At 43.4% G+C, this 144,179-nt stretch overlaps 3 protein-coding genes across 3 annotated transcripts; 2 read left to right on the forward strand and 1 right to left on the reverse strand.

The window, feature by feature from the left end:
- The first annotated feature begins 27,319 nt into the window (after nucleotides 1-27,319).
- supt5h (SPT5 homolog, DSIF elongation factor subunit) lies at nucleotides 27,320-73,700 on the forward strand. The gene is made up of 30 exons (XM_080530764.1): nucleotides 27,320-27,446; nucleotides 27,623-27,733; nucleotides 28,519-28,678; nucleotides 29,050-29,115; nucleotides 30,573-30,584; nucleotides 31,438-31,507; nucleotides 31,691-31,759; nucleotides 31,887-31,952; nucleotides 32,052-32,082; nucleotides 32,170-32,238; nucleotides 33,555-33,806; nucleotides 34,257-34,346; nucleotides 34,446-34,516; nucleotides 34,920-35,025; nucleotides 35,199-35,292; nucleotides 35,766-35,902; nucleotides 38,592-38,747; nucleotides 38,886-39,032; nucleotides 39,618-39,764; nucleotides 45,872-45,997; nucleotides 46,399-46,492; nucleotides 47,362-47,472; nucleotides 49,747-49,849; nucleotides 50,059-50,186; nucleotides 50,406-50,511; nucleotides 51,136-51,294; nucleotides 51,648-51,816; nucleotides 56,534-56,737; nucleotides 62,861-62,956; nucleotides 73,059-73,700. Exons 2-30 carry the CDS (start codon nucleotides 27,647-27,649, stop codon nucleotides 73,197-73,199), a joined length of 3,267 nt encoding a protein of 1,088 aa, XP_080386890.1. The 5' UTR covers nucleotides 27,320-27,446; nucleotides 27,623-27,646; the 3' UTR covers nucleotides 73,200-73,700.
- A 759-nt stretch (nucleotides 73,701-74,459) lies between these two features.
- Nucleotides 74,460-78,235, reverse strand: rnaset2l (ribonuclease T2, like; the record flags this gene model as incomplete). Its single annotated transcript, XM_080531615.1, has 9 exons — nucleotides 74,460-74,654; nucleotides 75,031-75,105; nucleotides 75,410-75,485; nucleotides 75,910-76,023; nucleotides 76,256-76,320; nucleotides 76,816-76,873; nucleotides 77,429-77,496; nucleotides 77,725-77,782; nucleotides 78,144-78,235. 9 exons carry the CDS (start codon nucleotides 78,233-78,235, stop codon nucleotides 74,460-74,462), a joined length of 801 nt encoding a protein of 266 aa, XP_080387741.1.
- Nucleotides 78,236-82,452: 4,217 nt separating this feature from the next.
- cox7a1 (cytochrome c oxidase subunit 7A1) lies at nucleotides 82,453-85,345 on the forward strand. The gene is made up of 4 exons (XM_080532198.1): nucleotides 82,453-82,546; nucleotides 84,187-84,273; nucleotides 84,858-84,942; nucleotides 85,182-85,345. The coding sequence occupies exons 1-4, from the start codon at nucleotides 82,532-82,534 to the stop codon at nucleotides 85,238-85,240; spliced, it is 246 nt and encodes an 81-aa protein (XP_080388324.1). The 5' UTR covers nucleotides 82,453-82,531; the 3' UTR covers nucleotides 85,241-85,345.
- The last annotated feature ends 58,834 nt before the right edge of the window (nucleotides 85,346-144,179 follow it).

Below are 144,179 nucleotides of genomic sequence, written 5' to 3' on the forward strand. Positions count from 1 at the left end.
TACATATACATATATATCTTATTTGGGAAAACCTCAAACAAGCAGAACCATGAGATTAACCACACCAATGAGGAGTGTTGTGACCCCCACAAGGGACCGGGTATTGTCACCACCATAGTGGCATTTCTACAAGCAGAACCATGATAATAACCACACCAATGAGTGTAGTGACCCCCACAAGGGACCGGGTATTGTCACCACCATAAGGAGGAGTGGAGATGCTACAGAGCGGGAGCTATGGACAGACAAGATGCGTCAATGGGTAACAGCCGGTCTCCGGCAGGACAATTCCATGGCCAATGTTAATAATGCTGTCTAGTCTGTCACCAGGCCGATCCTGGACGTAGGCCCCAGAGAGACGGAGGGAGAGCCTGGCAGTTGAAAGCGTAGGGCCTGTAGCCACATGAATGAATGAATGAATGAATGGTCTTTATTGTCATTAATACAGTACAGGTACCATACAACGAAATTTAGGAGGGGGGGCTCCCCTGGTGCTTGGATTTTTTTTTTACTAAAAACAAGAGGGGAGAAGAGCTGGTTTACATAAATAAAGGCTAAATACACTATCCACTATACTACTATACTATACTATACACATAAAACACTGTGCTGTACTCTATGCTATGCTATAAATATCCTAACATTTCCTATATTATCCTAACATTTCCAAGGGTTGTCATATTGCACATGGTATTATTGCACATTCATTTAAAGTGTCGCAGTTTGCAGGTTTGAAATGTTCACAGTTGTATTTTCCCAAACCAATTGGCCTCCAGTCACCCTCCTTTCCGTCCCTCCTTCCGCTTGTTTGCCCGTAGGACCTCATCCCCAACTTTGAAGTCAAAGGATTTGACCCCCTTTTTGTTCCGGGCCTCGTAGGCCTTTTTCTGCCTTGCCTGGGCAATTTGGATGTTCTGGTAAATCTGAAAAATTGTTATCATTTAATTAATTGTCCCTTGAAACATATTCATATTTTGTAGCATATATTGCCATTGTATGCATATTTGTTATTATTAGATATTATTATGCATAAATTGCCATTTTTACATCACCTTTGCATGTAGATCTGTAACTTCGACAGTTTTCGCCTGTACATCCTCCTCTGGCAAATCAACCACAACCACAGCTGAGTCGTCACCCTCCTCAGTCTGTGTTGTGTTGATGACACCTGGGCTGCGAGGGTGCCGTCCGAACAGTGCCAAGTACGGGGTGTACTTGGTTGATCGCTGTAAATCAAAACAAAAGTACAATCAATAGCATTTCACCATCTTTCTTGTTACGAGGGGGGGTCAGCGAGGAAGACTCCCCGATGCCTCTGCTGGTTGAAGAGCTGCATTACTCCAACCCTGGACTAATTACGTTATTATTGTCACCTGTGAGTGTTTGTCTGTGTATTTAGGTGTGTCCCATTTCCCTGTTCCCTTGTCAGTTGTTCGTATTTGTTTACGTCTTGTGACCCCTCGTCTTTCCCTAAAGACTTTTGTGATTGATACTTGTCCCTGTCCTTTCGGTCCTGGAGGACTTTACCTTACCTGTCGCTACGTCCAGGTATTTTTGACTTTACGTTTGTTTTGCTTTGTTTGTGTTTTAGTGAAGTTTGCTTTTAGTAAACGGAGCCTTGTTTGCTCGTCTTTTGTTTGTTGTGGTTCTGTATCACGGTCCTATGGATATTCAGTGTACTCATCTCAGTAAAGAGAACTTTATTTTATTCATGTCTCGACCTCAATTCCTCTGAGTCGCACCGCACATGGGTCCAACACCACTCTACATTGAGAACATTATTCCAAAACGTAACAGAACAACTGACCATCATGGACCCAGCGGAGGCAGCTCAGATCCGGTTGGTGCTGGCTAATCAAGGTGCCAAACTCACCCAGCATGACCGGGTTCTACAGGAATTAACTGAATCCGTTTGCCAGATGTCCACTGCCGTCCAACGCCTGGTGGACTTCCACAACGCGGCGCAGACCGTCGCCGCAGCCGATGCATCGGCAGCACCACCTCCTCTACCAGCTCCTACCCCTCTCATCCCTGCACTTCGTGAGCCTCGTCTGCCACCCCCAGAGAGATATGATGGACGCCCAGATGGTTGCAGGGAGTTCGTAGTCCAGTGCAGCCTCGTCTTTAGCCTACAACCAGCATCATTCCCCACCGAGCAGTCCCGGTTAGCCTACATTACCACGCTGCTGACGGGACGCGCTCTCTCCTGGGCGACGGCTGAGTGGAAGAGACAGACACCGCTGTGCTTGAACTCCCAGCTCTTCATCACGGAACTACGGAAGGTGTTTGACACTACCAGGGTGCTCTCGGGCTACGAGGCAGGCAGGTGACTCACCGCCTGCAGACAGGGCGATCGGCTGGTAGCAGACTACGCAGTGGAGTTCCGCACCTTGGCGAGAGAGACCGGGTGGGAGGAGCGCGCTGTGGTCGTCCTGTACGCTCAGGGGCTCTCGGAGGTCATGAAGGACGAGTTATCCTTCCGAGAGCTGCCTGAGCGGTTGGACGACTTAGTCGACCTCTCTCTACGGGTGGACAATAGACGCCGTGAGCGGGACCGCGAGAGAGGGTCGGCTAGGGGTGCGCTTCTCCGCCCTACGCCGGGTGTGGAGCCAGCTTGGAGCTTCATGGAGGCACCACACTACGACGAGCCTATGCAATTGGGGGCGGCTCGCCTTTCTCAGACAGAGAGACATCGCCGTCAGAGAGAGGGGCGCTGTCTCTATTGCGGACGGAGTGGCCATCTGCTCGCCACCTGCCCAGACAAGCCGGGAAACGGGAGGGCTCGCTAGTGTCGGGAGGGGCATTAGTGGGCCGCGAACCACCCTCAGCTGTGGGCGATTACCGGACCTTTTTTTGGGTAACGCTGCAGTGGGGACGCAGCATACGACGGGTGTGGGCGTTGGTTGACTCAGGGGCGGCGGGTAACCTTATGGACACGGGCCTGGCCCATGAGTGGGGCTTAACGCTCACAGACCTCCCGGTTCCGGTCCCGGTGCGCGCCTTGGATGGGCGGCCGCTGGGTTCCGGAGTCATCACCCAGTGCACAGGACCAATTCGACTCCAAGTAGAGGGGGAACAGTGGGAGCAGGTTCAGTTTTTTATTATTGAGGCTCCTGACTCTCCTATCGTCCTGGGGCACCCATGGCTGACATCCCATAATCCCTGTATCAATTGGTCCACAGGGCGAATCACCACACCTCCCTTAGCTCCAGCCACTACCCTCCCTACTTCATTCCCATCCCCATCTCCAGTCCCGTCCCACTCCCTAGCTCCACCCCCTAGACCCCTTTCCACTCTGACGGCCGCTTCCACAGACATTCCAGCGGTTCCGGCTATAGTGGGCGTTCCCCAAGTCTATTGGGACCTGGGGGAGGTTTTCAGTAAACAGCGGGCCAAGGAGCTACCCCCTCACAGGTCTTACGACTGCGCCATTGACCTCCTGCCGGGCGCCACGCCCCCTCGGGGGAGATTGTTTTCCCTTTCTGGACCGGAGACCCTGGCCATGAAGGAGTACATTGTGGAAGCACTCACCGCGGGCCACATTCGTCCGTCCACCTCCCCGGCGGGTGCAGGGTTTTTCTTCGTGGCCAAGAAGGATGGGGGGCAGCGGCCGTGTATTGACTACAGGGGGTTAAACAATGTCACGGTAAAGAACAGGTATCCCCTTCCGTTGATGACGACGGCCTTTGAATCCTTGCAGGGGGCCCGGGTCTTCACTAAACTGGACTTACGGAATGCGTATAACTTAGTGAGGATCCGGGAGGGGGATGAATGGAAAACGGCATTTAACACCCCCAGAGGCCATTATGAATATTTAGTAATGCCGTTCGGTCTGGCCAACGCGCCAGCGGTATTCCAAGTCTTAGTGAATGATGTCCTACGGGACCTCCTCGACCACTCGGTGTTCGTCTACCTCGATGACATTTTATTTTTTTCCAAGGACTTAGCCCAACACCGTATACACGTACGGCAGGTGCTCAAACGCCTTCTCCGTCATAAACTGTATGTTAATGTTAAGAAGTGCGAGTTTCATGTCGACACTGTCTCCTTTCTGGGCTTCGTGGTGGACAAGGGGAACTTACTGATGGACCCCGGGAAGGTCAGTGCGGTGTTGGACTGGCCACGACCCTCCTCTCTTAAGCACTTGCAACGCTTTTTAGGATTCGCCAACTTTTATAGGAGGTTCATTCGTGGGTTTAGTGCCTTAGCGGCCCCGTTGACAGCCCTCACCCAGACTAGCCTACGCCCCTTTTCTTGGTCCCCGGAGGCTGAGACCGCTTTCACTGCTTTAAAACAGCGCTTCACCTCAGCCCCCATCCTGGTGCACCCGGACCCGTCCCTACCGTTTGTTGTGGAGGTGGACGCTTCTGACATGGCGGTGGGGGCGGTTCTCTCTCAAAGGTGTACGAATGACAGTAAAACTCACCCATGTGCCTTTTTTTTCCGTCGCCTGTCCGCAGCGGAGCGGAACTATGACGTGGGGAACCGGGAGCTGCTGGCGATTAAACTCGCGCTGGAAGAGTGGAGGCACTGGTTGGAGGGGTCCGTGCACCCTTTCCTTGTGTGGACGGACCACAAAAACCTGGCATACATCCAGGGGGCCAAGCGATTGAACTCTCGACAGGCCAGGTGGGCACTATTCTTCTTTTTTTTTCTTTTCTTTTTTTTTCCAGATTTTATCCCTTTTTTCACCCAATTTGGTAGCCAATTGAACCCAACCTAGCATCCAATTATCCCCTGCCTATTGCGAGGGATCCGCCGCACGACCCCGCGGCCGGCAGTCCCAGAGGAGGCCGCCAGGCAGACTAGCTGACTGGCTCCTCGAGCCCAGCACCGTTATTCCAGCACCAGACGGGGGCGCTGTTGCACGACGGATCCTTGTCCGGAACTACTCCTATACCCCCCTCGGGAGCGGCCGCCCAATATGCCGTTCCCCGTGTGTGCCCTGGCCATATCCGGGTCTGGCGAGCCGGGATACGAACCCCGGCCCCGGTGGGCAGCATGCACTAGTGGCCAGTGCTTAGACCGCTACACCACCGCGGGGCCCACCGGTGGGCACTATTCTTGACCAGGTTCCAGTTTACGATCTCCTACAGGCCTGGCTCCAAAAACATCAAGCCCGACGCGCTGTCTAGGCAGTTCGATCCTGTGGACCTGGTGGAGAGTACAGAGTCCATCATCCCCACTGGCCTGGTCGTCGCCCCCGTTTCCTGGGGGATCGACAGGGTGGTGAGGACGGCATTGAGGCGGGAGCCCGACCCGGGCGGGGGTCCGCCGGGTAGGCTGTACGTGACGAAGACTGCGCGCGCACGGCTGCTGCAGTGGGCACACGCGTCCTCCCTCACCAGCCATCCGGGGGCCACCAGGACATTGAACTTCATTCGGAGGAGGTTCTGGTGGCCCACAGCAGAGGGGGATACGCGGGCCTTTGTGGCAGCCTGTCCTCTATGCGCGCGCAGTAAGACCTCCCGGCAACGGCCGGTGGGACTCCTGCGTCCCTTGTCCATCCCCAAACGCCCCTGGTCCCATATTTCTCTGGACTTTATATCGGCCCTCCCACCATCTGACGGGTTCACCACCATACTGGTGGTAGTGGACCGTTTTTCTAAAGCAGACCACTTTATTCCCCTTCCCAAACTCCCCTCGGCCCAAGAGACGGCGGAACTTATGGTCCAGCACGTGTTCCGAGTGCACGGACTACCGCTGGATATGGTGTCAGACCGGGGACCTCAATTCGCCTCCAGGTTCTGGAGAGCCTTCGCCACCAGCCTCGGCGCCTCTGTCAGCCTGTCCTCCGGATTCCATCCTCAATCTAATGGGCAGACGGAGCGCGTCAACCAGGACCTGGAGGGCGTTTTGAGGTGTTACGTCTCCGGCAATCCGGCGACTTGGAGTCGGCGGCTGGCGTGGGCTGAATACGCTCACAACACCCTCCTCTGCTCATCCACTGGCCTCTCCCCGTTCCAGTGCCAATACGGGTATCAGCCCCCCCTATTCCCCGAGCAGGAGGAGGAAGCGGCTGTTCCTTCGGTTCAAGCCCATGTCAGCCGCTGTCGCCGTACCTGGAAGCGGGTGAGGGCGGCGCTCATGCGAGCCTCGGAAAGATCCCAACGGCAGGCTAACCGCAGGCGCCGCCCAGCCCCGATCTTCCGCCCGGGCCAGAGGGTCTGGCTCTCTACCCGGGATCTTCCCCTCCGGGTAGAGTCACGGAAGCTGGCTCCACGGTTCGTGGGTCCTTTCAGAGTGGTTCGGCGGGTCAATACCGTGACCTATAGACTACAACTCCCACCTTCCATGCGGGTCCATCCCACGTTCCACGTCTCCCTACTTAAGCCTGTGGTTTATTCCCCCATGGTTCCCCCACCCCGCCCCGCCCCGTCTCATTGAGGGACAGCCGGCCTAACAGAATCATTGACTGCCGGAAGGTGGGTAGGGGCCTCCAATTTCTGGTGGACTGGGAGGGTTATGGGCCTGAGGGGCGTACCTGGTGCCTCGGTGGGATATACTGGATCCGAGCCTCATTACGGACTTTTGCCGGCTCCATTCCGAGGCACCCGGGTGAACTTCTGGTGCCGTTCGTCGGGGGGGGGCACTGTTACGAGGGGGGTCAGCGAGGATGACTCCCCGATGCCTCTGCTGGTTGAAGAGCTGCATTACTCCAACCCTGGACTAATTACGTTATTATTGTCACCTGTGAGTGTTTGTCTGTGTATTTAGGTGTGTCCCATTTCCCTGTTCCCTTGTCAGTTGTTCGTATTTGTTTACGTCTTGTGACCCCTCGTCTTTCCCTAAAGACTTTTGTGATTGATACTTGTCCCTGTCCTTTCGGTCCTGGAGGACTTTACCTTACCTGTCGCTACGTCCAGGTATTTTTGACTTTACGTTTGTTTTGCTTTGTTTGTGTTTTAGTGAAGTTTGCTTTTAGTAAACGGAGCCTTGTTTGCTCGTCTTTTGTTTTCGCTACTCGCTAGTGTTTTGTTATTGTTATTTATTTATCGACTCGCTTGCTTGCTCTCCTTTATTTTGTTGTGGTTCTGTATCACGGTCCTATGGATATTCAGTGTACTCATCTCAGTAAAGAGAACTTTATTTTATTCATGTCTCGACCTCAATTCCTCTGAGTCGCACCGCACATGGGACCAACACCACTCTACATTGAGAACATTATTCCAAAACGTAACACTTTCTATATTGTTTGAATTGTTTTTTGTTTCTTTCTATGTTTGTTTGAATTGTTTACATATGCAGTTGTTACACAATAGTAGGCTACCTGCTTAGAGGTGTTGATGCTCATTACGACGCCCCTCAAATGGGCATCCCAGTCGCTCTGTCCCTCCCCACAGTACTTGGCAAGCGCAGTCTTCACGTTGCGGTTTGTGCGCTCGTCCTGTCCATTGGCCTGGGGGTGGTAGGCTGACGTGATGCAGTGTTTGACACCCAGAGCCTCAAAAACACCACGGTTGACCTGCAGATGCATTAGTGTATGCAATTAAATTTGATTAAATTACAATTATCAAATGTCACACATCACATACACTGTGTCTTATATACATAACTGTACCTCATTCACAAATTCCTGTCCTTGGTCGTTAATGATCCTCTCTACCAGTCCAAAGTCAAGAAGAATGTTGACTATCTTCCTGGACACCTCATTGGCTGTTTTGGTGTAGAGGGTTTTTGCCACAACCCACTTGGTGAAGAGGTCGGTTGCAGTCAGAATGTATCTGAAATGAAAAATGCAGATTGTTCTCCATTAGCTACAGCATTGCAGCAGCTATTCCTCATGGGGTCCAAAAACTTGCTTCATAACTTTTATTGACTTATCCAATACATGATGTCAGCTTATCTCACTAGCTTTAACCAAAAGGGGTTACACATACTTCTGCCCAACATTCAGTAGCTACCTTTTGCCCTTTGCAGTGGTGGGAAGTGGACCAATGAGATCAATCCCCAGGACACTCCATGCTAGGGATGCTCCGATCTGGATTTTTGGGGCCGATACCGATCACCGATTTGTTTCCTCAAGATCAACCGATACCGATACCGATTTTTTGAAAAATACATAACTGACTGGATAGCCTAAATATTTTTTGCTTTTTAGACAAAAGTTTTGATCCATTAGGCACCAAGCAAACGCAGACCCATTTTTATGGCATAGTAAAGGTCTGGCCTATCACCCAGTTAGGGCCTGAAGCCCAAGTCAGTCGATATGGCTGTATAAAAGACATCATAAACGTGGCCTTCATGGTTTACATACTGTTACGTCCTCCTATGTTTTCTGTTCAGTTATCTGTCTTCCCCAGAAAAAAAAAAAAAAAAAAAAAAGATCGGTTTTTGCGATCGGCCATTTTTGCCGATCACCGATCGAGTCATTTGGAGTGAAATCGGCCGATTTAAATCGGTGGCCGATAAATCGGAGCATCCCTACTCCATGCCTCTTTCACTTGGATGGGATGGAGTACAGGTGCAACTGTCTTTATTTTCTCATGATGTTGACAGCGGGGGCACTCATCAACCTTTAAAACAGTGACATTTCAGAGGAAATTATCTAGAGTCAGAGAATTCTTGATGTGGTTGAGGCGTCATGTTGGTGGTGGTGGTCAGCTGCTGGGCTTAGTGCCTTAGGTGCAGAACCGCTGTGGTTGAGGGGCCGCGGCCTGTATGATGGTCTGGGTGTTCCAGTGCAGAATCAGATTGTGGTCAGTATGAGAATTACACAAGAGTTGGAGATCTTTGAGTAAAAGATCATTGCTAACGGGCAGTGTATAAATTACAATGTTCACACACACCATGCACTAATAACATCAAAAACTCACCCATTTTGTGACATCCTCCCGCAAGGTGGACCAGTGGTAGGACGCCATCACCTTCTCCAGCGTTCGGCGTCTCCCTGGATGACCTCCAGTCCCATGGTTGTCGTGGCACTCCTTCATTTGTATAGCCCATTTCTCACAAAAATGTGACACAATGTGCTTCACAGAGAGCAAAGAAGATAAAACAACAATAGAACAGCTGAAACAACAATAAAGACAGACATTTAAAAGGCGAGATTGAATACGTAGGTTTTGAGGTCTCCAACAATGATAATCTTGTCATAATTGGGAAAGATGATGGACAAGAACTCAAGTCAGATATGAAAGTTACCATCAGGACATCACGAACTCCATCTTTGTTGCACACCACCAAGCGAAGTTTGTCCTTGCACTTATAGTACAAATCCTCACCTGATGCAGCAGAAAAATACAGCATTCATTTAGAAGTGCAAATATAAAGCCACTGGAAACAGGTTTTATGCACACAATAGTTAGCAGATGCTTAATGAGACACTCAATTTTGATATAGGCCTAGGCATTTTCGCCAATTCAAGCAGTGGCTTCAAGAGTGGATATGACATAGTTATTCAGGGGTCATCCCTATGTTCCCCGGGTCCTATGTTCCCCGGGTCCTATGTTCCCCGGTTTCTTAGCAAAAAAAAAAAAAAGGGTTCTATGTTCCCCTCTTCCGAAAACTTCCGAAAAAGGGTTCTATGTTCCCCGCTTCCGAAAAAGGGTTCTATGTTCCCCGCTTCCGTATATTCCCCGCCTGCCGTTGTGTCAAGCGACCCCAGGTGTCGTTATGTAGTACTGCATGAGTTTTTTTTTTTTTTTTTTTTTTTTTTTTAAACAACATACACAAATACATAATTATACTGTTAGTTTTTTTTTTATTGTTTTTTTTTTAAACAACATACACAAATACATAATCATACTGTGGATTACTATGTGTACAACACAACATACACAAATACATAATCATACTGTGGATTACTATGTGTACAACATTATTATATGAACAAAATGATTATATGTACAAAACCTTTTGTAGGTAGGACACTATTGGACCTCGGCCCAAATCTAGTACTGAACCCCCCATGCTAAACCATTTGGAAGTACAGTATACTAGGACTCCAATTCAGACACACTGGGGGGCTGTCACAAATCTACTAACTCTAATCAGCCTGGTCTCACACGGCAGACGTCAGAATTCGACGTTGATGGACAAACATTAATCTGCTCTATTCATACATTAATCTGCTCTATTCAGACATTAATCTGCTCTATTCATACATTAATCTGCTCTATTCAGACATTAATCTGCTCTATTCAGACATTAATCTGCTCTATTCAGACATTAATCTGCTCTATTCAGACATTAATCTGCTCTATTCATACATTAATCTGCTCTATTCAGACATTAATCTGCTCTATTCAGACATTAATCTGCTCTATTCACACATTAATCTGCTCTATTCACACATTAATCTGCTCTATTCATACATTAATCTGCTCTATTCAGACATTAATCTGCTCTATTCAGACATTAATCTGCTCTATTCATACATTAATCTGCTCTATTCGTGGTTCCCAAACACATTTATGATGTAGGAACAGGAGGGTGTCAGTGATGGCTGAGGGTGCAAGAGAAGCTTTGCTCCCTCCTTGTACTCTTCACAGCCTGTCAGGGGATCTTCTCTGTGGAGTGGCAGGAACACGGTCCCTTCAAACAGGAGCTGTGGATTCTCTGAAAATAAAAGACATCAAGTATTAAGGTAGGCTATAGATTCCCATCAATATTTTTTATACAAGGTCTTTCAGTAAGACTATTTTACCTGACATGGTAGCCCATATGCCTGTGATTTTCACCGGTTGCCTGTGGTTCCTGTCTTCACCAAGTAGGGTTGGGTTGAGTTGAGTTGGGTTGGGGTTGTCTTCACAAATGACCCAACTCTGATAGTCTTTATATCAAATCTGAGAATGAAATTCAGTATGCTAATTATAAAAGGGGTATGCTATTGATAATATGAATGAATGAATGAATGAATGGTCTTTATTGTCATTGATATAGTACTGGTTTACATAAATAAAGGCTATGTACACTATCCACTATACTATACTGTACAAATAAAACACTGTGCTGTACTCTATGCTATGCTATACCTATTCTAACATTTCCTATTCTCGGCAACCTTATGTACCCTAGGGTTGTCATATTGCACATAGTGTTATTGCACATTCATTTAAAGTGTCGCAGTTTGCAGGCTTGAAATGTACATATCATTGTAGCATGATATGCTAAATGTAGCATATCATTTAGATTGTTTTTAATGTATTGTTTTAGATAATTCATTATTTTAAAATATTATTTTCTTTAGATAAACAACTAAAATAAAAAATCGAAATTAGATGCTATTGATACTGCATAGAAACACATTGATATAATATACTTGTATGTGTCAGGGGACAATGTTGCACTCTGATATTTAGTGTGTCTCTGTTGCGCCCTTCTACTCCGAGTCACCAGAGGGCGTAACACCCCCTATCAATTGTTTTAAGGTCAATCGTAATTGAGCTTGAGTTACAAGACTTCCTCACATACCGGTATGTTCGTAACACATGCGTAGTGACAATGGCTCAAATAATTACTGGAGACCGAGGGGGGAAAATATTAGTTCTGGATAACTTTAGGTACCAGAAACACCGCACAAATTTACAGAATATTCGGTGGCGGTGTTGGAGAGAAGACTGCCGGACAGTTCTTGTTACAAACATCTTTGATGTAGAGGGGGTCAATCCCAACATAGAAGTTCGGGAGGTCCGCGAACATGTGCATGCCCCCGATACACAAATGGTGAACAATGCGCAATTTCGCCAAGTGATTACTGGAGAGGTGGTGAGAGAACCCACAGTACCAATCAAACGCATTTACGATGCTGAGTGCGTAGGTCTACAGCGGGGCCGTCCCATCCAGCGTGGAGGTCGCGGGCGACCTCCTCAAAGATTCTCCTCAGTTAGGTCTGTTATGGCCAGAGCCAGAGCTGCAGTAATCCCTCCCGTCCCAGCTACCGTTGATGATGTAAGGATCGACGGTCAATGGGCTGAGACATGGGGCAGAGACCATTTCCTCCTGCACCAAGACAGTGAGTGGGGCATAGCAGTGTTTTCCACAGAGGACAACCTGAGACAGCTGCGACACTGCAGGACATTATACATGGATGCTACATTCAAGTCGTGCCCACGCCCATACAACCAAGTATTTACTATACTCGGGGACATTCATGGCTTCGTTGTCCCCCTTGTACATGTCCTCATGGAGCAACGTACAATTGGACACTACCGACAAGTGTTCCAGTGTGTCAAAACGTCACTCAGGAGAATCACCCACCACCTTTGGCGTCCGCGTAAAGTCATCTGTGACTTTGAGCAAGCGCTGAAAACTGCTCTTGAAACGGAGTTGCCACAAGCCAGAATCGGAGGATGCTACTTCCATTTCAACCAAGCCTTGTGGAAGAGGGTACAGGCACTTGGATTGGCTGGTCCATTCCGTCATGACCATCCACTGGCAGCAGTCATCCGCAAGGTTTGTTGTGTTCTGTCTGCACTGCTGTCTGTCCTGTGTTGTTTTGTTTGCATTGCATTTAGAAATGCTCTTACTGTAACGCCAAATCAAATTCCTATATGTGTATGCTTAATGTGTATGCATAAATGGCAATAAACGTTATCTCATCTCTCATCTCATCTCATCTCATCTCATCTCAAGGTGATGGCCTTAGGACACCTGCCTCTGCCTCTGGTCCAGATCAATTTTGATCTTCTCCTCAACCACAGAAACACCAGGCGTGCCCTGATGAACCACCCTGAGTTACAAGACTTCCTTGCGTATGTTCGTAACACATATGTCCATCCTGGAGCGGCCTTCCCACCAGCGATGTGGAATGTGTTCGAAAGAAACATGGAGCAAAGGACCAATAATCATGTTGAATGTAAGTGTAACAATGACAGATCTGAACAAAAAATATATAATTTCATCTAATAACTAAATCTGAAGTATTAAGTTAATTATTTTATATTGTTAATATAATATTGTCTGCTAATTATGGGTTAATTCATTCTTATCCTATCACCTCTGGGCCTGTGCGTATATCGAGGTTTAACTATGAGCCGAAACAAAAATTAACGAAACATCAAACACAGCAGAGGACAGGAGGGCTCTTTAAACAGGTGGACGAGTTGCCACGTACAGGCGCGCTAATGATGATGGACATAACATCAGTCCAATCATGGGCGGGCACCGTGATTGAGAAAGGATTAAGAAAGGATTTAAAATTGTGAAAGGAGGAGACACAGAGGGGAAAATGTTCAATGTCAAAATGTTCATGCCAAACTAATAACATTTAGGGCCTGATTTACTAAGATCCCAAATAACGAATACTAATTGAAGTTCACACACAGGGGAAGTTGAGATATACTTCAAATAAGGCCCGCTATCTTCTACATTGGAAAGATCAACAATCCTCACTGCACACCGTTAGTAGATCAGCCTGCAGATGTAGAACCAGTTTGCACATTAATAGGCCATTAATAGGCTAATAAGTTATAATTCTGTATTTTTGTTCTAGCTTATCATCGTACTCTGAACGATGCTGTCCAAGTGCGCCATCCTTCACTTTGGAAATTCCTTCGGCACCTGAAGGATCAGCAAACGCTTGCAGAGGGTAAACTGGGGATGGCAGACAGAGGCCACGCTCCCCCAACAAGGAGACGGAAGTGGAGGGAGTTGGAGGCCCGTCTACTGAGGCTGAAAGGACAGTACATGCAGGGCCACAGAGATCTGGCTTCGTACTGGAGGGCTGTCAGCCGTAGCGTCCGTATGGGCTAGATTTCCACATTTATTTTGATAGCACTTTGGCCTATGTTGTTGTTATTATTATTGTTATTGGCCTAATTGTGTTATTGTTATTATTATTATTATTGTTATTATTAGTTAGAATAAGCTGTACGCCATTGTTTACGCCATCATGTATGCCATTGTTTACATGTTATTTAGCTCTTTCATTTGTTTTTGCCAAGTTATTGCTGTACCATAGTTTTGTTATTGAAAGATGTCTGTACCTTTCCAGTTTATATGGACCTGTTTACTTAGTAAGCCATATAGTTATTATTACAATTAGTGTTGTTCCGATACCATTTTTTGATCCCGATACCGATACCGATACCTGACCGTGCAGTACTTGCCGATACCGAGTACCGATCCGATACCACGGCGTTTTGAGAAAAAAAAAAAAAAAAAAAAAAGAAAACGCATACTCACCTCGATGTAAAATTATTGCTAACACTTAGTCTGGCACTGCTCAAAACCTTTGTAAAACAGGAAAAAAGACCAACAGAGAGTGAATGCTATAGAACTTTTTTTTATTATCTACCTGGTATGGTGACAAGAAAATCAACCCCTTATAAAACCTGAAATGTGGCTCTCACAGATGCCAATCAGTGCAATATCCATTTAAGATATAAAACAGTCGTAGTAGTAGTGCAACAGCAAGTGAACATTTACAAACAAAATAACTTTAAGATATAAAACAGTCGTAGTAGTAGTGCAACAGCAAGTAAACATTTACAAACAAAATAACTTTAAGATATAAAACCGTACAAGTAGTGCAACAGCAAGTAAACATTTACAAACAAAATAAGGCCCATTTGAGACTAACATAAGATGTAGGCCTACCTGAGGGAATAATACTATTTTAGAAGTGCAGCCTGAATTTGGTAAAATAAATAAAAGGATATTTTAAATGTTAGGAAATGTTATCACAAATGTAAACAAACTCCACTTTAAAAAACAAAAACAAAAGAACTGGAGCAAAATAAAGTGCACTGCACATTAGTGCAGACATGTCACACAGCAGCACTCAGTCCTCCAAATTAAAATCCTTAGGCTTCAAGTTCAAATACATAGGCAGGTTCTTCTTTAAGAAGATGAGCATTTCTACTCTCTCTCCTAGCAGCCTGTTCCTCTTTTCATCCAGTATGTTGGAAGCTGTGCTGAACAGTCTCTCACTATCTACACTAGTAGAGGGAGCACAGAGAAACACTGCAGCAGTAGCAGCCAGGGTGGGGAACCGTTCCTTATTCTTTCCCCAGTACTCAAATGGGCTCTCTAAGCGGTGGATGGTTTTCTCAGCCAGATATGTCTCTATCTGTACCTGTGTAGCTGTGCTGCTGGCCCCGCCTTGTTCCTCATCATGCTCTTGCAGGATTTCCTCATACAGCCCCTTAAAGCAGCTCTTGCTGGTCCTGCTGCTTGTGTGGGGCCATAAAAAGGCGGAATCCCACATTGTCAACAAAGGAGAGGAGCAGGTCACAGTGCACAATCATTTCAGACATTTTCTCAGTCATCTTTCTTGCCATTTCACTCGTCGCGTCCCACTGGTCCTTTTTATCGAATGCGCTACTCAGCGTTTGTTGTTTTGGTCCATCCGTTCTCTTGCTCGCTGTCGCTGCAGTAGATGACAGAAACTCGTCGTGCTCTTTAATATGTTTTAGCTTTAAATGCTTAATTAAGTTGCTAGTATTGAAACTGGCAGCTTTAGTGCCACCCCTCGACACATTGAGACCGCAAATTGTGCATTTAGCCGTTGTACACACCGGACTATCCACCTTGAAATATCTCCAAACCGCCAACATGTTTTCCTCTATAGCATGCGTGTTTGTTTTTCCGCGATAGTGAAGTGAAAACAAAAGCTGCCACGCCATTGGTTGAGAGCAGCTGCTCTGGGAGGAGCATGCCTGGGCATGTCTGCGCATGTCTGTGTTAGGAAGGCGGTGTCAGGTTACAGACAAGCTGAGAAAAACGCAACGTGGTATCGGGAGTTATTATTTGTTAGTACTCGCCGATACCGATACCAGCATTTTTGTGCGTATCGGTGGCTATGCCGATACTAGTATCGTTATCGGAACAACACTAATTACAATATATGTGATGCCAGAGTTAGGACTGATAATTGCACTAGAGCTCATGTGTCAGGATTACCAGGTTTCAGCAGTGAAACAGTAGGCCTCTCCTTATTAGTGCCTGACTACTAAAACACTAGAGTGAAAGAGACTACATCTCTGTATGCCAGGATCCCCCGAGGATTTGATGTGTGCAAGAGGATGTGTCACACTCTATGTGCTACGGATACTGGCTAGTTACTTAGGGATTATATTATGGGATATGTGACACTGTAACCTAGAGACACACTGCGCTGTTACGTGACGTCCTGCCAATGGGATGTACAGTATTGTCTCAGGTTGGCATTTTGATGCTTGGTCTTGGAAACAAACACCATGTTTGCACAAACATTGTTTTTTTGTTGTTGTTGTTGGTTGCAATAAAAGCCTATATTTTGGATTGATATCTCTACTGTATTTATTTGATTCCGTTTGACCAAAATATAGAAAAAATATTTCTTTAATCCATGCATACAATTGCAAATGTTGGGCCGCTACCCACACGTTTAGCTGTGTTGCTCATTCCACAAATGCATGATCCTTACAAGTCATACCTCGTTGTAAAAGTGACTAATCAGCGGGTCATTCCACTAAAGGTGGATCAGTATAGCGGCGCTCAGGGAACTCGAGATTGGAAATCAAGCCTCAGGTGATTCCTCGAACGAGGATCAGCCTTGTGTCATCAGTGTTCACAGAAGACAGGCTTACAAATCTTCGATATGGGCGTGTGCACGCAGACATAAAAAGCCCTGAAGTGTCGATCTGTCGAAATGAAGATACTCCACTCTGCAGGGGTACTACATTTGCGCAGCATTCCGAATTATTGATTTTTATGAAGACGGAAAAATAAGATGTAAAATAGTGCAATACTGCCGCAATTAACAAGGCGAGGGAAATGGTTTGGCAAGAAATTGCTGACCGATTAAATGCGTAGGTCATACTAGCCCCAGTTATTGTTATATGTTCATATTTTAATAAATGAATATTACTACTGTGGTGATATCCGCAGCAGGCTACAAACCGTCATATCGCCACAATGGCCTAGTGGTATTGACTGCTGCCATAGGATTTAATCGTCATTTTATATCAGTGGTTCGAATCCCTCTTCAGGCGCACTTTTTACTGCATTTCGTTGTCTGAATCTAATCTAAAATCTCATCTAAAAAAGTATTGTAGGCTATAAAATTATGGTGCAGGCTAATTTACAAGAACTGACACGATTACAATGGTGTTTGAAACCTTTGCATGAAATCTTCGGTTAAATGTAAAAAAAAAAAAAAATGAATGACTTAGTCAAGTCTCGAACTCGCAACCTTTGGAACTCCAGTCCGCAGCCTTAACCACTACGCTAGCATGACAGCAATGCAAGTTGTTTCTTTTTACACTCTTTTCTTTATTGATATATCGATTTATCTATCACACTTTCAAAATATCAAGTTATCTATCACACAATCAAACTATCTATCGATCGATCACACTTTCAAAATATCAAATTATCTATCTATCACACAGTCAAACTATCTAATCTATCTATCTCGTGTGAAGTGGGAACTAATATTTCCTAGGGAGGAACTATCGTTCGGGATGTAGTTTCCGCCTGTGAGCCTTTTTTGACGCGCGTCTCACTATAGCCTGTGTTTTCGATTTCGAAGACGTCACTCACTGTGCTACGAAAACTGGCTAGTTACTAAGGGATTATATTATGGGATATGTGACACTGTAACCTAGAGACACACTGCGCTGTTACGTGACGTCCTGCCAATGGGATGTACAGTATTGTCCCATAGGTTGGCATTTTGATGCTTGGTCTTGGAAACAAACACCATGTTTGCACAAACATAGTTTTTTTGTTGTTGTTGTTGGTTGCAATAAAAGCCTATATTTTGGATTGATATCTCTACTGTATTTATTTGATTTCGTTTGACAAAAATATAGAAAAAATATTTAATAATGTGTATATATATATCACTGGTGTTCTTTTAGGAATATAAGATTTTCAATTCCATCTCGAAAATGATCTATCTAGGGAGTTATATAAAATGCTGAGACAATACTATGACATTCATTGTGTTCTTCATTATTTCCAAGTCATCTTAAGACCCCCCCCCAAAAAAAAAAAAAAAAAAAAAAAAAATCAAACTCTCATGCAGTACCACATAACGACACATGAGGTCGCTTGACACAACGGCAGGCGGGGAACATAGGACCCTTTTTCGGAAGCGGGGAACATAGAACCCTTTTTCGGAAGCGGGGAACATAGAACCCTTTTTCGGAAGTGCGGAACAGGGGAACATAGGACCCGGGGAACATAGGACCCGGGGAACATAGGCATGCTCCCGTTATTCACACTGACTTACCTTTCATCAAGTAATTCTTGGACGCCTTTCGAATCCTTGATTTAAGGTTTCCAACCTTGGGCATGCCAGGAGGATACATATCATGCATCAAGTAAAACTTGAGTGCTGTATCAAACTCCATCTCTGTCACCTGTCTCTCTCTCTCACCTAAACTCTCTCTCTCTCACCTAAACTCACTCTCTCTCTCACCTAAACTCACTCTCTCTCTCTCACCTAAACTCTCTCTCGTCGCTCTCTGTCTCTCTCTGTCGCGCGGAACATCCGCGCGCAACATCCATGTATCTTAAAGTAGCTACAGAGATTAGATCTATAAACAGCCAAAATTACTGATGGGTAAAAATGGCGGTCATCATGTGATCGTAAGTCATCGTCGTCAGCGAATCATAGCGCTACCTATGGCCGGAAAGGGCAGAACCTATGACCGGGAAAGTCTGGTAGGGTGGGAAAATCCGGTACCTACACCGGATGTTTTGTCAGACCCACAACACAACGCACGTGTAGCAACAACAAGTAATTTGATTGGACAAGAGGCATTCCACGACTGCTGATCAGATTTCCAGAGCGAATTTACGAACGCAGCCGAAACCACTCGTAGACTCGTTTTTTTTTCATAACGAAACTTTACGTTTTAAAGTACCCACTCGATATAATAAACAGCAGTTTAACGATCACAAAATACTAATAATTTGTGGATTGGATTTACTATTCTCCTTTGCCATAGGCTACTGGTAAGGGAGACTTTTGTAAATACTTTCGTTTTGGGATGTGTGATCATCTAATTATGTGTAGTTATGTGTTTCTAGCATGTCGATGTTCTATCAGAATGTTGTGATGTTATCAAAATTAAGAAGATGAATGGCTGAAATGGCGCAAAGCGGGGAAAAACAGATACGACATCTAAAGTCTGGAACGATTATATTTCAAAACAAGGCTTCCCTTTAACTACCCGAGGGCTCCGACTATTACCAAGTCTATCTGGGTTTATTTGAAAGGACCTTCGCCTGTAGTGTTGTGGAAAACGAAGGTTTCTGCTGAATGCTGCAACACTGGAACCACGTTATGAAATACCAGTTAACAGATATTGTGATGTATCGTTGATGAATTGCCTCTTACAATTAATAGATTATCGGGGGGGGGGGAGGGGGGGCAACATATTGTACGGTTATCAATATGTGAGTTACCTTGCGATTCCCACCCCTAACTTCATCCCTGTGTGTTGTCAGACACCGTGCTTTATAGAGTGCTCGATCCAGACCATACAAACTGCACAGTTTACAAGCTAATGTTAGGTCAATTCGCTAGAACTGGTTCAGAAGAAGAAATCAGTCCATCGTCACTTACGTCGTCGATTAACCTTTTAGGTGGTTTGGTTATCCGATAGTGGAGATTCAAGGGAGTCAACCCAGTGAGCAATTTTACGTTGATTAGACGTCTAAACAACGTCTAAATGGCCCGTAGACGTCTAGGCCAAATCGAGGCTAAATATCGGCCATTTTGGATATTTAAAAAACGTCTATGTTTAGACGTTGAAATGCCGTTGAAACATAGACGATGTTTCCCTTTCTATGTTTCAACGGCATTTCAACGTCTAAACATAGACGTTGTTTCAATTTCCAATTTAGCCTACATTTAGCTTAATTATAACCTAGACATTGAAACACCGGTGTTTAAACCTCTAGGCTAAAACAAAGCATAATGGAGGTGAAATTGAAACGACTGTTTCTATAGGCATTTCAACGGCAGACTATATATAGCTGTTGAAATGCAATTTAAACAGACGTTTCAATTTCCAATTTCACATCAATTTAGCTTTGTTATAGCCTAGAAGTTTAAACCCTTAGTATAAGTAGACAAATACAATTTTCATGAGTAATAAGTAAATATAAATAAGGAAATATGAATAGGAACATGTATTTATTTAGGGAACTAGTAAATACGAAATAAAAATAAGGAAAAAGGAATATTAAATATTAACAATGTTGATTGTTGTGGAACATTTAACAACATAATAACAACATATTTAATAACATAATAACAATGAAATAGGAACATTTAACTAGTAAACATTTAACTAGTAAACATTTAACTAGTAAATACAAAATAAAAATAAGGAAAAAAGAATATTAAATATTAACAATGTTGATTGATGTGGAACATTTAACAACATAATAACAACATATTTAACAACATTTAATAACATAATAACAATGAAATAGGAACATTTAACAACATAATAGTATTTATTGACAGTTATGGAGACAACATTTAGGTTGGGTTATTCTGTCTGTAGCCAGCACCGCCCGTTCTGCCTGGGGCCTGCTTCAGGTGATCTCCAATGCTCGCCCTTGCCTCCACCTCTGTGACCTTTTTTAGGTTCATGACAGCTTCTGTAATTAAATAAAGCAAAAGAAAAGTTATTTTCACAGAAGAATCCCATTTAAAACTTTAAAAAGCAAGAGTAAAGAGCCAGATAAATTGTGGATTGCCTACTATGTGCCAAAGAAAATGTAATATGCTTGAATGTCTGGTGCCCTGTAGCTCTTGTTCCTATAGTGAGCAAATGTTTGACACTCGCCACAAAATAATCTGTAGTATGCTACCACCCACCCTAGACCCCCGTGTATGGATAGTAGAGTTGAAGCCGTTGCTATAGACAACAAACCTTTAGTGCACACCTTTTTGATCAAGTCAAGTTAGCTGATGACGGTGCAGGCCTGATCAACAACAACATGGCGGCCTACAGTACAGAGATCAAAGTTCTAAATTGGAATCGAATTCATAAGTGGAAAATTCTAATGCATTTAACCAGGTTTGATGTGTGTTGAAGATCAGATGTCTGTGAGCACCAGTGTTGCCACAGTTACTTTGAAAAAGTATTCTGATTACTGATTACTGATTACTCCTTTAAAAAGTAATCTAGTTACTTTACTGATTACTTGATTTTAAAAGTAACTAAGTTAGATTACTAGTTACTTTTTTAGTTACTATTGGCAGCTGCCTAGGCACCCGACCCCCCCCCCCCCCCCGCAACATGAAAATGAAAACTGGTTTTGCCAAAACTCACTTTATTTTAACAGTAACTTAAATTACATAATTAAACTTTAAACAATAACTTAAAACAACAAAATAAAGAGTCTTTCTTTGCCTCACCCAACATAAATACTTGTTTTTAAACAATAAAATAAATATAATCTTTATTTAACAGTAACTAGCAAGGAGTGGTTTCACAAAACCTAAAACCTACCCTGACCATTCAGATATGATCCTAATATAATCCTAATCCTAAACTGGGTGAGTCTGAGTTGATCAATGATCAACATTTATGTTCTTGTCATCCTTTGCTGACACAAACTCAAAATAATCCTTATATTTCCAGCTATTTAACGCATATCTCTGTTCTCGCTCCATTGTGTAGGCTACGCTTCTGTTTACACTGTGCAATCAGCGTGGTGATACACGTGAGCGATTCTGCTGCAATCTCGCGATAGTCGAGAGCCGTTTTTTGCGGGCATGACCTTCCATAGTAACCTCGTGTTGAAAACGTGGGCACTGACGTCACTCCCCAAGACGCGAGAAATGTTTGTTTACTATCGAACATTACAAAGAAATACTGCATTTAGCCTAAGTTATGAGGTAGTAACGCAATAGTAACGCACAGTCACTTGAATAAGTAACTTTAATCCGATTACTGATTTGGAAATAGTATCGCGTTAGAATACTCCTTACTGGGAAAAGTATTCAGATTAGAGTAACGCGTTACTTAGTACCACGTTGTCGGCATCACTGGTGAGCACTGAAGACAGCTGGTCTGCACAGCGCTTCACAGAGTACAAACCACTTAACACAAACTGATAAAACTCCATATAGCCATGTAATTACCTCATTGACAATGTTGTTACTAGTTATAGTACTATAGTATAGTATAGTATATAGTACTATAGTACCGGTATAGAGGTTATTAACTTACTATACGGGTATAGAGGTCTTCATGTCAAATATAAGGCTTTTGTTTTGGACGCATCCACCTACTTAGTGATGATGCCGGTAGGTATAATATTTAGCCAAAAATAGCTAGCTAGTTAAAAACAAGAAGACAGAGTGGTCTTGGAAGTTATATAACTCCACAATGTTGACATATAGAAAAAGCAAACAAGCCAATGCTAAATAAATGCCAATGCCAATGCTAAATAAATGCTAAAATCGCGCGAAAGAGGACCCCCGCAAACACTGTGTGCCCAACCCAAAATGTTTACCACCAGCCGCCAATGCCATGTAGTCTAGCATAGTTATTCATGCAGAAGAGGTGGTTTAAATTGCGTCTATACATCGCTGTCCTTTAACCCAGCTAAATGCGGTCTGTGTCTAAACATATTTTCTACTTATCTTAAATGCATTAAAACCGTTATTAAACCCCTCTAAACTGTCAGAATACGTCCCAGACGAGTTGATACATCCACACACGCACGTTTGACAGCTGACCCCACAAAACTTCTCTCTGGTGCAAACAATATGTGTGCTGGGCTGGCGCTGGCAAAAAAGTATCAAAACTCGAAAGGTTCGATACAATTGGATGTATCAACTCGTCTGGGACGTATTCTGACAGTTTAGAGGGATTTAATAACGGTGGGAATAGTACTCGGACGTTTGACAAACTGTTCGGCACGTATCGGACACTAAAAAGAGTCGTTCAAAAAGATTAGTTCGTTCATTTTCGCCCATCACTAATCGACACAGCTAGCCCTTCTTGCCATGACTCCGGCGTTTATTCAGTAGGCTATAACAGGTCAAAACAACTAGACCAAACGGCAGCAAACACAAATCAATAACAGGTCACGTCGACCTTAAATAACAGTGTACCAGTGTACAATAACTAACAGCTAACTCTTACAGTAACATGTGGCCTGTGTTTTTTGCAGTTCAATTAAAATGAGCATTATTACAAAACATTTAAAACACAGTGGACGTGAAAATGGCGGATCATTTGCATTCCGTTCATAACAAATGATAAATTCCACACGATTTATTTGATAGCACATCAGTGATGCAGTGACGTTGAACTACAACAAAGAGGCTGAGAACTACAACGACCGTCTACCTACCCGCGGGCACTCATGGAACTACTACACTGCGCCTGCGCACAGCCAGCAAACGGTCGCGCGCAAGATTTGAATGTTGTTGGCCAGAGATTTTACCGTCATAATATTAATACCTATTTTAATGGATTTTTAATGGAACTATGTAGAAAACTATGTCTAACCTGTCGAGGTCAGAATTGGTTTCATCATCTGAGAGCAATCTGTCCGTTTCTAGTCGAACTAGTAACAGAAGTTTGCGAGTGGAAGAAAGAAGAAAGAACGAGGCTGACCCGTTCCTGTCTGCGCTGCAGTACCTCTCCCAGGGTGAGCTAGCTAGTTCAGCTATACTAACATTTATCTACTCTTTTTATCAACATTTATCAAGTCTTTCGGCTTAGCATTGGCTTGTTTGCTTTTTCTATATGTCAACATTGTGGAGTTATATAACTTCCAAGACCACTCTGTCTTCTTGTTTTTAACTAGCTAGCTATTTTTGGCTAAATATACCTACCGGCATCATCACTAAAGTAGGTGGATGCGTCCAAAACAAAAGCCTTATATTTGACATGAAGACCTCTATACCTGTATAGTAAGTTAATAACCTCTATACCGGTATAGTACTATAACTAGTAACAACATTGTCAATGAGGTAATTACATGGCTATATGGAGTTTTATCAGTTTGTGTTAAGTGGTTTGTACTCTGTGAAGAGCTGTGCAGACCAGCTGTCTTCAGTGCTCACAGACATCTGATCTTCAACACACATCAAACCTGGTTACCGGTAAATGCATTAGAATTTTCCACTTATGAATTCGATTCCAATTTAGAACTTTGATCTCTGAACTTAGCCTCCATAGCCAGGTAACATACGATGACTGATGGATAGATGATTCACTTAATGAAGGCTATTTGTTGCAAGTCACTTAGGATAATAAAGCCGTCTCAATGTCCCAGTGTACATTGCAGGTTACTGTTGAATATCACTGCATCTTTGGAAATGGTCAAAGCCATCTGACAACCCTGGCAGACATCTTCAACACCTCACTGGCTGAATGTAAAGGTACCTCCCTGCTTCAAAACATCCACCATCATGTTGTTGTTGATCAGGCCTGCACCGTCATCAGCTAACTTGACTTGATCAAAAAGGTGTGCACTAAAGGTTTGTTGTCTATAGCAACGGCTTCAACTCTACTATCCATACACGGGGGTCTAGGGTGGGTGGTAGCATACAGATTATTTTGTGGCGAGTGTCAAACATTTGCTCACTATAGGAACAAGAGCTACAGGGCACCAGACATTCAAGCATATTACATTTTCTTTGGCACATAGTAGGCAATCCACAATTTATCTGGCTCTTTACTCTTGCTTTTTAAAGTTTTAAATGGGATTCTTCTGTGAAAATAACTTTTCTTTTGCTTTATTTAATTACAGAAGCTGTCATGAACCTAAAAAAGGTCACAGAGGTGGAGGCAAGGGCGAGCATTGGAGATCACCTGAAGCAGGCCCCAGGCAGAACGGGCGGTGCTGGCTACAGAAAGAATAACCCAACCTAAATGTTGTCTCCCTAACTGTTAATAAATACTATTATGTTGTATGTAATGTTCCTATTTCATTGTTAATATTTAATATTTAATATTCTTATTTCCTTATTTATATGTCGTATTTACTATTTCCCTAAATAAATACATGTTCCTATTCTTATTTCCTCATTTATATTTACTAATAATTCCCTTACCCTAAATAAATACATGTTCCTATTCATATTTCCTTGTCATAATTTACTTATTACTCATGAAAATTGTATTTGTCTACTTATACTAAGTGTTTAAACGTCTAGGCTATAACAAAGCTAAATTGATGTGAAATTGGAAATTGAAACGTCTGTTTAAACTGCATTTCAACAGCTATATATAGTCTGCCGTTGAAATGCCTATAGAAACAGTCGTTTCAATTTCACCTCCATTAGGCTTTGTTTTAGCCGAGACGTTTAAACACCGGTGTTTCAATGTCTAGGTTATAATTAAGCTAAATTTAGGCTAAATTGGAAATTGAAACAACGTCTATGTTTAGACGTCGAAATGCCGTTGAAACATAGAAAGGGAAACAACGTCTATGGTTCAACGGCATTTCAACGTCTAAACATAGACGTTTTTTAAATTTCCAATATTTAGCCTCGATTTGGCCTAGACGTCTACGGGCCATTTAGACGTTGTTTAGACGTCTAATCAACGTAAAATTGCTCACTGGGATCTATCGAGAGTATTTCGCGAGGTGAAGAGAGTGAATTCACAAGGCTCATGAATTTATAAATTTAAACTTTTTGTTTGAATTTTGCTTTTTGACAATGAGGTCCACATACTTCTGTTTCATATGTAGCATTACCTTAAAGAAGAAAATACAGTAATGATCTGATACAGCAATGTCTAGAACAGAGGACACAGACATATCCAATCATTTTTAAATAACTAGATCTAGTGTGTGGCCTTTGTTATGAGTAGGCTCTGTAATATGCTCAGGGGTGCACATAACTTTTTGGGGCCAGTGCTCAGAGGAGCACCTAGGGATGCTGCTTGGTGCTCCCCGAGCTCGCGAGTCACGACCCGTCCCACAGGATGGATAAAAAAGGGATACATGGATAACTTATATTAGCAAAACGACATTTATTCATTAATAAAGATGAACGAACAAATTATTGTGTGCAAAACAAAAGAAACAAATGCAAAATCAAATGACTGCTCTTTAAGCATGAAAGTCTGTCAGACTCCTTTAAACACAATGAAATCAACTGACATCTCTTTAAGCACTAACTGAATGTCTGTTCTTTAAACACAATGAAATCAACTGACATCTCTTTAAGCACTGCTCTGTTATTTATGCTACAAGCTTAATCATCATCATCACTGCTCTCTTGACTGCTGGTACCAACCATGGTAGAGGATGTTGTAGGCTATCACTTTAAATAGCTCATTATTTTGATTGTGCAACAAAGTCTTTTTTTTTCTTTTTCTAATAGAATTCCCAACCATATTCCCTGGGTCAGGGGTCGAGGTGCGATAATGAAGCTGTAAAACAAACGTCTGAACGTTTGAAAGCTTCAGAGAAAAGAAACGTGTCCCTGGGTGTTGTTTTTCCTTTTAGCGACGAGTCGTTCGGGACTGAATTTTCACGTGGCGGCATGATAACCGTGCGATACGCGATACGCGGAATGAAAGTACGAGTTACGATACTTTCCGAATGTTTTCGTGAGGGGAGTCGCCGTGGTCGTCGTCGGTCGACTGTTGTGATGGATTACTCGTCGGGCCTTCGGCTGAGGGGACGGCAAATAGTTACTTAGTGGGGCTTGCAGTGATGCAGCAGTCAGCAGTTGGATTTTGAGGAAGTAAATTCCTCTCCCAGCGCTTCCAGCTGTTGGTGCGCAAGAGCGCGTTCATGCGGCTGATCTTCCGCGCAGCATGCATTTTGGCGACGCATGCGCACTGGCGCACCAGTTATGTGCACCCCTGAATATGCTGAGTAAAATCTAGAGAAGAGAATAGATTAATAAAATCTCTAGTCACTAAAACTGTCACTATAGCCTATACACTTGCTAATCCACCTCCTTTCTTGTTTTGTCTAGTAACTTGGGAAAATACATATCTTGGGGGAGAAGCTTCTATAAGAGAGACAACTCCATCAGAACCAAGCCATGTTTCTGTTAGACAGATAGAATCAAGCATATTATCGACAATTAGATCATTGATTATAAATGTTTTTGATGACAGTGATCTAATATTACAAAGTGCAAAGTTGAGTTGTCCAGAAAAGAGTGAGTGAGATAAGAGTCACATGTTGGTTCTGAGTCATTGAGCCATTTTCTATGTTTCCCAATAATAATCTAGCACTTGCACCTAATCTTAGACTAAAACCCGTCTTCAATGGAATTTTTGAAAATGTTATTTAGTCTATGTCCGTCTTAAATCTAGTACTATTCTTGTGGTGCTATGTTTACATTGAACCACTTTCTAAAACCAGTGGCCTGAACCCTGCACAAACCCTCGCGATAGGTGGCTCGCAGCCCCTAAATCTCGTGATTGTGTGTATCTGAGGAAGACGTGGAAGTGATCAAATCTAGCATTTAGCTAGCTGGCTAGCTAGCTAGTCATTTGTCTCTGGCTGTACCGCACCTCCTCGTTTTAGTAGTGAAGACCAAACACGGACGAGCGATTTAGGTATGGTGTACGTTCCCAATATGTTTATCAAAAGATGATGGTAATGCCTTTGAATTGCAGGTTTCAAGATCCCTCAGTGAGCCATAGCCATCTTGCTTGTTTTGTGACTTCCAGCGTGACCAGGCCTTTTCTGCATGTATGTGTTCATAGAGAATACTCTTCATTTCCACCACTAGCTAAAAGAGAGTCTGGCTTGAAACATGTCTGACAGCGAGGACAGCGACTTCTCTGACGCCCAGAGTGGGAGTGGGAGCGAGGGCGAAGCCGAGGAAGCGGAAGAAAACGAGGTATGTCTGGCTGTCCAAATGAGCTAGCTAGCTAACTGGATGGCGATATGTATTATTGCTAACGCAATTAGCAAGCTAGCTACCGTTTAGACTACATTTTTGATTGGTTTCGCCAAGTCACACTACACCGTAATGTATATGTACCAGCGTAATGCTTGGCAGACAATGTATCTGCAGATAATGATGCTAAGTTAGCTTGGCCACTGAGACAGTGGAAAGGTTGGCTAACGTTGCCTAGAACGCACATCTTCCTTGCGACCGCAGGCAGTGATGGTTGCTTAAATCCCGTATCCCCCCCCCCCCCCCCGTGATATTACAAAACAATAATTCGATAATGTCTTAGGAGAGAGGGGGTTTTGACTATTTTACGAGACTTGCCGAGACCATAGTTGTAGTAAAGTAGCGGCTAGCATTGGGTCGGACTAGTCCTTGGAACATATCCCATGGAACTCTTCCATGGCGTAAGGCTAGCCGTTCAGAGTTCATGTTTCATTTATGCAGCCATTCATTTAGTACAGAAACGGCTTCTGTCATATTTATGGGAGCAGCTGGTAACTCGAGCCCGTCATGTTAAGAAGAACAGACAGACAAACAGAGTTGGGGTAAATTCCATTTCACAGAAATTCCAATTCAGGGAGGACTCTGGATTAAATCGAATTGTAATTTCAAGTTACTTCCTGAACTCTCTGAATAGAAATGGACTTTAATCCTTAGTAGTTAGTAGGCACTACTATACATTGACACACTTTCATGAGTGGGTCAAATGTTTTTGGTCCATTGTACAGAAAGATGACGGTCAGAGAAGCCTATCCGGAAGCGATAAGGCAGCAGAAGAAGAAGGAGAAGACTTGGATGAGGAGGAGTATGATGAAGAGGAGGAAGAGGACGATGATAACCGTCCCAGAAAGAAACCCAGGCACGGAGGATTCATTTTGGATGAAGCCGGTAGGTCCCGTCTCTTCATATTCCTGCATTCTTAAGGCCAATGCACACAGCGTGCGATTTTGTCGCACGACAACATTCGATTCTCAATTCACACCACCGAAGTGTGTGGGTGTGAATGGAGAATCGAATGTTGTCGTGCGACAATGTCGCATCGCACGCCGTGTGCATTGCGATGCGATATTGTCGCACGACAGCGTTCGATTCTCCATTCACACCCACACACTTCGGTGGTGTGAATCGAATGTTGTCGTGCGACAAAATCGCACGCCGTGTACATTGGGCTTTATGGTAAAGAGTTCTGTTCCACAAACAATGATGTTTCAAGTATCTCTAGTATGTGTCATTCCATCCCTTCCTCTGGTTCTATGTAGATGTGGATGACGAGTATGAAGATGAAGATCCATGGGAGGAAGGCGCTGAGGACATTTTGGAAAAAGGTGAGGTCTCACGAAAGAAACCTATGAGGGCATTTGAAACATGACTATAGGACCATTGTTGTCATTGATGGGGACAGACGTGGCAGGTGTGAAGATGCAGGGGTGCAAACTTGTCACCTTTCTGCTAAATTATCTGTTTTTACTTCAAAATAGGTCATCCACATGAATCATGTAGATCTGCAAAAAAGATATTTGGGGAGGGGGGGGGGGTGTCTACGTCTCATCCAAGTCACATGATGACTATTCTTCTAACTAATCTCTTCTAACTAGTCTGCTAAACTCCGCTGCTGTTGAAATAACTTTGAGCTTCATGCAGCTAGGTACAATTCTAGACAGTGTGGAGGACACAGTCACAGTAAGCAACCTGTTTTCAACATAATTATGCGGGTGTTAAGGTTAGGACCGCTGCTGAGACCACCATCAGTGCTAGCGCTATCCATCTACCACCGCTAGTGCTAGCGATATCCACCCCCCCCCCCCCCATCAACAAAATGTTATCGGCGCAATAAAAAAGTGTCACCTTTTTGGGCCATCACCAGTTTACACCCCTGAGATGATACTTTGCACATAGGACAATGATAGTCTGTTGTATTTGAATTCTGCAAGTGACAGCGAGCATTAGGAAACAGTGTCAGACCACTTGAAGCTTAGATTATTGTGAATTCTGAATTTGTCTTGACTGTGTTTTACCTGTGCTAATAATTCCTTCTCTTGTGTATGCCACCTTCAGTTAACGGTAAATAAATTCCCGATTCTTCTGCTTACATGTTTTTCCTTGTATCCAATTAAATGGATTAGCTGTTTCTTACACAGTATGTCACATCCTGTTTTAACTCCACCCCATTTCCACTCTACTGTACGTGTTGTCTAAGGGAGCACAGAATGCAAATAACACGATTTGGTTCTTGTATATGATTTGTACGGCTCTACAATTTTGAGTTATGTTTGAGATGGCCATGACTAAGTTCTTAGTCCCCAAAAAATATTGTGGAATGTCAAGTTGATCAGACACTTAGGATAAGGGTTAAATACGTTTTGTCACAATAAGTTTTGTCACCGATCTGGCCAGGGGACTCTGGCCAGATCGGTGGCGTTGTTTCTGGTACCTGCCTAGGGTGGTGAACCAAGCGTGACAATTTGCCTGAAATTGCTTCCTTGTTAGAAGAAAAGCTAATTCGTCATGTTTGAATGAACTGATATTTTATTTTATTTTATTTTCAATCAGCAATATCACACAGCTTAAAAAGACCCTTGAGTATCCATGTTTTAAATCTACAGTCAAGTTTTTTTAACATCATGAATGACTTTTTATATTTTATTTTTTTTCTCCCATTTGTTTGCTTATTTTGCACCTGTCTGTGCCATTGTCCTTGCTCCTCTTTGCTGTGTGCAACTTGACAATGTCATTTGGCTTTTAATGTGCACTTCTCCCTCTGAACCTGCCTGGACCTGAACAGAAGAAGCAGAGGGTAAGTGTTCTGTTACTTTTTTTTAAAAATGTTCCATCGACTGCTTAGGGTGTTTTGGCCACTGACCTGCTGCTATCTTTTTTTTTTTGTAATCAATTATTTATTACAAAACAGTACACATGAAAAACAATTATAACGCCAAACAAAATAAGTGTCTGTCCTGATTCTTTTTTCCCCCTTATCTTACCCCCCCCCCCCCCCACTATAAACACATGAGTAACCCCCCCCCCCCCCCCCCCCCCCCCCCATAGTTCTTCATTACACTATATTTGGTATATCAGAAAATCATAATAGTACAATAATTACAGGTTACGTTCACATACAACACAGCCTACAAACACAGTCACTCCATCAACTCTTTTATCTGACCGGCTCGTATCTTGAGAGCGGAGACACCGACAATGAGCTCTCAGGACGTCCAGGGCAGCGGCCAAGACGGCGCATGCGTTAGGGCTGAAACTATTCATAGAATCATTCGATTCCCCCAAAAAATTCCTTGATTTCGAATTGTCTGCCTCTAGTATTCATTTTCTATTTTTTTCCAGTTCAGTTTTTTATGCCGAATGCTGAAAATGACACTTGTAGACATGCACTACCGGTCAAACGTTTTAGAACAGCTTACGTTTTCCAGAGCAGGCTGCTGGTCATAACTAAAGAACCTAGTTATGAATTTAAAAAGCTGGGTCATTCTACAACAACACAGATTCATCACTTAAACTGTCAAAAATAATGAAGCATCCCAATATTTTGTGGCATGAATTATGGGGAGGAAGTAGGGAGTTGAGTTGTCAACCAAATGAACAAGATCTGAGTAGCCCCACAATGCGCTCACTGAGTCTGCTCTCTTCTACAGTGTCCAACATTGACCATGCGGTGCTGGAGGAGGACCACTCTGGGTCCCGCAGGCTGCAGAATCTCTGGAGGTACTTTGTCTATGAAGGACCTCTGCTTTTCCTTTTTTAATTATGTTTTTATTAGCACTTTGTGAAACTGGTGGACAAGGGAAGTTCAGTAGCCTCTCTTTAGCTTATTTCCATTGTCATTTCAGTTGTAACTTGTGGCCTTGTGTGATTTCTTCTTTTTCTGTGTTTTTGGGGATATTGCAGAGATTCCAGAGAGGAGGCCTTGGGTGAATATTACATGAGGAAATATGCCAAGTCTTCAGGAGGAGAACAGTGAGTCACCGTATTCAGTTGTGGAGATAGTTGGCCCAAATTGAAGTGACATCAGTGAATTTCAGTATGTTTATTTGGATCAAACAAGTAAAAGCCTGGGTCCTGATGTCGTCTTCTTTCTATTCAGTTTGCCTGGGAGTTCTGAGGAGCTTTCTGATGACATCACCCAGCAACAGTTGCTCCCTGGCGTCAAGTATGTATTTGCCTTATCAAACGCTTAGTTAATTATTAGTGGACTAGTAGAATTAAACGTTAATTTGCTAAATGTTCTTTACTTAAACTTTTTTTTAAGGGACCCAAATCTTTGGACGGTCAAGTGCAAGGTATGTGGAGTGGTTTTCCTTCTTCTGACATCTAGTTGGTCAGACAATTAAAAGAAGCTTTAACATGATAAAAATGTGTCATTACAGATTGGGGAAGAGAGGGCAACTGCAATCGCTTTGATGAGGAAATTTGTTGCCTATCAATTCACTGACACGGTAAGTCTAGATGTGTTTTTTCATTCAACTCTGATTCTTTTGACAGATAGTATACATTTTGTGATTTTTGTTGTTGTTGCTTTAAATCCAGTGAGACCTGTCAACATTTCCATTTCATACAATATGTACTAGGGGTGTAACGGATCACCCTCCACGGTTCGGAACGCATGTGTACCGCGGATCAATTGCAAAATGTTAACAAGTAATAATATTACTTAATATCTTACTTAATATCTCTTGTAAATCACAATGTAGAGTTGCCATGAAAAGATAGACGCGAGAGTTGCGGGCTTTGTTGTACTCTAAAGCGCAATGATAGGTTGATAATGCGAAAGAAAAATAATCCGTTGTTTGCTCACTACACGTGAAGCTGGAAATCCACAACAACAAGGCTGCGTTCGTAAATCCGCTCTGGAATCTGATCAGCGTTCCTTGAACGCCTCTTGTCCAATCAAATTACTTGGTCCCTTTATGACGTCGGACCCAGTGTGCCCTCCGGCGCTCTCAAAGCGAATTTACGAACGCGGCCCAAGTGTATCATGTTACGTTGTTCGGCGGAGAAGAACTCGAAATGGCTCCCTCGTCATTTAAATCCCATGTATGGGAGCACTTTGGCTTCTCTGTCAACTATGACGGGAGGCACGGAAAAGGTAGCTCGACAACTTCTGATAATGTAGGCATTTTTTTCATGCCATGTTCAAAATAAGGGTTCACTTTATTATTTAGTTAAAAGTGGCATAAAACATGTTTATTCATCTGCTTTAAAGAGCCCAGTGATTCACTGCTGCAACCAGGCGCCTCCTCCCTCTCTCCTATCATTTAAATTGAGTGTATTTCAGTATAATTATGTAATGTTTGAGTGTAGAATATGTTATATATAATTACCAGTTTTGACATCTTGAATGTTGTTGGTTTTTGTACACATAGTAAAAGTGGTGTTTTTACAGAATTCAAGGAAAAAGCAGTTTTTATAAAAACAAAAATGTTTTGTGTTGATCCGAAAAATGATCCGATCCGTGACTCAAAAACCGTGACACGATCCGATCCGTGAGTTAGGTGATCCGTTACACCCCTAATATGTACCCAGAATGCTACAGTCCAGCTGAAAAAAAAAAAGAAAAGTTCACTCAAATGTTAATGTGTTGTGTTAAATACAGTTTTTCTTGGGCCAATCTAGACATCTCTTGAAGGATTGTATATGTTTATGTATATGAAGGATGGTATATGTTTATGTATATGAAGGATGGTATATTTTTTGTCAGGCTTGAAATCCAGTGGACCCTCTCTAATTTCCCCAAAATGTCTTCTCCACATAGCCCCTCCAAATCAAGTCTGTGGTGGCTCCCGAACATGTAAAAGGTTATATTTACGTGGAGTCCTACAAGCAGACTCATGTCAAGGCAGCCATCGAGGGGGTGGGCAACCTTCGAATGGGCTTCTGGAACCAACAGATGGTCCCCATCAAGGAAATGACAGACGTCCTCAAAGTGGTCAAAGAGGTCACCAACCTCAAGCCAAAGTCCTGGGTCAGACTCAAGAGAGGCCTCTACAAAGACGACATCGCCCAGGTACGCTTAGCACTAGAACAGCTGTGTCTATGTTACCTACTATAAGAGCCGCCTCGGGGGTCAAATGACCATAGTCTTTACAATGGGAAGCTGCTATTTACACACAACGACCACTAGTTTGCCGCTTGTAAATTAGCCTGCTTCCTACACAGAAAAACTAGCAAAATAGCGTTATACTAGCTTATCCTGATGTGATTTAGAAAATGTAAGGATACTGGGTGGTAGAACAAACATATCTCGGAAAAGTCATGAAAGGAGGATCCTGAAATTTGATCGAGTGCAAAGATATAATATTTTTCTTTACTCACATGGCTGTTCTAGTGTTAAAAACATAGTTTGTTTACCACTTCTTCACTGTGTACGCAGCCTCACAGTTGAAGAACATAAAGACTTGAGACGTAGTTGAGATGTCGTTCTCCTCAATATAATATTGACATTTTCATCCAAAAGGTGGACTACGTGGAGCCCAGTCAGAACACGATATCATTGAAGATGATTCCCAGGATAGACTTGGACCGGATCAAAGCCCGGATGAGCTTGGTAAGCAACAGCATCAACCCTACTCTTGTTGTTCTCCAGTTGTTTGCTCCCCGGCCTCCCTGCCTGTCCCTGATGCTACTCTGGTTGTTGACCTTATAGAAAGACTGGTTCGCCAAGAGGAAGAAGTTCAAGAGACCACCCCAGAGACTGTTTGATGCAGAGAAGATCAGGTACAAAGAGTCTCCTAACAATCGAATAACAAGACACGTATGAAATCTGCCTTTTTTGAATAATGTCACTTATAAATACAGAATGAGCTTAGTCTTAGCCCTATCATAACCAGAATTATAAGGTTGTTGTTTTACTTAATGGTTTTTCAGTCACTGTCTTTGTAAAGAAACAATGTATAGCTTTTAAAATAGCATTTTAAAGTCATGGAGCTCTGAGAGTTTCCCCAACACCCATCCTGTTTTATGCCAAAGCAAGTGGAGGTCCGGCCTTCAGCCACGAAGGGTTGCACCTTGTTATTCTGCAGCCCTAAATGTGTAGGATAACAGTTAAGTGTGTGTGTGTTCGTTCGTGTGTGTGTTCGTTCGTGCGTGTGTGTGTGTTCGTGTGTGTGTGTGTTCTAAGGTCACTTGGTGGAGACGTCAGCCACGACGGAGACTTCATGATATTTGAAGCCAACCGATACAGCCGCAAGGGCTTCCTCTTCAAGAGCTTTGCCATGTCTGCTGTCGTAAGAATACTTTATTTGGCCGTTTCTTTACTACTATTCACATCATTTTTTCCCAATCAACTGTTGACAGCCCTGTTCAGACCGACACAGCTGCAGAGCTGGTCTGGTGTTGAGCTGTAACTATGGCCTCTGGTTCTAAGCGGAGTCTCTCCTCCGTGTCCCTTTGCGTCCAGATCACTGAGGGAGTGAAGCCCACGCTGTCGGAGCTGGAGAAGTTTGAGGATCAGCCAGAGGGCATCGACCTGGAGGTGGTGACAGAGACCGCAGGTACAGGCCTGTCTGTCCGTGTGGTTCCCACGCTGGTCTTAAAAAGCCTTAAAGTCTCAAATCAGGCAAGCCAATCTATAAGGCCTAAAAAGGTCCCAAATGTCAGTTTCAATTCGGTCTAAAAAAGAGGTGCTAGGTCTTAAAAATGAGATCCTGCAAGGAAATCAGTCCGGCCGCATCTATTTACGCAGAAATGAATCAAGCTGGAACCCCAAAAATGTCAATTTGCTTCCTTTTTTGTCTGTATGGCAGTGAAATCCCTAATTTCATCACCTCGAGGATGACAAAAAGCTATCATAGGGTGCTGTGAATAGGTCTAAAATGATATTCAAAGAGGTCTAAAAAAACATTTGACTTGTTGAAACTTGTAGGAACCCTGGTATATGGAAGAGGGGCTCTTTGAGGTGTGTGTGTGTGTGTGTGTACACACTTAAGATCTATTTGTAAGTGGAATGGTGTGTGTGTGAGCGCAGGTAAGGAGCGGGAACACAACCTGCAGGCGGGGGACAACGTGGAGGTGTGCGAGGGGGAGCTGATCAACCTGCAGGGCAAGATCCTGAGTGTGGACGGCAACAAGATCACCATCATGCCAAAGCACGAGGATCTGAAGGTAAGGACACCTCCTAGCCCCCTGGCCCCTCCCACCCCAGGCCCCTTCTCCCCTGACTCTCCCCCCACAGGGGCCTCATTTATAAAGCTTGCATACGCCCAAAAAGGTGCGTAAGCAAATTTTCCCGCAATTTGGGGATTTATAAAAACTGTGCGCACCTCTAGGCTACGCACACTGTGATCCATGCGTACGCATAGAAACTGGAGAAATGTCAACTGCGACTCCGCTGGCAGAAGGATGAAACAGGAGAAACGCTTTGAAATGGATACAATTTCCACCAACATAAATTGAAATATTACCTTACATATTATATATGAAGGAGTGCACACAAAGAATATACGTGCACACTGCACATACTGTATCTTATTCTGCCTTGTCCTGTACCCATCACAATGTACATCTTTACTGTATGTATCATATTGATATTCATGCAAATATATTGACTTTTTATATTCATATTCATTGCACATAGAGCGAGGCTGGACAAGTTGAGCACTGTTCCCGAGTGCTCAGTGGGTAACGTCCCGATAAATCCAATGATTTTAATATCCATACATTGAAGAACATGAACAAGCCCACTGTAGACAATTGACTATCATCCCCAAGCACACCCCATGTATACGGACTACAAACATTTTAAGCGCAGACACTTTACTACTGAACTATCTATTATTACTAATTGCACCACCAGTGTATCTTGTCTTACCTGTAATATTGTCACCTTTATCTTGTATTATGCCTATTGCATTATGTCTTGTGCTGCAATGTCAGGAACCGAAGCCTAAAGCCCAATTTATACTTCTGCATAAAATCGACGGCGTAGCCTACGCCGTAGCTTGCGTAGGTTGACGCGCACCTCTCCAAAAATGTAACTACGTGGCAGTGCCTACGCAACCGTAAGCACTGTGATTGGGCCGCTTGGTAGCACATGATTCCGACATGATTCCGACTCTCGTAGGCCAAAATGCGGAAGCCATGACAGAAATGTCATTTACTTTTTCTGTAATTACTTATTAATAAAGATTTGAAAAATGACTAACCATCGTATTATCTTAGTTTAATGTCATTTCAATGCATCATGGAACTTTTATTTTACAACAAGCATAAAAAAAAAATCGCTATTATGCCGCTTTGAGTACACCGTTCCAACGGAGCACCCTATGGAAGCGTCAGGCACAGCCTTCCTATAAGGAGCGGTGATTGACGGGCGTCTCATTGTGATGTCTGCGTCCATCCACCGTCAAAAATCAAACTTTTTTGAAAGTCTACTTTGGACGCAGCCATCGGACGCAACGCTGACGCAGCGCAACGCAGCAGGTGGAGCACCTTTCATTGATTACAATGCATTTGATCCCAATTTCGGACGCAACGCACATTAGACGCAACGCTCGATGGCCATGGTGGAGCTTGGCCGTTAGCATATCGATCCTCGAGGGCCTCGTCAGGAGAGTATTTTCGAATAAATCCACTCTCCGGGCCAGATCTACACAACCTTGACAGATGGTAGCAGGGTATCCGCGGTGTCTTGAAAAGTATTAAAAGTTGATCAATTTTGGGAAAATCAAAACCCTTAAGTATTAAAAAGTATTATCACGGTTTTATGAGGTCTTGAATTTTGTAGGTATTTTTCTGAATTAGACTCTGTCCAAAGAGTTTGAGTCCTAAAACCTTTTAGTAAAAGTTCGTGAATTTATTCGTTTTATTAAAAAACAAAGATGAACCGGAAATTCTGTTGTATGATAGTGGTCTAGTCTATTGCAAACTAAAACTGTTAAGTTAAAGGTGTCACTGATGTAAACGGTTACAGCTCGAAGTGGCGGTGAGGTCTGGAAAAATATTGACACAGTCTTTAAAAAGTCTTAGAAAGGTATTGAAATTAACCTCAAGATTCCTGTATATACCCTGGGTAGGCATAGTGATAACAATAGCAGAGAAATAATAAAATATTACAAATTAAAAATAGCCCAAAGCTGGAGAATGAAAGAAAGAAAGAAAGAAAGCAGAGCGAGGGGGAAACACGTCTTCAAAACCAGCTTCCAAATATGTTCCACAGTGTCCATGGTGATGTTCAGACTGTCAGGCCTGGCCTCCAGAGTTCCGACTGTCAGGCCTGGCCTCCAGACTTCTGTCTGAATTTGAGCGGTCCAATTTCTCCCAACTCCTATCCCACAGCACCATTCTGTTTTGTTGATAATCAAATGACGGATTGAGGTTTAACAGGGTATCCGCGGTGTCTTGAAAAGTATTAAAAGTTGATCAATCAATTTGGGGAAAATCAAGACCCTTAATAAGTATTAAAAAGTCTTATCATGATTTTATGAGGTCTTGAATTTTTAAGGTATTTTTCTGAATTAGACTCTGTCAAAAGAGTTTGAGTCCTAAAAACTTTTTGTAAAAGTTTGTGAATTTATTCGTTTTATTAAAAAACAAACCGGAAATTCTGTTGTATGATAGTGGTCTAGTCTATTGCAAACTAAAAACGGTTAATTTGAAGGTGTCACTGATGTAAACGGTTACAGCTCGAAGTGGCGGTGAGGTCTGGAAAAATATTCACAAGGTCTTTTAAAAAGTCTTAGAAAGGTATTGAAATTAACCTCAAGATTCCTGTATATACCCTGTCCTGTTTTGTTGATAATTAAATGACGGATTGAGGTTTTAACTGTGGGATTCTGATGGTGTCTGTGTCCAGGACCCTCTGGAGTTCCCTGCTCACGAGTTGAGGAAGTACTTCCGCATGGGCGACCACGTGAAGGTGATTGCGGGTCGATACGAGGGAGACACAGGTCTCATCGTGCGTGTGGAGGAGAACTTTGTCATCCTGTTCTCTGACCTGACAATGCATGAGGTAAAACCCCTTCAGAGTATTATTATTATTATATATTTGTTTATTATTAAGTGTGTTGGTGGTGTTTTCGGTCAGTGTGTGATGAATGCATTTGACTTGTTTTAACATTGTGTGTGTGTGTCTGCGCGCCCTCCACAGTTGAAAGTTCTGCCCAGGGACTTGCAGCTTTGTTCGGAGACTGCCTCAGGAGTGGATGCTGGGGGGCAACACGAATGGGGTGAGCTGGTCCAACTGGACCCCCAAACTGTTGGAGTCATCGTCAGGCTGGAGAGGGAGACCTTCCAGGTACCACTCCACTCTTTTGGTCCCTTTTTGTCCCGAAGGTTAGGCATGGCCCTAAGACAGTCCCCCTGGGTCAATAAACCTGTCTCTTCCTGTGCCCATTTACCAGGTCGTGAGCTTAGAATTATAAGGTTCTATCTCCGTTTAGGGCAGTTCAGAGATATTGAGCGTCAACGTTTTTACATTCCATTATGTTTTGTGAGATGGAACCTTTGTATTTTATTAATTACTAACTAAAACATTTAAACATTTTAAAAATAACACCACACAGGCATTAATAAACACCTAATGGATCAGATTATGTAAAATATAAAAAAAAAAAAAAAGGAGAACCTTATAATTCTAACGTCACGAGATGTATCTCGTCCCCAAAGGGTCAAATGGTTTGCAGCATTTAAAGTGGTAGTTTCCTTTGAAAGGAGTTCAATGGGTGGGCTGATTAGTAATATACCAGACAATTATTGAAAGTGAAATTAAGTGAAATTAACTGCTTAAGTGATGCCGAACCATCAGGACTCATTTGGAGGTCCTACCCAAATGGGTTCTGTTTCTGCGGTGCTCTCACACACACACACACCTCCTCCGTAGGTCCTGAACATGCACGGGAAGGTGATGACGGTCCGCCACCAGGCAGTGAACCGGCGGAAAGACAACCGCTTTGCTGTGGCGCTGGACTCTGAGCAGAACAACATCCACGTCAAGGACATCGTCAAGGTCATCGACGGGCCCCACTCGGTAAGACACAGTACACATAGTGAATGAAATTGTGTTTCCTTATGTGCTAAAGTGTGGGAGCAAGCGATAAGCGAGCTACTGACTGCTCTATGGTTGGCTGGTGGGGGAATTCCTGAGGCAGCAATGTGCTACAGGGTTTCTGTCTTTGTTTTGCTATGTGCTACGACAGGGGTGTAATGGACTGACTTATATAGCGCCTTATTCCAAAGCGCTTTACAGCGGCCTCTCATTCACCCATTCACACACACATTCACACACCACCGCCGATCTGCCGACCTTGCGATCATTAGGAAAAGCCTCGGGGCCGGATGGCGTCCTGGGACGGGTGCTGAGAGACTGCGCCGACCAGCTGGCCGGGGTTTTCACCAACATCTTTAACCAGTCCCTGTCCCAGGCCACCGTCCCACCCTGCCTGAAAACCTCAACTATCATCCCAGTCCCGAAGAAAAGCACGGTGAGCTGCCTAAACGACTACCGCCCGGTGGCACTCACACCAATCATCATGAAGTGCTTCGAGAAACTAGTCCGGGCCCACATACTCACACGCCTCCCGCCCAACCTGGATCCATACCAGTTCGCCTACAGAGCCCACAGGTCCACAGAGGACGCCATCGCGACGACTCTCCACGCTACTCTATCCCACCTGGAGAGGGGAAACAGCTACGCGAGACTGCTCTTCGTGGACTTCAGCTCCGCCTTCAACACCATCCTTCCAGACAGGCTAGTGACCAAACTACTAGACCTGGGTCTATCACACTCTATGTGCGTGGATCAAGGACTTCCTGACCGACCGCCCCCAGAGGGTGCGGGTGGGCCCCCACACCTCCACAGCCCTCAGCCTCAGCACTGGGTCCCCCCAGGGCTGCGTGCTAAGCCCCATCCTCTACAACCTCTACACTAGGGGTGGGCAAACGATCAACATTTTTTGTTCGATAATCGTAACGAATTAACAATCAATTAATCAATTATCGAGGTTTTTTTTCATAAAAAAAAAAAAATAGAAACTAGGGCAGAAATAACAAACATGTTTTCCTTGGGGAAAAAACTTTATTTGTGTTGCTATTGCAGAATTGCACAATGCACACATTCATTCATTCACATTAACTAGACACTACAGTCAGATAACAATCCTCTTAAACAAGGCAGTGAGTAGCCTAAATTGTTTAACTTAAAAACACATTTTACATTATAAATAAAAATATAGAAAATAAGTAACTCACCATAGGAGCAGTAAAAAAAACAGTTACTCACAAATAGGAGGATGACTGAAAACGTTAGTGTCCTTAAGAGCGTCCAACTCAGTGAAGATGGAAGGCCCTATCCCACTGGCTGGAGGAGATGAGGCCATGCCGCCCGACTCTGAGGAGGACGAAGGAGCCCCAGCAGGAGCACCTGCTCCGGTCAGCGCCATGGCACAGCTCCTCGGGGAGCAATACGTAGCGCATTTCGATGCGCCTGGTTATAGAACGTCGCGATGGAACAGGATATGCTGGCTCGACTATTTGCATCAGCGCACGAAATCCTCTACCCTCGACAAAACTGAGCGGCAGAATATCTGTTTCAATTAATTTGCTGATGGCCATCGTTATTTTCTCTTCTCGTTGTGCATCACACTTCCCGCATATAAGATGAGGCATGATGGAGGGCTGAGAAGTACAAGGTAGCGATAGCGAAGGAGCAGTCAGGGTCGGGTGTGCGGCTTGCAGGTGGTATTTCATCGGGATCGTCGTCGTATTATATTTATAGGTCACTGCGCAGTGTTTGCAATGAACGAGGTCGCCTTTCAGATCAAAATGCTCCCACACCAAGCTTCGTTTCGCTCGCTTTGCCATTTTCCAAGCAGTGTGTGTTTTACCGCACAGCTGATTAATCAATTGAACATGCAAGGTGCCTTTCAGGAAGTAGTGGAGATCGCGCACCTATTACTGGAGGTCAGGTTACACTAACGTACGGGAACTTCCGTCATGCCGTACTGCGTTGTGAAATTCAATGCGAAGGCAAATGCAAAGTTCATTTCTCACACATAACGTGGACAAACTAATTTCCATTATTATTATTATTATTTAAAAAAAAAAAAAAAAGTATTAACTCATTGACTGCCAAAGTCTTATAGAATAGTAACGTTGACTGCCAAAGACGCCAATTGGCGTCTTATAGAATGTATTTATTTTTTCGCGGGGATCGCATTATTGACATGTTCTACACCTAGCGAGTGAATTTCAGACTTGGGTGTAATGTATTTCGGTCCCAGATGGGGGCAGTAGTTCGATAAAAGCCTGGAGAAGGAAGTGGCTTGCTGTGGGTTGTAGTAATGGCGAAACAGATCAGGGTATGTGCCAAACGCGGCGCGGAGCATTGCGGCGCGGAGCATTGCGCGACTCTTCAAACAGTTCAGAGTCGGATGATACAGAAAAAGTGCAGAAAAAAATAAAATAAAAAAAAGTTCTGCAGAAAAAGCTCGTTTTCTCTGTTTATTGGTCAAAATCAGGTGTTTTTGCTGAAACCACCCTATGTTCTACGGCCGATTTCTAAACACTCAAAGAGGCTAGAAACAAACTTTCTTTTTCTGATGAAAGAAGAGAGTCTAAAGTTTTGGTAGATATGTTCAATGTTTATGTAGTCCGAAAAGTCAATATTTGGTGGGTCTTCAAAGTTCAGCGAAAATGCCCCAAAAGTCTGGCAGTGTGGAGCTCTCCGCTCTGAACATGGCTGGCAGTCAAAGAGTAACGATTATCGAGCAAAATATTTTGTGATCGACCAAGACCTTATCGATCAATTAATCGATCATCGATCATCGATGCCCACCCCTACTCTACACCCACGACTTCACCCCCGTCCACCCCAGCAACTACATCGTAAAGTTTGCAGACGACACCACCGTGGTGGGATGTATCTCGGGGGGGGACGAGGCGGCGTACAGGGATGAGGTAGAGCAACTGAGCAAGCTGTGCAAGGTTAACAACCTGCTGCTGAACAAGTCAAAGACCCAGGAATTCATCGTAGACTTCAGGAGAAAAAAGTCCGAGATCCAGCCCCTGCTCATCGACGGAGAGAGCGTGGAGAGAGTCTCAACCCTCCGATTCCTGGGACATCACATGCGGGATGACCTGACCTGGAAGGACAACACAAAAGGCACCATCAAGAGGGCACAACAGCGGCTATACACCCTGAGATGCCTCAGGAAAGAACACAACAAGCAGGAGATACTGGTGGCCTTCTACCGCGGCGCAGTGGAGAGCATCCTCACCTACGGCATCTGCAACTGGTTCTACAGCTGCACAACAGCGGAGAGAAATGCGCTACAGAGAGTCGTGAGAACAGCACAGAAGATCACCGGTGCCCCCCTCCCCTCTCTGGAAGAGCTGTACAACACACGCTGTCTCAGGAAGGCCTCCAAGATCTCCAGGGACCCGACCCACCCTGGGCACGTACACTTTATCAGGCTGCCCTCGAAAAGGAGGTACAGGACCCCGGCCGCTAAGACAAACAGACTGAAGAACTGCTTCTACCACAGGGCCGTCAAGGCCCTGAACACAGCAAAGGCCTAAGTTCTGGGCCCAGGACAGTCTGGACGGATTGTATGGCAGCTAGTGCTGAGGCACAAACATGTACATTTCAAGCCTGCAAACTGTGACACTTTAAATAACGTGAAAAAATACTTTTGTGCAATATGACAACCCTAGTTGACTATCTATCTGTGCAGTATAGTACAGTGGATTGTGTACATAGCCTTTATTTATGTAAACCAGCTCCTTACCTTCTTGTGATTTTATTCTTTTTCTAAAAGTGTTTTTTTTCTTCCCTTTCCCTAACACCAGGGGAGCCACCCCTCCTAAATTTCGTTGTTTGGTACCTGTACTGTAGCAATGACAATAAAGTCCATTCATTCATTCATTCATTCATTCATTCATTCATTAGACGGCGGCTCTACCTCCTGCGCCACAGCCGCCCCATCTGGGTGTCACCCCAGCCGGGTGTCAAACTCCATTTCCTCCCGGGCCACATCAGCATTATGGTTGCCCTCAAAAGGGCCGGTTGTAACTGTAAGACTATATGAATTTGTCATATTACATAATTGGATTTGATTCTCATTGGTTTTAGTAATAACTTAATAACTAGCTCTGAAAACAGAAGTCTAGGGAAAACAATGACATTTTGGTACTATTTATATTTTCGGATTCAGAGTTTTTCCGTTGATGCGGGTAGCTTGAGCTAAATTGACGTACGTCACAAAAGTGTAGCCCCCTCTAGCGGTTGTGGCCGTAAGCAACCGCGTAGACGTATGCCAGCGGCCGGGCCTGGCTGGGAAATGTATTATTGATTTATTATTTGTTTGTTTTTCATGACAGATCCATCTCTGTTTCTCCAGTGTCTATATTAAAACAATTATATAAAAATAAAAAATAAAACTTTTTTTCCCCTTCTATCCCGGAGACTGCCAATGGCCCCGGGCCTGAGCTAGATTACTCTTCCTGCTGCAACTGGTGAACTGACGATTCACTTGCTTAGTCAAATGTATCGATTGTAAGTCTCTTTGGAATAAGGCGTCTGCTAAATGCTAGGGGTGTAACGGATCACGGAAATTCTGTGATCCGTTCGGATCGCCCTCCACGGTTCGGAACGCGTGTGTACCGCGGATCAATTGCACTTTTTTTTTTTTAACCTTTATTTTACCAGGAAGTCACATTGAGATTAAAACCTCTTTTACAAGAGAGACCTGGCCAAGACAGGGTCAAAATAGTAGCTTAAAAAACAGTTCAGATAACAAGACAGGACATAAGACAGTGGCAACAATACAATAGACAAACAATGGTAGGGGTATTTACAAGGTGATTAAAACATTGAGAAGTCTAACCAAAGCAGGTACAGCGAGCGGTGACCACATCCTTTAATCTACGCTTGAAGATACTTGTGGAAATAAGGGCCTCTAATTTAAAAGTAGTCTGTAGGTCATTCCAAGACCAAGGGCCATAATAAGACAAGCTTGCCCTTCCAACATTGTTCATGATAAGTGGCACCTTGTATTGTAGCCATCTACGAGACCTGAGACCCGAGCCACTCGGTATAGGGATGAACTTCAGGCCCAGATAATTCGGTAAGAAGCCAGAGATGATTTTAAACACAAGAGTGTACCAGTGTTGGAGCCTTCTGACAGAAAGAGATGGCCATCCAACCAGACTATACAGTGTACAGTGATGGGTCCTGAAGGCACTATTGGTGATGTATCTTAGAACCGAATGATACAGGGGATCTAGCTTGGATAAAGTGGACAGAGAAGCAAACCTATATACTGTATCACTGTTAACAAGTAATAATATTACTTAATATCTTACTTAATATCTCTTGTAAATCACAATGTAGAGTTGCCATGAAAAGATAGACGCGACAGTTGCGGGCTTTGTTTTACTCTAAAGCGCAATGATAGGTTGATAATGCGAAAAAAAAAGAATCCGTTGTTTGCTCACTACACGTGAAGCTGGGAATCCACAACAACAAGGCTGCGTTCGTAAATCCGCTCTGGAATCTGATCAGCGTTCAAGGAACGCCTCTTGTCCAATCAAATTACTTGGTCCCTTTATGACGTCGGACCCAGTGTGCGCTCCGGCGCTCTCAAAGCGAATTTACGAACGCGGCTCAAGTGTATCATGTTACGTTGTTCGGCGGAGAAGAACTCGAAATTCACTTTATTATTTAGTTAAAAGTGGCATAAAACATGTTTATTCATCTGCTTTAAAGAGCCCAGTGATTCACTGCTGCAACCAGGCGCCTCCTCCCTCTCTCCTATCATTTAAATTGAGTGTATTTCAGTATAATTATGTAATGTTTGAGTGTAGAATATGTTATATATATATATATATATATATATATATTACCAGTTTTGACATCTTGAATGTTGTTGGTTTTTGTCACATAGTAAAAGTGGTGTTTTTACAGAATTCAAGGAAAAAGCAGTTTTTATAAAAACAAAAATGTTTTGTGTTGATCCGAAAAATGATCCGATCCGTGACTCAAAAACCGTGACACGATCCGATCCGTGAGTTAGGTGATCCGTTACACCCCTACTAAATGCCCAAAAATGTAAATATGTGGTTGTGTTTTTTTGCCAGGGGCGTGAGGGGGAGATTCGCCACCTGTTCCGAGGGTTCGCCTTCCTGCACTGTAAGAAGCTGGTGGAGAACGGCGGCATGTTCGTGTGTAAGACGCGCCACGTGGTCCTGGCGGGAGGCTCCAAGGTCAGTCCCCCCCGGGGCGGCGCAGACGGAGACATCGGCCAGTAGAGCCGTGAGACGTGATCCCTTAACGCCGTGTGTCTCACAGGCCCGTCCGCCCTTCCACAACATCATTCTTTCTGAACGTTCAAAAGTCCACATCAAAGGAGTTTAAGGCAGGGATTTATTTGTGTGTGTCGTCCAAGTACCACACGCAATTGATGGATTTTTTAAAAGGTTATTTGGTTTACTAGCACGTAGCCTAACTGTGAGAGCCGGTGTGTCTGTGTAGCGAACTGTCGTGGCCAGCCGCACACAAACACACATCTGTTTATCGCCTTTCCAGGAGCAATTGAACATTTCATTATTAGTATTCATTTGAAGATTTGGACAGTTTTTTTGTTGTCGTTTTGTCTTCCTTCCAGCCCAGAGACGTGACTAACTTCACTGTGGGGGGCTTCGCTCCCATGAGCCCCCGCATCAGCAGCCCCATGCACCCTGGAGGTGGCGGTGGCGGAGGTGAGTTCTGCTCCGCTCTGCGCAGAGAGCACGCCCTCCATCCCTTCCTCCTACCCGTCCATCCTTTCCTCCTACCTCTCTCCTGTGTTCCTTCACTTCCCCTTCATGGGTTTTGTTAAAGGAACGGGACTGATGGAACAAATATCGCTTACGCCCATCAGACGCTTCGTACTCCACGAGGGGAGGTGAAGGAGACACTTCAGGGTGGAGGGTGTAGAACAGGGCCACACACAGCCCAGGGGACAGGGTCACTTCAGGGTGGAGGGTGTAGAACAGGTCCACACACAGCCCAGGGGACAGGGTCACTTCAGGGTGGAGGGTGTAGAACAGGTCCACACACAGCCCAGGTGACAGGGACGTCATCACTTCCTTCCAAAGTCCTCGTCCTCCACCCTCTCAACGGCCACTCTTTGTCTTTACACATCAACTGTCCATGCGCCATTGGCTGTCAGACCTGCAGGCCGTCCGTCCCTGACCCATTGCGCTCTCTCTCTCTGTCTCTGTCCCTGTCTCTCTCTGTCTCTGTCCCTGTCTCTCTCTGTCTCTGTCCCTGTCTCTCTCTCTGTCTCTGTCTCTCTCTCTCTCTGTCTCTCTCTCTCTCTGTCTCTCTCTCTGTCCCTCTCTGTCTCTCTCTGTCTCTCTCTCTGTCTCTCTCTCTGTCTCTCTCTGTCTCTCTCTCTCTCTGTCTCTGTGTCTCTCTCTGTGTCTCTCTCTGTGTCTCTCTCTGTGTCTCTCTCTGTCTCTCTCTCTCTCTCTCTGTCTCTCTCTCTCTCTCTCTGTCTCTCTCTCTCTCTGTCTCTCTCTCTGTCTCTCTCTGTCTCTGTGTCTCTGTCTCTCTCTCTCTCTGTCTCTGTCTCTCTCTCTCTCAGGTCAGCAGCAGCGGGGTGGAGGAGGGGGCGGAGGGATGGGCCGTGGGCGGGGCCGGAGAGACAACGACCTGATTGGACAGACGGTCCGCATCTCCCAGGGGCCCTACAAAGGTGAGCCACGGTCTGGAACAAGGGCCCACCTGCTCAGTAGGGCTACATGACACCTTCACTCAGTAGAGCTACATGACACCTTCACTCAGTAGAGCTACATGACACCTTCACTCAGTAGAGCTACATGACACCTTCACTCAGTAGAGCTACATGACACCTTCACTCAGTAGAGCTACCGTATTTTCCGGACTATAAGTCGCACCCGAGTATAAGTCGCAGCAGACCAAAAATGGGTCATGAAGAGGAAAAAACCACATATAAGTCGCACTGGACTATAAGTCGCATGGTTCAAGGGAACGGGCTTGGCGGAATCAGCGGGGAAAGAAGACCCTGTTGAGCTTGACTCTAGTCTGGCACTGTGAAGAGACATGAGAGGATTTGTAAGCCCAGGAAGGACTTAATTCACGTTGAAACTTCTTCTGAAAGGTTAAGGAATACTTGTATTATCGAGTGTAAAGTCCGCTAGCTAGCGCGGGGCTAACAACATGGCGTCGCGGAGGAAAAATGAAACTTTGAACAGCCTCTAAAAGGTAATAAATGACTTTAACATCGTGTGTAACGTTCATAATAGCGTGTATAACGTTGATAATATAGTGCTTAATGTCCACATTGTCGAGTGTAACGACTATTTATCGTGTATGAGGCCATGGGAAAAGATAGCTTGGTGAAAAACGGAAGTAGGTAGGATGCTACAAACAATGTAACATTGAACAGCCTCTAAAAGGTAATAAATGACTTTAATGTCGTGTATAAACGTTCATAATATCGTGTATAAGGTCCATAATATAGTGCTTAATGTCCACATTGTCGTGTTTAATGTCCACATTGTCGAGTATAATGGCTATTCTATCGCGTATGAAGCGCTACCGGAAGTAGCAAAATGCTACTCGCGGGTGCAACATTGCAACGTTAAATAGCCTCTGGAAGGTATAAATGACTTTAATATCGTTTCTAACGTCCATAACATTGTGTATAAGGTCCATAACATCATGTTTAATGTCCACATTGTCGTGTTTAATGTCCACATTGTCGAGTATAATGGCTATTCTATCGCGTATGAAGCGCTACCGAAAGTAGCAAAATGCTACTCGCGGGTGCAACATTGCAACGTTAAATAGCCTCTGGAAGGTATAAATGACTTTAATATCGTTTCTAACGTCCATAACATTGTGTATAAGGTCCATAACATCATGTTTAATGTCCACATTGTCGTGTTTAATGTCCACATTGTCAAGTATAATGGCTATTCTATCGTGTATGAGGCGCTAGCGGAAGTTACTCCTTGGTTCATGTCAGTCAGAGATTACCGTATGTCAGTTCATGTCAGTCAGAGATTATGAATTATTGATATATAAGTCGCACCTGACTATAAGTCGCAGGACCAGCCAAAGTATGAAAAAAACCGCGACTTATAGTCCGGAAAATACGGTACATGGCACCTTCACTCAGTAGAGCTACATGACACCTTCACTCAGTAGAGCTACATGACACCTTCACTCAGTAGAGCTACATGACACCTTCACTCAGTAGAGCTACATGACACCTTCACTCAGTAGAGCTACATGACACCTTCACTCAGTAGAGCTACATGACACCTTCTCTCAGTAGGGCTACATGACACCTTCACTCAGTAGAGCTACATGACACCTTCACTCAGTAGAGCTACATGACACCTTCACTCAGTAGAGCTACATGACACCTTCACTCAGTAGAGCTACATGACACCTTCACTCAGTAGAGCTACATGACACCTTCACTCAGTAGAGCTACATGACACCTTCACTCAGTAGAGCTACATGACACCTTCACTCAGTAGAGCTACATGACACCTTCACTCAGTAGGGCTACATGACACCTTCTCTCAGTAGGGCTACATGACACCTTCACTCAGTAGGGCTACATGACACCTTCACTCAGTAGAGCTACATGACACCTTCACTCAGTAGAGCTACATGACACCTTCACTCAGTAGAGCTACATGACACCTTCACTCAGTAGAGCTACATGACACCTTCACTCAGTAGGGCTCACACACTCACACACTCACTCACACACTCACTCACACACTCTCTCACACACTCTCTCACACACACACACACACACACACACACACACACACACACACACACAAGGGAAGCTAGTGCTTTGGATGACTCCTAGAGCTCGACATTGTGTATTTTTTGTCTTCACTGTCTTCACGTGCGTCTTTTGTCTTCACTGTCTTTGGCCTAAAACCCTAAAACCCTGTCTCTCCCCTGCCCCCCCCCCTCCCAGGGTACATCGGGGTGGTTAAGGACGCCACCGAGTCGACGGCCAGAGTGGAGCTGCACTCGACGTGCCAAACCATCTCCGTGGACCGCCAGCGCCTCACCACCATGTACGTCCCCCCCCATGAAATTCTATTTATAATACCACAGTATCTGGTTACTTGACATGCTTTTACTAGACACTGTTTCGTATCCTTTTCTAAGCCCTGTTCTGGTACAGCGCCCCCCCCCCCCCCCCCCTCAGGAAGTGTCCCCACAGTCATGTCACGTTGCCGTGTCCATCTTTTAACGAGCTTGACTGTGTGTTTGTCTCGAGCAGGGGAGCCAAGAGACACAGCGGCCAGACCTCCACCCACGGCCGGACCCCCATGTACGGCTCTCAGACTCCCATGTACGGGACTGGCTCTCGGACCCCCATGTATGGCTCCCAGACCCCCCTGCACGACGGTGAGAGGCCAAGGGGTCCTACACACCCGACTGGTCAAATGTGTTGAATGTTTTAGAACAGCGCAGCAGCAGTGCACGCGTTCGGAACGAATGAGAATAGCGAAAAAAGAAGGGGGAAAAAAAGGCCATATTTCCATTGCGGCCGTCAGTCAGTCAGTCAGAAGGTCAGTCAGTCAGTCAGTGACGCGTGGTTCTCAACAGTGTCCTCGTTCTCCGCAGGGAACCGCACGCCCCACTACGGCTCGCAGACCCCCATCCACGACGGGAGCAGGACCCCGGGTCAGAGTGGCGCATGGGACCCCAACAACCCCAACACCCCCTCCAGGTAAGAGACCAACACCTGTCTGACCCCAACACCCCCTCCAGGTAAGAGACCAACACCCCCTCCAGGTAAGAGACCAACAACCCCAACACCCCCTCCAGGTAAGAGACCAACAACCCCAACACCCCCTCCAGGTAAGAGACCAACACCTGTCGGACCTCGCTCAGTCCCAAAGAACTCCGGAACACACAAGTGTTTTCTGCATTTACCAATCAACAACACTCTGATTGGCTACTAAACGAATGACTAGAATTCACTCACACACCAAAACAATATGCATTCAATTTGTTCCTGTCGCTTAAGTGTGAAGCTCCATCTGTCTCTGTGCCTGGTGTGGACCCTGTGGTTGACGCATGTGTGGGGCGGCTGTGGCGCAGGAGGTAGAGCCGGCGTCTAATGATCGCAAGGTCGGCAGATCGGCGGTTAGAACCCCCCGAAGTGTCCTTGGACAAGACACTGAACCCCAAATTGTTCCCAGTGAGCGGGGCCGGCGCCTTGCATGGTAGCTTGCCGCCATTGGTGTGTGAATGTGTATGTGAGCGGGTGAATGAGAGGCCGTTGTAAAGCGCTTTGGATAAAGGCGCTATATAAGTCAGCCCATTTACCATTTGTTCCTCTGGTTTTCAGGGCGGATGACGAGTACGAGTTTGGCTACGATGACGAGCCCTCTCCGTCCCCCCAGGGCTACGGGGGCACCCCCAACCCCCAGACCCCCGGCTACCCCGAGGTGCCCTCGCCCCAGGTCAACCCCCAGTACAACCCCCAGACCCCCGGGACCCCAGCCATGTAAGACACACACGCACGCACACACACACACACACGCACACACACACACACACACACACACACACTATATCTATTACTTACTCTCTCACGTGCGCATGCTTGGTGAAATTGGATTTATATGTGAAGACATTCTTAGTTGATGTTGACCACTTGAATCTTTCCCTGGTTACTCTTTGTAAGTCTAAACTTACTGACATTTTAAATTGTTATTGTACCTGACTTAATTTGTTCAGCTTTTAATTTATTGGATTTTATATGATGGCCTATTTTTTATTTTAACTCTTTAATAGTTGTTTTATTCCATGTTGAGTAAAGCACTGTGAGGTTACATGACGTGTTGGCGTGTTCCTCAGGTACAACACAGAGCAGTACTCCCCGTACGCTGCCCCCTCCCCGCAGGGCTCCTACCAGCCCAGCCCCAGTCCCCAGAGCTACCACCAGGTGGCGCCAAGCCCCGTGGGCTACCAGAACACACACTCGCCAGCCAGCTACCACCCCACCCCATCACCCATGGCGTACCAGGTAAAAACGGTGGACTGATGAGGAAATGTACTGTAGCGAACAGCTGAGTAGAGTAGCTTGCCCTCAAGTGGGGATTGAATTCTAGCAGGCCTTATACATGGTTGTTGCAATGCATGATTTGTTGTGGTTGTTGTTGTTGTTGTTGTTGTTGTTGTTGTTGTTGTTGTAAACTGCTCCTTTTAATTTGTTTTTAATTGAATTGTTAATACTTTTAGCCAGCTGAATCAACCTTACAAATCGTGAGCTTAGAATTATAAGGTTCTATCTCCGTTTAGGGTAGTTCAGAGATATTGAGCGTCAAAGTTTTTACATTCCATTATGTTTTGTGAGATGGAACCTTTGTATTTTATGAATTACTAACTCAAAAATGTCAACATTTAAAAAATAACACCACACAGGCATTAATAAACACCTAATGGATCAGATTATGTAAAAAAAACTCAATTTTGACAAAAATGGAGATGGAACTAGGGCTGCACGATTAATCGATTTTAAATCGAAATCGCGATTTGAAATTATGCGATTAGCTAATCGCAAAGCCTGCGATTTGCCTGCGATTTCTTTTTTTTTTTTTTTGCTATTTAGCAGACGCTTTTAATCCAAAGCGATTTACAATTACGAATTACAGGGACATTCCCCCTGGAGTAACTGAGGGCTAAGTGCCTTACTCAAGGGCACACTAGTAGTGGTGTGGTTTCAGGCGGGATTTGAACTCACACAACCTTCCGATCACAAGTCCAACTCACTAGACCACCACTACCCGTATGGGATACGTCATACAGCGCGTCGGATTCAACGTCAATGAACGTCAACAATGAACGTCAATGAACGTCAACGTCAATGAACGCACACCAACAACATCGCACGTGAAACGCCCACGTTTCGGTAGCTAGCAATAGCAACATTCATGGTGGATAATGGCTTCAGCAGAAGTAGTTTGATGGTATCATGTGGTAATGCTCTCTGAAAATAGATAGATTCATCCAATCACCTGCCAAGTATTTTTTGAAAGTACCTGCCCTTTTCCAAACAGCTTCCAATTAAGCTTTCCTAGATGGTTGTGTGAAACAAACCACCTGAGTCAGGTTAGTAATGCTCCATCACATGTTTTAATCTGAAGCTTGATTTTAAAGCAACCCAACTTTAAAGCAACCCAATGTAAGTTTAGTTCTTTCACTCGTAGCTCGGGCTGTGGGGGTGCTAGAGGAGGGAGCCTCTAAGTCCCCTGAAGACGTACAAACAAACTGCACGTTGATACGACCTTCCTAGCCGGAGATATGGCCACACTTTACAAAAACTTTTTTTTTTTTTTTTTTTGCTATTTAAAAAAATAATAATCGCAAATTAATCGCAATCGCGATATCTGTCCAAATAATCGCAATTCGATTTTTTCCCCAAATCGTGCAGCTAGATGGAACCTTATAATTCTAATGTCACGAGCTGTATGAATGAATGAATGATGAATGAATGGTCTTTATTGTCATTAATACAGTACAGGTACCATACAACAAAATTTAGGAGGGGGGGGCTCCCCTGGTGCTTGGAAAAAGACTAAAAACAAGAGGGCCAAGTGTCACGACCCAAGAGCAATGTGCGTACATTGATAGTCAATGGGCTCGTTCCCACACAGCGCCGAGGCCGGACACAGGTAGATTAGCTCAGGGTTAGCTGACAGCACTCAGGTAGATGTTTAAGGGGAAATGGCTTACCTGGCTCCGATGTATCGTGGCGTGGTCCGCGGGGATACTGAACTGCACGTTCGTTCAGTGGGGTCTTCCTTCCCGTTCAGTATTGACATATAACAAAACAAACAAAACCGGACACGACACAACACGACCTCGGGGGTAATCCACTATTCCACACGGTAATAGTCTTGATGATAATTGTCCAAGGGGTTCTCTTCTAGGTAAGGCGTCTCAATCAGTATTACTCTTCTCCACTCTCCACTCTCTCGACTCTCCAGGTAGCTAATGAGCACCTGTCATATACCTTTCGAGAGACCCGCCAACAGGCAAGCCACTCCCCCATGTACCCTGGGTAACCAATCAACAACCCCCTGAGCTTACCATGACAACTAGGAACAGTTGGATCGTGACACAAGGGTAAAATAAAAAAGGGAAAAGAGCTGGTTTACATAAATAAAGGCTATGTACACTATCTACTATACTATACTACTATACTATACAATAAAACACTGTGCTGTACTCTATGCTATGCTATAAATATCCTAACTTTTCCTATATCTGAACCTTATGTACACAAGGGTTGTCATATTGCACATAGTATTGTTGCACATTCATTTAAAGTGTTGCAGTTAGCAGGTTTGAAATGTTCACAGTTGTATTTCAATATTGCACTTGTGTTTACAATCTAGTAGCTGCCATCAAGTTGTCTAGATTGTCCAGGGCCTAGAACCTAGGTCTTTGCTGTGTTCAGGGCCTGAATGGCCCTAGGGTAGAAGCTGAGCTTCAGTCTATTTGTCCGTGCGAACATGGTCCTGAACCGCCTGCCTGAGCGCAGCCGAACAAAGTGTTCGTTCCCAGGGTGGGATGGGTCCCTGGAGATCTTGGAGGCCTTCCTGAGGCAGTGTGTGTTGTACAGCTCTTCCAGAGAGGGGAGGGGGGCGCCGATGATCTTCTGGGCCGATCTCACGACTCTCTGTAGCGCTTTCCTCTCTGCGGCTGTGCAGCTGGAGAACCACACGCAAATGCAGTAGGTGAGGATGCTCTCCACTGTGCAGCGGTAGAAGGTCACAAGCAGCTCCTGTCTGAGGTGGTATTTCCTGAGGACTCTCAGGAAGTAGAGACGCTGTTGTGCCTTCTTGATGATGGCTGCTGTGTTGGTCCTCCAGGACAGGTCCTCCTGTATGTGCACCCCCAGGAATCGGAGAGTTGAGACTCTCTCCACACTCCCTCCATCAACTAGCAGGGGCTGGACCTCAGATTTTTTTCCTCCTGAAGTCCACGATGATTTCCTGGGTCTTTAACTGGTTCAGCAGCAGGTTGTTAACCTTGCACAGCTTGCCCAGCTGCTCCACCTCATCCCTGTACGCCGCCTCGTCCCCCCCCGAGATGCAGCCCACCACGGTGGTGTCGTCTGCAAACTTTATGATGGAGTTGCTGGGGTGGACGGGGGTGAAGTCGTAGGTGTAGAGGTTGTAGAGGATGGGGCTCAGCACGCAGCCCTGGGGGGACCCAGTGAGCCTGTTGGCTCTGAAGTTTGTCGTGCTGAACCCCCTGCCACACCCGCCTGGAGTCGTTGCTCAGGAAGCATTCCTCAATCTTCTCTCTGTGGTCTGCCTTTGCCTCCCGGATGTCACGGTTTACGTTAGCCCTGGTGGTGTTATACAGCAGTTTGTCCTTCGCTGAGAAGGCGTTGTTCCTCTCCTTGAGCAGTTGTCGGACCATCTCAGTCATCCATGGCTTCGTGTTGGGGTCGACCCGGACACGTTTGTCCACGGTGGCTGAGTTGGTGCAGTTCACTATGTGGTTCAGAACCGACGACGTGTACTGTTCCAGGTCCTCATGCTCATATTCCTGCCATGAGGTGTCATTCAGGCAGATCTGCAGTGGAGCGGACCCTGCTGGCCAGGTTCTGACAGTCTTAGTGGTGATGGCAGCACTTTTCCTCATGGGAGTGTAGGCTGGGATCAGGAGGATGGACACGTGGTCAGACATGCCTAGATGAGCTAGCGGTCTAGCTTTGTAGGCAAGCTTGATGTTGGTGTATACCTTGTCCAGTGTGTTATCTCCTATTGTTGCACATTTAACATGCTGATACAACTTGGGTAGTACTACCTTCAGGTCAGCATGATTAAAATCCCCTGCTATGATGTGTACTGCTTGAGGATCTGTGCTCTGTCCACCACTGATGACGTCATGTAGCCGGGCTAATGCTAAGCTAGTATCCGTGCTTGGTGCAATGTAAACAGCTGTTATGTACACTGCGTTGAATTCCCTCGGGAGGTATGTGGGTCGGCATTTAACAGTCAAGTATTCCAGGTCTGGGGAGCAGTGGCTACTCACAGTTTTTGTGTTTAAGCACCAGCTGTCCTTCGTAGATATAACGAGGCCGCCTCCGCGCTGAGTTCTGTCCTGTCCGCCCGGTGAAGCGAGCGGCCTTGTAAGCCGACCGCAGAGTCAACAATGGAAGCGCTGAGCCAGGTTTCTGTGAGAATGATCACACAGCTGTCCCCCACGGTGTTGTTGGTGGCTACCTGCAGTCTCAGTTCGTCCATCTTGTTAGCTAGGGATCTTACGTTAGAGAGGAATATACTCGGCAAAGCTGGTTTGTCCGGGCACCTCCGCAGCCTAGCTAGCAGGCCTCCCCTGCGGCCCCGACGTTGTTTGCGGTCCCTACGCCGACGTTTGCGCCTCAGGGTCGGGACTGTGTACCATTCTTCTCCTGGTGATCGGGCGATATCGTGAGGAATCCTTTGTCCTTTCAGGAACTCCGCTGTTACTGTCCTCTCGTTTTTCGCACCAACTTCTAGTAAGTCGTGCCTGCTGTAGGTACTATTTACACAACAGTTCCCTATAAGTACTGAAATAAAAAAGTACATACAAATGTACTTAAAAGCCCTAAAAAGCACCGATGATAGGAGCGCCGCCAGCCTCGCGTGTGAACGCGCCGCCATCTTGGAACTAGAGGGAGGTTTCAAGTTTTAATCGATTGAATATGTGCAGAGGCTGACTAGTTTCTGCCCCCCCCCCTCCAGGCCAGTCCGAGCCCCAGCCCTGTAGGCTACAGCCCCATGACCCCCGGGGCCCCCTCCCCCGGGGGCTACAACCCCCACACCCCCGGCTCCAACATCGACCAGACCTCCTGCGACTGGGTCACCACCGACATCCTGGTGCGCGTTAAGGACACCTCCCTGGACGCCCAGGTGGTCAACCAGACAGGCGTCATCCGCAGCGTCACGGTGAGCTCAGCCCCCCATGGCAAGAGTGTGTGATGTTGCTGGGGTGGAGTGTGTGATGTTGCTGGCGTGGAGTGTGTGATGTTGCTGGGGTGGAGTGTGTGATGTGTGATGTTGCTGGCGTGGAGTGTGTGATGTTGCTGGGGTGGAATGTGTGATGCTGCTGGGGTGGAGTGTGTGATGTTGCTGGGGCGGAGTGTGTGATGTGGGATGTTGCTGGGGTGGAGTGTGTGATGTTGCATGGGTGGAGTGTGTGATGTTGCTGGGGTGGAGTGTGGGATGTTGCTGGGGTGGAGTGTGGGATGTTGCTGGGGCGGAGTGTGTGATGTTGCTGGGGTGGAGTGTGGGATGTGGGATGTTGCTGGGGTGGAGTGTGGGATGTTGCTGGGGTGGAGTGTGTGATGTGTGATGTTGCTGGGGTGGAGTGTGTGATGTGTGATGTTGCTGGGGTGGAGTGTGTGATGTTGCTGGGGTGGAGTGTGTGATGTGTGATGTTGCTGGGGCGGAGTGTGTGATGTTGCTGGGGTGGAGTGTGTGATGTGGGATGTTGCTGGGGTGGAGTGTGTGATGTTGCTGGGGCGGAGTGTGTGATGTTGCTGGGGTGGAGTGTGTGATGTGTGATGTTGCATGGGTGGAGTGTGTGATGTTGCTGGGGCGGAGTGTGGGATGTTGCTGGGGCGGAGTGTGTGATGTTGCATGGGTGGAGTGTGTGATGTTGCTGGGGTGGAGTGTGTGATGTTGCTGGGGCGGAGTGTGTGATGTGTGATGTTGCTGGGGTGGAGTGTGTGATGTTGCTGGGGTGGAGTGTGTGATGTGTGTGTGATGTTGCATGGGTGGAGTGTGTGATGTTGCTGGGGTGGAATGTGTGATGCTGCTGGGGCGGAGTGTGTGATGTGGGATGTTGCTGGGGTGGAGTGTGTGATGTTGCTGGGGCGGAGTGTGTGATGTGGGATGTTGCTGGGGTGGAGTGTGTGATGTGGGATGTTGCTGGGGTGGAGTGTGTGATGTTGCTGGGGTGGAGTGTGTCTTCAAGCACACAGACAGTGGTGCTGGACACACACTCTTAGCGTGTTTATTATATATATGCACTCATTGCTCACACAGATGTTTTTGGATGACTGACTGTATTGATGGTATTGGTATCGACACCGTTCCTATTTTCAAATACTGCGGTTTGCGGTGTTCCTGTAATACTGCCCAACCCTACGTGACACAACTTTTTTGACAGGTTATTTATTTGACATTACATTGTTTACAAAACGTTCTGTCATCACTATCAGTGTTTCCCCTACCACCGCCCCCCCCAACGGGACCTCCCGCCCCCGCAAGAAAAATGTTCAATGTCAATTCGGTTCATGTTTTCTTTATTTTTTATAATAATATTTTTCTCCCAGTTGTATATGGCCGAAATATGTTTATGTGGTCGAAATATGTTTATTCTGTGTCATTTGCCTAATTTATGTGCACCCTCATTTAATATGTTTCTCCTCTGTGCGTTTTGCTGCCACGCTTGTCCGCTTGTCTCCTCGTTTCACGAAGGGCGGGGCTCAGCTCCCTCCACACACACGCTCTGACGTGCTAATCTCAAACAAGCCATTCGTCTCTACTGTAAGTGCAAATAAAGGCCAACAATAATAGTTTTAGTAATGGATGGACGTAGACCCCAAACCTCTGACAAGCAGGCTAACTTCCCGCGTTTATTAAACACACCCAACCCGAATCTGGCGATATGGACGATTTTAGACGCTTTTTAGGGGTGCTTGAGTATCCCTAAATTTCATCTCAGCATGACCTAAAAAATAATAATCATTATTATTATCATTATTATTATTATTATTATTTTCTGAAATCATTCTAGCCCAATTACAGTCATGATGTTACACACTCCGGTCCAGTAGCCTACATACACGCACGTTGGTCTGCAAGTCGTCTCGCGCTTCGCCCAGAGAATAATTGTTTAGCGCGCGAGTGTGTGTGAGAGGGAGAGGGAGAGGGAGGGAGGGAGAGAGAGGGGGAGAGAGAGGGAGGGAGGGAGAGAGAGGGGGAGAGAGAGAGGGGGAGAGAGAGAGGGGGAGAGAGAGGGGGAGAGAGAGAGAGAGGGAGAGAGGTCAGCAGATGAAAGTAAGCAAAGTAAGTAACCGTAGCAAATATAATTTCTGAATTTCTGACAGAAAACATTGGTTCAAATTGTTCGTTATTTATTGTGACTTAACTAGAAACTAAAGTGTCTGATTGTAGTTCCATGGTGACTAGAAAGTGTCTAGTTCCATTGTGTGAATAGTGTTAACGAACTAGCTAGCTAGCTAGCTAGCTCAGAGGTGATTAGTAATAATAGATGGTAGTAGTAATAATACAACAGTGTTTCCTCTACATGCATTTCATCGTGGCGGGCCGCCACGATGGAATTTCCTCCGCCACCATGCAGATTTCTCAAAAAAAAAAAAAAAAAAAATCTCAAAAAAAAAAACATTTTAGCTGATTAAAATATATCTGATCCTAGATCAGCGCTATAATTGACTAAAAGTGCACCTAAATCCACGCCCATCTCTCTCTAACCGCTGATCCAAAATCAGATTAATGACATTCAGTTGACGACGTGACACAAGGGCTCCTGATTGGTCTAAATGTGAACTGTGGTATTATTGTTATTGTGTACAGGCCACCGTAGTGACATCCGGGGGGTATTCCATCAACATCGCTAAAGGGAAAATCCAGGTTTAGTCTGATAAATCTCGCGAGAGTTCTTACAAATATCCAGGCATGCTTGAGTGTGTTGTTGACAATCGTTCATGTCCTTCATTAAACGTTTAGCTTTGTCATTTGATACGCCGCCTACGACTACCATCTCTCTGCACTACAGTAAACAGTTAATCAGTAACGTTAGCCGCTTTTGTGCTCATGTAGGCCTACTTCGTATTATATTATAGCTGATGATCTTTGTGTGTGTATGTGACTGTCAGTCACAAGTTTATATTATGTATATTCATTATTTATTTTTTTGGGCCATCCTCTAGTTTTGGCTGTGATTAGAAAAAAAAAAAAAAAAAACCTTGTTTTGAGCGCGCGTGCGCGTTTCATGCGCGTGCACGCGAAAAAATCGCGCGCGCGTACGGCCACCCGCCACCATTGTAAAAATTCCTGGAGGAAACACTGTACAATATGTCTTATTCTGCTAGAATTGGGCTTTATGGTAATAAAATACAATAAAAAAGTGGATTGAAGCTTTGGAACAAACCCTCACTCATTGGAAATGTCTGTTTTTCCATAGATGGACATAAGATTGTTTTTCAGGTGAGAGAGTCAAGTCAAAATGACATTATCTGACTGCATTGCCCACAGCAACCCAATATACAATTAGAATGATGTTATACATTGATATGGATCAATTTATACCTCTTATTAGATTATACATATTCTGGTTGTTATGTTTGCCTTTCGGTGGACAGCAAAAGAGGGAGAGAGGAGGATAGAGAGGGAGAGGAGGAGGAGGAGAGAGAAGGATGGAGTCAGCACACCAAAGAGACAGCAAGAACCAGGTGAGAAAGTGGACAGGTAGTCAAGACCACAAGTAGCCTTGAGAACCTATGGTTCTGGTGCAGCACCCTCAGCACCCCCCTTCATTACTTGTAATAGGATGTCATAAACGTTTGACACACATGGCAATAAAAAAACATGAATCTTGAATTAGCAAAACATTTTTGCTATTTAAACATGTCAGCATGTCATCACTGACAGATGACAGGTAGATAATGAAAGGTAGTAAAAAAACTGAAAAATGATGTTGCCAGACTTGCAGACTTTTTAACCAGACCCTGTCACATATGTTTGTGTGTGATTGTCAGTGCAAAGAGGGAGAGAGGAGGATGGAGATGACACAGAGAGAGTGAGAGCAAGAGCAGGAAGAACCAGGTGAGAAAGTGGACAGATAGTGAAGTCAAGATTGTTATAGTGTCAAAACAGTAAAACAATTAATAAAAAATAAGTGATGGCTTTGTGGCTCAACAATAAAGTCTATAAATTATCATATTTGTTCTAGTCACATAATTGATATTATGATATTACAGAGATAACTTGTTCTGTTACTAAGAGCGGGGGTGAGGAGAAATTAACATTTCACAACGGGGGGGGGGGGGGTGGAGGATCCATGCCACCCTCCCAAGGCAGCAAACCTAGACAAAACACTGACTACCTAGAAAAAACACTGACTATCATAGCATCCTCAACCACACTCAGTGGTGCTGGACAAACACTGTTAAGATGATATTTATGACATATAGCAATTTAGGACTGTTTTATGACGGTATCGACAAATACTGTCGCTATTTTGTAAGGGGCGGCAGGTAGCCTAGAGTTTAGACAGGCCGGCTAGCAATCGGAAGGTCGCTGGTTCGATCCCCGCCTCAGGAGGGAGTCGAATGAGAGCTGATGACTGGAGGGTTGCTGGCATCATATCTAAGGTGCCTACCGCTGCCGTTGTGCCCTTGAGCAAGGCACTTAACCCCTCAATACTTAGAAAAGTGAAGCCATCTTGGCAGATCTATGTATTGTAGATCTCTTTTTTGCATTTATTTGTTTGTTTGGATGTTTCCATCATTTGAACTTCAAACCACAGTTGTGAATAGGGCTGCAACAACGAATCGATAATAATCGATAACGAAATTCGTTGGCGACGAATGCCATTATCGATTCGTCGTTATTTAAAAAAAATTCAACTTTTTTTTTTTTTTTTTTTCGGGTTTTGTTTCCATAACAAACCTACTTCCTGTTGACGCACGCCACGCTGTCTTGCGGCCGGTGTAGGCATCGCGAATCATAGCGAATCATAGCGCTACCTATGGCCGGAAAGGGTAGAACCTATGACTGTCCTATGACTGTCTGCTGTCAGGACATGCTAGTGAGTTAGCTAGCAGGGTTAGCTCGCTGCTGCCGCTAGCTGACTGTCACTACGCTGCTCGTCCAGCTGTAGTCTGCGTAGCTGTGCTGAGAACCAGAGCACTAACTATGTTTCTATAGAGGAGGGTTACACTAACTATGTTTCTATAGAGGAGGGTTACAGCTAACTTCCTATTGTTTTATTATATAAGTCCTGCTGGGCTCAGCCCTTCCATGGTCTCCTGCTCTCCATGCAAATGCAGAGTGAGGCACTGACTGTCGCCTAGCCTGTTGTATGGAGTGAGAGGATACATTGCATTGTTTTGGAGCATATCTGTTATATAAAAACATTAGTGTCTTGTCTGTAGCCTATATTGCACTTTGGGTTACTGACCTTTACATTAAGCAAAGTTATTACCTAAAACAATGCATGTATTGAGCTAGAGTTCAACTACTTTATTGGAACAATCTACCGCCATAGTCCATGGCCTGTTGTTAAACCTATTTGATGTAGCAAAGCCTTTTTTATTTATATATTTTTTTTATTTTTATTAATACTTATTCATTTTGCACATGTATATGTATAGGCCTGGCTGATTTAGAAAACATAAAATACAATTTGCAAAATAAATATATAAAAAAAATATATATCTTTTCCCCCCGCTTTTTGTGTATCCGACTTATCGATTAATCGATAAGATAATCGGCAGATTAATCGATTATCAAAATAATCGTTAGTTGCAGCCCTAGTTGTGAACATACCCCACTCTCCCACGGCAAGCGATAGGAACAGCTCTCAGGATGTCAGATGGAATTGTTAACATCCTGGGTTAATGGAATGGAATGTCATCATGTTATGAGACTGGCGACACTGCCAGTACTGAGGCGCTCCAGACTCTACTCACCAGAACTCCGGCCCACAGGAAGTGGTGGAATTGTTAAGTCTGATGATTTGATCCTGACAACGATCTTGATTAATGACCAGAGGGGTCAAGACTAAAGAACTATTATGGGTAATACAAATAAAAAAAGAAAGTACATTTAATGGATTCCGTGGCATTCAACAGGAATGACGCTTAAAAAACGACTAAAGATGTGAAGATCTCCCGGAACAGAGGAAGGTTCGGTCTGTTCAAAAACATCACAGTGTCTCCAATAACCCAAAGTAGAGAAGTGAACCTGTGGTGGCAGTGGTTGTGGTTTATTGTTGAAGGAAAGAGCTTGTTCCAAACGCAGCGTGTTCTCTCTCCTCAGGGTGGGATGTGCTCCGTGTTCCTCCAGGACACAGAGAAGGTGGTGAGCATCTCCAGTGAACACCTGGAGCCCGTCACCCCCACCAAGAACAACAAGGTGAGGCTGCCCCTCATCACCCCTTCTCTTCACCTTACACCCCCTCTTCCCCCCTTCTCTTCACCTTACACCCCCTCATCACCCCTTCTCTTCACCGCACACCAGGGGTCTCAGACTCAAACTGGCTTGGGGCCATGCTGCTATTGTCATGTCATAGGAGGGCCACAACAACGTTCAAGCACTACAAGAAAGCTCAATATTTCTGAATTTACTATTTTATTGTCATTAGACCTACTAACATATATATGTTACGGTACATGTGGGAATACGGTACATGTGGGAAAACTAGGGTTAGGGTTGGGTGCTACGTCGACTTGGTACATGCTGGCATGTCTAACCCTAATCCTAACCCTAACCCTAACCGTAGCACCCTAGCACCTAACCCTAACCCTAGTTTTCCCACATGTACCGTATTCCCACATGTACCGTAACATATGTACCGTATTTTCCGCACTATAAGGCGCACCGGATTATAAGGCGCACCGGATTATAAGGCGCACTGTCGTTTTTTTTTTTGACTGGGGTTGCGTTATGCATCCACTAGATGGAGCTGTGCTAAAGGGAATGTCAACACAACAGTCAAATAAAGTCACACTTTATTAAGCGTTCTTAAACGTTGTTCAACGTTCAAACGTTGTTCAACGTTCAAACGTTGTTCAAACGTTAATGTGCATATTAACAATATTAACAATATTAAGAATAACATATTAACAATATTAACAATATCTCCCAAACAATATAACAAGTTCACTCTTCTCCCAAACGTGGAGGGGAACGTTTCTTTGTCTTTGTAGACCTCAAGCTTCACATTCCAAAGGCATGGGTGTTCTACAATGACATGGAGACATAACAATATTAACAATAACATATTAACAATATTAACAATATCTCCCAAACAATATAACAAGTTCACTCTTCTCCCAAACGTGGAGGGGAACGTTTCTTTGTCTTTGTAGACCTCAAGCTTCACATTCCAAAGGCATGGGTGTTCTACAATGACATGGAGACAGAGGGATGAGATGTTCATTAATTCAATTCAGTCAAACATTCAAACTTTATTTCAGTAAACACGTAGTAAAAGAAACAGTCTGATACCACTAAATCAAACGTTAGTGCATAACTCAACATTGTTCAGTTATGTATAACACGTAAAGCTCACTTTTTCAGTTCATTCGTCTTCCATGAATCCCTTGAATTCTTCTTCTTCAGTGTCCGAATTGAACAGTTGGGCGAGTACGGGATCCAATATGCCCTGCTCCCTCTCGTCATTATCTGAGTCAGTGTCGCTGCTGTTGAATGAATGAATGAATGAATGGTCTTTATTGTCATTGCTATAGTACAGGTACCAAACAACGAAATTTGGGAGGCGGGGCTCCCCTGGTGCTAGGAAAGAAAAAAAAACAAGAAGGGAAAGGAGCTGGTTTACATAAATAAAGGCTATGTACACTATCCACTATACTATACTATACCTGTTGCCTGGCAGTTCAGTGATTATTCCTGCCTTCGTGAAAGCTCGGACCACAGTTGAGACTGATATATCAGCCCAGGCATCCACGATCCATTGGCAGATAGTGGCATAAGTCGCCCGGCGCTGTCTCCCCGTCTTGGTGAACGTGTGTTCGCCTTTTTTGATTGATTGAAAACTTTATTAGAAGATTTGCAGAAGTAGGTACATGAAAATACATATTACATATACTGATTCTCAATTCATCGTTACCTTCTGTCATCCACTGCTCCCACGCAGCTCGCAGTCTAGCTTTGAACGCCCTGTTTACACCAATATCTAGCGGCTGGAGTTCTTTAGTTAATCCACCCGGAATGACGGCAAGCTCCGAATTAGTTTGCTTCACTTGTTTTTTGACAGCATCGGTGATATGGGCGCGCATGGAGTCGTAGATCAATAGAGACGGAGCTGTGTGGAAAAAGCCACCCGGTCTCTTGACGTAAATTTCTCTCAGCCACTCGCTCATCTTTTCCTCATCCATCCATCCCTTCGGGTTAACTTTGATGACGACGCCGGCTGGAAAGTTTTCTTTTGGCAAGGTCTTCCTCTTGAAAATAACCATGGGTGGAAGTTTCTGGCCATTAGCCTGGCAGGCGAGAACTACAGTAAAGGATGACTTCTCATTCCCTGTGGTGCGTATAGACACCGTACTGGTTCCCGTTTTCTCCACAGTGCGGTTCACAGGAATATCAAAGGTGAGTGGAACCTGATGAGAGATGAGATGAGATGAGATAACGTTTATTGCCATTTATGCATACACATTAAGCATACACATATAGGAATTTGATTTGGCGTTACAGTAATAGCATTTCTAAATGCAATGCAAACAAAACAACACAGGTCCATATCAACCTCGTCCATGTTGGTGATGTGCTCTGGCAGGATCTTCTTTTCAGTGATCTTCTTTTCGCAGTATGCGCGGAAAGTGACCAGCTTTTCTTTATAATCGTTTGGCAGTTGCTGCGAGACGCTAGTTCTTGCGCGGATGGAGAGTTTACGTCTTTTCATAAATCGAAAGCACCAAGAAGGACCCCCTAGAAAATCCTCGATGTTCATGTCCCGTGCTAGCGCTGTTGCCTTCATTCGAACTGTGACTGTAGAGACGCTTCTACTTGCTGCTCTCTGTTCAATAACCCACTGTTCGAGTTGGTCCTCTAACTGTGGCCATCTCGCTTTGTTCCCTCGGAAACTTTGCTTAGTCTTCTTTACTTGGCGCAGGTCATCTTCTTGCTTCCTCCACTTCCCTACCATTGATTCATTAATGTTGAATTCCCTCGCTGCTGCTCTATTCCCATTTTCTACTGCGTGACTGACAGCCTTGAGCTTGAACTCTGCGTCGTAAGCGTGTCTCTTGACAGGAGCCATTTTGTCGTCTTCTTTATTGGTGTGGGACTGTGAGTAAGCACCGGTGTTTACTGATTACCGTAATGCTGCAAGCGGTGCGGCTTTGCAGTTTACCAGTCGTACTGAAACATTTTATTATTATTAAAAAATATATATTGGTCATGTAATTTTTACATTTTGATCCATATATAAGGCGCACCGGATTATAAGGCGCACTGTCGTTTTTTTTTTTTTTTTGGGACTTTTAAGTGCGCCTTATAGTGCGGAAAATACGGTATATGTTAGTAGGTCTAATGAAAATAAAATTGTGGGTAACACATTTATTTTACTTACATTTATTTTACATTTGACATTTATTTTAATATATTTTTTTAATATATTTTTTTTTCTTTATCATAATTAATCAATTGAAGCAGTTTCTATACATGTGACATTTGTTTTTAACAGTTAGTGCAAATATTTTTTCCTTACTTTATTATTTATCTATTTCTTTATTTATTATGCACCTCAGTAGAGTAAATACATCACCATTATGCTGACTCAATGTCTTCTAAAAAGGCCCGGTCCTGGTGGTGCTGTGTTCTCCTGGACCTGATGATGTCATTGATACATTTCAGGACAACACACGTGACATGTTAATATTTCAAGCATTTGCTGCAACTTGCAGTGCAACTTAGAGTTGGGCGGTTTCCAATTTTAGAAACCATTAAACCGTCCCCAAATTAGACTGTGGTTTACAGTATAACAGTGGAATTAAAAGCAGTTTTGGGAAAATAGTTTTTGATTAACGGGTTGCTATTTTTTTAAACGGTGTTTACTAGGTGTGCAACGGTTCTCGGTTTTTTTACGGACGGTACGGTTTGCGTTCCACGGCTCAATTCACTAGTGAACCGTGACGGTTTTCGGTTTTCGTTTTTTTTTTTTTTTTTTTTTTTTTTTTTTTAACCTTTATTTTACCAGGAAGTCACAATGAGATTAAAACCTCTTTTACAAGAGAGACCTGGCCAAGACAGGGTCAAAATAGTAGCTTAAAAAAACTGTTCAGATAACAAGACAGGACATAAGACAGTGGCAACAATACAATAGACAAACAATGGTAGGGGTATTTACAAGGTGATTAAAACATTGAGAAGTCTAACCAAAGCAGGTACAGCGAGCGGTGACCACATCCTTTAATCTACGCTTGAAGATACTTATGGAAATAAGGGCCTCTAATTTAAAAGTAGTCTGTAGGTCATTCCAAGACCAAGGGCCATAATAAGACAAGCTTGCCCTTCCAACATTGTTCATGATAAGTGGCACCTTGTATTGTAGCCATCTACGAGACCTGAGACCCGAGCCACTCGGTATAGGGATGAACTTCAGGCCCAGATAATTCGGTAAGAAGCCAGAGATGATTTTAAACACAAGAGTGTACCAGTGTTGGAGCCTTCTGACAGAAAGAGATGGCCATCCAACCAGACTATACAGTGTACAGTGATGGGTCCTGAAGGCACTATTGGTGATGTATCTTAGAACCGAATGATACAGGGGGTCTAACTTGGATAAAGTGGACAGAGAAGCAAACCTATATACTGTATCACCATAATCCAATTGTGAAAGGAAAAGGGCGGAGACAAGACGTTTTCTGGAAGCCAAGGAAAAGCAAGATTTAAATCTATACAGGAAGCCCACTGTACGCTTAAGCTTTATGGCGAGAAGATCAATTTGGCCGCGTTCGTAAATTAGCTCTGAGAGCGCCGGAGCGTCCACGTGAATGCCTCGAACGCGGCCTTTGGTCAGAGGTCGAGTTGGTCTGGAACGTTTGTTTCTGAACCGAACCGTACCGAAAACCGTGACCCAAAATACCGAACCGTACCGAACCGTGGGCCAACTGAACCGTTGCACCCCTAGTGTTTACGGTATAACCGTAAAACGGCCTAAGTCTAAGCGTGCAACTGCCGGATCTGCATTTTCCTCCTCTGACTTTCGTTTAGTCAGTTTGCCTGTCTGTCATGGACGGGGCTCCAGGAGTAGTACCGTATTTTCCGGACTATAAGTCGCGCTTTTTTTCATAGTTTGGCTGGTCCTGCGACTTATAGTCAGGTGCGACTTATATGTCAATATATATATAATTTCATACTGGCTGACATGAACCAAGGAGTAAACATTACAGTCTACAGCCGACAGAGGCTCTGGGCTTGTGACAACTATATGTGTGGTGGCCTGGGAAAACCCTTCACATGGTGGCAATTTGACATTTTCATTTTTTAATATTTCCATAAATTAGAAGTTCTCAGCTATTCATAACTGGTTGAATGACTGAGATAGCCCTTTATTTTATTAATGTATCATGTCAAAAAAAGTGAAAGGTCATTACTACCCCTTTCTCCTCCGGGTCGGGGGAGGAGCCTATGCAGATGGGCCGGTCTCGTTTGTCTGCTTGTGATGCGGTGTTAGTCTGCTCGCCTAGTCGGTATGCGAGGGACAGATCCATTTGTGTGTCTTCTAGTTAAGATGTTATTACTTTATGCTTATTGTGAGCATCAGTAAACTGGCAATAACACGTGGAAGTATCGTCTCTCCTTTCGCTCATGTGTGCGTGCGTTGCTTAACTGAGAATGAGACACGTTCAAAGTGATGTTGTTTTGCTAGCAAACTACCCACCACAAAAAGATAAAAATAAGTACTTTCTCTTTTGTTTTCTTAAAATGTTTATTCACCATAATGTAGTATGGAGTTCAAAGTACTAGAATACCACATAATATAAAAATCGCCAAAATCGCGATTTCCATCTATTTTTGCTCTTTGCCACAAACGAACGCCAGCGACATCCGACGGGTTTTCCCAGGCCATATGCTGCTACTATACCCCTGAAGAAGTTATCTAAAACATTAGCTTGTTGATGCTAAGCAAACGGTAGCTTGGTGAACTTTCTTACTGGTAACTTGCTTGTTGGACTCGCTGGCTTGTTATGTTCATTTAGCCTATTCAGCCTCCCAGGTATGTTCTTTATGCTATTGTGTTGCTGAATAACTGTTAATGTGGCTTGTTAACATACCAGACTTCTATTCAGCCTGTTGTTCTGTGTGCTATTGTGTAGTTGAATAAACTTGCCTTTCCAGATTAAATGTCTGTTCTTGGTCTTGGATTTTGTGAAATATATTTCTAAGTAAATGCGACTTATAGTCCAGTGCAACTAGGGCTGCACGATTTGGGGGAAAAATCGAATTGCGATTATTTGGACAGATATCGCGATTGCGATTAATTTGCGATTATTATTTTTTTAAATAGCAAAAAAAGGGGGAGTTTTTGTAAAGTGTGGCCATATCTCCGGCTAGGAAGGTCGTATCAACGTGCAGTTTGTTTGTACGTCTTCAGGGGACTTAGAGGCTCCCTCCTCTAGCACCCCCACAGCCTGAGCTACGAGTGAAAGAACTAAACTTACATTGGGTTGCTTTAAAGTTGGGTTGCTTTAAAATCAAGCTTCAGATTAAAACATGTGATGGAGCATTACTAACCTGACTCAGGTGGTTTGTTTCACACAACCATCTAGGAAAGCTTAATTGGAAGCTGTTTGGAAAAGGGAAGGTACTTTCAAAAAATACTTGGCAGGTGATTGGATGAATCTGTCTATCATGGGCTAATTTCAGAGAGCATTACCACATGATACCATCAAACTGTTAACTGCTCTTATGCCATCAAACTGTTCTAATGCAAGGATGAGAACTTAAAAGATATGAATTGGAACAACATATTTATGTATGTTTTTTTTAAACAGCTGCCATTTTGTTTCTCTCAAGTGTCCATTTCTTTTGAACAATTCCAATATGAAAATAAAATAGGACCTTTCTACAAACAAGGTTATTTAATTATGGCTCAGGAGCAGCATCTAAATATTGCACATACTGCAATCAAGTTAAATAAAGTGCTAATAAAAATGTCCAGTAAAAAAGAATAGGTCCTTTCTGTAAACATTGAAATAGATTTTAAAAAATAAATAAATAAATAAAATCGCAGGCAAATCGCAGGCCTTGCGATTAGCTAATCGCATCATTTCACATCGCGATTTCGATTTAAAATCGATTAATCGTGCAGCCCTAAGTGCGACTTATATGTGTTTTTTTCCTCTTAATGTCGCATTTTTTGACTGATGCTGCATGAGATGCTTATACTCCGGAGCGACTTATAGTCCGGAAAATACGGTAATGCCTACCAGTCTGTTCCACAGCAAACCAGCGCGCTCCATCGCATCGCATAGCTGCTGAAATACATCCTTGGCTGTGGTACGGCCGTGCGTTGCACACAAACTGAGTAACTCTTCTGGGACTTCGAATTGGTCGTTAACGCCCCTGATGAAGATGGCTAGCTGAGCATTGTCGGTTTTGTCTGTGCTTTCGTCAAGCGCCACAGAGTATGCAGTGAAAGCTCTAGCTTTGTTGCATAACTGATCATAAATGTCACTAGACTAACTCCCTAATCCGCTCTGCCACTGTGTTTGCAGGGTTCCCACGGGTCCTTGAAATCCTTGAAAGTTTGTGAATTTGAGAAAAATAAATCAAGGTCTTAAAAGTTTTGGGAAATAGACATGCGTCATTGAAAGTGCTTGAATTCCTCTCTCTCTCTCTCTCTCTCTCTCTCTCTCTCTCTCTCTCTCTCTCTCTCTCTCTCTCTCTCTTTTAATTGTTGTCTGTGAGCGGATAGTTCCTATTATATAAATTCTCATCTAGATCTGTCTCAAACTATGGGTCCTTGAATTGAGTCTTGAAAGTCCTTGAAAGGTGCTTGAAAGGTGCTTGATGCTTCAGAAGGTGTGGGAACCCTGTGTTTGGCGACAGAGATACTGTTGAACAAGCTCTTGTTTTCTGGACGTCATGTTGCGGGCCAGAGGGAGGAGGCGGGCCGGCAGTTTGAGACCCTTGCCTTACATATACAGTGTATCTCTAAAGTGAGTACACCCTTTAGATTTTTGCAAATATTCTGTCATATCCTTTCAGGGGATAACACTATCTTAGTGATATAACTTAAAGTAGTCAGTGTGCTGCTTGAATAACAGTATAGATTTATTGTCCATTGAAAATTACTCAGTACACAGCTGTTAATGTCTAAACAGCTGGCAACAAAAGTGAGTACACCCCATAGTGAACATGTCTAAATTGTGCCCAAAGTGTCAATATTTTGTGTGACCACCATTGTTATCTAGCACTGCTTTAACCCTCCAGGGCATGGAATTCAACAGAGCTGCACAGGTTGCTTCTGGAATCTTCTTCCACTCCTCCATGACGACATCACGGAGCCCACGGATGTTGGACACCTTGCACTCCTCCACCTTCCTCTTGAGGATGCCCCACATGTGCTCAATTGGGTTTAGGTCTGGAGACATACTTGGCCAGTCCATCACCTTAACCTTCAGCTTCTTCAGCAAGGCCGTTGTCATCTTGGAGGTGTGTTTAGGATCATTATCATGTTGGAAAACTGCCCTACGGCCCAGTTTCCGAAGAGAGGGGATCATGCTCTGCTGCAGGATGTCACAGTATATATTGGAATTCATGTGTCCCTCACTGAAATGCAGCTCCCCAGTGCCGGCAGCACTCATGCAGCCCCAGACCATGATGCTGCCACCACCATGCTTGACTGTAGGCAAAACACATTTGTCTTGGTACTCCTCACCAGGGTGCCGCCACACACGCCGGACACCATCTGACCCAAACAGGTTTATTTTGATCTCATCAGACCACAGGACATGGTTCCAGTAACTCATGTTCTTGGATTCATTGTCTTCAGCAAACTGTTTGCGGGCTTTCTTATGCATCGGTTTCAGAAGAGGCTTCTGTCTGGGGCGACGGCCATACAAACCGATTTGATGCAGTGTGCGGCGTATGATCTGGGCACTGACAGGCTGGCATCCCACTTCTGCAACCTCTGCAGCAATGCTGGAAGCACTCGCACGTCTATTTTTAGGGATGCTCCGATCTGGATTTTTGGGGCCGATACCGATCACCGATTTGTTTCCTCAAGATCAACCGATACTGATTTTTAAAAAAATACATAACTGACTGGATAGCCTAAATATTTTTTGCTTTTTAGACAAAAGTTTTGATCCATTAGGCACCAAGCAAACGCAGACCCATTTTTATGGCATAGTAAAGGTCTGGCCTATCACCCAGTTAGGGCCTGAAGCCCAAGTCAGTCGATATGGCTGTATAAAAGACATCATAAACGTGGCCTTCATGGTTTACATACTGTTACGTCCTCCTATGTTTTCTGTTCAGTTATCTGTCTTCCCCAGGAAAAAATAAAAATAAAAATCGGTTTTTGCGATCGGCCATTTTTGCCGATCACAGATCGAGTCATTTGGAGTGAAATCGGCCGATTTAAATCGGTGGCCGATAAATCGGAGCATCCCTATCTATTTTTGGAAACCAACCTCTGGATATGACGCTGAGCACGTGGACTCATCTTCTTTGGTCGACCCTGGCGAGGCCTGTTCCGAGTGGAACCTGTCCTGGAAAACCACTGTATGATCTTAGCCACTGTGCTGCAACTAATTTTCAGGGTGTTGGCAATCTTCTTATAGCCAAGGCCATCTTTGAGAAGCGCAATAATCCTTTTTTTTCAGCCGCTCAGAGAGTTCCTTGCCATGAGGTGCCATGTTGTCCAGCATTCAGAGAGAATTGTGCCCAAAACACCAAATTTAACAGCCCTGCTTATCATTTACACCTGAATCCTTGTAACACTAACGAGTCACATGACACCAGGGCGGGAAAACAACATCATTGGGCACAATTAGGACATGTTCACTATGGGGTGTACTCACTTTTGTTGCCAGCTGTTTAGACATTAACAGCTGTGTACTGAGTAATTTTCAAAGGACAATAAATCTATACTGTTATTCAAGCAGCACACTGACTACTTTAAGTTATATCAAAGTTTCAGTAGGATAATGTTATCCCCTGAAAGGATATAACAGAATATTTGCAAAAATCTAAAGGGTGTACTCACTTTTGAGATATACTGTACACACAGAACAGAAACACCACTGTCAAGTGCACGTCTCTGAAGCTGACGCTGGCCATGCAGTCCTACGCTGCTTTTGGACATTGGAATACTCCTGAGTTTCTCTCTCCACTTGGGAGGTACATGGAATTAAAGCCACTGCCCTCTTCGTGTGTATAACCTCTCTTTCTCTCTCTCTCTCTGTCTCTCTGTCTCTCTGTCTCTCTCTCTCTCTCTGTCTCTCTCTCTCCCTCCCCCCTCCCCCCCCCCTCTCTCCAGGTGAAGGTAATTCTGGGGGAGGACCGCGAGGCCACAGGGATTCTCCTGAGTATCGACGGGGACGACGGCATCGTCAGGATGGAGCTGGACGACCAGCTCAAGATTCTCAACCTGCGCTTCCTAGGCAGACTAGAGCTCTGAGCTTTCCACAGGCAGACTAGAAGCTCTGAGCTTTCTCAGGCAGACTAGAAGCTCTGAGCCAGTCCACCGTTACCCCCCCCCCCCCCCCCCAGGCACTCTCGTAGATCTGCAAGGACGTGATAGATGCAAACAATATGGAAACAGCCACGTCTTGCCTTCTGACTCGTTAGCTGGATGGAAGCATCTCCATATTGTTTCCACCTGTCCAGTCCTCTGGGACGTGCTACAGGGAGCAGAGACTAGCAGAAACCCTGTACTTCCTCACGGAAAAGCAACCGAAAATACGTGCTCTTCGGTGGAGTACTCTTCCCAACCAACGCGTTCTTTATTGAATATTTGAAATGACAAATTTGCAAGGTTTTGTTCTTTCAGTTAGTCAGACTTGTACTCTTTAGTGAACCCTCCCCCATCTGTTTTTAGTGCTCTCTGATTGTATTTTTCCTGTCTACACTTTATTTTTTTGGGATGTAGAAATTCCCTTTTGGGAAACAGAATACCATGTCAATAAAATGTGAACTGTTGAACATTGTGTGGTGTCTTTATAAATGATCAAAAACATTTGATCAAATGTTTGATCAAATGTGTCAAGTTTAATATTCAATAATCAAACTCAAAACAAATTGAGGTATTAAGTGTATATTTTTTCATGGCATTGATTAACAAGATGGATTCATAGACCGAATGATGAGATTGAAGTGCTCTCAATTTAAACAGAGAAAACGACAACAAAGTATTATAGTCCATAACCCTGTAATTATTTGCTTGCCATTTTAGAAAGAAAACAGCATTGGAATGAAGATAATTTGACTAGTGAGTTTAACCTAGGCCTCCCAGCCTATAGGCAAGGTTGCTAACATTTGCGCTTTGGTATATCCCATTTGGTGCAGATTGTAAAGGTTGTACCTAGGCATGCATGATATTAGTCCGACATAAGCATATGTGATGGCAGCTGGTGAAAGGGGGAAGAAGTCGCTACACACTCGCTAGTCAAGCCAAAATATTGCAATGCAATGGTTTCAGTGAGTAATCCCCACTACTCTACAACTAGTAGTAGTGGGGATTACTCACCGAATCCATTGCATTGCAATATTTTGGCTTGACTAGCGAGTGTCTCATTGATTTTTAACAACGTTGACATTTTTTATTTATTTATATTTACTTGTTCCCCCTTTCACCAGTGGCCATCACACTTAGCGTGTTAGGTGACTGCCCCCTGTGCTAACCCCCTCTAGTGGACAAGGCTGTGTGGCAGGCAGACAACTAGTCACAGGGCTGGTGTGGACTGTCATGGTTTATGGGGAAGTAGAATATGGGGGACTGCTTAGGACACGGGTGCCCAGGAGAGGTGTGACTGAGCTGGGTAGGTTCAGCCTCTTGGTCCTGGTCTTGTTTAAAACAGCCAAGTGTGAGGTTCTGAGACAGAGGGATCTTGACCTGGACCCACACCTCTCGTCCCTGCAAGAAGAAAATATTGCGGTAAGAAGTTACCAAAAGACACCCATAACTGACAGATCATTTAATTAGTTTTTATGCTACAAGGCCTATTCTTTCTGGGCAAGTCACATGGTCCGGAAACACACTGGACGCACTCTCTGGAATCACTAGATTTGCCCACTATGGTTTCTCTATCACCATGGTTTCTCTATCGCCATGGTTTCTCTATCACCATGGTTACTCTATCAAGGCACCAATGCCCCACTGAAGACCCAACTGTGCTTTGTGGTCTGGAGATGTGCCCTGTTGTTAGTGTGGCTGACTGGGCTTTAGTTCAGCAGGCTAATGCAGTCTTGTGGACACGCTAGTTCCAACTTAGCTGGTCGTATTAGCTTACCTGTTCATCCTGGACACACTGGACCTCATGGACGTCTCCGAGGAGCGGGGCCAGAGCCCTGTGGACATCCTCCAGCTGACCTCAGCACAGCAGCATGACGGGAGAGGAGAGATGAGTTACACCTGGACCTGTTCTCACAGACTAAAACTGGAGCACTTAAGGCCGAGGCCCAGGGCATTAGCAGCTCAACAATTCCAAGTCGCCAGCCAACATTCTGTGTGCTCTGGTAGATATCGAGAATATTTTTCCTCCTCCTTCTGAAATATTTGAATGAACTGATTGACAGTGGCAGTTGTAGCTGTATGTAGCTGTATGGCCGATGGACTCAATCTCACTACCTTATTGCAGGTGCCATGGTTCTACCAACGGCACTACTGACAGAATGCTGTAAAGGGACGCGGGTCACCTGATAAGAGTGGACACAGGAGGGCTGTATGTCTGCCGTCTCCAACGCCCTGGATACAGGTAGAGAGTAGAGAGGAAGTAATGTTTATTTATATAGCACATTTTACAACTACGGGAGGCAGGCTCACTTCAGGTCAAAGGCCAGGGAGAAAAGGTGTGTCTAAGGCCGTGTTCACACTTGACTTCTTTTTTTTTTTTTTTTGCGCAGATAAGATAGATAGTTAGTTTTTTTTAAAGCCTCGACGCTCTGGGCGGATCTGACGTGAAGGGGGAGGCTGTTCCAGAGCCGAGGGGGCTGCCTTCGAGAAGGCCCTCTCTCAGAGAGTCTGAGGCGTGGTTATACGTCACACAGACACGGTCACTGAACCACTTCTTTTACAAATGGACTGATAAAGAAACAGATTGATGGACTACAGGGACAGTGTGTAGCTGGTGAGTCAGGTGTAATGTAAATGTGTAATAGAAGGGATCGACCTGTCCATATCGAAGTGTCGACGGAGTTTAAGTGATGTCTGGAAGTAAAGTGTTGGTGAGTTCATGCCCTCCACACAAGCAGCGCATGCGCCATGTTTGATCCATTCATTCTTCCTGTTTGAGAAAGACACACACACACACACACACATTCAATGGTAGGCTCTGTTATCCAGCTGGCGCACAAAACAATTTTTTTTAAGTTAATAATATAAGAACACATTTCGCAGCTCCATCTAAAGGAGTGAAGATAAGGCCTAGGTGAAAGTGCATCGTCGGGACAAATTGTGGAGCTGCTAAGTGTTCATAAAACTATAATATCATGAACAACAACAGGTCCTTACAGTACCAGAAATTAAAGTTGCTTATCTTGAGCAGTGATGGCCAAAGCTGAGAGAGTTCCTGGTTCAGCTCCTGAAAGCAGAGAGAGGTTGTTTCTAGTCAAGCAGACTCTTCAATCCAGTGGTGTAGTCTAGTTTTTTCTAGTGGGTATACTGTGATTTTTCCCTCCCAGACTCATATCGTTGATTTCGGAACGCCATAAAAATAAATCTGCGCTCCCTGTCTAACGTTATATAACATTACATTACATGTTATAAGGCTGATCTGTGCATGATAGTGCTGCATTTTGACATATTTCATGTCGCATCTTCCCCCTTTGATGGTATGACGCTATAGTCAGTCCCAATGGTCCAAAAGTCAGGTGCTTCGTAACACAGACGGGGTGAATTTTATGAATGAAAGTGTGAAAGTTCTGTCACAAAACACTGTTACGTATCCTCACACATTGTTAAGTGGGTATATGGAAATCCTTGGCCTTTCCTAGTGGGTATACGGCGTAGTCCTGCGTATCACGTAGACTACACCATTGCTTCAATGTGCTTGTGCTGAAACCAGTTGGTGCCTTACCGTAACGTCAGAGTGGAACATGGGCCAGCAGCGGCAGCAGTACTGCACCCCCGAAGGCCTGCGGGTCAGAGGAACAGAGTGGGTAGGGTGGCACTGCTCTGCTGCCCCCTGGTGGCAGGTGACCATCTACCTAAATGCAGCTACTCAACTCATTGAGTGTCAATGGTGACTTTATTCATCAAAAATGCATCAATTATGATACTTCATCGTGACAGGGTCAGGTGAAAAAGTCCCCAAGCAGGGCAAGGTCATTTATTTATTTTTTTTAAACATTAAACATTGTCTATGTGCTTTTCTGCGTAAGAAAGAACATCGCTATGAACATCTAACTGCATGTTTAGCACGTCACAACACGCTGACAGAACATCAACATGTTAAAAACACATAACACTAAACGACACATAATTAGATGAACACACAGTCCTTGCTTTTGAACACGTCTTAAAACATACAAACAAAAAAAGGTTGTTTACAAGCCATGCAGCCACGAAGCAGTGAATCCAATTCACAAATGTAGTGATCCTAAAACTGTTTGTTATACTGAATGGGCTCTTCACCAGACTCATTTGTTATCTTGAATCACAAACACTTCACTTCTACTATAATCACTGACCAGAGGCCGTGGATAGTCCAGTTCTGGATGCTTTCAGGCACTCTACAATCAGAAGTGTTCTTTAGACCCTGCGGACGGACAAACAGACAGACGGACAGCAGGGTCACATACTGAACAGTGGGTTGTTGTGAGACGTCCGGAATTCACTTGGGAGGTTTTTCCTGTATAGGAATCAACTAGGCAGCCCGCATAGGTCATAAATGCTGTATGTCAGAAATTGCAAATGTTCCAGGTTGACCCGTTTCTACAGGTAAAGGGAAGTCAGAGTTGTGGGGGCGGTGCCTGGTAAGACTCACCACACAGAAGCCCCCCGGCCACTGCAGAGTCAACTTCAAACACGTCCATGAACAGAACCTGGACAGAGACACGACACTTCTGTTAAGGACTATATTGCCTCAGGTTTGACGATCAAACCACCCTCAAGACCACCAGGACCAAGCTCCGAACCTGGGGTGGGTAAGGGCCTTTTCAGCTGCAGCCCCGTCCCTCTGGAACGCCCTCCCCAACCACATCAGACAGGCCAACACCCTGCCAACAAACCACCCTCAAGACTAAGTCTCTAATGTATTATTATTATTATTATTATTATTATTATTATATTAAACATAAGACACAACACCACATATACAGTCATATCACTGTTGCATTCGCTAGGGATAGGGTTGCCTACAGAATAAGCCTCTCTACAGTGTTTCCACATCCAGACTGCTCTTACGGTTTGGGTTGGTCAGGTGTCCAGAGGTCAGACTCCAGAGAGAAGGTCAGGCCAGTCAGCAAGGCAGCCAGGAGCAGCGCTGGGGGAACCATGACTGTCCTCAGGGTCTGTGTGCTGAGAGAAACCCAAAGCATGTCAAATATGTTACATTTACATTTTGGGCATTTAGCAGACGCCTTATTCCAAAGCAACTTTGAATCTATACATTTGACTAAGCAACTGAATCATCAACCCACCAGTCGTAGCAGGAAGAGTAATCCAGCTCAGGCCAGGGGCCATTGGCAGTCTCTGTGATAGAAGGAAAAACCTTCTTCTATCACCTTCTTCTAAACTTAAGACTTTTTATTTTTATTTTTATATAGACACTGGAGAAACAGAGAAACAGTACAAGGGGGGGCAATAGAAGTATTTGGGGACACAGTAAAGGGGAAAAGCGGGTGTCTTCAGGAGACGCAGTGCTGGGGGGCAGTAGATGTCTCAGGAGGAGCAGTTAAATATGTCCTTGCAGGTGAGAGCTTGAGGTAATGTGTCCAGTTTGGTCCGACTGGACAACGCCAGAACCTTTACAGAAATGCATCAACACTGAAACTATTACCAAACGACTCACTCACTAAACCAATACTCACTAAACCACTACTCACTTACTAAACTATTACCAAACCACTTAAGTCTCACTTACTAAGAATAAGCTTTAAAATGCATTTATAATGTTTATAGTTACAGTAATACAGTCTTTCATGAGAGCAGTTGTCAGGGTGGAGAGTGACGAAGCCAGAGTAAGGCTCATCCCCATTACCACATAATCATACACATTTAATGTAGAGGTGGGACATGCCAAAAAACAACAACTAATTAATTAGAGGCTTTGTAATTAATTAAGCGAAATTAATCGCATTTTAATCGCATATCAATATTTGACACAAGCATAATTTTTCAATTCAAATGGATTTGGTATACGAGTGAATCAATGAATAGACATATAAATAAGTTTAAAGCAGCAAAATCCTGTTTATTTTAGCGACACAGACCAACAGATCACACAATGTACCTGACCTAATGTTACACTAACCCTCCCCACCCTCCCCTACCCACCCAAATATCTTGGTCAAAGTAATAAACAGACCAACAGTTTAACATAAAGTCACAAGTGGCATCTAAAATGGTAACAAAAAATCAAAAACAAAAAACGATTAAAATGTGTTTAAAAAGTTAATGCGTTATTTTTTCTGTAATTAATTAATCGAAATTAACGCGTTAAAGTCCCAGCCCTAATTTAATTACATAATCCCATACGTTTAATCACATAATCACATATGTTTAATCACATAATCACAATCGCATAATCACATATATGTTTAATCACATTGTTCTTTTGTTCTATTGCTGTAGTTGCTTAGACCAGCATCACTCTGCCAAAAACAAATGTGATAACAAGATAACAAGTCTTGAGAGCATGAACCTGTGTCTCCAAAACTGTGCCAAATCTATTGAGAAAACTTGTACGTTGTTATGACGTCTTCAAGAGCTCATTTATAACACTTGAGCACAGTTAAGCAATTTGCTACTTTCATATACCTTATATCTCTACTGAGAACAAGATATCTATGGAATACCAGACACAGAAAGTATATACGGTACAGTATACTTTATACTACTATATATCGTACATTAGATGAATCACATGTTGCAAAACAAATGTGTTCAGTAACTTACCAGAAACACAGTGAGCGTGTAGGGTTGTTTTGATGACAGTCCTAGGTGAGGTGTTCACTAACAGAAGAACAATCGTCTAACTGGTTTCATGTTCGCAGCTTGCAGGGTGAGACCACAGAATCACTTCTCTTTTTAGAACGCCTCAGCCATGAAATGGAACTAAAGATGTGAGTATGGCCCTTTGTCGTCTATGAATAGTATACTGATACACAGGTGTGCAACTGCATTTCGTTGTCTGGTACTTTCTTCAACAACAATAATGTTGAATCTCATCTAATCTAAATAGCAGCTTTCCAAAAGGAATATTTGAGTTTGGATAGATCTGACACCAGCAGTGAAAAAGATCCTAACATGTGTCTCAATTATCCCAAGATTAGACTGCATATGGTTTAGTTTTAATTAGTGTTGTTCCGATACCATTTTTTGATCCCGATACCGATACCGATACCTGACCGTGCAGTACTTGCCGATACCGAGTACCGATCCGATACCACGGCGTTTAAAAAAAAAAAAAAAAAAAAAAAACTTTTTTGTTTTTTGAGCCGCATACTCACCTCGATGTAAAATTATTGCTAACACTTAGTCTGGCACTGCTCAAAACCTTTGTAAAACAGGAAAAAATACCAACAGAGAGTGAATGCTATAGAACTTTTTTTTATTGTCTACCTGGTATGGTGACAAGAAAATCAACCCCTTATAAAACCTGAAATGTGGCTCTCACAGATGCCAATCAGTGCAATATCCATTTAAGATATAAAACAGTCGTAGTAGTAGTGCAACAGCAAGTGAACATTTACAAACAAAATAACTTTAAGATATAAAACAGTCGTAGTAGTAGTGCAACAGCAAGTAAACATTTACAAACAAAATAACTTTAAGATATAAAACCGTACAAGTAGTGCAACAGCAAGTAAACATTTACAAACAAAATCATTATAAAAATCAGCATTTGTTGTTTTGGTCCATCCGTTCTCTTGCTTGCTGTCGCTGCAGTAGATGACAGAAAGTCTTCGTGCTCTTTAATATGTTTTAGCTTTAAATGCTTAATTAAGTTGCTAGTATTGAAACTGGCAGCTTTAGTGCCACCCCTCGACACATTGAGACCGCAAATTGTGCATTTAGCCGTTGTACACACCGGACTATCCACCTTGAAATATCTCCAAACCGCCGACATGTTTTCCTCACTACACCTCTATAGCATGCGTGTTTGTTTTTCCGCGATAGTGAAAAGTGAAAACGAAAGCTGCCACGCCATTGGTTGAGAGCAGCTGCTCTGGGAGGAGCATGCCTGGGCATGTCTGCGCATGTCTGTGTTAGGAAGGCGGTGTCAGGTTACAGACAAGCTGAGAAAAACGCAACGTGGTATCGGGAGTTATTATTTGTTGGTACTCGCCGATACCGATACCAGCATTTTTGTGCGTATCGGTGGCCATGCCGATACTAGTATCGGTATCGGAACAACACTAGTTTTAATGACCCCACCCATGGCTGTTCTAGTGTTAATGACCCCACCCATGGCTGTTCTAGTGTTAAATATAATCATTTGGAACCAAAAAACATCTGGCAAAACCTTTCACATACATTTTTTGTTTCTTTTATTATTACTACTCAATATTTTCAGTTTGTAAACCGTCTTTGAGTGTCTAGAAAAGTGCTATATAAGTCTAATGTATTATTATTATTATTATTATTATTATTATTATAAAACAACATGGAACTGCACATTGTTAAAAGCTCCAAAAGTGCTCATTCAGTTTGGTGAAAAAGTCCCCAAGTAGGGCAAGGTCAGTTTCCACAGATGACCAGCCTAAAGCACATCAATAATCATGCTGTCTAATCAGCATCTGGATATGCCACATCTGTCAGGTGGATGGATTATCTCGCAAAGGAGAAGTGCTCACTAACACAGATTTAAACACATTTGTGAACACAACTTGAGAGAAATAGGCCTTTTGTGTACATAGAAAAAGTCTTAGGTCCTTGATTTCAACTCATGAAAAAATTGGAGCAAAAACAAAAGTGTTGCGTTTATATTTTTGCTCATTGTAGTATTTTCGGTAAGAATCATCAGTCCCCACTTCCCGATTTACTGTTGAATCCAATCCACTGTTTTATTTGTTCATTAGTGTCTGTGCACGTACATGTTTTTCCACTTACTTTGAACCATAATACAATATTACAATATACATTTTCTATGAACTGAATCAATTTGCTGTATAAGACATCCATTTTCAAACCAACTCCTAATAACACATTTATGGTAAATGACAAGAAAGAAGCAGTGTTTTCTGCAGTGTATTCTAGTAGTAGTAGTTTTTTACTATTATTTTTAAATTACTGGATTTTTTAAATAGGCACTACATTTTATAAACACTGTTATGTCTGTCTGTTTTTATTGTATCTATTAATGTAGGTGACCTATGTGTGTTTTTAATCTGGAACTGTATTCATGAGCTGCACTTCTGCCTGTCAAAGGAGAATTTCTGTCACTGTGTGACAGACAATAAAGCTATCTTGAATCTTGAATCTAGTAAAGGACTTCCCAGAGGCACTGGGAGAGTTTGGCCTTTCCTGGTGACCATAGTTTGGCTCCTGTTCAGAAAAAACAGTATGTGTGTACGCCCTTGTACGTCCGTGGATAGACAAGCAACAAGACTCTACACACACAACACAGCATGAATCACCTCCTGGTAAAACAACCCTTTTTCCTTCATGTCTCTGTACCGTCTGCTGTCTGCTGTCAGCTGTAATCTGAACTGTCGTAAAATTAGATATACTGTAAATAAAATCGAAGATCTTATTTGGAAACTGAGGGGTTGACCTTTGGACCACCTTATGTCAGTGTTGAGAGTAGAAGGCAAAATCAGCCTGTTCTTCTGGTACTTTCTGTTGTTTATGAAGTCATATGAAGTATTAAATAGGGGGAGATTTACGGTATGAGAGGGAGAACAAGTGCCTTAAATAACCTGTGGCCTGCTTGTCTCTGCCGTGGCTGTGTGCTGATAGTGAGGCCGGTCAGACACTCTAGACTGTAAAACAAATACTTTAGCACCGGGAGTTTCTGGTGTCGCACTACGAGAACTAAGAGCATATGATGATGTTACAAAAATACAATCATATATACTCAGGGTGAACTTTGAAAGCTGGTGCACAAATGTCCTTTGAGAATCAATTTAACTGAGTTGTGTGTATTTTAACTGTGAAACAAGGCAAACAAAGCCGTATCCTCATTTAGCCTCCTACAAACACGCGCGCACGCACGCACGCACGCACGCACGCACGCACGCACGCACACACACACACACACACACACACACACACACACACACACACACACACACACACACACACACACACACACACAGGCAGGCAGACAGATAGACAGACAGACAGCAATACAGTCAAAGGGGAGGGATTTTTTATATCCCACCTTTCCTCCAGAAGACGTCATCTAATTGGTTGAGCCCATAAGTTGAGTGACAGCAATGCCGGGCCATCTCCCCTCCTGGCAGAGCCACCTGATCTGACCTTGGTACATAATACATATGAACATGTGACCCAGTTCTCTTATAGGGGCAGGAACTCAAAGTCAACAGAAGTAGTAAGCTCAGTGGTCTGTCATGAAAAAAACAAGAACAGATTTCTGAAGCAGAGCAGCTGTGATAGTGATTATCGCTCTGTCTCCCCGTTCCTCTCAAAGGCAAGTTTCACAACCCTCAAAGAAGTGTTAACAGAGGTGAAACCTGAGTATGTCCTTTGGCGCTGTTATTTCAAATTATTTTGTGTCCACTCGTTCTTGGAAACAGCAACTGTAGGATTCATACAGACAACTTCAACTTGTTTCCTGGCTGGATTTCCTAGTTTGTAAAAAAAATAAAATAATACAGCGACTATGCTCGCTTGCCAACCTCAACACTAGGCTCGCTTCCAAACCTCTCATCGAGTACACACAGGACACAGCACCTGCCATGTTCTGTTCACAACCAAGTCCATTTGTCTAAAACATTGTCCGTTAGGGAGGCAAAGGAATGTTCTAGTACTGATCTGACTTGAACACAATTTCGCAGACATGGTGAGGTTGTTTCATACATGAGGTAAAAAGAAAAACTAGGTTCAGAAGAAGGTGATAGAAGAAGATTTTTCCTTCTATCAATGGCCTCGGGCCTGAGCTGGATTACTCTTCCTGCTACGACTGGTGGATTGATGATTCACTTGCTTAGTATTCAAATGTATTGATTGTAAGTTGCTTTGGAATAAGGCGTCTGCTAAATGCCAAAAATGTAAAAAAATAAAAAAAATAAAGGTAAAAGGCTGCTGTTGTGTTTTGTAGACAGTACCAAGACTGGCGACTCGGGCCTTCAGCACCACGACCAGACAGCTCAGGAACAAGGTGCCAGAGGCTCAGAAGCTGTTCCAGGTGAATGAGTCCAGACAGGGAGTTCATGTTCTACCTTTTTAACTACACACAAACTGTCATGTTTCTAAAGAATGTATGAATTGTTCAAGTGTTACCACATACAAGCAGCCATTGTGAGATCGACCAAGTGATTATTTAAAAGAAATGATGAGGGAAATTTAGAGAGGTGTCACATGCCTGAATACCGTAGACCGTAGATATAGGTCAACAGATAACCCCAAAACCTACTTAAGTACACTTAAGTACTCCTATTTGTTACTTAAAACTCCCGCTGATAAGCAGAGCTGGTTTGTTAATTAGTGTTGTATTCTTGTTATTGGGAAAACATTGTCTGGGTTTACTGTCAGCTGCAACGTGGCAGTCATCATACCAACCACGTTAGCTACAACATGAAAGATCAAAGATTCAGACTAAATCCAGCCAGATATACTGTATAGTTTCACCAACTTCAGCCAATATTGGCCTTCTACACCATATACCCTTATTGGTACATATTCCAATGTTATCATACCGACTGGATTTCAGATGGGTTAGGGTTCTTTGTGTAATGAAGACTGACCGACTCTTGGTTGATATGATTCTAGGAGGACAATGGTTTGCCGGTCCACATCAAGGGAGGGACCACTGACGTCCTAATGTACCGTATGACCATGACTCTCACCTTGGCAGGTACCTACCGCACAATCACCTAGTACACACAGCCACGTTAGCACAGTCTACATATTCACCTCTGTAAAACTAAACATATCATCAGTCCAGTCTACATATTCACCTCTGTAAAACTAAAGGTATCATGATTAGACCAATGACTTGGAGTTTTAGCGTTAATTAATATTGTCACATATGTTGTCAGAATGTGCAACACTTAACATGAAGTGTATTAACAACATGCTATTTTGTTCTTTCAGGCACGGGGTATTCCTTGTACTGGCTTCTGTCTGCTTGTCTTCCCCAACACAAGAAGTGAGGGCGGATATGTTCCCTGTTTCACTGTTCTCAATTTCACTTCATGACCACCTGCTAATGTCATGACACGTCCGTATGTACAGAATAAAACTCCACAGCAAACCTGCCGGTCGTGTCAGTGTGTGTCTAAGGTGTGTTAAGGTCTAAGGTGTGTTAAGGTCTAAGCCAGGTATGTTAAGGTCCAAGGTGTGTTAAGGTCTAAGGTGTGTTAAGGTCTAAGCCAGGTATGTTAAGGTCTAAGGTGTGTTAAGGTCTAAGGTGTGTTAAGGTCTAAGGTGTGTTAAGGTCTAAGGTGTGTTAAGGTCTAAGGTATGTTAAGGTCTAAGTCTAAGGTGTGTTAAGGTCTAAGGTGTGTTAAGGTCTAAGGTGTGTTAAGGTCTAAGGTGTGTTAAGGTCTAAGGTGTGTTAAGGTCTAAGGTACTGTACATGTCTTATTTTCCTGTAATTTAATCCAACCTGTTGAAATGTGTCTAGTCAGAGAAATTACGTGGTATGCTTTACAGGAAACCTAGTTTATGTAACTAGATTATATAACTACAGGTGCATCTCAAAACATTTGAATATCATGAAAAAGTTCATTATTTTCCGTAATTTAATTCAAAAAGTTAAACTTTTTTCTCATTACACACAAAGTTAAATATTTCAAGCCTTTTTTGTTTTAATGTTGATGATTACGGCTTACAGCTCATGAAAATCCAAAATCCAGTACTTCAAAATATTATAATATTACATAAGACCAATCAAAAAAAGGATTTATAATACAGAAATGTCAACCTTCTGAAAAGTATGTTCATTTATGCACTCAATACTTGGTCTGGGCTCCTTTTGCACGAATGACTGCATCAATGCGGCGTGGCAGGGAGGCAACCAGCCTGTGGCACTGCTGAGGTGTTATGGAAGCCCTCCTTAGCCCAGGTAAGACGCCTAGCCCTCTCCAACTCACACTTTTCAGCAACATGTGAACACCTTTTTAGGATTAAGGATTTAAGGATTAATATCCTTGAAACAGTGTGGTTTTACAGAGCTTCTTTCTCAAGATACCATTTTGCAATTGCAGAGTGTGAAGTTTGGTACGGCCTCATCTTGTGGAAGTTGTTGACCGCTAATGACAGGATGCAAAAGTGATGATTGTCAATGCCGTCCTGAGTTTCAATAATATGGTCACCAAGAATGAACACATCCTCTGAACCGATGTTGGACCGGACCGTGTGGTTGACCAACCTGGTCTCACACGGCAGACGTCAGGATTCGACGTCTGTCTATCGCATCCAAACGTCGAATTCCGACGTATCCAAACGTCGAATTCCGACGTGACATTGGGGTAGCTCGTTCTGAAAGCGCAGGGGTGCGCCTGTTATGTGCGCCTGTCGGGCTGGCATGGGTGGCACAATTTTGAGAATTTAACACTTAATTCCCTGCATTCTGGTCAATTTGTATGCACCTTTTTGTGCTTTTTATTACCATTTCTGTCTCCACTACCCATTGTATACTTTAATTAGGCTACTAACATTACAATCCCTGTTTAAAAGTCCCAGTGCTACCAATCACAACACAAAAGAGTGGCACCATACAAATATAATATTAAACTCCCATATTTATTCTTTAAACAAACAAATCTGGGGGAGTGGTCGGAGTTAACGAGATATTGTTCCAATCCATTACCTGGCCATTACCTGCCTGTGAAAAGTATGAAAAGTTTGCATTGCCTAGCGTGTAGGCCCTAGTTCCTCTTAAATCATATTTTTGTCTTTTAAATCATTGAGCTGTGACTTTACTTTACAATTCATTTCTGTGTTCTTTCACCATCCTTGGCACTTCTCAGCTGGTCTCTGCAGCTCCTCAACTCTTGCTTGAGCCTCAGCCATCTTATATTTGACATAATCAGGATCAAGGGTCAATAATGACGATCCTATGAAATAGAACACTTGGGTTGGGTAAGTGCTATACAACACAACATGAGTGTGTTGCAAAAGTGCTGTGGATAAGAACTGCTTTGTTCCACCTACCAAGGTTGGTGAGTTCAGTGGTTCAGGAGATTCAGACACAGCTTCAGGATCCTCCCTCGCCTCACCAGCTTGTGTTGACGTCCTAGTTGACTTGGATTTATTGGGCACCTTCAAATTAAGTTTGATTTGATTTGATTTATTGACAAAAATACAAATACATAGGCCAAGCAATGATCCTGCTTGTAAATTGTCAAGGATAGAGCGCTTAAGTCTGTGACTTGTTTCCGTCGCTGTCCCTGGTGTTAAAAAGGTCCACGAGGGGAAGGGGCCATACCAGCAGCCACTCCCATACAGTACAACAGCCACTCCCATACAGTACAACACTCCCATACAGTACAACACTCCCATACAGTACAACACTCCCATACAGTACAACAGCCACTCCCATACAGTACAACAACACTCCCATACAGTACAACACTCCCATACAGTACAACAGCCACTCCCATACAGTACAACAACACTCCCATACAGTACAACACTCCTATACAGTACAACACTCCTATACAGTACAACAGAACAGACAGACAAACAGGTCCTTGATGTGCGAAGACGAAGACGCATCAAAAACAACAAACAAGTCCATAAAAACTTCCTAGACATACTGCGTGCATATCATTTAGTATGGAACATACAAGTGCTTCTCCTGTCCTATAACCCTCTATTTGGTTTACAGTGGAATGTTGCTAAACAGCTCTGTTCTGATCTTAGCCTTGAAAGCTGCTGTACTAAGTTGGTTAAGTCAGTTATCAATATTATAAATGTCACCTTGAAAGCAGGTGAGACTAGAAAGTGAGACTGACAGCATGGATTAGTGTTGGTCCACTGTCCACCTCTAAAGGTAGGATTTAATGTAGTCAATCTTGAGTCCTGCTTTGGGACCGGGGGAGGGGGGGGAGGGGTTCAACCCAATTCATAAGTCACTGGACGTCTATACACCTGTGGGTCGGGTTGCAGTCCAGATTGAGCATGTTGCAGGTTTGAATTATGATAACAAAATAATATATATGCTCTATGTGACACGGTCTGGTCAATTGGGCCGCAATGTAGATACATTTCAGCATTGTTGAAAATCAACGACACATCGCTAGTCAACTAACACAGCTTGTTTTGTGAGCCTGCTATGAATGAATGAATGAATGAATGAATGGTCTTTATTGTCATTGCTATAGTACAGGTACCAAACAACGAAATTTAGGAGGGGTGGCTCCCCTGGTGTTAGGAAAGAAAAAAAAAAAGAAAAAAAAACTTTAAAAAAAAACACAAGAAGGGAAGGAGCTGGTTTACATAAATAAAGGCTATGTACACTATCCACTATACTATACTGTACAGATAGACGACTAGGGTTGTCATATTGCACATAGTGTTATTGCACATTTATTTAAAGTGTCGCAGTTTGCAGGCTTGAAATGTACATATTTGTGCCTCAGCACTACACCTGATTTTTTCAGTCCAGCAGCTGCCATCAATCCGTCCAGACTGTCCAGGGCCCAGAACCTAGGTCTTTGCTGTGTTCAGGGCCTGGATGGCCCTGGGGTAGAAGCTGTTCTTCAGTCTGTTTGTCCTTGCGGCCATGGTCCTGTACCGCCTTTTCGAGGGCAGCCGGGTAAAGTGTTCGTACCCAGGGTGGGTTGGGTCCCTGGAGATCTTGGAGGCCTTCCTGAGACAGCGTGTGTTGTACAGCTCTTCCAGAGAGGGGAGGGGGGCGCCGGTGATCTTCTGGGCTGTTCTCACGACTCTCTGTAGCGCATTTCTCTCCGCGGTTGTGCAGCTGGAGAACCAGTTGCAGATGCCGTAGGTGAGGATGCTCTCCACTGCGCCGCGGTAGAAGGTCACCAGTATCTCCTGCTTGCTGTGTTCCTTCCTGAGGACTCTCAGGATGTAGAGCCGCTGTTGTGCCTTCTTGATGGTGGCTGTTGTGTTGTCCTTCCAGGACAGGTCATCCTGCATGTGCACCCCCAGGAATCGGAGGGTTGAGACTCTCTCCACGCTCTCTCCGTCGATGAGCAGGGGCTGGATCTCAGACTTTTTCCTCCTGAAGTCTACGATGATTTCCTGGGTCTTTGACTTATTCAGCAGCAGGTTGTTAACCTTGCGTGTGAGTATGTGCTAACAATGTAAAGTAGTGTTCTAGTTAACTAGATAGCAGTGGGGATTACTCACCCAATCCATTGTGTATTTTGGCTTGACTAGCGATTTTGTGTTGTGATTTTCAAAAAAGAAATCAAAATAAAAGAATGAACATTTTGATTGATTGCCGACTTGTCCCTTTCACCGTACCGTGTCACATATTTTTGTGTTGCCTTGTAATACCCCACCGGAGGGAAACGTACTGTGTCCAGTGGCGGGTCAATTTCACCCGGTATGAGTTGCAGTTTGGTTTGTGGAATAACTGTTGCGGTTTGGGAAAAATGCACCCACACAGACATGCACCCACACAGACATGCACCCACACAGACATGAAGTCAGGTTATCTTTGTTTACGTGCTTCTTTAGATAAACTACAAGTCCATAAGTGTTGCCCATTGAAGCCCATTCCCTAACAAAACACACAGTTCCTCCAGAAGACTTTATCCTTCAGAAGACTTTGTGAGTAGCCTAGAACATTTTCGATAAATAGCCGTCGTATTCATCGACGCAATTTTTAATTGACACTATGTTTGATTAGAAAAGCCAAACTGCCTTGAAAGCAGGCGGAGGAGTGAAGCACATCTGTGCAGTGTCCAGAGGGACACTTATAGGGAGACAGCACTGCTACAAACCAAGGCAGTGACGACATGGCTGCAACGTCCTTTGATTTCCCTTTGAATAAATAACTGCTACATAACTCAACCTTCAAATGAGCATGCATGTGCAAGATCTCTCAAATATCAAATATGATTTCAATTCTACCGCTGTCTACAAACTGTGGAATATAATCATAATAAATAATACACTTCATTTGTATAGCACTTTTAAAAACAAGCACTTTATAAAACAAGATAAAATAGTAGGCTACACACAGTCAGGATAAAAAAACGCAAAGTGTCTAATAAAAACAAGTGAAATAAAAGTGATGAGAGGAATGGAAACTTGACAAACAACAGAAGCAAAAGAAGCCTTGCTGGAAAAGGACGTTTTTGAGAATGGATTTAAAAGAAGGCATTGTGTTTGCTAACCTCAGTTCCATAGAGAGGGAGTTCCACAGCTGCTGGGCTCTAATGGAAAACGCCTGGTTTCCTTTCGTAGCGAGGCGGGCTGTGGGAACAGTTTGGAGGGATCAGCCTGAGGAGCGCAGGCAGTGGCTAGGCTCATAGGGCACGAGCACATCTGATATAGGTAGGAGCAAGGCCTTAAAAAGTAATTAGGCTAATAGAAGTTTAAAATCAGTTCTATACCTAACAGGTAGCCAGTGAAGCATTGCAAGGATGGTAGTGATATGGTCTTGTCACTTGGAATTGGTTAAAAGTCTGGCTGACTTCCATGGTCAAATTGACTCACGTTGACATTTTTATAAATTATAAGGCAGCTGTGTTAAGCCTCATTATGTAATAACTGCACATTATGTAATAAATCCCAAAATGTAATAAAAAGTCACTTTCAATATGTAATAACACCGCATTATGTAATAACCTGCACATTATGTAATATATTGGCTGAACGCAAAATGTAATAACGTTTGCCTTATTATGTAATATATGTATTACATATTGTGCAGGTTATTACAAAATGCGGCGGTTGCACTTTTTTGTAACACAATTGAAAAAATGGAAATGTAATAAATATATTTGACCATGAAAAGCATTTTAATTCTCCAACATAAAGAAATCCAGAATTGCATGTGTTGAAACTAAATAGTATATCTATTGACCACTTATATGCTGATTTGGTTGCTTTCCTCTCAAGTTATGAAGCCCCCAATGGCAATTTGAAGATCTGATAACAGGGGTTATAAAAATGCCTTGTCTGGCAATTAACATTATGCAACTTTTCAAAGCATTTAAACGTACTGAGTGCACTGCGGTGCTTGTTACTCTCACAACTCCGACTCACGACTACCGAATGTGTGATCTGAGACTGTGACGAGACGATGACGCTGGCAGGGTGTTTACGTATCGTTTTTGGAGTCGTATGGTCGGCGATTGGGTGCGAGAGTCAATCAGCGACCCGTCTCGTAGTTGACATCGTAACCGGCCAATCAGGAAATGCGCTAGGATGCATCCTTTCTTGTCCGCCTCGGGAAGTAATGTCAACTTTCGTCGAGTTTAAACATCCATAAAGTGCAGTTATTACTGAAAACAAAACACAAAACAAAACAAAACACGTTTTTCTGCACTCTGTTTAACATCTACTTTTTTTTAGGTTTTCCTTCATAGAAAACCTTTGGTAGGCTTTAGGCCCAATCCCGATTCCCTTTTCTACCCCTATGGCTCGTTTTCGAGTGCCACTCACTTTTGAGCCTAGGCCTCGGAACAGAGCCACAAGCCATAGTGGTTGAAATATTTCCCTATGAAATGGGACAACCCTTCAAGACCCTGATACGTCTTCAGTAGTATCATAGAAAAGCATTGACGCTCGCGATTAATTCACAACTTACGTTTTACGCTATAAATCGATCAAACATTCTGAAACGTGTGTTGGTTAATAAAAGAGGAGAGAGTCTCCACAGTCTGGATGGGAGGTTATGGTTAGGGAAATGTATGTCGATTGAAGTGGGGGCATGATCTGAGATCACAATGCTGTGGTACGTACTGGAGTCAGTCACATGTAAAAGTCTGTTGTCGATGAGAAAGAAATCAATTCTCGAGTATGAGCGATGTACGTGGGAAAACGTTCTTTTCGGAAGAGATCACTAACTTTTATAAGATAAATGATACCCCCGCCCCGGCATTACAAAAGGCACCCTGTGGGAGGCGTGTAAGGCCTATTTGAGGGGACAGGCCATTTCTCTTGCGTCACATATGAGGAAGGCAGATACAGCTAGCATGGTAGGGATTTCAGATGAACTCCAAAGGGTCGACACGCAGTACGCTATCTCCCCCACTCCTATACTTTATAGCCAACGCCTTAAGCTTCAGGCCGAGTTTGATCTTTTATCAACAGCTAAAATTGAAAGACAATTGCTGAAATCAAAACGTTATTTTGAAATGGGTGAGAAGGCTGGCAAACTCCTCGCCCATCAGGCCAGATCTGCAGCTCTCTCTAGAGTGATCCCCAGGATAAAGTCACCAGAGGGGACTATTGTCTCTGACCCAAAAGCAGTGAACGAAGTCTTCCAAAACTTTTACTCTGACCTTTATTCCTCTGAATACTCACCTGAGGCCTGGAGAGACCATAACCCTCTGGAACTGATCATGTTTCCCAAGGTTAGCGCTAATGTGGCTAATGAACTAGGAATATCAATTTCGACTGCTGAGGTACAGGAGGCAATTAAACAGCTACAGAACGGCAAATCCCCAGGCCCGGACGGTTATATTGTAGAATTTTACAAGTCATATTCACATCTAATCTCCCCGCTCTTAGCTAAAGTTTACAACGAATCCTTTGTTAATGGTCGACTGCCCCCAACTCTATCTGAAGCCACTATATATCTCATATTGAAGAAAGACAAAGACCCTCTTGACTGTGGCAATTTTAGGCCTATCTCCCTCCTCAATGTGGACCAAAAGATCCTGGCTAAGGTCTTAGCCTCGCGACTACAACAAGCCTTACCAACCTTAATTTCATTGGACCAGACACCACGGACACCATTGGACACCACGGTGGTGTCGTCTGCAAACTTTACGATGGAGTTGCTGGGGTGGACGGGGGTGAAGTCGTAGGTGTAGAGGTTGTAGAGGATGGGGCTTAGCACGCAGCCCTGGGGGGACCCAGTGCTGAGTCTGAGGGCTGTGGAGGTGTGGGAGCCCACCCGCACCCTCTGGGAGCGGTCGGAGAGGAAGTCCTTGATCCATGCACATATAGAGTGTGATAGTCCCAGGTCTAGTAGTTTGGTCACTAGCCTGTCTGGAAGGATGGTGTTGAAGGCAGAGCTGAAGTCAACAAAGAGCAGTCTCGCGTAGCTGTTTCCCCTCTCCAGGTGGGATAGAGTGGAGTGGAGAGTCGTCGCGATGGCGTCCTCTGTGGACCTGTGGGCTCTGTAGGCGAACTGGTATGGATCCAGGTTGGGCGGGAGGCGTGTGACTATGTGGGCCCGGACTAGTTTCTCGAAGCACTTCATGATGATTGGTGTGAGTGCCACCGGGCGGTAGTCGTTTAGGCAGCTCACCGTGCTTTTCTTCGGGACTGGGATGATAGTTGAGGTTTTCAGGCAGGGTGGGATGGTGGCCTGGGACAGGGACTGGTTAAAGATGTTGGTGAAAACCCCGGCCAGCTGGTCGGCGCAGATGATGACTAGAGGCTATAGTATAGTAGGCTATATACTGTTAGGTCCGGAAGTATTTGGACAGTGACACAATTTCCATAATTTTGGCTCTGTATGCCACCACAATGGATTTGAAATGAAACAATTGAGATGTAATTGAAGTGCAGACTTTCAGCTTTAATTCAAGGGGTTGAACAAAAATATTGTATGAAACGTTTAGGAATTGCAACCATTTTTATACACAGTCCCCTATTTTCAGGAGCTCAAAAGTAATTGGACAAATGAACATAATCATAAATAAAATATTCATTTTTAATACTTTGTCGAGAATCCTTTGCAGGCAATGACTGCCTGAAGTCTGGAACACATGGACATCACCAAATGCTGGGTTTCCTCCTTTGTGATGCTTTGCCAGGCCTTTACTGCAGCAGTCTTCAGTTGTTGTTTGTTTGTGGGTCTTTGTGCTTTTAGTTTTGTTTTCAGCAAGTGAAATGCATGCTTGATCGGGTTGAGATCAGGTGATTGACTCTGGCCATTGCAGAATATTCCACTTATTTGCCTTAAAAAAAACTCCTGGGTTGCTTACACAGTATGTTTTGGGTCATTGTCCATCTGTATTTGAAGCACCATCCAATCAACTCTGCTGAATTTGTCTGAATCTGAGCAGACAGAATATCCCTAAACACTTCAGAATTCATCTGTCTGTTTCTGTCTTCTGTCACATCATCAATAAACACTAGTGACCCAGTGCCATTGGAAGCCAGGCATGCCCGTGTCATCACACTGCCTCCACGTTTTTTTTTACAGATGATGTGGTATGCGTCAGATCATGAGCCGTTCCAAGCCTTCTCCATACTTTTTTCTTCCCATCATTCTGGTACAGGTTGATCTTAGTTTCATCTGTCCAAAGAATGCTGTTCCAGAACAGGGCTGGCTTTTTTTAAACGTTTTTTTGTCAAAGTCTAATCTGGCCTTTCGATTCTTTAGGCTTTTGCACCTTGTGGTGAACCCTCTGTATTTGCTTGTGTGAAGTCTTTCTTTTATGGTACACTTGGATAATGATATGCCTACCTCCTGGAGACTGTTCTTCACTTGGCTGGATGTTGTGAAGGGGTTTTTCTTTACCATATAAAGGATCCTGAGATCATCCACCACTCTTGTCTTCCATGGACGTCCAGATCTTTTTGTGGTGCCGAGCTCACCAGAGCGTTCTTTTTTTCTCTGAATGTACCAAACAGTTAATTTTGCCACTCCTAATGTTCCCACTATCTCTCTGATGGATGTTTGGGTTGTTTTCAGAGCCTAAGGATGGCCTTTTTCACTTGCATTGAGAGCTCCATTGACTGCATGTTGTGCGTATACAGCAACAGCTTCCAAATGCAAATGCCACACTTGGAATCACCTCAGACCTTTTACCTGCTTAATTGATAAAGAAATAATGAAGGAATAGCCCACACTGGCCCATGAAACAGCTTTTGAGTCAATTGTCCAATTACTTTTGGTCCCTTGAAAAAGAGGGAGATACATATTAAAGAGCTGTAATTCCTAAACCCTTCCTTCAATTTGGATGTGTGAATACCCTTACCCTAAAGCTGAGAGTCTGCACTTAAAGCCCATATTCATTATATAACTCTAACCTGAAGATGTTTTGGTAAACAGTTAAAATAACACAAATTCTGTCTGTGTCCAAATATAGTATATGGACCTAACTGTACCTTTTCTGGAGGTCTTGTATGACTGAAACATCAAAATGAATCTACTGGGAGCAGTCTTCTAGCAGTGTGCGGACTCTACTTCTTTGTATTGTAGTATAGTTAGGCTACCTGCAAGAACTTCAATCCACTTTCAGCCCTGGCTATGATTTATAAAAAGTAAAAAAAGAAAGAAAAAAGTAACAAGCACCGAAGCGCACTCAGTACGTTTAAATGCTTTGAAAAGATGCATAATGTTAATTGACAAGGCAACCCTAACCCTAACCCTATAACAATAATATGATCCCCTGAAGGAATGAGTTATCAGGTCTTCAGAATGTCTCTAAAACAAGCAAATTGCCATTGGGGGCTTCATAACTTGAGAAGAAAGCAACCAAATCAGCATATACGTGGTCAATAGAAATACTATTTAGTTTCAACACATGCAATTCTGGAAAAAAAATTATGTTGGAGAATTAAAATGCTTTTCATGGTCAAATATATTTATTACATTTCCATTTTTTCAATTGTGTTACAAAAAAGTGCAACCGCCGCATTTTGTAATAACCTGCACAATATGTAATACATTTATTACATAATAAGGCAAACGTTATTACATTTTGCGTTCAGGCAATTTATTACATAATGTGCAGGTTATTACATAATGCGGTGTTATTACATATTGAAAGTGACTTTTTAATTACATTTTGGGATTTTATTACATAATGTGCAGTTATTACATAATGAGGCTTAACAAGCTGGCTTGCAATCAGAAGGTTGCTGTTTATTTTCTTGACATTTAACAGACACCTTCATGCAAATCGATTTACAATAAATACATCTGTTTAAGTAAGTGAATCATCTATCCATCAGTATACAGAAGAAATAATAATCTATGCCAAATCCAGGGTCCAGTTACAATGCTAGAAGAACATCATTTACTAGTCAGAAAGGCTTCAAACACCATTGTAGTTATGTCAGTTCTCTAATAAATTAGCCTACACCATCATTTTAAACATACATTTTTAGTTTAGATTCAACTTATTGCAGAGTACGAAACGAAAACGAAATGCAGTAAAATGTGTATGTCAGAAGCGGGATTCGAACCCCCGTCTTAAAAATAAGACTGCTGTTTACAAATACTACCTTTGTACAAACCATATTTCTTTTGCACATTGGACATAATTCCTTTGATATAGCCACCAATTATGCATCTGTACATACCCCATAGCTACCTTAACTGTAAATAACTGTATATACCTCTAACTACGGTACTTGCCATACTGTACCTATCACTATCATGTCTTTATATCATGTTTTATATCACTATTTGCACTTCTGGTTAGAACTGAACTGCACTTAGTTGTCGAGTACTTATCTCCACTAGGTCCAACAAAGAAATGTGTTTCCAGTGAGGCCTACTGGCATATGAGAAGATTCCTCTACAGAGAGCTGTTCCTGGTTCAGATACACATTCCACAAGAAATCATTCCTATAATAGGTCATCCAAAGTTCCTCCACAGTGAAGGCAGCAGTTGCAACATTCAGTATGAGGTTAGACACACTTACACATGTTGTTTACGTGACTGTCATATCTCTTCATTACTCCCTTTCTGTGTATAAAACCTTACTGCATAAACTCCAAGCTTACCTAACCTCATTATTAAAATGCAAGGACATAAATTACCTAACCCATTCTCAGAATTGATTAACTCTGGAGGTTCCCAGAGTCTCCACCAAATTGGGTAAACCTGCTTTTAGTTATGGTTCACCTATCTACAGAAGAAAATTCAGTTGGATGTTCTGGTGCTGCTTGGGCAATTTAGGTTGTTAATTGAGGAGCTCCTTGGTGAAACATGTGATTGTTTCTTCTAATATTGCGGTTTTATCCGAGGTATTGATTTCTGTATTGAACTGTGTTCTAGCCTATTGGTTATGTGTTGTTTTGTTATTGTGTTAATATTGTGGACAGCATGCAGCTGCAGAAGAGGCCTTGGCCTCGGTGCGTTTCCCCAGTATAAATAAAAAGGTTCAATAAAATAAAATAAAATACATTTCAGCTAAATATGCTGAAAGTGTACATTGATGGTGTAGGATGCACATGTCAGTGAGATAAGAAGAGTCACTCTGATGAACAAGTCCCCCCGGCCCACACACACTCTGATGAACAATTCCCCCCGCCCACACACACTCTGATGACCCCCCCACCCCCAACATGAGGTATCTACATTTAAATTGTTGGCATTTAGCAGACGCCTTTATCCAAAGCGACTTACAACAAATACATTTGCCTGAGTAAGTGAATCATCTATCCATCAGTCATCGCAATCCCTGCAGTGTCTGTGTACTACCAATGTTGGCACATACCCCTGGTCACTGTGGACACTCAATTACCCTTTGCACTACTGCTGTAGGACACCCCATAAAACCTTTGTTTTAAAAAACATAATTAAACATATGAGACATGGAGGTTATATAACGAAACAAATAAAACTGAAAAGAAATGCAATTTTCTTGTGAGGAAAAGGTTAGGACACCCCAAGATCTTTTACTATTTAAAATGCCTAAAATTACAATCAAGTGCACCACATCTGGTGCAAATGATTAGAACATCATTAGAACAACATTAGAGATCTTATTTAACACTAGAAGAGCCGTTACGAGCCCTGTGAGTATTTTATTTTTCTATCTTTACACTCGATCAAATTTCAGGACCCTTCTTTCATGACTTTTAATAAATATGTGCGTTCTACCACCCAGTACCCTTACATTTTCAAAATCTAGATAGTATAAAGCTATTTTGCAGTATTTATGTGTGTTTGCGCTAGTATTGGCCGCCATGTTTTTTCCAAGGCTGCAATGCTCTTCTATATCAGCAGAGGTCGCAGGGGGACACTAAGAAGTTAATAAGTTTATGCTACAAATATCAATATTCACTGAATCTAATTCAGCACATTATTATATATTTCAGTGAATAAGATTGATATTTGTAGCATAATGTGTTGAAGCTAAAGCCGGTTTTCCACAGCAAGGTTTACCCAAGTTACATACGCAATATCCTATATATTAGGATATGTGTATGTACAGACAGTTATGAATGATAAACTGTACAGTATGTCTCCCAGTTGTGTGTTGCATGCTATAGCTACCGCAGCAAAGTAATTGCAGTAGCCTACATGTGATTATGTCTGTAATCATCAACACATTTTCTTGCAACATGGAACAAATAAAATTCAATTTATAATACAGTATATAATGCAATCAAGTGTATTTGCACCTTGGTGTACACATCATGGCTTTGGTATTGTGTTGCAGTTTGTGCTGCCACTTAGGAAGCGGGAGAGCAGGGTTTGAAACCCGCTTGGAGCGGTAAATGGTAAATGGTAAATGGACTGCACTTATATAGCGCCTTTATCCAAAGCGCTTTACAATGAGCTCTCATTCACCCATTCACACACCAATGGCGGCAAGCTACCATGCAAGGCGCCGGCCCGCTCACTGGGAGCAATTTGGGGTTCAGTGTCTTGCCCAAGGACACTTCGACATGTGGCCAGCCGGGGCTCGAACCGCCGATCTGCCAACCTTGCGATCATTAGACGGCGACTCTTTTTTTTTTTTTAATCTTTTATTATAAAAATATTCTTTTAAATCCAATCATAGCTATACTTATTCATACATGTTCATTTTATAGCCTTCATTGTATTCTAATTCCGGCTCCATCTGGGTCTCCTTCCGTCACGTCTTCATGGCTCCTTTCCCCACCTTCTCCTTGTGTCTCCACCTCTTCCTCCTCCACCACCTCCTCCTCTCCCTCCATCTCCTCTTCTTCGTCCCCCTCCACCTCCACCACCTCCTCCTCCACCTCCACCTCCTCCTCCTTCTCCTTCTCCTTCTCCTCCTCCTCCTCCTCCTCCTCATCACTGCTCACTCTCTCTCCTCCATCATATCTCCTTCCCATGCATTCACGTGCATAATGTCCTTGTTTATTGCACTTATAACACACGAACTCCGGGCATTCTCTTATAACATGTCCTGGCTTAATACACAGCCTATTCACCCTTACTTGTTTGTCATGAATAACCCTAAAGTGATCCACTCCAACCAGTGTCTCAAACTTGGTCGAATATGGTAACGACCTCACCTCTTCGGTGAACTTCACCTTCATGTATCTCGTCCCGTCTGCTATGTCCGTTCCCGGCCACGTCTTTCTCTTAATCGGTGACACCGCCTTCACCCCCCACGACTCCAGCCTGTACCTGATCACGTCATCCTTCAGATATACAGGGAGATTCAAAAACGAGACCACCATTTCATCCACCGCCAAGTCCTTTCCCATTATTCTCACATCTTTTATCATGAAACCATCCGTGAGCTTGTCCTTCCCTCTCCTCGATGCCAGCGTAATCTCATATTTTCGGTCTCCTTTATCCCGACAGCCCTCCACATTTCCACACACCTCCTTTATTCCTCTCAACATTTCCATCATAGTGATATTGCTTCCCTGCTCCAGTCGCACTTCCACCGTTAAACTTGCGTCGTACCGTTTGTCCGTGTTGCTTTCCTCGTCGTCCATTCCGTTCGCTGTATTCGTTGCCATGCCGTCCGTCCTTAGAAGCCCCCGATCAGCACGAAGCTGTCGGGGTACTCAAAACCCTAAACTCACTTAAATATAGATGTTATTATAAAGTTCTCTTGTTGTTTGTCAAAAACACGCTCAAACTTTTCTCAGACCAAACGCACCTGTTCACCTTCCGCTCATGCGCATAGACGGTGGCTCTACCTCCTGCGCCACAGCCGCCCCATCCTTGACACAAAGACTCCGTGGCAACAATACAAGGGAGTCTATCTGTGGGAGTCCATCGAGGAAGGCCTGAGAGGAAGGCCAGGGCACTAAGAATACAAAGTATCTTCTCTTCCATTGTTGATTGTTCTATCATATTTGTCTATTTTGAGTACACTTAGCAATTCCAACTTCTGTTTGTCTATTAACCCTCTACCCCTCTACTGACTAATATCACAATGTGCTTTCTCCCTATTCCTGTTCTTCTGACATTCAGGAGGACACATAGACGCTACATCCCCCCTTGCAACCCTTTTAATCATATCCATCCACCTTCTTCCACTGACCATGACTTCATTCCCGTGGGAGGTCTCTGGAACTGCCAGTCAACGATCCGGAAAGCTGAGGCTATCTCAGCCTATGCGTCGTTCGTGTCCCTCAGTTTCCTCACTCTCACTGAGACCTGGATCTCACCTGAAAAGACTGCTACACCAGTAGCCCTCTCTGATGCCTACTCCTTTTCTCATTCCCCCAGACCCTCTGGTCGAGGGGGGGGCACAGGACTCCTCATCTCGCCTAAGTGGTCACATACTGTCCTTCCCCTGTCACACCTGTCAACATCCTCCTTCAAATTCCATGCTGTTTCTGTCTCCTCCCCAATCAAACTTCACATTGTTGTCATCTATTGCCCCCCAGGTCAGCTCCATAACTTCTTAGAAGGGATGGATGACCTTCTCAGCTCCTTCCCTGATGATGGCACTCCGCTCGTACTACTGGGTGACTTCAATATCCAGTCAGAGAGGCTTCTCATCTGGAGTACTTGACCTTCTCCTCTCCTTCGACTTCACCCTGTCCCGCTCCCCTCCGACTCATAAGGCAGGCAATCAGCTCGACCTTGTCTTCACCAGATCCACCCATACCTGCAATCTTACTGTTACCCCTCTCCCAGTTTTTTTTTTTTTTTTTTTTTTTTTGGTAATCAATTATTTATTGCAAAACAGTACACATGAAAAACTCACATTAATACACCAAACAAAATAAGTGTCTGCCCTGATTTCCCCCCCCCCCTTATCTTAACCCCCCCCCCCCCTCCCACACTATAAACACATGAGTAACCCCCCCCCCCCCCCCCCCCCCCCCATGGCGATAACATCCCTTCCACCCCCCACCCCCCCATAGTTCTTCATTACACTATTTGGTATATCATACAATCATAATAATACAACAATTACAGGTTAACTTCACATACAACACAGCCTACAACACAGTCACTCCATCAACTCTTTTATCCTATGTATTGCAGAGGTCCATGTTTGAATTGTCCTTTCTTTAGCTCCATGTATTCTGGCTATAGATTGTTCCATGTATAGTATGTCCAGGAAAGACAGCAGCCATTGTTTACACGTACGAGTATGTGGAGGATTCCATCGTAATGCTAACATCTTTTTGGCTGCGGTAAGACCAGCAAATAAAACACGAAACATGGAAGCTGACAGATCCAATGATGAAGTATCATTCAAGATCAATAATCTCGGACAACAAGGTATATGGATCCCCAATAGATTAGATAAAGTGGATGATATTAGTTTCCAAAATGCCGCCACCCCAGGACATTCCCAGTACATGTGTAAAAAGGAGCCCACATGACCGAGTGAACACAGATCACAAATTGAGGAGGGTATGATTTTCATGAGGTGGCGTCTTCTCGGAGTGAGGTATAACCTGTGTAAGAAGTTAAAGTGAATAAGCTTATGATTAGGATTTTTAGATTGTCCCAAACAGTCATCCAATCAATATCCCCATCAGAAAAATCAAGGTCTCTCTCCCATACCTGGTGAACAGCAAGAGGTTTACAGGAAGTTTCTAGTAAATGAGTGTATAATTTAGAGACTAAACCCCTTGTCTGTACTCCCACATCTAACATCGTGTGAAGCTCATGGGTATATAGAGATTGTCCCCAGGGAACACCATATGCACGCATGGAAGATCTAAGTTTCAGGTAAAGAAAAAATGAGAACCCTGGTAAATTGTAGGTCATACGCAGATCATTAAACATTCTAAGACCCTCATCATTAGAAATGTCAGAAAGAACATGTATACCTTTATCACTCCATTGGGGATATGAAAAGGGAACTTTTCCGGTTAGAAGAGCGAAATTGTGGAAGATAGGAGTATGGGTGTGCCACTTTAACTGAGAGTGAGTTGCCTTCTCGACAGCCAGCCATACTGATAAAAGAGAGGACATTATAGGGCCCAGCTTAGATTTTGATTGTTTAGTAGATAGACTTGAGTACACTAAGTCCTGTAAGCGGTGAGGGGAAGCCAAATTTTCCTCTATCGCTCGCCATGAAACCGATGCATTACAATCTAACCAGGTTGATAAAGGGCGCAGCACATACGCCCAAAAATAGGACAGCTAGACCTCCATCCTGTCTGCTGCGCTGTAGAGTGGATAGTTTTAAGCGAGGGCGCTTGCCTTTCCAAATAAATTTTGATATAAGACTATGGATCTTGTCCCAGTAACCCCCCCCCCCCCCCCCATGGCGATAACATCCCTTCCACCCCCCACCCCCCCATAGTTCTTCATTACACTATTTGGTATATCATACAATCATAATAATACAACAATTACAGGTTAACTTCACATACAACACAGCCTACAACACAGTCACTCCATCAACTCTTTTATCCTATGTATTGCAGAGGTCCATGTTTGAATTGTCCTTTCTTTAGCTCCATGTATTCTGGCTATAGATTGTTCCATGTATAGTATGTCCAGGAAAGACAGCAGCCATTGTTTACGCGTAAGAGTATGTGGAGGATTCCATCGTAATGCTAACATCTTTTTGGCTGCGGTAAGACCAGCAAATAAAACACGAAACATGGAAGCTGACAGATCCAATGATGAAGTATCATTCAAGATCAATAATCTCGGACAACAAGGTATATGGATCCCCAATAGATTAGATAAAGTGGATGATATTAGTTTCCAAAATGCCGCCACCCCAGGACATTCCCAGTACATGTGTAAAAAGGAGCCCACATGACCGAGTGAACACAGATCACAAATTGAGGAGGGTATGATTTTCATGAGGTGGCGTCTTCTCGGAGTGAGGTATAACCTGTGTAAGAAGTTAAAGTGAATAAGCTTATGATTAGGATTTTTAGATTGTCCCAAACAGTCATCCAATCAATATCCCCATCAGAAAAATCAAGGTCTCTCTCCCATACCTGGTGAACAGCAAGAGGTTTACAGGAAGTTTCTAGTAAATGAGTGTATAATTTAGAGACTAAACCCCTTGTCTGTACTCCCACATCTAACATCGTGTGAAGCTCATGGGTATATAGAGATTGTCCCCAGGGAACACCATATGCACGCATGGAAGATCTAAGTTTCAGGTAAAGAAAAAATGAGAACCCTGGTAAATTGTAGGTCATACGCAGATCATTAAACATTCTAAGACCCTCATCATTAGAAATGTCAGAAAGAACATGTATACCTTTATCACTCCATTGGGGATATGAAAAGGGAACTTTTCCGGTTAGAAGAGCGAAATTGTGGAAGATAGGAGTATGGGTGTGCCACTTTAACTGAGAGTGAGTTGCCTTCTCGACAGCCAGCCATACTGATAAAAGAGAGGACATTATAGGGCCCAGCTTAGATTTTGATTGTTTAGTAGATAGACTTGAGTACATTAAGTCCTGTAAGCGGTGAGGGGAAGCCAAATTTTCCTCTATCGCTCGCCATGAAACCGATGCATTACAATCTAACCAGGTTGATAAAGGGCGCAGCACATACGCCCAAAAATAGGACAGCTAGACCTCCATCCTGTCTGCTGCGCTGTAGAGTGGATAGTTTTAAGCGAGGGCGCTTGCCTTTCCAAATAAATTTTGATATAAGACTATGGATCTTGTCCCAGTAACCCTTGGGAGGTGAGATTGGCAACATATTGGAATAAAAATTTACCCTGGGAAGAACATCCATTTTGACAATGGAGACACGTGCTTGTAGGGAGTGTGGATGAAGTGACCATCTATTCATGTCTGCCTCCACTCTGCTTAAGATGCCTTGGAAGTTTTTGGTTACAACTGAATACAGAGAGGGAAAGATATCTACCCCGAGGTATTTAAAAGACTTAACGACTGGAATGTGAGATGGTAGGGTAGATGGATCAAGAGAAGTACTGAGAGGCATTAATGAAGACTTGGACCAATTGATCTTGTAGCCTGACAGAGTGCCAAACTCTTCAAAAGTGTCCAACACTCTGGGAATGGATGCTGGAGCCTTATCCATATATAACAGAATATCGTCGGCGAATAATGAAATGTGGTGTGATGTATTACAAAACTTGATAGAGGAGATAAGAGGGTGTTGCCGAATCTTTTGAGCTAATGGCTCGAGTGAGAGACAGAATAGGATTGGCGAGAGCGGACATCCCTGCCTAGAGCCCCTTGAAATTTTAAAAGAAGGTGAAATTATATTTCCTGTAGAGACCATAGCTGAGGGGTTTGAATACAAAACTTTGATCAATTTAGTGAAGTCTGAACCTAAGCCAAATTTGTCTAGTACCAGCCACAGATAGTCCCATTCCAGCCTGTCAAAAGCTTTTTCAGCGTCTAATGATAGGACTGCACATGGAGACTTAATATCCTGAGAGAAGTGGAGTACATGGAGCAATCTACGAATATTGTCCGCAGCTTGGCGAGTTTTTATGAAGCCTGTTTGGTCATGATGAACGGGTTTGGTCATATGCACGTCAAGTCTAGAGGCCAGCACCTTGGCATAAATCTTTACATCGGCATTCAATATTGATAATGCTCTGTAGCTGCTACAGAGGGTGGGGTCCTTGTTAGGTTTTAGAAGGAGAGATAGAATGGCAGAGTTGGTGTCCCTATTGAAACACCCTTTCTCAACAGAAGTAGTAATCATGTCTAACATGAATTGGCCTAACACATCCCAGAAGGTAAGGTAGAATTCAGGAGGGATGCCATCCCAACCCGGCGATTTACCCTTCTTCATCTTTTGAATAGCGTTTATCAGTTCCTCCAGGGATATTGGAGTCTGCAGCTGGTCAGATTCGTCCTTATTCAGGGAGGGAAGATCTAGGCTCTGCAAAAAAGTTTTACAATTGTCCCTGTCTAGAATGACCTCGGAAGAATATAGCTTACAATAGAAGTTACGGAATTCAGAGTTAATTGCTTTGGGGTCGGAGATGGTATCATGAGAATCACTAGGCTTGATAGTTGATATGGTTGAGAACTTTTCGTCGTGTTTCAGTCTAAGGGCTAGGAGGTGGCTAGGTCTGGGGCCGTTAAAATAATAATTTCGTCTAGTCTTATGGATTAAGAATTCAGCTCGTCGTCTAAGAAGAGAGTTAAGTCCTAATTTGGTAATACGGATATTCCGGTCCCTAGTTTCAGAGAAAGATATCTGCTGCTGTTTTTCCAGTGTTGCAAGATCGGATTCCATCTCATCAATTCTGCCCAACCGAGTCTTGTTAAGGTGGGATGAAAAAGATATTGAAACGTTCCTGATACACCCTTTCAACGCATACCAAAAGATACGAGGGTCATCAACACTACCAACATTCTCAGATACAAATTTATCAAGCTCGCTCCTAAAATAAGTACAATAATCAATATTTTTCAGAAGGGTTGTATTGAAGCGCCAGCGTGATGCTTTAGTTGGTGTATTAGCTAAAGTCAATTTGACCATAATGACACAGTGATCAGAAAGTGGACAAGGAAACATTAATGCATCATGTAATTCAGAAATGGATGGAGAAATGAAAATGTAATCTATACGCGAGTATGTTTTATGTCTGTTGGAAAAGAAGCTGTATTGTTTAACCGAGGGGTTAATAACTCTGAATGTGTCCAGGAGGTTAAAGTCTGATATAAAACGTGACAGAAAGGCCGATGCTGAATTTTGGGAGTGAGAATGTTGGTCCTGAGGATGTGAGCGATCTAAGGCAGGGTCCAGGGTCGCATTCATGTCCCCACCCATGATCAAAGCATAGTCCTGCAACTCTGACATTATCACTGACAGTTGTTGGAAAAACTCTTTGTCAAAAGGGTTGGGGGCATAAACAGACAAGAATGCCAGCTTTCGCCCAGCAATAATGGTTTTGATCAGTGAGACCCGCCCATCAGCACTGCCAGACTTCTCCAGGACATTTATAGATAGGGAGCGTTTTGTTACAATAAGAGAACCACGGGATTTGGAATTATATGAAGCCGACGCTGCTATACAGTAGTGTCTGTTAGCAAAACGACGTACATCAGCTGCTTTAAGATGTGACTCCTGTACAAATGCTATATCAACCTTCTTCCTATAGAGGTAATCTAGACATGCCGCACGTTTGATCGGGCCATTTAAACCATTCACATTCCAGCTGGCTATTTGAAGAGTTGTCATACTAGATGAGAGTTGGGCTGTGTAGAAAGAGGGGCAACAGTAGGAATTACCCACTCCCTAGAAATGAACAACAGGAGTAGACCTGTGGGTCTGGTAAACAAAGACAGTACATTGTAATGAACATCAATATAGTGAGAACAAGAAGAACTATAACACCCCCCACCCATATCGCCAAAATACCCAGAAATGCCACCAAATAACGTGTGACAATAAAAATAATAATAAAAATAAACAAACATATTCCCCATATCCCCAAAAAACATTAGACACCTGACGCTGAGAACGGGGGCTATAAACACAGTCACCTAGCCCGTTCCCTTAACCAAAACAGTTGCCTACATAGGCAGTATTGGGTAACTATCCCATAAAAAGAAAAAACGATATTATTCTGATGCATAATTTTCTATGATAGGCTTAATAATTGCTGTATTTTCGGTCCTTTAAATCACCATCAAGTAGGCTATATTGGCCTAATGGTAATGTTAACTCAGCAACTTAATCAGGGATTTGAAACATAAGCAATTTTAACACTACCCTTTCGTATGTCCTGACATGTGGCAGTTAGTGAAACAAAATAAAATAAAAAAGGATAACTAGCCTAATTAAATAGAAATGACCAAGCGCTCAGTGGTTTAACACCAACCATCCAACCTGTACTCCTGCGTGTGCGAGAACGATCACCAAATTGCGTTCAGTCCCCAGCCTCCAATGGCTTCTGTGCGTTGAGGAAGTCCTCTGCTTCGGCATGCGAGTCGAAGACACGCTGATGGGAACCGTGGATCACTTTAAGCCTGGCCGGATAAAGGAGGAAAGATTGGAATCCTCGCCTCTTCGCGATGTCCATGGCAGTAGAGAAGAGTCGGCGCCGAGCGATGGTGTGTTGGCTGTAGTCAGCGGAGAAGCGGATGCTCCTCTCCAGTGGCGGCTGGTGCTAAACATTTTGGGTGGGGCACAGGTTATGGGGGCATGCTCCACGGGGAAGAATATCAACTTTAAAATCTGGATTTACAGTCGATTTTAGCATGAGAATAGCTCTACCCCCCTGTACAGACCTCGCCATCCCCTCTACCCCCCTGTACAGACCTCTTCATCCCCTCTACCCCCCTGTACAGACCTCTTCATCCCCTCTACCCACCTCTACAGACCTCTTCATCACCTCTACCCACCTCTACATCTCCTCTACCCACCTCTACAGACCTCTCCATCCCCTCTACCCCCTGTACAGACCTCTCCATCCCCTCTACCGTCCTCTACAGACCTCTTCATCCCCTCTACCCCCCTGTACATACCTCCTCATCCCCCCTACCCCCCTGTACAGACCTCTTCATCCCCTCTACCCCCCTGTACATACCTCCTCATCCCCCCTACCCCCCTGTACAGACCTCTCCATCCCCTCTACCCCCCCTGTACAGACCTCTTCATCCCCTCTACCCCCCTGTACAGACCTCTTCATCCCCTCTACCCCCCTGTACATACCTCCTCATCCCCCCTACCCCCCTGTACAGACCTCTCCATCCCCTCTACCCCCCTGTACAGACCTCTTCATCCCCTCTACCCCCCTGTACAGACCTCTTCATCCCCTCTACCCCCCTGTACAGACCTCTTCATCCCCCCTACCCACCTCTACAGACCTCTTCATCCCCCCTACCCACCTCTACAGACCTCTTCATCCCCCCTACCCACCTCTACATACCTCCTCATCCCCCCTACCCCCCTGTACAGACCTCTCCATCCCCTCTACCCCCCCTGTACAGACCTCCCCATCCCCTCTACCCCCCTGTACAGACCTCTTCATCCCCTCTACCCCCCTGTACAGACCTCTTCATCCCCTCTACCCCCCTGTACAGACCTCTTCATCCCCCCTACCCCCCTGTACAGACCTCTTCATCCCCTCTAGTGAGTGTGTGAGTGTGAGTGTGTGTGTGTGTGTGTGTGTGTGTGTGTGTGTGTGTGTGTGCGTGTGTGCGTGTGTGCGTGTGTGTGTGTGTGTGTGTGTGCGTGTGCTGAATACATAAACAAACAAGCTAAAAGACGACAATAGAAAACGTACCATGCTGACGATATTACTAAATGTTTGAAGTAGCTTTTATCTTAGCTGACTCTCTTACCTTCAGGTCGAGTTTGTGTATTCTGGCTTCGCAAAACACCAACAGTAGCAGCCTAACAGCCGCGGAGATTGCGACCACAAACGAAGTTTGACTTCGGTAATAGGTCCAGTTGTAATATCCTCAAGCAGGGGAGGCTGGTTCATTAGGGGCAATTGCACAATGCCCCACCAAAGGGAGAAGAGAGAGATTTTTTTTCTATGACTTCTAGACAGTGTTGCTTCTGAATATCATAGTCCAATCAGCTAGTGTTCTGTGGCGTATATCATAGTCCAATCAGCTAGTGTTCTGTGGAGTATGTTCCAATCAGCTTCAAGTCCCGCCCCTTTCGGTGCATGTCCCAAAACCCCATAGACAAATGACCGAATGGCCTGAAGTTACCAAAATAGATTTTACATGCAAGTCTACGAGAACAGCCTAGTGCAATTTCGCGTAGTGTGAAAGTTGCCCCGAAAGGGGCGGGACTTGAAGCTGATTGGAACATACTCCACAGAACACTAGCTGATTGGACTATGATATACGCCACAGAACACTAGCTGATTGGACTATGATATTCAGAAGCAACACTGTCTAGAAGTCATAGAAAAAAAATCTCTCTCTTCTCCCTTTGGTGGGGCATTGCACAATTGCCCCTAATGAACCAGCCTCCCCTGCTCCTCTCGCCGAGGTTGAGCGGTGTCAGCCGGGCAGCTTTGAGGATTCTGTCGCGGTCTGTGAATCGTAACATCTTGCAAATGAGGGTCCGTGAGCCATTGGCATTGGCATTACGGGGAAGAGGGAGACGATGTGCCCTGACTTCTAACGTCTCACCGCTCAAGTTGGGGAACCATTTGGGAAGATTGGAGGAGATGTATTGGACCGCGTTGGAACCCTCGTTTCCCTCAGGTATTCCCATAATGCGTATGTTGTCACGTCGGCTATGGTCCTCTAAATCAGCTAGCTTAGCTTCGAGGTTAGCCTTGTTATCAAATGTAGTTTCCTCAGCTTTCTCCATCTTTTTGCGAAGTTCAGTGCACGTCTGCACGTCTTTTGTACAGTTAGCTAGGTCGGTCTTGATTGCATCAAGTTTGCCGTTCATACCAGAGAATTGGTTTTCAATGAAAAGACGTTGGTCCGCCATAGCCTTACTCCGCATGTTCGCTAGCTCGTTTGGGGGTCATCCCTATGTTCCCCGGGTCCTATGTTCCCCGGGTCCTATGTTCCCCGGTTTCTTAGCAAAAAAAAAAAAAAGGGTTCTATGTTCCCCTCTCCCGAAAACTTCCGAAAAAGGGTTCTATGTTCCCCGCTTCCGAAAAAGGGTTCTATGTTCCCCGCTTCCGTATATTCCCCGCCTGCCGTTGTGTCAAGCGACCCCAGGTGTCGTTATGTAGTACTGCATGAGCTTTTTTTTTTTTTTTTTTTTTTTTTTTTTTAAACAACATACACAAATACATAATTATACTGTTGTTGATTTTTTTTTTTTAAACAACATACACAAATACATAATCATACTGTGGATTACTATGTGTACAACATTATTATATGAACAAAATGATTATATGCACAAAACCTGAATCTGCTCTATTCATACATTAATCTGCTCTATTCATACATTAATCTGCTCTATTCATACATTAATCTGCTCTATTCAGACATTAATCTGCTCTATTCATACATTAATCTGCTCTATTCATACATTAATCTGCTCTATTCATACATGAATCTGCTCTATTCATACATTAATCTGCTCTATGTATACATTAATCTGCTCTATTCAGACATTAATCTGCTCTATTCAGACATTAATCTGCTCTATTCAGACATTAATCTGCTCTATTCATACATTAATCTGCTCTATTCATACATTAATCTGCTCTATTCAGACATTAATCTGCTCTATTCACACATTAATCTGCTCTATTCAGACATTAATCTGCTCTATTCAGACATTAATCTGCTCTATGTATACATTAATCTGCTCTATTCATACATTAATCTGCTCTATTCAGACATTAATCTGCTCTATTCAGACTTTTTAGTTGATCTACAAAATGTCTTTGTATTCATGTTATAATGTTCATTATCACTTTGTTTAAGGCCTGATATTGGCCATCGATTGCTACTGTCTGGATATATTGTTTGAATAAAAACACCTGTGGAAACTCTTTGTTTTGTCACAGTTGTATCCATGATGCACTTTCTTTAATCCATGCATACAATTTCAAATTTTACCCACACGTTTAGCTGTGTTGCTCATATCCACAAATGCATGATCCTTACAAGTCATACCTCGTTGTAAAAGTGACTAATCAGGCTCTCTCCATGATCTCCATGATCACAATAGCATGCTGAACACTCTAAAAATTGAATGGAGTCTCAGTCATGTACCGTTAACGAGATAGAATACGAAAAGCATATTTATGGTACCTCGTAAAACGCTCATCAGGGGGGGGGGGATCCGTCGCTTATGGACGAATATCTCAGCGTCACAATGGGTTATAATTCCAAACTAAATGTCTCCATGATCACAATAGCATGCTAAACAAACTGAACTTTGAATGGAGTCATAGTCATGTACCGTTAACGAGATATAATACGAAAAGCATATTTTTCAATGTCGCTCAAAACCGCACAGCAGGGGGGGGGGCGTCGCTTATGGACGAATATCTCAGGGTCACAATGGGTTAAAATTCCAAACTAAATGTCTCCATGATCACAATAGCATGCTAAACAAACTGAATTTTGAATGGAGTCATAGTTATGTACCGTTAACGAGATATAATACGAAAAGCATATTTTTCAATGTCGCTCAAAACCGCACAGCAGGGGGGGGGGGCGTCTCTTATGGACGAATATCTCAGGGTCACAATGGGTTATAATTCCAAACTAAATTTCTCCATGATCACAATAGCATGCTAAACAAACTGAACTTTGAATGGAGTCATAGTCATGTACCGTTAACGAGATATAATACGAAAAGCATATTTTTCAATGTCGCTCAAAACCGCACAGCAGGGGGGGGCGTCGCTTATGGACGAATATCTCAGGGTCACAATGGGTTATAATTCCAAACTAAATTTCTCCATGATCACAATAGCATGCTAAACAAACTGAACTTTGAATGGAGTCATAGTCATGTACCGTTAAGGAGATATAATACGAAAAGCATATTTTTCAATGTCGCTCAAAACCGCACAGCAGGGTTTTCGATTTCGAAGACGTCACTCACTGTGCTACGGAAACTGGCTAGTTACTTAGGGATTATATTATGGGATATGTGACACTGTAACCTAGAGACACACTGCGCTGTTACGTGACGTCCTGCCAATGGGATGTACAGTATTGTCCCATAGGTTGGCATTTTGATGCTTGGTCTTGGAAACAAACACCATGTTTGCACAAACATAGTTTTGTTGTTGTTGTTGTTGGTTGCAATAAAAGCCTATATTTTGGATTGATATCTCTACTGTATTTATTTGATTTCGTTTGACAAAAATATAGAAAACATATTTAATAATGTGTATATATATATATCACTGGTTATTCTGTTCCCACTGCGCGTAACCAGGGCGCAACTTCCACAGATAGCGAACACACACTGACACATAAATGAATCCTCAGACGCTGGAGTAAAGTTTAGTTCTTTACTCAACCCTCAGAAACATGAGTGGTCGTTTGGTTATTTTGTAAAACTGTAAATAAACATAAGAGTACAATTACTGTAATGCTCAAAACTATACTGTTACACTTTCAACATCAACAGTATGTAGCCAACATATAATATCAATATAGCAATACAAATAGTTATACTTAAATAATATAAGCTATGTATTTATAAACATATACATTATACATTGTAGTTAAACAAGAAAAGAAAAGGCAACTTACAAGCAAAGCCTTTTCCAGGGCAAGAATGTAAACAAAGAGATTCTCCGGAGCTTTTTCTCTCAACTAGCTGTTGCACGAGCTATCACGTCTGAACAGTGTGCTCACGTCATGTGACTAATGTTCGTCATGTGACTAATCAAAACCGAAACTGAATAAAGGCAGTAACAAATGTAATGTCATAAAATGTCCACTAGATGTCTCTAAAATGAAAACCTAAGAAACCATGACACTGGTGTTCTTTTAGGAATATAACATTTTCAATTCCATCTCGAAAATGATCTATCTAGGGAGTTATATAAAATGCTGAGACAATACTATGACATTCATTGTGTTCTTCATTATTTCCAAGTCATCTTAAGACCCCCCCCAAAAAAAAAAAAAAAAAAAAAAAAAAGAGTCAAACTCTCATGCAGTACCACATAACGACACATGAGGTCGCTTGACACAACGGCAGGCGGGGAACATAGGACCCTTTTTCGGAAGCGGGGAACATAGAACCCTTTTTCGGAAGCGGGGAACATAGAACCCTTTTTCGGAAGTGGGGAACCGGGGAACATAGGACCCGGGGAACATAGGACCCGGGGAACATAGGCATGCTCCCCTCGTTTGTCTCCACTTCGTCTTGAGAAGATTCTGGGTCAGGAGAGGATGGCTTGGACTTTCTTGTGTGCGGCATTTTGAGCTATGAGTTGTTAAATAACATTTACTGTATCAGAATTATTAAATAAAAGTTTACTATGAGTAGTTTCAAAAGAAATAAGGGAAATAGGGCAGGAGCGAGCGCGCTACGCAGCCATCTCTTCTGTAGGTCATGTGACTCCCCTCCCTCTCCCAGTTTCTGATCATCACTTTGTATCCTTCTCCTTCTCCCACCCTCAAAACCACCTCTTCCCCATCAGTCTCTAACCACTTTAGACCCTCTCGTTGCAACCTACGTACACTGTCCCCCAGGACCCTCACTTCTTATGTCCTATCCTCCCTACCCTCTGTTGAATCCTTCTCCCTTCTATCCACTGACTCAGCATCTTCCACCCTCCTGTCCGCTCTCATCTCATCATTCGACACCCTCTGTCCACTAACCTTGAAGCCAGCACGATCAGCTCCACATGCTCCCTGGCTCTCTGAAACACTACATGCTTGTAGACTAGAGCTCAGGGCAGCTGAAAGGAAATGGAGAAAAACCAGCCTCCCCTATGACCTTAACCTTTATCATTCTCTCCTCTCCAACTACGCCTCCTCTGCTTCAGCTGCTAAAGCATCCTACTATCATTCCAAAATACATTCTTCTCCTACTAATCCTAGAAAACGGTTCTCCACATTCTCCTCACTCCTCAACCCACCTCCTCCCCTTCCTCCTTCCTCTCTGTTGGCCGATGACTTTGTCACCTACTTCGAAAAAAAGGTTGATGACATTAGCAGCACCTTTCCCCCTCCTCCTACTATCACTGCTAACACCCCTTCCAGACCTTCTGCTCTACACTTGGTCTCTGGCCTATCATCTTTTTCCCCCCTCTCCCCTGAGGAGATTCTCACACTGATCGCATCCAAGCAGGCAACCACCTGCCCTCTTGATCAAATCCCCTCCCCTCTTCTCCAATCCATTTCCTCTGACATCCTTCCTTACCTCACCACCGTAATCAACTCCTCCTTATCCACAGGAACTATCCCGGCTGCCTTCAACATAGCCAGAGTCAAGCCTCTCCTCAAGAAACCAACCCTTGACCCATCCTCTGTCCACAACTGCAGATCAGCATCCCTTCTCTCGTTCCCTTCCAAAACCCTTGAACGTGCTGCATCTAAACAACTCACTGACTATCTCCAGAAGATGGAACATCTGGACCCCCACCAATCTGGCTTCAAGGCTGGGCACTCCACCGAGACTGTTCTCCTTGCTGTCACGGAGGCCCTCCACTCTGCTCAAGCTTCCTCCCTCTCCTCTGTTTTCATTCTCCTGGACCTGTCTGCTGCCTTCGACACAGTCAACCACCAGATCCTTCTCTCCATCCTCTCAGAACTGGACATCTCTGGCACTGCACACTCCTGGTTTGCCTCCTACCACAGCTACGCAGATGACACTCAACTCTTCCTGTCCTTCCCCTCCTCTGACCTACGTGTGGTAACACGTGTCTCTGCATGTCTCGCTGACATCTCTACATCATGGATGTCAGCCCACCGTCTCAAGCTCAACCTTAACAAGACTGAGCTACTCTTCATCCCTGGGAAAGAATCTCCAAGACTTCTCAATCACAATGGTGAACTCTACTGTAACCCCCTCCCAGACAGCCAAGAACCTTGGAGTGATCCTGGACAACCGCCTATTCTGTGCGGAGAACATCGCAGCGACAGCACGCTCCTACAGATTCTTCGTTTACAACATCAGAAGGATACGACTATTGCTCCCCAGAGAAGCAGCGCAACTCCTGACCCAGTCACTGTTCATCTCCCGCCTTGACTACTGCAATGCACTCCTGACCGGGCTCCCTGCCTCCGCCATCAGACAGTCCGGTCACGTCTCTTCACTACACTCGCTCCCCGCTGGTAGAATGAGCTGCCCACGGCTGTCAGAACTGCAGAGAACTGTCTCCTGAGACACCTTCTTCTCCCCTATACTGTGCCTCCTAAGACTTCTACTGCCCCCCTTTTTTTGATTGATTGAAAACTTTATTAGAAGATTTGCAGAAGTAGGTACATGAAAGTACATATTACATACAAGGTCAACTAACAGGATAAAAACCCAAGAAAGCCACTGGCTTATTTCAATTGGGGTCCTTGATTCTCAATTCATCGTTACATGTAAGACAGACAAAAAAACTAGTACTATCTACAAGATAATACAGACAAATAACTAGTACTATCTACAAGATAAACATACATCCATCATGGGAAGAACAATACAACAAAACATAAGGTATGTACAGCGGGTAGGACAGGTGGGGACATACACCACAGGTGGGGGCGGGGGACAAAACACAAAGTATGTACAGTGGGTAGTTCGGGTCTTTTAATCTGATTTTTGATTTAGAGGGTCCAGTTACGGATTGCAGCCTCCTGTAAATGTTTTTTGAGAGTGGTTTTGAAGGTGGGCAGTGTTTTGCACTCCTTTAAGATTATAGGAAGGGTGTTCCACATTTTTACTGCATAGTTTGCAAACGAGTTTAACCCCTTGTTTGTGGTGCAACGCGGTTGAACGTGGTTCGTGGAGCTTCCTCTGGTATTGTATGTGTGTACTGTCTCTCCAGTGTCTATATAAAATTAATCATGTGTCTATATAAAAATAATCATGACGACTGCCAGTGGCCCCTGGCCTGAGCTAGATTACTCTTCCTGCTACAACTGGTGAATTGATGATTCACTTGCTTAGTCAAATGTATCTGTTACGGTACATGTGGGGATACGGTACATGTGGGAAAACTAGGGTTAGGGTTAGGTGCTAGGGTGCTACGGTTAGGGTTAGGGGTAGGGTTAGGATTAGGGTTAGACATGCCAGCATGTACCAAGTTGACGTAGCACCTAACCCTAACCCTAGTTTTCCCACATGTACCGTATTCCCACATGTACCGTAACATATCCATTGTAAGTCGCTTTGGAATAAGGCGTCTGCTAAATGCCAAAAATGTAATGTAAATGTATATAATATATCAATATTATGAATGTAATCAACATTAATCAACAGCAGAATTCGCTTCTAGGCTATATGACAATGACCATGAGCATAAACGCTCCGAGCTCCGACCAAGGCTCCGTTTTGTTCCAACGTTTTGTTCTCAGTACATCTAGAGATTTGACACTTTTTCCTTTTCACAGGTAGGGGTGGAGATGGGGGGGGTGGGGGTGGGGGGTTTCAAGCTGAAGCCATCTACGTGCTGCTGGATCAGCAGCAAGTCTGGCCATTCAAAAATACACCCCTGGTATCGCACATGCTCTGATCTAAGCTCTCACATATCACTTTTCACCCACACCCCACCCCACCAAAGATCCAAACAGATCAGATCCAAACAATCTATTAGCATTTGAATTGGGGGTGGGGGAGGGAGAAGGGACAGATGCTGAAACAACAGTGTCGCTCACACTGGGATTATAGACTCGCTCCTGTCCTCTCAGGAGACTACTAATTGTAAATAGTAACCCACAGATAGGCATAGGTAACTGCTATATGTGACAGGGTTTAATTAAAAGGTCCCCATCTCGGCAGTTGGGTCATTTTTTAAATACAGTGCCATTTGGACTTCATAACTTGTGAAAAATTAATTGTTGATTTATCTATATTTTAATGTTCTATTATATAAAGGACATATCTAGCTTGCTGAAAAACATAGTGCTCGAGCTCAGGCACCTAAATTGTATTTTATTTAGAATACCCTCTGTAGTTGAATAGGGCGAGTGTCTCCAGAACAGAGTGGACACATAACAGGGTGGACACTAACAGGGTGGACATTTTGAGTTAAAGTTAGCCTTTAGCCTGCCTGTGTTAGCAAAATGCCTAGAATGACCATGAATACTTGATGAGGAATCTAATTTGCACTAAATACCTTTTTTTAATTTATTCAATTTGATTGATCTCCTCAATATTTAGGCATAACAGGGTGGACACGTTATGGTCAACCACATTAAACTCACTGGATAAAAACATAAAAATCAGATGGTAAAAGAGGTAGAAAATCACACAGCTTACCACATTTGAAATCCCCTCCACTGATGTGATGTCACCTCATGAGAGTGATGTGATTGAGAAATATGGTTTTCTTTTAAAAGGGACATTAACACAGCATAACAGGGTGGACAGTGATCGCAGGGACAAGCAATATTGTAAGCAAAACCTTACATTTTTGTACAAAATTAAAAAAATGGATAAAAACTATATTTGATTTCAATAGATATTGATCAGGAAAATGAAATAATAATAACATATTTGGAAATGTATATGTTTTTAATAGTTTTTTGGAATGAAGTTGAATGAACAACACTGGGGACATCCCAAATCCCATGCAAAATCCAATTTACATCTTTAACCAAAGCTTTTAAAATTTAGAAAACAACAACTTAGAAGCCCATATCATTGTATTCATAATAAATAACAATTGACTATACATGAAAAACCTAATGGAATTAGTATTTGTCCAAATTTAGACAAAATACAACATGATTTAGTACTAGGACGGAAAAGACACCGTATACAAAAAATTACCCAGTTGTGAAACCTCGCAATCGAGCCAAACAAGTCTTGATGTGAAAAAATGTGTTTTCCGGTTTTTGGCATAGGACGACAAACGAAGCGATGAAGAACCCACTCGATATCATATCCAACAGTTTTACACTACATTATAGTTAGCAAAGTCGGGTGGGGGGTATTATTCGTATTAGTGTGGCAGTGTGTGTAGCCACGCCCACCCCAGCTGTATGTAAGGAGCCATGTGTGTGCGTCTGGACCTGTTGACAAATTTACAAGATGGAGGCTGCTCTCGCTAATGCTATCAACAGAATTTCAAAAGCAGGCAGAAATATCGACAGTGGGCAATTAATGAACTCCTTCATACTGGACTATACATAACGGGAACTCTGAACTCCGAATCTGACGATGACAGATGACAACGGAATTTCAGACATTGATCGTCGTCTGCAGACAGACCTTCTGCTGTGTTCTTGGGTAAGTTTTAGTGAGTTACATGTGTTGTTTACTAGGGTTTTGTATTGTTTACTTAGGATAGCCAAACAGTTATTTGATGTTTTGTGAGTAAGATAGATACTAGGTAATGTTATGTGGTAATAGGTAATGTTATGTGGAATCAAAAAGAATGATTAATTGATTGATATGTAGAATTGCTGTAGAATAATACTGTGAATTGAAATGATTTCACTAGCCAACTTCTGTAATACAGTACACTGAGAGTCTATGGAAAACCTCCACTAGCAGTGTGTCCACACCTCTGACCTGAAATTTGTGTTACAGAATGACGAGGTGAGAGGTTCTGAGAGATGACACCTTGATGAGTCACCAGCACTTCAGGTATTTGTCATTGTCATTGTATAAGCAATTCTATTTTATGAAGATAGTAGTAGGCTATTTTGTAAAAGTGGTGTAGGTAACAGTGGGCAATCATTTTAAATGTACTGTCTTCTTTTTTTATTACAGCTTTTCTGCCCAGATGGGATGGGAAGGAACTACACCGAAGTCCCACTAGATGCTTTATGGACTATAATGATAAATGCATACACACACACAACATTATGATTTTTTACCATTCTATTAGTGTGTTGCTCAATTGTATCTTGCCTAATTTTTTCCATTGCCATGAATTTTACTCTCTTGTACTTGTAATGGGACGTAATAAACTTTTGGCACACATGGCAATAAAACATCATGAATCTTGAATTATTATTATTATTATTATTATTTAGCTATTTAAATGTGTCAGCCCTGCAATTTTGCTTCCTGAGGGTTAGCTGACAACCCCACTGACAGATGACAGGTAGGTAATGACAGGTAGTGTAATGGGGGAGTGGTTGTCTTGAGGGTGTGGTTGTCTTGAGGGAGTGATTAGGGTGGAGTTAACCAGCTATTGTTCCCACCCATTACCTCTGTGAAAAACGTCTCTGAAGACTTCAAAGTCTGGATATCTCAGTACGGTGGTTCAGGGGGTATCACCATTAAAATATCCATGACTTCTTCAACTTGTTTCAGATTTCAATGTATGACACATCATTTTAAAGCTTACAATCTACCCTTTCATAATCTGGAAAAAACAGATTTTTTTTTTCCCTACTTGGGGACTTTTTAACCATGCCCTGTCACATATTATATATTATATTATTACTATATATATATAATTGCTGCTGCGAGGTCGACATGAGAATTGTAGGCTACTATCATAACTGAAAGTGATGATGGGGTTTGTGAATTGCCTACGCACGCTTGGACATGGGGCTCATCAACACCTCCCCAGTAGCCTACATAATTTAGCTACATCTACAGTATATGATAAGAACATCAGGGACCTCATTTATAGAAAGTACTTTGGATCAAATTTGATCTTACCCGTGTCGTACGTAGAAAACCACGTCAAAGTAGTGATTTATCCAATTTCAACGTGAGTCGATTTGACTGTGGAAACGATCGTAGCTCTACGTCGGGTATTGACCTTGCGTACGCACATTACCTACTGGTTAAGCGGTGTTATTACAGGCATGTGAGCCGCACTGCCTATACTGTAATTCATGCGAAGTGAACGTGGCTCGTAATAAAATTAACGATGTTGTTATCAGCCGAGAAAATTAGTTTAATTTAAAGGGAACTGATGTTTATGATTGTATTTCAGTCTTCCCTTATATTCCTCCGGAGCTGTCAAGGCAACGCCATCTCCCCTTCAACATGCCTATACAACGGACCTTGCCCGGCCATGCGCTAAATTATACTGGATTTTCCTCCGGTATCTGGGGGTTTGCAAAGGGAGTGAGCAGCCATGTTTTCAATGTCACCTGCTAAGAATAAGACCATTATATTATTACATTATAAGCATTTGCCTGGTTAGTTGTCATCAGCACTCAAGTTGAGGGGGGATGGCATCCCCCCTGAAATAAAAACGGTAAAAATCATCCCCTTTCTAAAACTGCCATCCCCCCTTTCCATCCCTTATGTCATTTTATCAATGAACGTGGTATTACTGCTATTTCAACATTTAGTTTTGCGCATATTGAGTAAAGTACTGTGGGCGAGGGGGCACGCACACATGCAATGACATTTTTACCAAGTCACTGAAGTCACTGACGCTGTGTTTTATGCTAAAATTGTCCCCATATGATAAAATCCACCATCCCCCCTGATTTTCTTTTACAACTTGAGTACTGGTTGTCATGATCAAACGTTACAAATGCAACTTACTGAGAAGCCACCCTTCTCTGCCCTCTCCCGCTCACTTGGCTTAATTCAGCCGCTATAATTGAGGTGCTATCACATATATTTGGTATTTATAGACTTAAGTACGTACGCAATTTTAAACAAGCGCAGCCCGTTTTATAAATAACACTTACGTCCGTTTAGAAAAATGTGCTTACATGCAAGTCAAAGCTGACGTTCAAGTACTTTTTTATAAATGAGGCCCCAGGTGAAGGGCCTTTAAGGGACGGGACGGTATTTTTCCCGTCTTTGGTTTATTGGGTGAACCAACATTTTCCCCCGGTTTCTCTTGCCATCACAATAATGTCAACACAATCACAACAGAATCTTATTTAATCCAATCAGGTTTTATATTTTATTATATTATATTTTATACTTTCATCATTGTCGATACTTCATTAGACATTTACCTACATTAGCAAAAATGACATACGTTGTTGTTGGCCTGGGAGTGGAGCGCAAGGGGTGGGGTATGAGAATGTTACTCTTGTGTAGAGATGTAAGATCGTTAGGATAATCAAGGATTTCAATAGAATGGTGACTTCTAAAGATGGCAGGCTATTGGGGAGGGAGAGGGGAAATTATTATTATGAATTATTAATAATGATAATCACCTTGTGAACATTTTTCTGATTACAGACATAATATGTGCCGATATTGACTTTCTTTTGGAATTAAAAACGTTCTAGCATGTGACAAATACACTTGAAACTTGATTACATTCTATACATTTTATATATTTATATATATATATATATATATATATATATATATATATATCTCACATTTGTTCCATATTGCATGAAAATTCGTTTTCAGCCGACTCACGCTTATTCATGTCAGGTTGCGCTAATAATTTCCCCCGCGTCCCTGCGCATAGGAACATGTGCATTTTTTATAAGTAGCAATGTTGTCATTTTTCTTGTGACATGAAGCTACACTTGGATCTCAGCCATGACTCCTTGTTGCAAGTTTCAGAGTTTCAATTAAATTCAAGCTGCGACTAATGTACAAGCGGCGCCATCAGTACACAGACTCCGATTGTGAAATGACCGCTGAGGCGGCGCTAAGAGTAGGTAAAAGAGGAATGGCTGTTCTAATGTTAAATCTCAGGCATTTAGTTTGGTTTGCTCTTGATTGTTGAAGTGAGTGGTATCACCATGGCGAGATCAAAAGAGCTTTCTGAGGCAAAAGACAAAGAAGTTTGTAAAGTCTGAAAAGGGATTAAAAAGATCTCCAAACAATTAGAAATCAGCCATCCCACTGTCTGGAAAATATGTGGAAAACATTTAAAACAACTGCCAACATGGCCAGGTCAGGCCATCCTAGCAGGTTCAGCCCAAGAGCAGACTGCAAGATGCTTAAAGAAGTCTCCAACAATCCTAAAATGTCATCACAGAACCTACAGGTAGCTCTTGCCACAGTTGATGTCAAAGTACATGCATCTACCATCAGAAAGAGACTGCACAAGTTTGATTTTCATGGGAGGTGTGCAAGGAGGAAACCCTTGCTGTAAAAAAAAAACACAGGAATCATACTCATGGTATCCTGTTTTTGTTTTTGTTCCTGAGTTTTGTAAGCCCAAATTTCGCACTCGGACAAGGATGTTTTCTTGGTCTAATGATATGCACTTCCAGGTTTGATCCACAGTGGTGGATCTGAAGATTCCAAGTTTGAGAGTCTATCGTCTTCTTCTCTGTTTCTCAAATCAACCCCATGCCTTCATCCCCCTGGGCACTTTGGTTCTTGGTCCATTACACACCCGACTGTTCATCATCTGGAGAATCTCACTTAAAGTTTCTAAGAATATTTCTCCTGCTTGCTCTCTGTGTTCCTCACAGTGTGGACAGCCAATGCCTTCCTCCTGAAACACAGAGAAAAAGTCAATTACAGTGGACCAAGAGTAAAGAAACACAAAGCGACAAAGCGAAGGTAGTTTTCCCACTAGAAATCTGTGAGAATTGTCAGCGTTTTGATCACACTATGACGGAAACACATATGTGACACATTTTAGTGCTTTGGTCCTCATGTCGGGATCTGACAATCTGACTTTTCTTTCGAAAAATGTGAATACATTTCCGTGTTGTTGAAAATCAATGAGTCAACTAACACAGCCTGTTTTGTGAGTCTGCTAACAATGTAAAGTAGTGTTTTAGTTAACTAGGTAGCAGTGGGGATTACTCACCCAATCCATTGCGTTGCAGTATTTTGGCTTGACTAGTGAGTCAAGTGTGTTGTGATTCTCAACAACCTTGAAACGTAGTTCCGTGTTTCAAAAGTAAAGTCGACCAAAGTGGTTGCCGACATGCAGACCAATGATCAGACTATGTCACATATAGCAACCACCACATTCACCATTGTAAAGTAACTGACTCAATAAAAAGAAAATCTGGTATTTGTCAAAATGCAGCTATAAAAATAGCTAAATGCATTTCACAGACAGCTCACCTGTGTTATCAAGGAATACAGTTGTCTGGTCAGGTTTCTACTGGGTAATGAGGATTCATTGCGAGACTCAAGCACCAAGACCATGACTTCCTTTGCGAAGCATGTGAGTGTGGAGTTGGGGCATTTCTGCTGAAGAGAGAAGGCTAATAATGATATGAAGCTCCAACAGTGCTGTTAAATATGAAGATATTTCTGCAGATGGGTCTTGGACAGGTCCTCCGCCGCCACGGCCACCGCTTCCACTGCTATGCCGATGACACCCAACTCTACCTCTCCTCCAAAACCATCTCCCCTAACACCCACTCCACTATCACTACCTGCCTCAGCGACATAAAATCATGGATGCAACTAAACTTTCTGAAACTCAACTGCAATAAATCGGAAATCCTCATCATCGGCCCAAATTCCCTCACCCGTTCCACCCAGACATTCTCACTCAACATCGATGGCTTCACCGTAACCCCCTCCAACCACGTCCGCAACCTCGGCATCATCCTTGACCCCACCCTCTCGTTCCTTCCCCATGTCAACCAGGTCACTAAATCAGTTTTTTTCCACCTCAGGAACATTGCCCGCATCCGACCCTCCCTGTCCTTTTCCCGCTACTGAAACACGTATCCACGCCTTCATAACTTCCCGACTCGACTACTGCAACAGCATCCTCTACGGTTTGCCTAATAACATCCTAAACAAATTCCAATACGCCCTCCCCAACCACATCAGACAGGCCAACACCCTCCCAACATTTAAACAGACCCACCTCTTCAAGCTTGCCTTCACCAGTTAATCCTCTCCCCCTCCCCTTCCCATGTGTCCCCAGCACTACCTTGATTAGGCCCCTATACTTTCTTTTATTTATTTGTTGTTCCTTTTTATTATTACTACTCGATCTTTTCAGTTTGTAAAGCGTCTTTGAGTGTCTAAAAGCACTATATAATAAGTCTAATGTATTATTATTATTATTGTTATGAATTAGCTCCTGATTAATTACCTCCAGATGAATTACCTCCAGATTAATTAGTTCCAGATTAATTAGCTCCAGGTGGATCCAGACAGACTTCATTAGTAGGCCTATTATGAATTATAATTTGTATTATTATTATTATTAATAATAATAATAATAATCTAACCATATTCTGGCATCATTCAGAAATAAGTGCATCATTTGGTGACACTGCTGTATTTGAACAACATTTAACATAGTCAATATTAGCATAGAAAGGATGTAGTAACAAAAACCATGAACACCATCAACAATAGTGAATATGCATAAAGACAACCATCGCTGCCAATAGTTCTCTATACACGTTCTCTATACATGTTCCACAGTGCAACACAAACATCTAGCTCACCCCCCCCCACCTATTCACTCCCATCATTTATCTGTAAATATTGCTACACATAGTGTATTAACATATTGTGTTCTGTTAGTGTTCTATTTTATTCCTATCCTTATATTTACACTGCATTGTTGAGAGGTTGCTCGTTTGAAGCATTGTGCCGGTTACAATTTATATCCTGTGCATATGATAAACAATCTTTGATTTGTTTGTTATTTCTGTGTGGCTGTTACAGGCAAGAACACAGTCAAGAAAGGGTTCAGTATACACAATATAAACATCCCCTTGTGGATAGAAATCTACTAACACTCTCACAGGGAATTTTTTTTTTTTTTTTTAAAGTATTATTCCAAGAGTGTGCAGCAATAACACATAAACAAATAAATCACATACCTCATAATCTTGCATGGTTGGAGTGTACAGTCTGCTATCAAACGATTTCTGATAAGGGAGAGAATATAATATACCACATGGTCAACATGAAAGTAGAAGTAGTGAGACCTGGTAACACTTAAAATCAGAAATAGATTTATCCTTTGGGATTCCTTTTGAATATGTTCACTCTACAATTTATCTGCATCATATCAGAGTATCAGGATCATGGGAGTTGTTTAAAAGTGCCTTGAATATTATCTGACACAATACATACAATAGATATATATATACAGTATATTAGAGGTGGGACACGATAAATAAAAACATCGAATTAATTAGAGGCTTTGTAATTAATTAATCGAAATTAATCGCATTTTAATCGCATATCTATATTTGACACGAGAAGCAACAATTTACAATTCAAATGGATTTGGTATATGAGTGAAACAATGAATAGACATACATACGTTTAAAGCAGCAACATCCTGTTTATTTTAGCTACACAGACCAACAGATACCTGACCTAATGTTACACTAACCCTCCCCACCCCTCCCCTACCCACCCAAATATCCTTGGTCAAAATAATAAACAGACCAACAGTTTAACATAAAGTCCGAAGAAAAAAAAAAGTACCCTTTACAGTAACAACAAACCCATTGGTCTCAGGATACCTCTAAGCATACTACTTATTCTGCTTCTTCTCTTACAGCCAGCTGCTGAGACAAACTAGCCTGTTTACATTTTCAGAGCTCAAGGCTGCCCTATGCTTTTGAACTATGTTGTCTGCAAGGGAGAAAAGTCTCTCACAAGGGACAGAAGTGGCAGGGCTAGCCAAATACAAAAACTAAACAAAAGAAAATAAATACCTTTTAAAAACTGCGATTAAAATGCGTTTAAAAAGTTAATGCGTTATTTTTTCTTTAATTAATTAATCCAAATTAACGCATCCCAGCCCTAATATATATATATATATAAAACATAACCCAGCCCTAATATATATATATATATATATAGTATATAACATACAACCCAGCCCTAATATATATATAACATATAACCCAGCCCTAGGGTGCATCAAAATATACAATTCTACCATACTGATCTGTCCAGGTGCTAAAAGTGTTCCATGTCAAGTTGTTATAAGACATGCAAAATATTTTTGCAATACGTGATGATCTACAGGTGGCACGGCACATCCGCTTTTATGGCTAAAGGGGGTAACCAGAGCCCACTGAAGGGAGCCGTCATTGATGATGCATTTTAACCTTTATTTTGTTTAATTTCTATCTGTCGCTTAATATCACTGTCATCACCTTCACACTGTGTATAATGCACTGTACAACTTCCATTTCTACATTCAACATGTTTATTTTGTAACCTGAGGTGGTAACCATGGTAACCATGGTATCAATGCTGTGAGGCAAAAAGGCTGCACTCTTGATCTCAAGAAAACTGAGGTAATCTCTTTATTCGGTGTTGGGTGTGTCAGTCCTTGTTAATGACAGTAGTATCATGTCAGTCCTTGTTATTGACAGTAGTACCATGTCAGTCCTTGTTAATGACAGTAGTACCATGTCAGTCCTTGTTAATGACAGTAGTACCATGTCAGTCCTTGGTATTGACAGTAGTACCATGTCAGTCCTTGGTATTGACAGTAGTACCATGTCAGTCCTTGGTATTGACAGTAGTACCATGTCAGGTTGTTAATGACAGTAGTACCATGTCAGTCCTTGTTAATGACAGTAGTACCATGTCAGTCCTTGTTAATGACAGTAGTACCATGTCAGGTTGTTAATGACAGTAGTACCATGTCAGGTTGTTAATGACAGTAGTACCATGGCAGGTTGTTAATGACAGTAGTACCATGTCAGTCCTTGTTAATGACAGTAGTACCATGTCAGGTTGTTAATGACAGTAGTACCATGTCAGGTTGTTAATGACAGTAGTATCATGTCAGTCCTTGTTAATGACAGTAGTACCATGTCAGGTTGTTAATGACAGTAGTACCATGTCAGTCCTTGTTAATGACAGTAGTACCATGTCAGGTTGTTAATGACAGTAGTACCATGTCAGGTTGTTAATGACAGTAGTACCATGTCAGGTTGTTAATGACAGTAGTACCATGTCAGGTTGTTAATGACAGTAGTACCATGTCAGGTTGTTAATGACAGTAGTACCATGTCAGTCCTTGTTATTGACAGTAGAACCATGTCAGGTTGTTAATGACAGTAGTACCATGTCAGTCCTTGTTAATGACAGTAGTACCATGTCAGGTTGTTAATGACAGTAGTACCATGTCAGTCCTTGTTATTGACAGTAGTACCATGTCAGGTTGTTAATGACAGTAGTACCATGTCAGTCCTTGTTATTGACAGTAGAACCATGTCAGGTTGTTAATGACAGTAGTACCATGTCAGGTTGTTAATGACAGTAGTACCATGTCAGTCCTTGTTATTGACAGTAGAACCATGTCAGGTTGTTAATGACAGTAGTACCATGTCAGGTTGTTAATGACAGTAGTACCATGTCAGGTTGTTAATGACAGTAGTACCATGTCAGGTTGTTAATGACAGTAGTACCATGTCAGGTTGTTAATGACAGTAGTACCATGTCAGTCCTTGTTATTGACAGTAGAACCATGTCAGGTTGTTAATGACAGTAGTACCATGTCAGGTTGTTAATGACAGTAGTACCATGTCAGGTTGTTAATGACAGTAGTACCATGTCAGGTTGTTAATGACAGTAGTACCATGTCAGGTTGTTAATGACAGTAGTATCATGTCAGGTTGTTAATGACAGTAGTACCATGTCAGGTTGTTAATGACAGTAGTACCATGTCAGGTTGTTAATGACAGTAGTACCATGTCAGGTTGTTAATGACAGTAGTACTGTTGTATTTTTAGAAATTGACTTGTCATGTTGTCAAGAAATTGGAGTTCTGAAAGAACACAAAAATGTAAACATTTCTAAATTTCTAAATTGCACATGCTGCTTTCCACCTCGAAATCTCAATGATTTTCCCCAAAACTTTGCAAAAGTCATTTGTATGTGCATTAGAACAAAATGCAACAATGGACAATGGATATTTTGACATTACATTTTTTGCATTGCATTTTGATGCACACATATATATATAACATATAACCCAGCCCTAATATATATATATATATATATATATATATATATATATATATATATATATATAACATATAACCCAGCCCTAATATACTGTATATATAACATATAACCCAGCCCTAATATATACACTATCGTTCAAAAGTTTGGAGTCACTTAGATATGTCCTTATTTTTTAAAGAAAAGCATTGTTTTCTTCAATGAAGATAACATTAAATTAATCAGAAATACACTACACATTGTTAATGTGGGAAATGACTATTCTAGCTGCAAACATCTGGTTTTTAATGGAATATCTACATAGGTGTATAGAGGCCCATTTCCAGCAACCGTCACTCCAGTGTTCTAATGGTACATTGTGTTTGCTAATCGTGTTAAAAAGCTAATGAATGATTAGAAAACCCTTGAAAACCCTTGTGCAATTACGTTAGCACAGCTGAACATGGTTTTGCTGGTTAGAGAAGCTATACAAATGGCCTTCCTTTGAGCTAGTTGAGTATCTGGAGCATCACATTTGGGGTTCGATTATACTCTCAAAATGGCCAGAAAAAGAAAACTTTCATATGAAACTCGACAGTCTATTCTTGTTCTTAGAAATGAAGGCTATTCCATGTGAGAAATTGCCAAGAAACTGAACATTTCCTACAACGGTGTGTACTACTCCTTTCAAAGAACAGCACAAACAGGCTCTAACCAGAGTAGAAAGAGAAGTGGGAGGCCCTGGTGCACAACTGAGCAAGAAAACATGTACATTAGAGTCTCTAGTTTGAGAAATAGACGCCTCACAGGTCCTGAACTGGCAGCTTCATTAAATGGTACCCGCAAAACGCCAGTGTCAACGTCTACAATGAAGAGGCGACTCCGGGATGCTGGCCTTCTAGGCAGAGTGGCAAAGAAAAAGCCATATCTGAGACTGGCCAATAAAAGGAAAAGATTAATATGGGCAAAAGAACACAGACATTGGACAGAGGAAGATTGGAAAAAAGTGTTATGGACAGACAAATCGAAGTTTGAGGTGTTTGGATCACATAGAAGAACATAGAAGAACATAGAAGAACATAGAAGAACATAGAAGAACACAGAAGAACATAGAAGAACATAGAAGAACATAGAAGAACATAGAAGAACACAGAAGAACATAGAAGAACATAGAAGAACATAGAAGAACACAGAAGAACACAGAAGAACATAGAGAACATAGAAGAACATAGAAGAACATAGAGAACATAGAAGAACATAGAAGAACTCTCTGCTACAGAGAGTCGTGAGATCGGCCCAGAAGATCACCGGCGCCCCCCTCCCCTCTCTGGAAGAGCTGTACAACACACGCTGCCTCAGGAAGGCCTCCAAGATCTCCAGAGACCCACCCTGGGTACGAACATTTTGCTCGGCTGCCCTCGGACAGGCGGTTCAGGACCATGTTCGCAAGGACAAACAGACTGAAGCTCAGCTTCTACCCCAGGGCCATTCAGGCCCTGAACACAGCAAAGACCTAGGTTCTAGGCCCTGGACAATCTAGACCAGTGGTCTTCAACCGGGGGTCCGCGACCCCTAGGGGGTCCGCAGAGGTACTGCAGGGGGTCCGCCAATTTTTTTCAGAATAATTTACAATTTTCACCAAAATAATTTGTGACAATTAAAAAATATAACAAAAGTTATATTGAGTAAACTACACGCATTAATAGGCAATAATAAGCTACTTTTGACAAAAAACTATTTACAATAAAATTGTACTGTTTACTATTTGCATTATGGGTAATGACCCGAGGCACTGTTGAAGCTGAGTGTTGATTAAACTGGTTGAGTTAAACGTGCGCAAGTTGTCCGAGTCCAATAATTATATTATAACTTCACATTATTAGTTACTAATATTAATTAGTGACGCAGGATGGATACATTTGTAACAGTAACGAGACCTCGAGCTCGAGATCCAACGGCTACTCCTTCCACCTCGGCCCCAGCAGCGCCTGCCCCAGGGGCAGATAAACGCAAAAGCGAAAAGTCCCGAAAATATTCAGAAGTGTACCTAAAGTTTGGATTTACTTTCAAAGAAACCGAAGGAGTGGAATTGCCGGTGTGTGTTGTTTGTGCGGCGACGCTCTCAAACGAAAGCATGAAGCCATCAAAGCTGCAACGACACTTGGAGACGAATCATGGCCACTTACAAGATAGAGCACTGGACTACTTTCAGGCTCGTCTGCACTCTCTCCAAGGCCAACAGACAATGATAAGAACATCTGCGAAAGTCGGTGAGCTTGCTTTGAAAGCCTCATATCAAGTTGCTCTTCGCATTGCCCAGTGTAAAAAGCCATACACAATTGCAGAAGATTTGATATTGCCTGCGGCCACTGATATGTGCAAGACCATGTTTGGGAATGATGGATATGCAGAAAAGTTGAAGACTATCCCGTTGTCAGACACAACAATTGCTTGGCGAATTGGTGAAATGGCATCGGATGTGAGGGTGCAGTTAATTGAGAAATTACAAACGGCGGAGGCATTTTGCACTCCAATTGGATGAATCAGTGGACATCTCCAAAGACGCACAGCTCTTGGCATTTGTCATCTCACTGAGGTATAGTAAGCATACCTGACTTCCTGAAGCTACATTTTTAATTGTTGAATAATAATAATAATAATAATAATAGAAAATATAAGCCTCATCAACAATAATAATAATAACCAATAATAATTATGCATGAACGTTTTATCAATCATAAACACATATAGGTTAATAACCCAGTAATTAGCCTGTTACTTATTAATTTTCCCTTGTGACCTGCCCCCCTGCCTGTCTGCCGACTACTCCACCTGCCTGCCGACCATTCTTCCTGCTTGATTCCCCACCTGTCGGCCGACCCTTCCTCCTGCCTGACCCCCCGCCTGCCTGACGACCCACCTGCCTATTCCCATCAGCCTTGTTACTAGAAATAAACCTTTATTATTTAACTCTTACCTGTTCACCTGTGTCTGCGTTTGGGTCCTACCTCTGGTCGTGACAAAATAGGTTAATAAGGTGAATAAAGTTATTATAGGCCTTAAAATGTGACATTTAACATTGTTTATTACATGTGGGGGTCCCTGTTCTGGTTGTCTCTCGTCCAAGGGGTCCTTGGGCTGAAAAGGTTGAAGACCCCTGATCTAGACAATTTGATGGCAGCTACTAGATTGAAATCAAGTGCAACACTGAAACACAACTGTGAACATTTCAAACCTGCAAACTGCGACACTTTAAATGAATGTGCAATAACACTATGTGCAATATGACAACCCTCGGGTACATAAGGTTCAGAGATAGGAAATGTTAGAATAGGTATAGCATAGCAGAGAGTACAGCACAGTGTTTTATTTGTATAGTATAGTATAGTGGATAGTGTACATAGCCTTTATTTATGTAAACCAGCTCTTTTCCCTTCTTGTTTTTAGTTTTTTTTTTCTTCCTAGCACCAGGGGAGCCCCCCCTCCCAAATTTCGTTGTTTGGTACCTGTACTATATCAATGACAATAAAGACCATTCATTCATTCATTTGTGAGACGCAAAACAAGTGAAAAGATGCTGGAAGAGTGCCTGACGCCATCTGTCAAGCATGGTGGAGGTAATGTGATGGTCTGGGGCTGCTTTGGTGCTGGTAACGTGGGAGATTTGTACAAGGTAAAAGGGATTTTGAATAAGGAAGGCTATCACTCGATTTTGCAACGCCATGCCATACCCTGTGGACAGCGCTTGATTGGAGCCAATTTCCTCCTACAACAGGACAATGACCCAAAGCACACCTTCAAATTATGCAAGAACTATTTAGGGAAGAAGCCGGCAGCTAGTATTCTGTCTGTAATGGAGTGGCCAGTGGAGTCACCAGATCTCAACCCCATTGAGCTGTTGTGGGAGCAGCTTGACCGTATGGTATGCAAGAAGTGCCCATCAAGCCAATCCAACTTGTGGGGTGCTTCAGGAAGCGTGGGGTGAAATTTCTTCAGATTACCTCAACAAATTAACAGCTAGAATGCCAAAGGTCTGCAATGCTGTAATTTGCTGCAAAGGGAGCATTCTTTGACGAAAGCAAAGTTTGAAGGACAAAATTATTATTTCAAATAAAAATCATTATTTCTAACCTTGTCAATGTCTTGACTATATTTTCTATTCATTTTGCAACTCATTTGATAAATAAAAATGTGAGTTTTCATGGAAAACATGAAATTGTCTGGGTGACCCCAAACTTTTGAACGGTAGTGTATATATATATAATATATATCATATAACCCAGCCCTAATATATATATAACATATAACCCAGCCCTAATATATATATAAACCCCTCAAAAAAAGTTCGGAAACGTTATTTTGGTTGATTATTCCTCCCCTTTAATAATACCAATTGGTATTGTATTTTATATCGTTGGAAAGCCTGATTAGTCACCTTTACAACGAGGTGCAACTTGTAAGGATCATGCATTCGTGGAATGAGCAACAGAGCTAAACGTGTGGGTAGCGGCCCAAAATATTTGCCAAAATCCCCTATATTCTTCTGTTGGTATTCACTCTCGTTTTGAGTTGCTTGGTGGATTGGATGATTGCACTCTCCCACAGTAATAAGGAAAAAACAACACATATTGGCCATTTTTACACTTTATTAATTTTACACTGTCACCTCAGTAGCGTGTGGAAGATCCATACGCAGTCACAACAGCTTGGCACCTCCTCATGCAGGTCACCAGCCTGGTCACACACTGCTGTGGGACGGCATCCCATTTCTCAACTAGGATTTGCCGCAAGTCAGCCAACATGGTTGCGTTGATCACTCTGGCACGTACAGCACCCAAGCTGATCCCACAAGTGTTCAATTGGGTTGAGGTCTGGACTCATGGCAGGCCATTCCACCCTCTCCACTCCCAAATTCTGGAGGTGCTCTGTGATGATCCTGGCTCTGTGGGGGCGAGCGTTGTCCTCCTGGAGGATGGAGTTAGGTCCCAGATTCTGGAGATATGGGATCGCCACTGGCTCCAGAATATCATTCCTGTCAATTAGGTGCCATTCAGGTGCCATTCACACACCTGTGACTGGCATACACCTGCCAGCACTTGAAGCTCAAAACGAGAGTGAATACCAACAGAAGAATATTGCAGGGGATTTTGGCAAAAAAAATTGGGCCGCTACCCACACGTTTAGCTGTGTTACTCATTCCACGAATACATGATCCTTACAAGTTGTACTCATTGTAAAGGTGACTAATCAGGCTTTCCAACGCTATAAAATACAATACCAATTGGTATTATTAAAGGGGAGGAAGAATCGACTGAAATAACGTTTCCAAACCTTTTTTGAGGGGTTTATATATATATATATAACATATAACCCAGCCCTAATATATATATATATATAACAACAGACAGAAAATATCTATGTACCATCCTGCGAACCGCCCCAAGGAACTCTGACACCAGTCTGACACTCTCAGGGCTGCAGCGAGACTGTCCCTCAGTCTGTCTCCTCGCCAGGTGGGTCAGGCAGAGCAGCCACAGCAGAACGCCTCTGAGGGAGACTGTTCTCTGCGTCCTCAGCATGACCTGGAGCCACTACTGGATATCACAGAACCTTCAGATGGGCTGCTAAGGAGAGCACAGTGGCTCATGTCTTTAATCCAAGATATCCAAGACTCGGGCTGTGATGAAAAGCAGAACCAAGATAACCTACTCACACTTTATGATTTGAGCTATCTATGGTGGCTAGCTGGGGTTGCGTATGCTCCATGCTGTCACAGCAACAGCTTTCCCTGGGAAGCAGCAGCAAAATGTTGCATTCCTGCCTACATCCTGTTCATCGTGTTCAGACCTCTTCTTCTAGAGAAAGAATGAGTCATTGTTTTGTTTTGTTTCATTACGAGGCATTTGTCAGCCCTTGACAGTTTTATGAGGACATTGGGCATATATTACAAAAATGTAATTATTAATGTATTATTATTATTAATAATAATAATATTAATATTAATATTGTTGATATTGATATTACTATTAATGTTAATATTATTACTATTATTATGTTATTAATAATTAACATTTTGATAGGTAAGGAGGAAGCTGACGACTTCACAACATGTTTAACAGGGCCTGCTTCCTCGAGGTGAGAATGGATGTCGGCCTACGAGGATTAACATTATCTGGTCGGACAAGGAGACTCAAAAGTCAGCATCAGTGACCTCTAACCTTAAATAAAAACCCATGATGATTAACATGTAATGGTGTACAAAGTATGTTTGGTTGGCAGCTCAGTAGCGCATTATAATTATGCCTTTAACGAAGATCCAATAGGATCCTAATTTCTATAGGGGTTTAGAATCAATGGATAACATACTTTATGGGGCAGAATTAGCTGTCTACTAAATGCACTGTATACCGTAATATGCACACATCGAGCACATCGACTGTTCACTCACATAGAGCTCATGTACTGTTCACTCACATAGAGCTCATGAGCTCAGTATGTGAGCTGTGTGGACGGGAACAGGTCATATTGCTAATGTCTGCACACTGGCTTAGCAGTGATGTATCAAAGTTTGAATAGTAGTGTTCGATTGTGCTGCTACTGTGGTATTACACCAGAGGCTGTGTTCGAACGTAATCCAATCAAATTACTTGGTCTCTTTATGACGTTGAACCATACGCAGAGTTTGACTTTTACCCTTAGGGGGGAACCAGAAAAAAATGTCAAGCCTAACCACAGTCTAAAAACCAGCCCAAAATCTATATTGTCAGAAAACCGCAAATTACTATTGGGCAGTCATACACTAAACTGTATGTCTGTTGCCAATGATGTTTGTAAAATAAAATAAAAACCCTGCACATTGTATGTAGCTATTAGGGTGTGTGTTTTAACTTCACATATTTAGTAACTTTCAGGCACTGACATTTTGATACCCCCCCCCTCAAACTCCGCCCATGCGTTGAACCCAGTGTGCGCTGCAGCGGTCTGAGATCTAATTTACGAACGCACCCTATATGACGGCTGCGTTCGTAAACTAACTCTGAAAGCGCCAGAGGCACTGGGTTCAATGTCATAAATAAAGGGACCAAGTAATTTGATTGGACAAGAGGCATTCCATTAGTGATGATCAGATTTACAGAGCGATTTTACGAATGATTGACGTGATGTAGCCTATTGATCTGTTCTGTTCAGCTGACAAAAGTAAACGCACGTTGAGCTTATGCTACGACTGTGTCCTGTGTTACAACATTACAAACACAATACATGACATGTTATAGTTGCCATCAAGTTAAGCCATTCGCGAAAAAAGCTCCACAATTACAATTTAGAAAGAGAATATCATAGTAAATGTAAAACTCTGTTACGAGTTACAGAAGATGCGTCCTGATAAGACATGGTTGATTAGTTATTCATTATAACCAACTTGTTGTATGCAGTGCACTTAATAGTCAACGACTTACCTAGTCATGGTACAGGTTGCAGAGACCTTTGAACCTTTAATCAATGAACATGAAAATGAAAGGACGGTATTTCTCAACGAACAGACTTGGGTAGTCAACTTATACCGTCACGCCCCCCACCCACAAATGCGACATGTCCTTTACACATATATACATACAAACGAACAAGAGAGGACAGGCTATAAATACGTTCCGAAGAATTCCGAGGTCTTTTACGAGGCTTTTTTTTTTTTTTTTACCAGATCTTCTACCATCCCTTTTACCAGCCCCTAAATGACGGTCTGGTACATTTTGACAATCTACAGGCGTTTAGGGTATTAATTTAAACTCAACGTGCTGCTAGACTAAAACAGGTTTAGACACAGACCGCATTTATCTGGGTTAAAGGACAGCGACATATAGACGCAATTTAAACCACCACTTCTGCTAGGATAACTATGCTAGACTATATGAATCTCATACTACATGACGTCTGGGACGTATTCTGACAGTTTAGAGGGGTTTCATAACGGTTTTCATGCATTCAGTTGCCATAACGTGTGACAGCTGGACATCCAGAGCAATGGACTCGTACCTGACAATCACTTGCCACTTTATCAGCGAGGCTTGTTTCGGATCCGCTTTTCCATGTTTCACGTCAGGGTGATGCCTCAATAAGTGGTTCCGTAGATTTGTGGTGTTTCCACTAAATTTAACCTCCACTGCGGCGCGCACAGCTTGCATATGGCTTTGCTTTTGTCGTGCTCATCTCTATCGTCATAATTTTTACATCCAAAATGCACCCAGACATCTGCCTTTAAGCCTGGTGGTGACTTGAGTGTCCCTGCCATCGCCATGTTTTTAGGTTTTACAGTGTTGAGACCTCTCGTTGCGTGAGATATGATAAATTATTGTAGCTCGAGATCTGGCCACGAGATCTCGTTGCGGGTTGAAGCTGCAAGCAGGAAAATGCATGAAAGATCGATCTCGGGATTTATGAATCGATAATCGCAGCCTAATGTCGCGCAGCTGCTGCCTCTCTGTTGGACTCCGGTACTGCACGTTACTCACGAGTTTTTGTTGTTGTTGTTGAAAGTAAAACATTCGGGGCTTTTCAGAAAACATCCGGGGCTTGAGCCCAAGTAGCCACCCCTTAGCCCCGCCCCTAGACTCACTGGTCTAAACCTGCTGTGGCCTAGACTTGCTGGTCTAACCCTGCTGTGACCTAGACTCACTGGTCTAACCCTGCTGTGACCTAGACTTGCTGGTCTAACCCTGCTGTGACCTAGACTTGCTGGTCTAACCCTGCTGTGACCTAGACTCACTGGTCTAACCCTGCTGTGACCTAGACTTGCTGGATTAAACCTGCTGTGGACTAGACTCACTGGTCTAAACTTGCTGTGGCCTAGACTTGCTGGTCTAACCCTGCTGTGACCTAGACTTGCTGGTCTAACCCTGCTGTGGCCTAGACTTGCTGGTCTAACCCTGCTTTGACCTAGACTTGCTGGTCTAACCCTGCTGTGACCTAGACTTGCTGGATTAAACCTGCTGCGGACTAGACTTGCTGGATTAAACCTGCTGTGGACTAGATTTACATCGAAATGTATTGTACACATCTCGAAATACAATGAACACATCTCGAAATACAATGTACACATCTCAAAATGTAAGGTACACATCTCAAAATGTAATGTACACATCTTGAAATGTAATGTACACACCTCGAAATGTAATGTACACATCTCAAAATACAATACGGCTGTATTGTTTTCATTTTGGAACAAATATTCGGTATTTTTGCATTGTATTTATTGTTACACATGTATTGCATTTCGTGTGTGTATTGTATTTCATTCTGGCATGCTTCACCCTCCAAAGTAGAGGGCGCTGTTTCATGTGAAAAGTAGCTTATAGTGCCCCGCGGTGGTGTAGCGGTCTAAGCACTGGCCACTAGTGCATGCTGCCCACCGGGGACTGGGTTCGAATCCCAGCTCGCCAGATCCGGATATGGCTGGGGCACACACGGGGAGCGGCATATTGGGCGGCCGCTCCCGAGGGCGGTATAGGAGTATTTCCGGACAAGGATCCGTCGCGCAACAGCGCCCCCGGGGTGCCGGAATAACAGGTGCTGGGCTCGAGGAGCCAGTCAGCTAGTCTGCCTGGCGGCCTCTTCTGGGACTGCCGGCCACGGCATCGTGCGGCGGATCCTTCGCAATAGGCAGGGGATAATTGGATGCTAGGTTGGGTTCAATTGGCTACCAAATTGGGTGAAAAAGGGATAAAATCTGAAAAACAAATAAAAAAATAAAAATAAATAAAAAGTAGCTTATAGTAGCGGGTGATCATGGGACACTCAAGTGTCGGCCAAGTCATTGTACAGAGCATGAAACAGACAGCATCAAAGGGTCTTTCATTTTTTTATTATTATTATTATTATTATTGGAGTACAAATATATAATTGGAAAGACACAGTGGTTGAGTCATTTCACCAGAGGAGCGCACACATTATGTTCAACCCTAAAATGTAATAGCCTAAGTCTACTACTTATGCTGGGAAATGAGAACCGCATTATATGATAAGACTGATCACTATGAAAACGTGTCGATCAAACGTGTCAACACCCTTCATCTTCTTGCACCATTGTTTTCCCTGAATTTTGTTGATCCTTTTTTCCCCCCTTATCTTCAACTCTAATGGAAGCAGATAACACATTGAAATATATATTTTCACCACGAGCCACTAATAAAATGTATACAAAAACATAAGATACACAGACATGGACATCTCGATTTGGTCTGAAATAAAAGAAACTTCACAGACACGTCATTAAACAGCTGGGGACATGTGCAAAATAAAGACATAATATTAAGTGCCAGAAATGCAGACAAAAAAGACTACTTCATAAATAATAGTAGGAATTAAATCCACAGTTTTCCCTGTGCCAACCATAAACACAGACTTTGCAATATATTGTTTCTTGCTTGACAGAATAAACATTTATTTCGAAGAAGTAGAACAATGCATGATAATGAAGACTGATTGAAACAACATTGGCAAATAGTTATTTCACTGGGGGTTCGGTTGACATCATGCTCCGCAGTGGTTTGATCAAACCAAGTTGTTGTAATACTTAAATTGACAGTGTCCATATGTCAGGGATATCAAAGAATAACAATAAAACCTGAATAAGAAAATGAGATCTGTCCTCACTATGGCTGCGTTCGTAAATTCACTCTGAGAGCGCCAGAGCACACACTGGGTTCCAAGTCATAAAGGGACCAAGTAATTTGATTGGACAAGAGGCATTCCATGAGTGCTGATCAGATTTCCAGAGCGAATTTACGAACGCAGCCTCTGTGTCATGTCTATTCATGACCTCCCATGTCAGATGACATCATCTGTTGTCATACCAAATGTGACTACCATGAAACAGCTGTTTCACATTTCATTTTCTGACAGATTGAATACTGATCCAAACCAAAGCAAAACATATGACAGAAGGAGTTAAGAGAAGAATGAAACATAATTATCTTAGAATATTTTGAATAATATTCATTATCACCTAAATCATATTGTCTGGTTTTATTCTAAAGCGGGTCCAGAAGAAAATTCCCTATTCATTTGCTCTGTCTCATTGCAGTGACATTTATTCCACCAATATTTCAACTCAGTAGACTAGAGTAGAGGCCAGACTCAGTAGACTAGAGTAGAGGCCAGACTCAGTAGACTAGAGTAGAGGCCAACTTGAGAGACATTCTGAATACCCAAACCCCCTCCATGCACAATGTAACAACGCAACATGATACCGATGGTTCAACAATCCCTATTGGAAAGATGATTAAAAACAAGGGAATCATTTCATGCAAATACAAAGTGTGTAATTTCTTTATTAACATGGCCTTGCTGTTGTGGAAAAGCATATGTGTGGAAAACAACATGTAAACTCAAAAGCACAGAATTGTACGGTCCTGTAGAACCCAGAGGCTGCACACTGAGAGCCTCCTGACTGGGTGCATCGTTGCCCGTTGGCATGGAAACTGCACTGCCCTCAACCACAAAGCGTTGCAGAGAGTGGTCCAGACATCCGAGGGCCTCAGTGGATGTAAGCGTGCCTCCATGCAGGGTATATACGACAAACGTGTGTGTCAGCAAAGCCCAGAGGATTATGGAACACCCCAGCCACTGCAGTCTGGCGCACAAGAAACGGTACCGTAGCCTCAGGGCCAAAACCCGAAGGCTAAACAACAGCTACTTCCACCAAGCAATCAGACTTATGAACAAACCTACTATGACTAAAGACTACTAACTACTTACCCTTAAACACATCCCACACATACAGGCACTTTATTATAATACTACCATTACCATCTACTGCTAACTCAGTGCAATACTCATGTTATTTCTATTATTTCTATTATTATATATTGCTCAATGTGTCTTGTCTTATTTGTCTTTTTTAATAACTATTGCCATTTTCTTTCTTTCTTTTTCTCCTGTTGCTGCAATGTCAAGGAACTAAAGCCTAAGAATTTGACTGTGTTATAAGACCCTCCTCAAACACACTGTATTGAACAGGTGCCAATGCCCAGAGGAGGAGTTGACTTGGATAGAGCATTCTTGAGAAGAGAAGTGTTTTGTATTTTCTATAGGCTATATAATAATATCCATGTTGTTTACATGCAGCACTGATATCAGCAAGTATGTATTCAAAATGTTGTCAGATTGATACTGAAACCAATTGTGGTTTTAATGTTTAACACAATTAATTATATTGTCTACACTGATGAGGCAAAACATTATGACCACCTGCCTAATATGCTGTTGGTCCTACTTGTGCCGCCAAAACAGCACCAACCCGCCGAGGCATGGACCCCTGAAGGTGTCCTGTGGGTATCTGGCACCAAAACATCAGCAGCAGATCCTTCAAGTCGTGTAACTTGTCGGTCCAGCACATCCCACAGATGCTCAATCAGATTGAGATCTGGAGAATTTGGAAGCCAGGACAACACTGTGAACACAACACATCATCATCCTCGAACCATTCCCACAAGCCTTTCCATTTCAGAGATGCTCTGACGCAGTCGTCTGGCCATAACAATTTGACCCTTGTCAAAGTCGCTCAGGTCTTTACTCCTGCCCATTTCTCCTGCATCCAACACATCAAGAACTTGTGAGCTTAGAATTATAAGGTTCTATCTCCGTCTAGGATAGTTCAGAGATATTAAGCGTCAACGTTTTTACATTCCATTATGTTTTGGGAGATGGAACCCTTGTCTTTTATTAACTACTAACTCAAAAATGTCAACATTTTAAAAATAACACCACACAGGCATTAATAAACACCTAATGGATCAGATTATGTAAAAAAACTCAATTCTTACAAAAATGGAGATAGAACCTTAGAATTCTAACGTCACGAACTGACTGGTCACTCCCACCCATTGACAGGTGCCGTTGTAACAAGATAATCAATGTTATTCACTTCACCTGTCAGTGGTCAGAATGTTTTGGCTCATCAGTGTATATTGTCCTTAATTACCACATACAGCCGGTACCAATCTACCAAATGTTGTTTTACGGTATGTATAGCCGTAAAACACTCTGTTTATCCGCACTCTGAAGAAAGCGAATAAATAATGATGTCACTGCAATGAGAGTGTGCGACTTTCATGTTTTGGAGCATTGTTCCCCTAGTCACCACCTCACCTCTGGATGGGCATTATTTTACTCCTTTAGACTTGAATGTTGTAGACCCTGTCATAACCCTGTCATAATCCTGTCATAATCCTGTCATAATCCTGTCATATTCCTGTCATATTCCTGTCACATTCCTGTCACATTCCTGTCATATTTGTATCATGACACAAGGGTCAAATAAAGGGTTTCAGAGTGGTCGTCAGGGGAAAGAAAATCCTTCAAATCCATTGAAAAGCTGTCACTGCATGACCTGGAGAGAGATGTCATGGAGTCCCCAAGGGAAATCACTGCATCAGGGTAAAGTGCCTATTTAAGATTCGGTCACTGTGGCTTAAGGCACTATGGTGAAGGACCCCCGACTGGCGCCCGCCCGCACCTCACAGCCTCTTACAGTTCTGGGGAAGGGTGAGGTTGCAGCCGTTGATGTTGATCCTCCGCCTGCCCTGGCCATCTCCGATAGGGGCTAAGGTCTGGGTCAGGCTCACCTGGGCGTTGCTGAACGAAGTGATGCGTCCGCTGCCGGTGATCTGCAGGTTTACAGTGGTCGCATAGCTGGTCTTTAGAGTCCCTTTGGCTGCTGCTTGCATTGAGGAGGGCTCCTCTGGCTGGTTACGGTGGACGGGCACTGCACCTCCTTCCGGGACCGGGGGAGGCCGAGGCACGTAGGCGCAAATCAAGCGGCTCCGACAACTTTCCTCTCCTTCGTACCACTCTGCTGGAGGGCAGGAGGACGGGGAGGCCGGGGCGGTGCTGCCGTCGGGGCCGTCGTCGCAGTCGTACTTGGTCAGGAGTCCTTGCACGTCGGGCCAGGCGACGGCAGTGAGGTGGTGTGCGCCGTGGAGACTCTTCATGGGGGACGGCCCCAGCCTGACAGGGGACAACGAGGCCCCAGCTTCAGGCCCAGGGCTGCAGCAGGAGGGAGAGCAGCTGAAGCTGTAGGACCCTTCTCCTCCTCTGGGGCTCGTCAGGCCAGAACCATGGTCTGACCTCAACCCTCCTCCACTCTCCCCCCAGGACCTCCTCCCGTTAGTGTGCCGGGCCGGGCTGGGCGGGCGGTCCGCCAGGCTGCCCCCCCCCCTGGCCCTCCTCAGGCTCTGACAGGGGGGCGGAGAGCAGGGAGAGGGGACTGGTAAGGTTGGGGAGGTGGTTCTGGAGCTTCTCCGAGGAGAGGAGCAGGTATCTACTCCCCATGTGGGCGAAGCTACCAAGGAGGGGGACACCAGTTTGGGGTTGCATGGCTGAGGAGAGGCTACGCCCCCCCACACGTTGGTCGGGACCCCGATGGGGGGAGGGGAGGTCATCTGAGGGCTCCGGCAGGGGCTTGGGGCAGAGTTCACCGTGGAGGTGGCCCTGTGAAGCTCCAGAGAGAGACTCAGGTTGAGGGGGTTAGCCCCGCCTGCCCTCGTGGTCCTAGGGTTGGGGGGCTTGTTCATCAGGGGGCCCGGTGTGTGATGGTGGACCGGAGGAGGGGAGCAGATTCGGCTGTACGGTGACGGGGAGTAAGAGGGGGAGGGAGTGGGGGACTGCACCCGTGAGTTGGGTTCCGACGCGGAAAAGGGCCTGGCCACCCTGTTATGAGAGCCACTCCAGAAAGGATCGTAGGAATGGGGTGCACTCACGGTGCTCGCTAACAGGGGCTTTGTGTGGTTCACATGCCATCCTCCTCCATTCATGGTGTTGTTACTGTTGTTATTGTTGTTGCTGTTTCCATTCAGTCCAATATGAAACAACTGGTCTGGAGCAGCCGACCTTGGACAGGGGGACGTAGAGGGGATGTGATGAAGGCTGACTGGGGAGGCTGGGGAAAGAGAGCACTGGCTGCGGTACGGTGGGGGAGACTGGACTGGGACTGGGACTGGGGATGGGGATGGGGAAGGGCTTGACCGGAGGGACAGAGAGTGGAGAGGGGAAGGGGGACACCTCGGCGGCTGCTGGCTCCCTTCCCGAGAGAAGGCAGAGTGGACGTTACCAGAGCTACTGGGACCAGAGGAGAGTTTGGGTGATGGAGACCTCTGTCTGAGAGGGGGGTTAGCCAGAGGAGGGGGGTCGCGTAGTGGAGGGGGCGTAGAAGCCTGGAACCGAGCATTCTTCTTAGCCAGACTCTGGGTAATGGACTGACTGATGCAGGAGGCCGCTATGGATTTGGTGAGGGCAGAGGGGGAGCCCTGAGGCCCTCTTATGGGGGAGGGGGAACGATGGCAAAGGCTTGGGCTGAAGGCAGAGAGGGCCTTGGTGCCTGAAGGGAGGGTGGCTGATCTCCCCAGGCTGGGTTGGGACAAGGGCCTCCTGACCAGGGAGAGGCCGGCGTCTTGGCTAGAGTCTCTGGACCTGAGTGGAGGAGGCGGCAGTCTGAAAGTACAAAGTACAAACACAGAGGAGAGAATGTTACAAGTGTACCCTGCATTTGGCACTGAGTGTTGGCACTAGTCCTATTATGTCATTACCATAGGCCTAAAGGTAGAGTCAGATAACACATATCAACACAGGCCTTTTTCATATATCGTAACACACTCTTTTTGAGATCTTGAAGGCAAAATGTGGGAAAGTGTTTGCTGTTCAATGCCTGTCAACTCTAGTTTGAAAGCACTCAATAAGCAATGCTGAAACTGGGTTATGATCAGGGGTGCACATAACTTTTTGGGGCCAGTGCTCAGAGGAGCACCTAGGGATGCTGCTTGGTGCTCCCCGAGCTCGCGAGTCACGACCCGGCCCACAGGATGGATGAAAAAGGGATACATAGATAACTTATATTAGCAAAACGACATTTATTCATAAATAAAGATGAACGAACAAATGATTGTGTGCAAAACTAAATAAACAAATGCAAAATCAAATGACTGCTCTTTAAGCATGAAAGTCTGTCAGACTCCTTTTAACACAATGAAATCAACTGACATCTCTTTAAGCACTAACTGAATGTCTGTTCTTTAAACACACTGAAATAAACGGACATCTCTTTAAGCACTGCTCTGTTCTGTAAACACTGAAATCAACTTTTCAACAAAAAGTTACAGCCTAAGCATTTATTTATGCTACAAGCTTAATCGTCATCATCACTGCTCTCTTGACTGCTGTAAATTATCACTGTCCTCAATTTCAACCATGGTAGAGGATGTTTTTTTTGTGATCAACTTATATATTTATTTTTTTTTTGGTGCGCAAAAGCGCCTTCATGCGGCTGATCTGCCGCGCAGCATGCATTTTGGCGACGCATGCGCACTGGCGCACCAGTTATGTGCACCCCTGGTTATGATCATCATACCCTTGGTTGGTGAGAGCTGTGTTTGATGCATTCCAATTCATAGGAAGGCTCCTTCTGTCCATCGTAGTGGGCAGGTTGGCCGGTCTTTGGCTGGTGAACTTTGGCAGACACTCTGAAGACTTCACCCCTGGGGGAGGTGTTGCTGCTGGGCTTTGGACCGGTGAC

The sequence above is a fragment of the Nansenia antarctica genome (genome assembly GCF_963989245.1).
Source record: "Nansenia antarctica genome assembly, chromosome: 5".
NCBI classification, from domain to species: domain Eukaryota; kingdom Metazoa; phylum Chordata; class Actinopteri; order Argentiniformes; family Microstomatidae; genus Nansenia; species Nansenia antarctica.

Excerpts from the sequence above, each read along its gene's own strand:
- supt5h (XM_080530764.1), top strand. The coding sequence starts at position 27,647 with ATGTCTGACAGCGAGGACAGCGACTTCTCTGACGCCCAGAGTGGGAGT. Across the intron at positions 28,679-29,049 it reads ATTCATTTTGGATGAAGCCG|ATGTGGATGACGAGTATGAA; the intron begins GTAGGTCCCGTC and ends GGTTCTATGTAG. Across the intron at positions 34,347-34,445 it reads TCAAAGCCCGGATGAGCTTG|AAAGACTGGTTCGCCAAGAG; the intron begins GTAAGCAACAGC and ends TTGACCTTATAG.
- cox7a1 (XM_080532198.1), top strand. Across the intron at positions 84,274-84,857 it reads AGGCTCAGAAGCTGTTCCAG|GAGGACAATGGTTTGCCGGT; the intron begins GTGAATGAGTCC and ends ATATGATTCTAG. Across the intron at positions 84,943-85,181 it reads CATGACTCTCACCTTGGCAG|GCACGGGGTATTCCTTGTAC; the intron begins GTACCTACCGCA and ends TTGTTCTTTCAG.